Raw genomic sequence first — 144179 nt, 5'->3', positions numbered from 1 at the left:
TATGGCCGTCGTTCCCGCGCCGAGTTTTGAATTTTTACATCGTTTGCGTAAGTCGGTCGCGAATACGGATGGACGTAATTTAAGTTCACGCCGAAACCAATGACGTCCTAGCGAAGTCATAGGGAGCAATGCACGCCGGAAAAAATTCTCGGACGGCGCATGCGCAGTTAAATCAGCGCGGGGACACACCTGATTTAAATACTACACTCCCCCTAGCCGCAGAATTTGAATTCCGCCGGGGGAGTTACGATCCACCGGCGCAAGTTTCGAGGTAAGTGCTTTCTGAATACTGCACTAGCCTCTCAAATTTGCGCCGGCGGATCGGAAATCAGATAGATTACGCAGATCTAAAGATCCGCTAATCTATCTGAATCTAGCCCCGTAAGTGTCCTATGTCTCCTGACGACGCATGCCCTTTAGCCAAGACTGCATCTCATCTTGCCCTCTCTGTCAGAGAATCAGCATCTCTAACCGCAAGTTGTGCTACGGTGCATGCCCGTGCACGAACGGCGTGCGCGCATGCGTGGTTCTGCGGGACAGCGCATGCACGGGCGCACGCGCGCATCCAATCAGAGCCCGGTCCTGCCTACTTAAACCAGCCCCCGTCTCATGACGGGTTGCTGGTTTGTTGTCAGCTCCTGCTTGTTTGAAACTTCCTGTACCTGTACTTGAACTTGTTTGACCCGGATTTGACCCGACTACTCTCCTCTCTCCAGTACCTGACCCTCGGCTTGTCTCCCTGGATCTGCTGATGTCTCCAACCCCTGACCTCTGGCTTGTACCTCTGAACTTGTTACCTTCTCCAACCCCTGACCTCTGGCTTGCATCCTGGATCTGCTTACAGTCTCAGCTTGAACTTGCTCTCAGTTGTTCTGAACTTTTACAGTGCCTGACCTACTGCCTGTTACTGCTACCTTCTTCCTACTGAGCTCGCTGACCAGCGTATCCTTGATCTACTATCAACGCTTAGCCCGCTGCTGGTAACCGGTGCCTCTTTGCGCCCTTCCCCGTTGTCTCACCTCCAGGGGGGCGTAGTGCGCAGAATCACAAAGGTGAGCCGCTCTCGGCATCTCGGCCTAGGTGAGTACTTATCCTGACACTCTCTATCTCTTTACAGCTTCCAGGAAAGACTCTGCAAACACCCGCCATTATTGACTCCGGAGCCTGCAGCTTTTTCATGGATTCATCTTTCGCTGCTAAACACCGGATTCCCCTTCTTTCTAAGACCCATGGACTTTCTGTTCACCTGGCTGATGGGTCTGGCATCAAATCCGGCCCTGTAGTTCAAGAGACTGCTCCCATACCCATTGTCATCTCCAATTTTTACCAAGAACTTTTACGTATGGACATAATTTCCTCCCCCTTGTTTCCCATAATCCTTGGTATGCCTTGGTATGCCTTGGCTACAAGCCCACAATCCTGCCATCAATTGGGTCACAGGGGAAGTGTCAGGGAAATTAGCTGTGGAAGTACTGGCAATCTTGCCAGTAGAAGAAATGGCCGAAGGCTGTGTCAGGGAAATGGCCGTGGAAGTACTGGCAATCTTGCCAGTAGAAGAAATGGCCACCAGAGGCACATCATGTGACAGATGGATCCCCCTGCTGGCCTATAAAAGGCTGCCACTGTCGGACCCAAATTGCTGGATTGTCGTTGGTTTCCTGTGTCTTCTGTGTCTCCTGTATCCTGTGTATCCTGAATCTCTGGTTTGACCCTTGGCTTACGTCTGAACTTGTGACTCTGCTTATCTCCTCGCATCTGACCCCGGCTTGGCTGACTACTCTATATCTTCTGCTCCTGTGAATGACCCGGCTGGTTCTTGTAAATTCCTTTGGACTGATCCCTGTGTATGACCCTTGGCCTGGCTCAAGACTTCGTTCTTGGTTTACCTACGGTACCGCACCTGAACCCTTCCCTGCACGGCTACTGAGTCCGCTCTTCCAGCACACCCAAGCTACCTTGCCTGCATCTACCTAGTCAGCAGCAGTACTGGCAATCCGTTCACATTTGGGCCCCGCACTCCCTGTCTCATTCCCAGGGGTGCGGTGCACTTAGCCGCAAGGGGCGCCCTCTCAGCAATCCGGCCTCACACCAGAGACTTGACAGGAAGTTATCTTTTCTTCACCTTATTGCCAGCAGTTCTGTGGCTCACACGATCCTCATGGGACGTCTACCTTATTGTGCCTGGACCCCTGAACCAGTTTTCTTCAATCTATTCCAGAAGCCTACCATGACTTCCTTGATGTGTTCAGTAAGCAAGGAGCAGAGGTTCTACCACCCCATCGAGCCTACGATTGCCCCATCGAACTGTTTCTCAGAGCTGAAATCCCATTTGTTAGGATTTTCCCTTTAACAGAGGTAGAACAAGGGGCGCTAAAATAATATATTGATGAGAACCTGAAGATGGGGTTCATTCGCCCATCCACGTCTCCAGCAGGCGCGGGCATCTTTTTCGCTGAGAAGGAAGACCATACCCTTCGACCCTGGGTGGACTACTGCAAATTAAATAAAATTACAATAAAGAACTGTTATCCTCTTCCCTTGGTACCAGAGTTATTTCAGAGACTGGGGGCCGCTCCTGTTTTCACCAAACTCGATCTCCGTGGAGCCTATAATCTGGTCCGTATCAAGGATGGGGATGAGTGGAAAACTGCCTTCCGTACCTGATTTAGGCACTTTGAGTACTTGGTGATGCCCTTTAGGTTGTGCAATGCCCCCTCACTTTTCAATACTTTATTAACAATGTTCTCTGGGACTTTTTGGACTTATTCATTATCTTCTACCTAGACGAGATTCAAATTTTTTCTTCTTCATTTGAATCCCACTGCAGGTACATCAGAAGTGTGTTGGCCCGGCTTTGACAACACGGCTTGTAGGCGAAAGCTGAAAAGTTTGAATTCGAACAGGAAAATATACAATTTTTGGGGTTAATTATGTCCAGTGAGGGCATCAAGATGGACCCCCAGAAGATTGCTGCAATCCTGGACTGGCCGGTCCAAGCAGACAAGTAAGGAATCCAACTTTTAATGGAAATTTATCAGAGGGTTTTCAGCCATCATTCACTCAATTAACCAAACAGGAAACCCGCTTTTATTGGTCCCCTGAGGCCCAAAAGGCCTTTGAGGTCCTCAAAGGGCTCCTTACCTCTGCCTCTGTTTTGAGACATCCAGGTTCCTTTTTGCCAATTGTTCTTAAAGTGGACGCATCCGAAATTGCTGTAGCGGCAATATTGTCCCAAAGACAAGGACCCTGCTTCACCCAGTAGCCTTCTTCTCCCGTAAACTATTAACAGCTGAGAAGAATTATGACGTGGGGATCGGGAGTTGTTGGCGATAAAATCTGCACTGGAAAAGTGGTGTTTTCTGCTGGAAGGAGCGGCCCATCCAATTCTGATATTCACCAATCACAAAAACCTGAAATATCTGAGATCTGCAAAGAGGTTGAGGCCACGACAAGCCAGGTAGGCTCTTTTTTTCTCCAGGTTTTCTTTTCATGTCACGTATCGCCTGGGCTCCAAAAACATTAAGCCTGATGCCCTGTCCCGGATTTTCCACAATTTCAAAGAAATCTCTCCTCCAGATACCATCCTCGCTTCTGGAAATTATCTCCTGCTTTGGGAAGACCTGTTTCTCAAATCAAACAAGCTTCTGCAGGGCAGACGCCTCCTTCTGAACCAGAATTGCAGGCCAGAGATGGGTTACTTTGGCACGAGGACAAGATTTACATTCCCAAAAGGCTACGAGTATCTGTTTTAGAACTTTGTCACGACCATGCACTAGCCGGGCATTTTGGCATAACCAAAACCACTGACCTGGTACAGCGTACCTTTTGGTGGCCCCAGGTACGTGAAGATTGTAAAAAAATCGTAGATTCCTGCACAACTTGCATCCGGAACAAGAGTCATAGAACCAAGGCCTGGGGGCTACTAAATCATTTGCCTGTTCCAGACCATGGAGGATGCTATCCATAGACTTTATTGTTGAGCTACCCCGGCAGACGATCATACCACTATCCACTATCTTTATGGTAGTTGATCGTCTGTCAAAGATGGCACACATTGTTCCCATGAAAGGCACTCCCTCAGCCCCTGAAACAGCACAGGTATTCATTAAAGAAATCATCAGACTCCATGGGATACCAGCCAACATCGTCTTAGATCAGGGGGGGTACAATTTACCTCCCAATTCTGGAGGTTCCTTTGCAAGGCTCTGCATATTGAATTGTCATTTTCTTCCACTTATCATCCTCAGACCAATGGGCAAACTGAGAGGACTAACCAAATCCTTGAGCAGTATCTGCGCTGTTTCTCCTCTTTTGCTTAGAATGTCTGGATTTCCAATAACTCCATTCACTCCGCTACCAAGCAGACCCCATTCTTCGCCAACTATGGCTTTCAACCTTTGTTCCTGCCCAATTCCCTTCCTGAATGTACGGTGCCAGCAGTTCTGGAGAAAATAAAGTTCTTCACTTCCAATAACCAACTTTTACAGGAAACCATGACCAGGACTCAGGAAGAGGCGAGGGGAATTAATATTGGTATGCGGTGACCTGGTGTGGCTATCCACAATGAACTTGAGGATGGCATGTCCTTCAAAGAAACTGGGCCCCAAGTTCTTAGGACCATTTCCAGTTAGAAGGAAAATCAACAAAGTGGCTTACGAACTGGAACTCCCAGATTCACTAAAGATCCATCCGGTATTCCATGTGTCGCTGTTGAAACCTTCTATTCCCAATCCATTCCCAAGCCGTAGTTCTGTTCCCCCTGACCCTGTCATTGTAGATGAGGAGGAGGAATTAGAAGTGGAAGCTATCTTAGATTACAGGAGGAGAAGTGACCAGAACCAGTTCCTGTTTAAATGGAAGGGGAATGGACCCGAAGAAAATTCTTGGAAGCTTGAGGGGAATAACCACGCTAAGAGTCTGGTACAATCCTTTAAAAGGTCCCACCCAGAGAAGTTTGGCCAGAAGGGCATCCAGAGGCTGCCCCTTGGGGGGCAATGTCATGAAGATTCTACCAGTAACAGGAGCGCCAGGGTCCCTGGTTCATGATCGCGGGTGCCATTGCGCATGCGCAATGGCACCCGCACCTCTGTTGGCGCCAGGCGGGCTATTGAAACCTGCCTGTCACATAAAGTTCCCGCTGTCTGCTCTACAGCGTTGTGTGCCCTTAAACCTGATCTGAGACTGATACCTGTGAAAGACCCAGCTTACCTGTGACCATCCTGTTATCTGCCTGCACCTGATCTTTGGCCTGCTTGTGACTAATCTTCTGCCTGCACCTCTGTACCTTTGCTGCCCACCTGATAACCGACCCGGCCTGTCTGACTATCCTTGTGTGTGATCCTATCTGTTCCTGGTTTCCGATCCAGTCTGCTAAGCTGATCCTGTCTGATGAGCTGCTCCTGATTCAGTCTGCTAAGCTGATCCAGTCTGCTGAGCTGTTCCTGATCCAGTCTGCTAAGCTGATCCTGTCTGCTGAGCTGTTCCTGATCCAGTCTGCTAAACTGATCTAGTCTGCTAAGCCAGTCAGCTGCTCCAGTTCCTGTATCCCAGTTCCTGCAAGGAAGTTCCTGGACGTCTGGTCTACTTTCTCCACTGTTGATCCTGCCAGGCACTCGTACCACCCCTTACTCCAGCGCCTTCCGTTACCTTACCAGGGGACCGTAACTGGCAACCTTAAGGGATGCCTTCCTCTGCAATTCGGGCTCAAACCTTCAGGTACGTGACAATGTGCATTATGTCTGACCCTGGCATCATTTCCTGCTTCAGTGATCAGTTGATCCCAGGGAGGATGTGTAGGGAGGTGAGGATCCTCCCCACCGCCGTGGTAATGGGGGGCAGGTGTTTTTAATTAGTCCCGCGGGGATGGTGTGGTAACCCAGGGACCTGATCACTACACATTTATAAGGGCAGAAAGCCAGGTATGGCACATTCATCCACTGGGTTAAATTGTTGCCATTTGCGAAGGGTAGTTTTAGGGCACATTGCTGTGATTTTTACCCCTTTCTTTTCTATGGTGTGGACTGGATTGGAACTCTGTTTTCAAGATGGTTTAATGACACAATGCATAAGAAAGGCGGGAACTTCCGGTGACGTCACATCCAACATTTGGAGCGCAAATCGCGGACGCTGTGTTTCAAAGAAGCGTTTTACATGTTTTTATGCAAGAAAGGATTTTGTGTTTAATCAGCTTTTAAAATTATCTTTAATAAAATGGAATTATACTATGAATTTCTCCTGGTTCTCTTTTTATAACAACACATATGAGGAACCTGTTTAACCTGTTGCAGTTTAACCACCTCAATACTGGGCAGTTTCAGCCCCTTCCTTCCCAGACCAATTTTCAGCTTTCCATGCGCTCGCACTTTGAATGACAATTACTTAGTCATGCTACACTGTACACAAATTAAATTTTTAACATTTTGTTCGCACAAATACAGCTTTCTTTTGGTGGTATTTATTCACCAAAATGGAGGTGAACGCACTGACGTCATCACCAAGAGACTGGCATCTGCAGGCAGGCCGGCCAGCTTTTTTATGGAGACGAATATCGTTTTTTTGTAAGTGTTACTAATTTTAAAATAAATCCTTTTTGTACAGTAATACACTATCGAGTGTTTCTACTTTTTGGGGCTCCCCTCGGGTGAAAGTATACATCGAGTTGGGCTTCGTATATACCTTGGAGGATTAAGGACTGCATGACAGGCTTGATATCCTCTTGCCTCTAGTAAGCGGTTATTTTGGCTGGTGGTGGAGCACGATGTTTGCACGATTATTTGGGGGGTTCACTCCTCAATTAACTTCATCAGCACAGCACAGCACAGCACAGTCTGAGTCAGCTACCCAGCTACCCAGACCTTGCAGAAAGGAGGACTTAAAATACCAACCACTGACTGCGCACAGATATTTTATATCTCTCAGGTTCAGAGGTTGTAAATCTGTAAAATATAGTTAGTCAGGTTGAAAAAAGACACAAGTCTATCCAGTTCAACCAAAAAAAAAAAAAAAAAGAAAAAAAAAAAAAAAAAAAAACAAACAAAATAAAAAACACAATGCAATCCCATACACCCAACTCCATACCCACAGTTGATCCAGAGGAAGGCAAAAAACCCTAGCAGAGCATGATCCAATTTGCCGCAGCAGGAGAAAAAATTCCTTCCTAATCCCCCGAGAGGCAATTGGATTTACCCTGGATCAACTATACCTATAAATGTTAGTACTCAGTTATATTCTGTACATTTAGGAAAGAATCCAGACCTTTCTTAAAGCAGTCTACTGAGCTGGCCAGAACCACGTCTGGAGGGAGTCTGTTCCACATTTTCACAGCTCTTACTGTGAAGAAACCTTTCCGTATTTGGAGATGAAATCTCTTTTTCTCTAGACGTAGAGAGTGCCCCCTTGTCCTCAGGGTTGACCGTAAAGTGAATAACTCAACACCAAGTTCACTATATGGACCCCTTATATATTTGTACATGTTGATCATATCCCCCCTTATTCTCCTCTTCTCAAGAGTGAATACATTTAGTTCTTCTAATCTTTCCTCATAGCTGAGCTCCTCCATTCCTCTTATCAGTTTGGTTGCCCTTCTCTGCACTTTCTCCAGTTCTCCGATATCCTTTTTGAGAACTGGGGCCCAAAACTGAACTGCATATTCCAGATGAGGTCTTACTAATGATTTATACAGGGGCAAAATGATATCTCTGTCTCTGGAGTCCATACCTCTCTTAATACAAGAAAGGACTTTGCTCGCTTTGGAAACCGCAGCTTGGCATTGCATGTTATTATTAAGCTTATGATCAACTAAAACCCCCAGATCCTTCTCCACTACAGATCCCCCCAGTTGTACTCCCCCTAGCATGTATGACGCATGCATATTCTTAGCCCCCAAGTGCATAACTTTACATTTATCAACATTAAACCTCATCTGCCACTTAGTCGCCCAATCAGACAGAGCACTGAGGTCGGCTTGTAAATTGGAGACATCCTGTAAGGACGTTATTCCACTGCATAGCTTGGTGTCATCTGCAAAGACAGAAATGTTACTTTTGATCTCAGACCCAATTTCATTTATAAATATATTAAAAAGTAAGGGTCCCAGCACTGAACCTTGGGGTACACCGCTAATAACCTTGGACCATTCAGAGTGAGAATCATTAACCATGACTCTCTGAATTCTGTCTTTTAGCCAGTTTTCTATCCATTTACAAACTGATATATCCAATCCTGTAGACCTTACCTTACACATGAGCCGTGTGTGCGGAACTGTATCGAACGCTTTTGCAAAATCCAAGTATATCACGTCCACAGCCACTCCTCTGTCCAGGGTTTTACTTACCTCTTCATAAAAGGAAATCAGGTTTGTCTGACAACTTCCGTCTTTCATGAATCCATGCTGTCTGTTGCTTAAATAGTTTTTTTCCATCAAGAACTCATCCATGTGGTCTTTTATTAAACGTTCCAGTATCTTCCCAACTATAGAAGTTAGACTAACAGGTCTATAGTTACTTGGCAAAGACTTTGTTCCCTTTTTAAATATAGGCACCACATTGGCTCTACGCCAATCCAGTGGTACTATTCCTGTCAAATATATATTTTTTGGAGAATTGTGAGAGAATCGTGATCTTCATTTTATGCAAAAGAATCGTGATTCTCATTTTTCCCAGAATCGTGCAGCTCTACACCACAGTTAAAAAAAGAGCATATATGCCGAAGCATGGGGGCAGGGGTGGAGAAGCGATTTGCTCCTTACTTTTGGGGCAGATTGCCCCCATGCTTTGGCATATGTATATTTTAGGCACAGATTGCGTTAATTTATTTTTTATTTTTTACTATGTTTTTGTTGGGAAAGTGTAACAGATGATCTGGGACAGATGTGCGCAGATGTTCACTGGGACAAATGTGGCAGATGTTCACTGGGACAGATGTGCCAGATATTCACTGGGACAGATGTGCCAGATATTCACTGGGACAGATGTGTGCCAGATGTGCACATATGATCACGGACAGCTATGGCAAATGATCACGGACAGATGTGCACAGATGATCACTGACAGATGTGCAGGTATGATTACGAACAGATATGGCAGATGATCACGAACAAATGTGCGCAAATGATCACTGACAGATGTGGCAGATGACAATGGATAGATGTGGCAGATGATCACTGGGACAGATGCGGCAGATGATCACTGGGACAGATGTGGCAGATGATCACTGGGACAGATGTGGTGTTTTTCACTATGTTTTTCACTGTAAAAAACAGCTCATAGGCACTGATCCCCAGCTTGCAGCAACAATTTGCTCTCCTTCAACTCACTGACAGGCTCATACTCTGGAGTATATGGAAAGCCTCCCCGATGCTTAATAATTTAGCCATGTTGACAGATTACTGGGACAGATGTGACAGATGTGTCAGATGTGTGACAGATGTTGATCACTGGGACAGATGTGGCAGATGATCATGGATAGATGTGCGCCAGATGTGCACAGATGATCACAGACAGATGTGGGCAGATGATCACATGAACAGATGTGGCAGATGATCACATGGACAGATGTGGCAGATGATCCCTGGAACAGATGTGGCAGATGATCATGGACAGATATGTGCCAGATGATCAATGGAACAGATGTGCACTAGATGTTCACTGGGACAAATCATTTTACTGGGATAGATGTGGGACAGATATGTGACAGGTGTTTTTTACTGTGAGGGGACACTGTGACAGGACACTAGCTGGGTGATCAGTGTGTAAAAAGCTGTAAAAAACAGCTCATACACACTGTTCCCTGGCTTGCATCATGGATCCGCTCTCCTCCTCACTGACAGGCTCTGTGTGAGGAGAAGGAGAGCCGATTGCCTGGCAATGGCTCTCTGTTTACATTACATGATGGCTTCTATCTTTCTCTTGCAAGCTTTCTCTGACCCTGGAATCCTGGTCTTCAGCTGGATGGTACAGTATAAACCTTCTTGCTTCCCCAACTAGGACATGAATTAACAGTTTTGCCTACTGCTCCCTGTTAGCCAATCGAGTGCTGGATCTTTTGTACATAGTTTTGCCTGCTGAATGGTTAGATTTAGTTTTGTCCCGATACCACTTTTTTAAGACCGAGTACATGTACAGATACTTTTTTTCAAGTACTCGCCGATACCGATTACCGATACTTTTTTTTAATGTCATGTGACAGCTTCTGGACTAAACCAAAAAAATGTATTCAGGTCTAATACATGAATACCTAATAGCTGCTGCTTGTAAATAAAACAATAATATAAAAACCACCCAAAAAAACAAGTGAATGAACAGCATTGCCCAATCCAATACCTGGGAGAGAGGCAGCGTGTAATACCTGGGAGAGAGAGGCAGCCTGTAATACCTGGGAGAGAGAGGCAGCATGTAATACCTGGGAGAGAGAGGCAGCCTGTAATACCTGGGAGAGAGAGGCAGCCTGTAATACCTGGGAGAGAGAGGCAGCGTGTAATACCTGGGAGAGAGAGGCAGCCTGTAATACCTGGGAGAGAGAGGCAGCATGTAATACCTGGGAGAGAGAGGCAGCCTGTAATACCTGGGAGAGAGAGGCAGCCTGTAATACCTGGGAGAGAGAGGCAGCCTGTAATACCTGGGAGAGAGAGGCAGCCTGTAGTACCTGGGAGAGAGAGGCAGCCTGTAATACATGGGAGAGAGAGGCAGCCTGTAGTACCTGGGAGAGAGAGGCAGCGTTTAATACCTGGGAGAGAGAGAGGCAGCCTGTAATGCCTGTGTCTGTGTATAATGCTCAGACGGCAGCCATCCAATGTTCAAAAGCCGCGCCTCCTCCTCCTCCTCGTCCGTGATAGGGGAACTCAGTTTCCCAGCAGTAAGTTAGTGTTCCACCTATCACGGACATCCTCTCATCCTCGTCCATGGGATGAGGATGAGAGGGTGTCCGTGATAGGCAGAACACTGACTCACTCGCTGGGAGTGTTCCCCTATCACAGATAAGGAGGAGGCACGGCTTTTATACACTGGATGGCTGCCGTCTGAGCATTATACACAGACACAGGCATTACATGCTGCTTTTCTCCCGTCCCAGGTATGGGATCAGGCATCGGGAGGATTTGCGCGAGTACAAGTACTCGCGCAAATGCTCTGTATCGGTCCCGATACCAATACTAGTATCGGTATCGGGACAACCCTAGTTAGAATCACCAAAAAGTGAGTCAGTCCCATAAATCTCCTGACCCAAGCACCCAAATCCTGACTTGGCCCTGTGTACTTTGGTAATTGTAGGAATACTGCTAGGAATAAGGGGACCATTAGTTCAGGAGCAGTAGACTGCCTGCTTCCCTCTGAAGTTGCGCCACTCCCATTATTATTGTCTGACATGGCCGATCCTGTTCATAGATTCCAAGTTCAACAGAGTAGGAAACCAGACAAGTGAAAATAAAGATTAACTGTAACTTGCAATTTACACTGCAGGTGCAAAGTTAGAAGCAATAATGCAAAATGTGTTCAGGATGGCTAAAAGCATGCATGCACTGCAGAAAAAATACAAAACAGATTATGAAAGCTTCACAAACATGGACTCTAAATAAGAGAAGGTCTCTGTGGCTCTGTCAGAGTAACATGTGGCTGCGTACCATTTTTTTACGTCGTTTGCGTTTGACTTTTTCTGGTGTATAGTTACCCCTGCTATATGAGGTGTATCCTATGTTAAGTATGGCCGTCGTTCCCGCCTTAAACTTTTAAAATGTTACGTTGTTTGCGTAAGTCGTTCGCGAATAGGGCTTTGCGTAGAATGACGTCACCATCTTAAACATTTGCTTGTTCCCGTTTAATTTCAAGCATGCGCACTGGGATACCCCCACGGACGACACATGCGCAGTTGAAAAAAAGCGTAATTTACGTCGGGTCAAGACGTATTTACATAAAACGCGCCCCCATCACATCCATTTGAATTGCGCGCCCTTACGCCGCCAAAGATACACTACGCGCGCATTCTTTGAGGATTCCAAAAAAAAAAAGTAAGTTACGGTGGCGTAGTGTATCTTAGATACGCTACGCCCGACGGAAATATGCGCCAGGGTACGTGGATCTGGCCCTAGTTCTCCAACAACTCTCTTTTACTTTTGATTAACAGCACACAGTGGAAGGATTTAACAGCTGCTATTGGACTGAATAACTGCTATGAATCCACGCACTGTTGTGCGCTGTCAGTCAAAAGTAAAGCAGACCTGATGGGGAACTAATTACTCAGTTCCCCTTCAGAATCCACCCACCCATGTACAAAACTCCTCAGCAATATACCTGTCTGTGTTAGGCATGTGCAAAAGGGAAAATTTTGTTTCGTTTAGTTTCGTTTTAATTTGTTATTTAATTAATTTCGTTAAGTTAAGTTCGTTACATGTGTTAAATTCATTTTCGGAACTCGTTCGTTTTCGACCGAATTTCGAAAAATCTGGTCGAATTCGAAAATTCTCTCTTCGAATATAATTTCGAAATTCGATCGGAATTCGGAAATTTTTTTTTTTTTTTCGAATTCCAAATCGAAAACCCGCGGACGAAATTCGATCGGAATTCGAAAAAAAAAAAAAAATGCGAATTCCGATCGAATTTCGTCCGCGGGTTTTCGATTCGGAATCGAAAACGTTCGTTCGGATTCGGTAAATTCATTAATATTGCAATTCGGGAATTCGTATGCATCCGAATGTCCGAATAATGAAAAATTTGTCCGAATTTCGATTCGGAGCGAAACGAAATGCACATGCCTAGTCTGTGTGACAGGTACACAGTGGCTAGGGAGTGAGGGGAGGAATATTTGTACTGCAGCAAGAGTGCCCAATGTAGACATGGATAGATTCATGATTCAGATGAAAGCACCAACACTTTTCATGCTGCGCCCCAACAGAATTCCAAAGGGTATCAGTTGTTTAGAGTCTAGCCTGGGAATCACTACTTACTAAACGAATTAAGAACACAGACAACACAGGCAAAACACAGGTAATACAGGCAAAAAGCTGGTGCTATTGGGCTCCTGCCTGGCTGCCCACACACCTGTTCTTGACAGTGGAAGGGAGCTCAACTGGCTGCAAATCAAGCTCCCAACAACCTCTGCCTCATCAGGTGTGGCATCCCTGAACTGCTGAGGGAGAGAAACCGGCAAACGTGTCTTCCCTGGGCATGTCTAGGATATGTGAAAACTGGAGTTAAAGGGATCTAAGTCTGCATCTGAGCATGGTGAGTAATTGGGCACTCTGATACACCAGTATGTGCTTTTTAACTCCCAACACCCACTGGATTGCAAACTGAAAATTATTAGGATTCTGCAACATTAATAGGTTAGTTACAAAAACATAGTCTGATGACAAAGAAAACAAACATCTTTTGGCTGTCATCTAATCCAACAGATACAGTTACCCCTATGTTTCCAAGTGAGAATGAGAACTAAGAGCCGGTTCACACTGGGGCGACCTGGGATCCGACTTCAAGTAGCCCCAAGTTGCCCCAATTTGCGCGGTCGAGAAAATGAATGGAAGTGAATGGGAGCCGTCTTAATGTACACTACTGAAGTCGCTCCGACCTCAGAAAAGGTTCCTGTACTACTTCAATCCGACTTCTAGGCAACTTGTAAGCAACTTGTACCCATTGATTTCAATGGAAGTCGCCTCAGAAGTCGGATCACTGTCTTAACTGAAGCAACAATACAGGAAGATAACATACATTTCTCAGGCAAACCCCTCTCTCCCCCTCCCTCCCTCCCACAGAGCTGATTGCTGTTTGATTGGCCACTGAAAAGCCTGCTGTCCTGGAGGCGACTTCAAGTTGCCTTGTACTGTCCTGGAGGCAACTTGAAGTTGCCTTGTAAGTTGCCTGATGATTCATACTCAAGTCATGTCCAAGTTGCCTCCCAAAGTCGTGCTAGAAGTTGTGTTGCCCCTGTGTGAATGGGCTCTAAACGTTACATTCATGTTACATTCACAGCAAAACAAAAAGAGAGACTCGTAGGGCCTCCATCTCAAGCTCAATACAGGAATCGGGAAACAAAATTCTAGCCAGGTGTGCTTGAGATGCCAGAGGGAGGAGGGATCATTGTTCCACATTTTTTGGTCCTGCCCAAAGATTCAACATTTTTAGGAACGGGGCAAGCAGATCATATACAGATTGACAGATATACAGCTACCAAATGGCCCAGCTGCATACGTCCTCCATCTGGCCCCAATGTCCCTTAGAAAATATTAATGCTCTTTACTTGTACATCTCCTTAATGTGGCCAAATCATGCATTCCATTATACTGGAAACAGACTACATACCCACCAACTAGTCTATGGTTCGCCAAGAACTAAGGAAATACATAGGATGGGGGAACTAGTAGCTGCAACCAACAGCAAAGACATGGATTACCAGTCCTTGATGTCCGCCCCTGACTAGGAGTTCAAACTTACTTGACTCAATGGCTCAATGTAAAGGACCATGCACAGCACCCCCATCATCCAGCTTTCATCCTCGCCTATATATTTTTTTCTCTCTTGTCTTTCTTTTTTTTGTCTGAAAGCCTTTACTCCCAACTTGCTTTTCTTCATATACCTACCTTTATAGTGATCAGAAACACAAAATATTGTTCTCAATACAGCATATCATGGCCTGTGTGGTTGCTTAGTCTTAGGTCTTAGACCTATTTGATGTCAAGCCTTACCTTGACACTAAAACTGTTTTATTTTGGCTACTGTACTTAATTTTTGTGACACCGCAAACACATTTGTATGTACTAATTTCTGTGCATGATCACAGAAACGTAAATTAAGAATACGAAAAAGACTAGGCTATCATAAACATATCCCCCAAGGTCAAGCAAAAACACAGGACCACAGAGGGGGGGAAAAAACACATTGCATGCCTGTGTCTTTCAAACACAACATCACGCTAAGGGCCCTTTTACATGGAGCTGCTCCACTCTGTGAGCAGATCCCCTGATTATTTGGAGCGAAACAGGATGGGTGTCAGTTTTTTTACATCTGTGCTCATTCAGTTTGAGTCCACATTTACACAGCAGACAGGGGCGGACCCATGATAGCTTTATAGGCTGCCAGATGTAAACAGACTTGTGTCAATTTACATCAGGCTACCTCCAATCTATTAAAAAGATGGCAACTGCCCCAACTTATAACTAGCCTTTGCAGTAAGGTGCACATGGAATGGCAATGTACAACTTAAACAGTCAAAAATTTCCCAGCACACATACCAGCTAGCCTGCAGAATAACCTCATATTGACCCTTTCTAACAATTCATGCTAAAAACAGAGGTTTTTAATTGCACACATTTACAAATACATGTGGAAGCCACAGTGCCTATTCCAATGCTCCTCTGTATACTATGGTCCTAACTATATTTTTGAGCATCTCTAAGTTGGAGCATATATGGCAGGTGATACATTAAATATTTATTTTACTTATAGCACAGCACAATTGATCATTTGTAAAGATACCAGGAGGCACTGTTTGACTATTGAAATATCCCTCTAGACAAACCTGCCCTTAAAGAGTAACTCCACTTTTGAGAAAAAAACATTCCCCTCTGGGTGATCTATGTACATTGCAGGGATTTTAACAAACTTTGTTGCAGATTCCTACCTTTAGTTGTTTTGTTGTTCTGAAGAAATAGCTATTTGTGTCCATGTGCCGAGTGAATCTGTATGGGAGTGGTTTTATAATTATCAATCAGCTGCTGCACCCTACAACAACATTTTTGTTGTAGGGGGTGCTCAAAATCTGACTTTGATCATAGTGCAGACATCTGAGAAAATCAGTGATCTAATCACACAAGCAGTAAATTAAATTTCCAGGGGGCGTTGGTTACACCACAGAAAATGACAGTGCTGCAGATTGAAAAGGAAAAATCCTTTTAATAACATTCAATTATAATATGACTTGTGTCAGTTGTATATGCTATACTTTATTTACAATTTTTTTTACCCACAAAAGTTGCTGCAATGTCCACAGATCACCAAGAGGAGAATGTTTTTTTTTCTCTTAATAAAATGGAGTATTACTCTTTCTGGTTTAATTTATTTATTGTATTTTTCAGAGAAAATATAAAAAGCTCTTGGTTTGCCTATTCAGGGGCTCAGCTAAACATTCACTTATGAAATCAGGTACATGTAAGCATTACGGATTGTCAGAACAAAAAGATTCTAACCAAAACTAAGGAGGATCAGCCAGAAAATTAGAACACATATCCTGATCATCTGATCATCCCCAGGCTTTCCTCTAAGGGGCAACAGCCCACAAAAATATATGTCATCTAGGAAAAGAAAAGGAAAACTAGGAGTGGAAAAGGGAAAGGAAGAGAAGAAGGACCAAGGGGTTTAGAGGGTACCACAGACTCTGGATTGGGCAAGGAAACAATCATATAGTTACATAGTTAGTCAGGTTGAAAAAAACACAAGTCCATCCAGTTCAACCCAAAAAAAACAAAAAAACAACCATACAATCCCATCCTATACCTACAGTTAATCCACAGGAAGGCGAAAAACCCCAGCAAAACATGACCCTATTTGCTACAGCAAGGGAAAAAATACTTCCTGATCCCCCAAGAGGCAATCGGATTTTCCGTGGATCAACATTAGCTATATATGTTAGTACCCAGTTATATTATGCACACCTAGGAAAAAAATCAATTTTTTTAATAGCAATCTACTGAGCTGGCCAGATCCACCTCTGGAGGGAGTCTATTTCACATTTTCACAGCTCTTACTGTGAAGAAAACTTTCTGTATTTTGGAGGTTAAATGTATTTTCCTGTAGACCTAGAGAATGCCCCCTTGTCCTCTGTGATGACCTTAAAGTTAATAACTAAACACCAAGTTCACTATATGGACCCCTTATATATTTGTACATGTTGATCATCTCCCCCCTTAATCTCCTCTTCTCAAGAGAGAATACATTCAGTTCCTCTAATCTTTCCTTATAGCTGAGCTCCTCAATGCCTATTATCAGTTTGGTTGCCCTTCTCTGCACTTTCTCCAGTTCTCTGATATCCTTTTTGAGAACTGGTGCCCAAAACTGCATAAAACGGGGGCAAAGTGATATCTCTCTCTCTTTCTGTTGTCTATGCCTCTCCTAATATAAAAAATGACTATGCTCGCTTTGGAAACCACAGTTTGGCATTGCATGCTATTATTAAGCTTATGATCTACCAAAACCCCCAGATCCTTCTCCACTTTAGATTCCCCCAGTTGTGCTCCCCTAGCATGTATGATGCATGCATATCCTAAGCTCCCAACTGCATAACTACATTTATCAACATTAAAGCTCATTTGCCACATAGTTGCCCAATGAAATGTACATTGAGGTTGGCTTGAAAGTTGGAGACTTCCTGTAAGGATGTTATTCCACTGCATAGCTTGGTGTCATCTGCAAACACTAAAATGGTACTTTTAATCTCAGACCTTATATAATTTCTAAAGATATTAAAAGGTAAGGGTCTCAACACTGAACCTTGGGGTACACCACTGATAACCTTAGACCATTCACAGTAGGAATCATTAACCACTACTCTCTGAATTCTGTCTTTTAGCCAGTTTTCTATCCATTTACAAACTGATCTTTCCAAGTCTGTAGACTTTACCCTACACAATGCTATGTGTGGGGAACTGTGTCGAACCATAAATGACCATAGCAAGTCGCAGGAAGAGATGGGAAGGAATAGCTGATCCAAGGTTCTCAAACATTAAGGAAATTGGAATGTGAGTCCTTCAGGATACTGCACATTTGCTCATTACCATCAGGGTAGTAATCTGGGTTTTCACTCCCTGGAAGGCAACAGGCCTGGTTCACCAGGAAAAGGAATGAGGTTGTTCTAACCCTGGAGGGAAAAGAGGATTATTAGTGAATGGCAGAAGGGGCAAAAAAGGGACATCAAATTGCTTGAGTTCCCAAACAGAATTCCATGTCTTCAAACTAGAGGGCTTTGAAGAGGATCGTCATTTTGATGACATGTATCCGGCCAAACCAGGAAAGAGAGAGGAATTTCCACAAGCATAAACGGCAGGTCAACAAACGCAACAGAGAGTAATAGTTAGTCGAGAACAAAGTGGATTAAGTTGAGGTGAGTTTTATTCCCAAATAGTCTATGGAATAGGGTGCCCAACGGAATGGGAAATGTGTTTGTAGACCAGTTAGTCGGGGAGGGCGATGTTAAGCACTGTTGTATTAGAGAGGTTAAGATAGAGGCTAGAAATGGCTGAAACATGTGCCAGCAAGGCCTGTAAGTTAGAAAGAGTGTGGAGTTACTCTTTAAACAGAAAACAGAAAACAAAATGTTTAAGATAAGTGGTCTGGAAGGAGCCCACTCCTTCTTAATGGCATAAGGACACATTGGACACCCAGCTAAAGCACAATGGAGGTTGAAGGCATCCAATGTGTCCCCATCCCAAATCCAGCAAACAAGCTATACAAAAAAAATATGGTAACTACCCCAATTTAAAACTAGCCTTTGCAGGAAGGTGCATTATGAAGAGCAACGCATATCACAAACAGACAAAAATTTCCCAACACACATACCAGCTAGCCTGCTAAAAAAAAGTAGGGTCAGACATAAGGCCTAGGCCACAGGCCTGAAGCAGCCGTGTGGCTAGAACGTAAGCCAGGAGGCTGAAGAATTTGGAGTCTGAAAGATACAGTAATGGTGGAACCCCCTGTGTGGGCTACTGATGTCTTTGTGAACCTTTTTTTTGTTCTTTTAAAGTAAAGTGGGCTACTACGCCCTTAAAATACAGTATCGGACTGGCGCCCTCACTGAAAAACGCACCTACCGCTTGAGTCTGATCACCACAATCTTACAGTGTGTGCATGTATATATATATATATACTTCATATTTTATAACACTGAAGTGTGAGAAAGCAGCAGCTTGGAACAGCTACTTTATGTTTGTTCATTTATTTCTTAGTAGTGTGTTTTTTAACCGCTTGAGGACAGCCAAACGCTGATATACGTTGGCAGAATAGCATGGCTGGGCACAAGCACGTACAGGTATGTTGCCCTTTAAGTGCCCAGCCGTGGGTCATGCACACATCGGCGGCGGCATGCGCGCGACCCAGTCCGAAGCTCCGTGACCGCGGGACTCGAGGATCGCCGCGGGTGTCCCGCAATCGGGTCACAGGAGCTGAAGATAATGGGGAGAGGTGAGTGTAAACAAACCTTCCCCGTTTCTTCTCTGTGGCTTGTCACTGATCGTCTGTTCCCTGTCATAGGGAACGACGATCAGTGACATCACACGTCCAGCCACGCCAGCCAGCCTACAGTAAGAAACACAAATCAGGGCACACTTAACCCCTTTAGCGCCCCCTAGTGGTTAACCCCTTCACTGCCACTGGCATTTTCACAGTAATCAGTGCATTTTTATAGCACTTTTCGCTGTAAAAATGACAATGGTCCCAAAAATTTGTCAAAAGTGTTCGATGTGTCCGACATAATGTCGCAGTCACGAAAAAAATCGATGATCGCCGATATTAATAGTAAAAAAAAACTATTAATAAAAATGCCATAAAACTATCCCCTATTTTGTAAACGCTATAACTTTTGCGCAAAACAATCAATAAACGCTTATTGTGATTTTTTTACCAACAATATGTAGAAGAATACGTATCGGCCTAAACTGAGGAAATTTTTTTTTATATATTTTTTGGGGATATTTATTATAGCAAAGAGTAAAAAATATAGAATTTTTTTCAAAATTGTCGCTCTATTTTTGTTTATAGCACAAAAACAAAAAAACAAAATGGTGATCAAATACCACCAAAAGAAAGCTCTATTTGTGGGGAAAAAAAGGGACGCCAATTTTGTTTGGGAGCCATGTCGCACGACCACGCAATTGTCTGTTAAAGCGACGCAGTGCCAAATCGCAAAAAGGGGCCAGGTCCTTTACCTGCATAATGGTCCGGGTCTTAAGTGGTTAAGATGTGATTTAAACCTGATCGGAAAGCCTATGCGAAAGGGCCCTGTGACAGAGGCTTGTATATCCTAAAAAAGCAACACCAAAACACAAGAGAAATAACTGCAGAGTTGTGAGTATTGCTAAGGTCTTTAAATTAGGATACAGAATAAATTATGTACAGGGCTCACCCCTATGTAAACTAAAACATGTATTAATAGATAATGTTTATAATATTTAGAAAATAAAATTAATGTATTAAGGTGCTATATAAATTGCAAAAAAATGCCATATATATATATAAATTCAATACATATTGTAAAATGCAGTTATTCAATAAATATAGTCTATAATATAAAGTATGATTAATCCACAGTTTATCCACAATGTGAAGGTTTCCCAGAATTGAGTGTGATCCAAGCGTTCTTCAAACTTTACACAGCTATTAGGTGCTTCATGCTTAACCTTCCCTCTCTGAACCCTCTGAGATTAAACAAGTTCATAAAATGCTAATGTCCTCTTTTCATTAAGCTGGTCTATTGTGCTTATCAATATGCCCTATATGCTTAAATCATTGCTACCCAATCTCAAAAAAACAAATACAGGCCTGACACACACTAGTATTTTGTTTTTTCTGTTCAACTGGGCTGAATGAAAAAAAATTAAGAGCTGAGGAGGAGCTGCTGTGCTAACAATCCAATGTTAGTACAGTGATATTCCCTGCTGATCTACTGTGTCCTGACAGGGGGATGCCCCCGCCAGAAAACACTGGTCAGAGCTCTCAGCCATTGGCACACCTGCTTCTGTTTGTATGGCTGCCATACGCACGGGCCGAATGCTGGCCGATATCTATTGAACCAGCCAGTGCCGTCTGCTATTCGGTATGTGTGTATGGCTCTTAAGCTTTTTTAACACTTAGATTTATGTTGTATAATAGGATACATTTACTAGATTTAGTTATTTTTAAATCAAAGGGTAAAATCGCTACAAAATCATATTTTAAAAGATACAGATATAAAGAGTTATTGACCTACCAGAAGTTGCTGCCAACTGAAAGGGATCACCAATATTCTAAAGGATCAATTATTGAGACAGAATAAGAATTGTGAAAAAAACAGTTGATTCTGAGGAACAAAGTATGCTGTAAAACCCTTATGAAAAGATCTGAACAAAAAAGCTGCAGCAATAAATAGGACATCTTGTTATGTAAATACAGTTTACAGTATGCATCATAAACATCTAAAGAATTTTGAAAAAACATTAGCCAATTCTTCTAAAGCTATTTTTTTTAATATTGTTCTACCCCTATAGTAATATATAGAAGAGTTTCTTCACTTAGAACAAAACAGGGGGATGTAAAAGATGTGTAGCCTGCAGTGCAACTGGTGGCAGATCAAAGAAATTCACATATCGTAATTTAAAGGAATGGTTAATGATACGTTAGGCCATGTATTTTTTGTGATACTACCCATGTGACCTACATATTGGAAAGCCCTTGTGGTCTTCAATATGTTGGGATGACCACCAGAAATTTGAGGGTGGGGAGAGCTGATAAATATTAAGGAGAATTTATCCAAAATGGAGGAGACAGAATCTAGGCCAACTCAGCATGGCAACCAATCAGCTTCTTTACTTACTTTATTCAATTCGGCTTTGAAAATAAAAGATATAAGCTAATACGTTGCCATGCACAGCTGCTCTAGTTTCTGCCTGCTCCAGTTTCGATAAATCTCCCCAGTGCATCTAGACATTTAAAGAATGTCATAATAAAGACCCCAAGGAGTTAAGGTTCTATAAGATTGACAGCATAATCAACCATTGGAAAGCATCAGATATGAAGAAAGGCCTAACTCCAAATGAAGCAAAGTGGATCTTTGAGTTGGACACTGCATTGCCAGAGGTTCATTTTTAACTAATACATTTTTGGATGGGTTCCAATATTGATCCATCACTAATGGATTATAGGGCAAAGTTCATGAATAGTACTGTTGAGGATTAATATTGGGTATGAATTGTTTTATGGCACTCAGTTTGCTGATTAATAGAGGTTGGTAGGTAAACTACAATAAGGTAATTGGCCACTAGAGGTCACCGGGTAGTTTGGCTAATTAAAAAGGGTTAATGAGGTTAGTGGGTAAACTGCAATTAGTTAATTGACCTACAGGTGTCGGTAATTTTTAGAGAATGTTAGTAAAGCTAGTGGTAAATGGATGTATAATAATGCTTGCAAGATCATAGTGCAGAGACTGCTCCTGAAGATGCCAGGATTAACATAACACACACAGGCAGGGATTTTAACTGTTAGCTCATTACGTCCAGAAGGGCAACCACAGATGTGAAGTCAAATGTTGGAATTCCACCTGCGATTGAGCGAAAGTTTCATCAGTGCTGGAAAAGCAAGATTTTTTTTACGCTATTATGGTTTTCTCTTCTCTACCTCTCTTTCCCTGCCTATCCAAGATGAGTATGGGACGGGGGTTCAAACATGTAAGGCATACTGATAAACACAATAGACCTGCATTATTAAAAGGGGCCAATACCTCTTAAGGATAGCACTCAAGAGTTTTTGGGGAACAGTCATATGGTGGATGAACTGTGGAGTGATCACACTTTATGTTCTGGACAATATTTATTGATAAATTGCACTTTACAAAACGGACAGAATTTATAAATGGCACTTTTTACACGTTCCATAGCACTTATGATAAATGGGAATTCAGGTTAATTTTGTCTTAAATTTAAAGCAGTAGTTTGGCTTCTCTGGTCTAGTTGCATATCTGGTAACATTAGACAAGGATTACAAGCATTAACATCAGATATTCCCCTGTCAATGATGGGGATTTGGGGGTTGAAATAAGAAAGCACTGTATGGGGTGGAAGGAGAGCGATTTAAGGGGGGGGGTGTAATGTTTGGTTGTGAATGTGATCAGTGAGAGCTGCACTCTGTATGTAGCGCACGGCCAAACTCTGCACTCTGTATGCAAGGGCGCATTAACGTAGAGGCTATTGGAGCTGCAGCTCCAGGCCCCTACCTTAGTATAGGTCCAGCCTAGTGATGTATCATCCATGTGTGCAAAGTGTACACTGCACAATGGGGCCCCCTGTGCTCTGTTCCACAGTACACCCATGAAAGAAACATGGCACTGAGGCGCTGCAGCTTTCACTGTCCTTTGGCTTACTTGCCACTAAACATATACACTGCCGGCAGGGCTGGCTTCACTATAAAGCCGCTTAGGTAGCTGCCTTAGGGTGCCAGGCAAGGGGAGGTTGTAAAACATACCTCCCAATCGTCCCTGATTCACCGGAACTGCCCTGAGATTTGATGAAATCCCAGAATTCTAGGGAATTTTTGCTGAATCCCAGTGCCCAGTGCTGGAACAAGATCTTACACCTACCCTGCAGCTCATCTGTTGCAGGGTGCCCAGGGTCCCACACTCGCTGATCTCCCTCTCTGTGGCAGCCAGCATGTCTCTCCTCTGGCTGCTTGCACACCTCAAGCAGATCTCACTGAAGCTGTTGCCTCACTTCCTTGGCTCTGATGTTCTTATGTACACAGACAGAAGGAGGAGGAGCTGGGGAGGAGGGACATTGCCAGGAAGGGGGGTGGAGGGGTTGGCAGGTAAAAAAAAATGTACACTTACAGGAGTGATGGGGACGGTCAGAGCATATGTGCTAGGAGATAAAGGTGGGGGTCGGATTTGAAATACCCTCCCCTCCCAAAGTACCCCTTAGCACATATCCTTTTAGCCCCCCAATCAAAGAAATGCCACCTGACACAGATGGGGCAATTGTGGCATCTTGAACCCAAAGCACCCCACAAAAAAATGTGGGGCAAATGCCCTGGGTGCCCATACTAAGGCCCTGCTATGCAATTTCGAAAGCTCAATTCTTACACGATCCTGCGTGTCACATTGGGCCAGCCCATTTGTACATAGCTGAGGCTGTTTATGGAGGGAGTAATATTATGGATACTAGATTGGTTACATGAATGGAGTTGTGGGGGTTGTGCATTGCTTGTATATGAAATGTATTATGTGTCAGTGATATATGTCTGGGACATTGGTTGTATGTGGTTGTGGCTTGCAGTGGTAAATGTGGTGATTATGTTTTCAAGGCCCATATAGTTTTGTTAGGTTAGTTGTGTGGTTGGTTGGTGATAGGGGACTGTCATGGTTATCTTTTGCTATTACAACTTAGGTGTTCTGCAAGCATACTTAGTGGTGTATTACCATTAATTTTTGCAGACTGTGGGTGGTCGTGGCCTTTTGCTCTCCTCTAACTAGTCCCATGCCCGACTTACCATCCCTAGGTTCTGTTCTTGGGGGACCGGTATTTGTTCGTCTCGAACATCGTATGTTCGATCGTTCATCGAAATACGAACAAAACGGGTCGTTCGTGCCAAATTCGAGTGACGCGCCACGGCCCATAATTCACTGCGGCATTGCGTGCTGATGATTGGCCAAGCATGCACTATGACCCGCATGCTTGGCCAATCACAGCGCCGTCAGTACAGAGAGACCTAATTGGTCAAAGCCAGGGTGGCTTTGGCCAATTATGACTCAGGAGGTTTAGTACACGCCCCACACTATAAAAGGCCGCCTGCAGGTCGGCCTTGTATAGTGTGTTCCGGCGCTGGTTAGAGATCAGAGAGAGAGAGAGAGAGAGAGTGTAATTTTTTTCTAGGTAGATGGAGCAGGCAGGCTAGTCAGTTAATGTTACAGTGTGTAGAGGATATATATACATCCCAGGTGTTGTACATGTATTTATACACTGTATAGCTTAGCTAGATCAGTTCTTCCTAATTTACTGGCAGGTAGTTGATTGTGCTAGCTGCAGTATTCTCACGTGGTGTATTGCCTGTGTCCTCTGCAGTGTGCACCATAAAGCTACACAGGCATACTATAGACACCCAGCAGGTTCAATATTTAAAGGAATTTTTAATTTTTTTTTTATTTAAGCATCATGATGCTTAAATAAAAAAATATATGAAAAATTCCTTTAAATATTGAACCTGCTGGGTGTCTATAGTATGCCTGTGAAAACGTCTTTGAGAACCCGGGTCTTGCCCCAGGGAACATGTAACAATAGAATTTTTTTTTTTTAAATGGTCGTTTTTTCTGGAGCAGTGTTTTTAATAATGCTGCATCATTAAAATCACTGCTCCTGAAAAAACTATAGTTTTTAAAACTTTTTTCCATTGATACATGTTCCCTGGGGCAAGACCCGGGTTCTCAAAGACGTCTTCTGTCAATAACTTGCATATGGGGCTTTAAAATTAGCACTTTTGAATTCGAACCTTCGAGTCCCATTGACGTCAATGGGGTTCTAAATGTTCGCGCGAATGTTCGGTCCGTTCGAAGGTTCTGGTGCGAACCGAACACGGGGGTGTTCGGCTTATCCCTACTTCCCAAGAGTCAGTGGTTGATATTCATGTGATAAATGCTGTGGTAAGCCTAAAGAGTCCCATGCATGCTAATGGCCCCATGCACACGAGACGCAAATTTAAAACGCCCGTATTTCGCTGCGTTTTACCGCGTTTGCGTTTATAAGCTTTTGGTTAAGAAACATCATAAGACCCTCCATAAGCTCAAAAAACAGTATTATTTAACCATTTCAGCCATTTTGTGAGACCAGAGCAGCTGAGAGAGCAGCAGTGTACGTGTATTTAGCGTGTCACTTGCCACGTCACCTGCCTCAAGTTGTGAATTGTCCACTTGCCACGTCATCTGCCACGTGACCTGGCCACGCCACCAGCCACAAGTTGTCTGGCCTAACAGCCAATCAGCATCCCTGAAGAAGTCATGAGACCATGACGTAACGCCGTAGGAAGTGCGATCACGTGATACAAGCAATCAGCCGGAGGCCAGCAGACATAAGCCGGCTTGTCATTTCACCGTGTCCTGTCCTGAGCGCGATCTGCCTGTTTCTAACTTTTTAATTGTAAGGCCTCGTACAGACGACCGAACATGTCCGCTGAAACTGGTCCGCGGGCTATTTTCAGCGGACAAGTTTGGTCATGTGTAGGGCCTATCGGACCGTTTTCCTCCGGACATTTGTCCAGCTGACCGTTTACCAGCGGACAAAAATTTATTAGCATGCTAAGAAACATGTCCGCTGGAAACCTGTCTGTCAGACATGTTCGCTGGTTAGTACACAAAAGCATCGTACAAAAAAACCTGCGCATGCTCAGACAAAATGAGGGGACGGGAGCGCTCGTTCAGGTAAAACTCGCGTTTGTTTGTAACATGGCACATTCGTCATTTTAAATATCTAGTGTGTCGTTTATTGCCTCGTTTTTTTCTTCATTCTCTTGCTAGAATAAACCCGTTCTCTTGCTGATGCTATTTAGACTGAGTTGTCCCATACTGAAATGTGACATTTTTTGCTTGTGATGTAATATTTTTAAAATGTTTGCTAGCCAGATGTTGCGTCTTTTTTTGGTCCTCCACATGTATATATTTATGTTATTTTTAGTTAATGTTGATCTTCTCTAATTTTTTTTTTTTTGGGGTTTCAAGTTATGTCAACATTTTTTTTTTTGTACTTGGTATATTTTTTTGATTTATTTTGTTGGCAAGTTATGTCAACATATTTTTTTGGTGTTTTTTTTTTTTTTATTGTTTACCAAGTTGGCACACCAAATGTCCCCCCCCCCAAGGAGTTTGTGTCCTTTGTAAATTACATATTGTATTTGTTTTTAATGTTTGATGCCTAATCACCACAGTATAACAAACAATAGACAAGGTTTTAACGTAAAGCAAAAAGCCATTTATTTTGGCAAATTTAAAAATTATAAATAAACAGAACGGCAGCACTTGATCAGATAGCAAAATACATGTAGACTTGGATTTCCAACATGATCAAGGATAAAATGGCAAACCTCAGGAGGCACAAAAAAAAAATCAGAAGCAGCAGCACATAACCAAAGAAACCCAAGCTGTGGTAGTCCAACAAGTTCACTTTTGGGGGGAATCAACTGGAAGGCAGGGAATCACTTTCTTGTCTTCTTTGCAGCCTTCCTTCCAGGCTGCCTTACAGTGGATCTTCCACAGACCCGTACACGGCCCCTTGCAGGTGGGGATGATGTGGCAGCAGGAGGATGATGTTCAGCAGGCCGGCCCGGGTCACAAAGCTGAGTGTCCCTGGTCAGCATGTCCCTCTCCATCCACCAAAAGACCTGATTAATCAGGCCCTTTGCCAGTCTCCTTTGCTCCTCCCCCCTTGGTTCAGATCATGAGCCACGGAGGTGCTGTAGGCTTCAGTGGGGTTGAGGGGGGCCCTCATTAGAGCACTAGCCTCCCGAATCATCTGGAGGCTCTCGTCCTCCACCTGCCTAATGCGCCTCCTTCGGCCTGGTTGCCTCATCTGGAGGGGAGGAACTTGGCTGGTGGTGCTGAGCCTGGGCCAGGGGACCTGCAGAACGCCACTGGGCCCGGCCTCCTCCTGGCTGCCACTGACCCCTTCCGCCTGGCTGACATGTTCCTCGTCAGGATCTGCCACCTCCTGGCTGGTCTGTTCTTCCTGTGTTAAAAAAAAGCTACATGTTGTAATATTTTGCACAATCAAATCACACACATTTTCATGCTCGAGACTGTTTTAGTTTTTCTTCAATTAACTTGAACAGACTCTCCTTCTGACCCCTGCAGTTGTCATCCCTGACTGACACCTATTTGTATGCCCACGACTTGTGTTTTTTTTTCCAAGCTTGGCTTTTAGTTTACAATATCAAGTCAATAAACAAACAATAATTAGCAGCCCAGAAATATGTTGGAAACTACTATACCTCATCAGTGAAGACTCGCATATCTGGGTCCATGTCAGCCAGCCCCTCTGCAGACTCTGCAGGGCTGTGTGGATCTGGGGAAGTTCCGCTGTAAGGAAAAGTGGAAGGAAGGCTGGAAGGAAGACTCGAAAGTGACACCCTGCCCTCCATTTGATCCCCCAAAAAAGCCATCTCTTTGAAGTACCACAGCTTGGGCTCCTTTGGGTCACTTGCTGCTGCTCCTGATTTTTTTTTCGTTGATCTTTGTAAGATCTTCCATATGTGCTCCTGAGGTTTGCGATTTTATCCTTGACCATGTTGTAATTGCAGTCTGGAACCCAAGTCTGCATGTAGGTTGCTATCTGTTTCAGTGCTGCCGCTCTGAGGTCTTTTTTGTGGTAGGAAGGGTCCCTTGTATTCCACAGGATGGGAATTTCCCGATATTTGTGGATCAATCTTACAATATTATCCGGTCCTTGTAATAGGTCCATCCTTATCCTTATTCTTTCTCGTGATTTTTCAAATTTTAGTCTAGATTAACAAAAGATAAATAAACAGAAAGCACGATTTAAAAAAGGCTCAGCTTTGACATTGTCAGAATATGTGCCCAAATTTTTTTGACCTATTATACAAACACAGTGTCTCCTGCTGCTAAAATGCTGGCCAGCTCTGCCCCATTGTTGTACCAAAAATTGATTTTACATGCAGACCCTTTGGTTCCATTTCACTAAATACGTGGCATCTATAACCATCCACAATTATTATTAATGATAGCATTCATCAAGGCACTATTTCATGTGTAGATATCATGCCCCTCAGCATTGATGACATAATACACTTCCTAATTACCTCTGTCCAACCAACTTGCATGATCTGAATACACCAGACAAAAACTAAAAAGAGGTAGAGCATTCTTCACATCTAGATTTTGTGATGTGTCCAAGCATTTGGAGAACAAAATACCATTTTGGTCCCCAAGATACATAATAGCGTTAAAAGGGTGCAAACAACAGACAAAACCCCCATCCCATGGCTCTCAAGTTTCTAGGCCTCTGCTGATCCCATGTTGGAATTTCTTACCTTCGTCTCTGTAGCTCCTCGCTTAGAACGCTCGAATAATCTCTGCGTAACCTACGTAATCATGTCGTTTTCCTTCTATACACTCCGCGTATGCATGAAACGCCACCCTTGTCACCGCCCATGATGGATCATTTCCTCTTTTTCATGCCCCTCATCAATGTGAAATGGAAAAATGGCGTTAACTCTGTAGCTCCTCGCTTCTAGAACTCTAGAATAATCTCCGCGTAACCTACGTAATCACATAGTTTTCCTTCTATACACTCCACGTATGCATGAAACGCCGCCCTCGTCACCGCCCATGACGGATCATTTCCTCTTTCCCCCCCCCTAATCACTGGGAAACTGAAAAATGGCGATGTCACACGAGCGTGCATTAAGCTCTCAGCCTGAAAATGAAGGGACAGAGGCAGGAACGTCCCGATCCAGGCCCAAACGCTATAAGGCCACTAATATGTCTGTAGAAGAGATGGTGGAGTTAATTGACATACTGTGGAGGAAGGACTACGACGGGGAACATGGCCCATACAAGACCCCTAACCGGAGAAAGGCAAAAATTATGGACAAGGTGGTGAGGGTAATTCATGAGATGTTTGGTGTCACCAGATCCAAAGAACAGCTCCGTAAACGTCGGACTTGAAACTGCGGGAGCCACATCAGTTTAGGAAGATCAAGAAAAGTATTAAGAAAAGTAAGTCCTTGTTTTTTTTGGGGGGTCAATTGTCTTTATTAATTTGTTGGCATGTATATTTCTACATCTGCCTCCTTGGCCTGGTTGTACTTTTGAACACATGTTGAAATTTTATGTGTTTTTTGAAAATAGCAATCTTTTTCAACGATCGTAGTAGTAAACATCGTTACATCACATCGTTTCTCAGAAATCCGATGTTGGTCCAGGAACAACACACCTGGACATGGCTATCTGGCGAAAAACAACGTTTGTAAACATTGGGGAAAAGATGATATTTTTTCAAAAAATTAATAGAATGTGAAATGCAAACAGCATTCATTCTCAACAGTGATAATAAGCAGCTGTTTTCCCATCTGGAATCAAGCGCACCTGTGTCTCCTCAAAAAAAAAAAAAAGTTTTTTAGGGTCTCCGAGAAATAATTTTTATGGGGGACATCCATGTGTGTCACTTTGCTAAAAAGGGGCAGGATCACAGCTTGGGCTATAAGTCATCTAAAAATTAAGTTTGGGCTTGGTGGAAGAAGACAAAAAAAAAATTGAAAGCCTCTTCTAAGCAATGTGTGCGAGTTCTGCTCTCCAATATCTGTGTGCTGATGAGTATACCTTTTGTTTTGTGTTATTTAGGGGAAAGAAGACGACAGCATTTGGAGGAGGCAGGGAGGCCCAGACACGCCAAAAAAAGACGATCTCGGCATGTGGAGGAGGAGGATGTGGAAGGAGTGGTGGAAGGAAGAGAGGAGGAAGAAGCCATTTTGGAAGGAGGAGTTATGGAAGATGAAAGGAAAGTGGCGGAAGAAGAAGTCGGATTTATGGAAGATGAAGGAGAATTTATGGAAGAAGAAGGAGGATTTATGGAAGATGAAGGAGGAGTTGTGCAAGATGAGGGTGAAGTTGTGGAAGAAGGAGGAGTTGTCGAAGATGAGGGTGAAGTTGTGGAAGAAGGAGGAGTTGTCAAAGATGAGGGTGAAGTTGTGGAAGAAGGAGGAGTTGTTGAAGAAGGAGAAGTTGTTGAAGTTGGTGAGGTGGAAATGAGCAGCCCATCAGGTCAGTGTCACCCCAGCTTCATAGGGCAAAACAGATGTAGATAGGCCTGCAAAATAATAAATTTAATGTCTACTTATATTTAAATTTTTTAGGGGATGAAGATGGTGTTCCGCACTTTTCACGTGCAAGTGCACAAATCATAATACAGCAGATTATGGAGTGCAGCACAGAGATGGACAATATGAGGCAAAGGATGTTGGTAATTGAACAGAATTTCAAAAATATAATCGACATGATGGGCCGTGTCAAAGACACCCGACCCATGAAGTACTCAACATATTTGTTGCGTACCTCACGAGCAGATTGGGTGGCCAAGCTAGCGCGACCAGTGTCCAGCCCAGGAAGGGTATCTGAGGGTAGTCTTGCCTCAGCACCGATGTTGGGTAGGTACGCCTGGGAGTGCCTGCGTAAAAAATTGTGCAAAATGTAGCAGGCAAAAACAACAGTGTTCAATTTATATTCCGCCAGGTGTATCGCTGTCAGGAACAGGCGGAACCGGCTGGCGAGTATCCCAAAGGCATTCTCGACTACCCTCTGAGCTCTGGCCAGCCGATAATTGAACACCCTCCTCTCTGAGGTGGGGGTCCTCTGGGGAAAAGGCCGCATGAGGTGAGGTCCAAGCCCAAAAGCTTTGTCCGCTAAAAAAACAAACGGAAGTCCTTCCACATTGTCTTCATCGGGTGGCAGTTCCAGACCACCAGTTTGTAGATGCTTGTAGAATTCTGTCCGCGTGAACACTCCCCCATCAGACAGCCGGCCGTTCTTCCCCACGTCCACATACAAAAATTCGTAGTGTGGCGACACCACCGCCATCAACACGATACTATGAAAACCTTTATAGTTAAAATAGTAGGACCCCGAACGGGGTGGCGGCACTATGCGGACATGTTTCCCATCTTTTGCTCCACCGCAGTTAGGAAAATCACACCGCTGGGCAAATTGGGAAGCCACAGTCTGCCATTCCGGTGGCGTGGAGGGAAGCTGGGGACAAACAAATAAAGAAAATTAGTACTTTAGCACATAAACATTGCAAACATAATCCAAAAAGCATCCTTGTGCAACATCACAGTATTCAAATTGCATAAAAAAAAATGGGCAGTGAGTATTTCTGGCCACAAATATATAGGCCCACTTAATTAACAGACTCTACACCCCTCTGATGGGGAAATAACTACAATGGAGTAGACCAAAAATTGGCTAGGTGTGTTTGTCCCTAGGATAGCATGCTGGACAGGTTAATAGTGGGTAAGGTAAAAAAATGCAGGTAGGCCAACAAAAAGAACATGGAAAGCTTATCAACATGCATAGGGAGAAAAGGGAATGTTCAACACACAGCATATTACAATCATGGTTATTCTGGAAAAAGAAAAGAAATACAATAATTTAGCACACATTATTAAAGACAGATTGTGATGTTAAAATGAGAAAACTTACCTTAATATACTCCTCCTGCAGAGCTTGTATGATGGCAGAACACGTCTCCGGTATGATGATCCCAAGCACCTGGGGAGAGATGCCTGTCGAGAACTTGAGGTCCTGCAGGCTCCTCCCAGTCGCCAGGTACCGCAACGTGGCAATAAGCCTCTGCTCGGCCGTGATGGCTTGGCGCATCACAGTGTCCTGCCTTGTGATATAGGGGGACAGAAGATCCAGTAGACGGTTGAAAACGGGGTCCGTCATACGGAGAAAGTTCCTATAGTCATTAGGATTATTCTCCTGGATTTCCCTAAGCAGAGGCATGAGAGAATTGGTCATGCTGGTTGCGCCAGCATGACCAATTCTCTCATGCCTCTGCTTAGGGAAGAGAATACGACCTGTAAAGCGTGAATCGGCTCTAACCAAAACTTCGCTAACACGAGGGAACACGTAACTAGCAAAAGCGGAACAGAGGGCGGCGCCGTTGACTTTGTTCTTTCCCTTTATAGTGACGTTGTACGTGGTTTACGTGCCCGCGTTTTGGTCTGAGGGGATTTTTGTCCGCTGGTGTGTACAAGCCAGCGGACCAACGGACAATTCAGCCTTGTCCGCTGGAAACTGTCCGTCGGACAGGTTTCAGCGGACAGATCCGGTCGTCTGTACGAGGCCTAAGGCAAATCAGGGTTCTTAGAGCACCCCTTAAATCAGAGTTCCCCTTTACACCAGAGGCCACAATGTTTCCCCTTACATCAGAGTCTTCTCCATACATCAAAGTTCCCAGTGTTCCCCCCTTAGATCAGGGTTCCTAGAGCATCCCTTATGTCAGAGGCCCCAGAGTTTTCCCTTATATCAGAGTCTGCACAGTGAAAGGGAACGCTGCGAATTCAGATTTAAAAGGGGAACACTGTGGACTCTGATGTAAAGGGGAACTCTTGTTATTAACTTCATATGATTAGAAATGTTATTTAATAGCAAAATATATGTATCGTTTTTACTATGAAAAGAAATTGCTGTGCACCGCTAAAGTGTTCAGGTTTGACTTGAAGAAAAGGAGGTAGCCCTGACTAGATAGGCGAGTAAGGTAAGGTGACCAGATTTTTTAAATTAAATCTGGGGACATATTTTTTATTTACTAGTGATGACAACAATCAGCGACTCTCTGCCCGTCGCCGCCCGCTTCACAGCCTCTCAAGTCTTACTCTTCGGGCCCCGGCTACTACTAGATGGGGAGTGGAGGAAGATCACTCCGCCAGGGAAGGCAAGGAGATAGGCAGGTGGCTGGCCAGGATTTGAGGCAAGGCAGAAGAGCATGCGAGCTAAGCAGAATGGGCATGCGCCCGAAACTGAAGAAATATTCCCTCCGCTCCGACCAGCACATCATCATCAGAAAGGGGCACAGATAATGGGAAAAATACAACCCCCCTATGCTAGTAGGCACGACGGATCGGGGGGGTGTAATTCTAATTTTTTTAATTTTAATTCTGCACTGATTGTCTTTGAAATTTCCCCTGCCCCCTATTTAATCCAATCTGGGGACAAAACCAGGGACAGACTTGGTCTGGGGACAGTGTCCTCAATCAGGGGACTGTCCCCTGAAACTGGGGATGTCTGGTCACCCTAGAGTAAGGCCAACTGTATAGTACCTAACTGGAGGAAGGAGCACATTTAAACTCCACAACTGTTGCTTGCAGAGCATACAGTTGCAGTTTCTCTTGCAGTAACAAGCTCAGTAGCACTTCAGGAACAGGCTCAGCAATATATTATGACAGGTTTAGTAACATTTTAGTATAAGGTTCAGTAAAGCTTTGGTAATAGGTTCAGTAACACTTTCAGTAATCGTTAAGATGACCACTCCACACAGGCACAACCTGGGTTACAGCCGAATGCTGACAGTCCTTAAAGGAGTTGTAAAGGAAAAAAATGTTTTGGCTGAAATGACTGTTTACAGGGTATAGAGACATAATAGTTAACTGATTCCTTTTAAAAATGATTAAAAATAGATAAAAATCAATCATATAATGTACTTACAGTTTCAGTTTCGTTTTTGCATGCTGTTTCCTGTCTCTCTGATGTACAGAGACTCAGAGCCAATACAGGGCAGTGATGGTTTGTAAAACGAAACTGATTGGTGTTGAGGGGTTTTAGACACACAGTAATCACACCTCCTTGATTGGTGACCACAGAGAGAAAGCTCCCAGGACTTTTTTCATCAGGAAACAGACAACCAGGAAGTGTTCAGAACAGAGAAGGATTACAGCAACATCAGAGCAAAAACGAACAATGAGGACATGAAACCAGGACTGCAGTAAGGTAAAGGAAGCTATTTAGCTAAAAAAAAAATCCTTTAGTGACCCTTTAAGGCACAAGAGTCACAGAGCAGTATAGCTAGGCCTGCTCATACCGGGATGTTGTAGTCTGGTGTATGATGTACAGTGGTATATTCTCAGGCACAATAGGATACAGCACGGACTGAATCAGTCTTACCTGGGTGGCATCTGTTGGAGGGGTGGCTGAATGGCAGATTGCTAGCATAGGTGGTGCCTCAGAAAGAATGTATGTGATCGTCACCGGCACAAAAAACAGATTATATTATATTGACCTGCTACAGTACTATGTAAACCTCCAAAAAGGTTTATGAGTGGAAGCAGAAGAATGTGGTTACTGCGCTGGTCTAAATATGCGATGACACAAAATAGTAAATTAAATCTGATACAATAAAGTGCTGAATCCAGTGCAGTGATATACGTGATAAAACACAATAAATAACTATACAAATAAATAAATAAGTAAATAAATTGCAATATCCAGCTCTCACGGGCGTGTACTATTGCGTAGTGCTAAGTGCAACTACTGTGCCACCAAACAAGATTTAAATAAGTAAATAAGTAACAATAAAAAATCTCTCAAGCATGTGACTAAATAAATATCAAAATTTTGTTATTTTAAACATATGAGATATATATGTGATACTGTGTGCAACTAGTTTACCAACAAACAGATCTAAATTAATATAAATATAAATATAAAGTGCAAAGTCATAACATATGTGCAAAAGCTTTTTAAAGTTCATGTGCCTTCATAACACAACTCCAAGTTTGCCTGGAAAACCAGCAACTTATCAGTTTGGAATCCAGTAAAGGGAAAAAGTTTTTATGTGGTAATTTGTCCTGGTGTTATATCTCATACATCTAGGGTGCAGCTATCTCTTCCACCGGACGGAAACAAGTGCTACCACCACCAACTGCTGAAATACACACTCACCAGACCCCAGCTGGTAATAAGCCCAAAGCCTTATTCCGTTATAATCGATCGTGTCCTCTTTTCCTCTCTCACAAGATTTTCCTTTGTGCCTCAAAAAACAGGGGGCTCATCATAGTATAGTACGTTTTAAAAGGTTTATTTCTTTAAAAATATATAAAATCAAACTACTCACAAAGGAGGTGCTTTAACCAGCACCTGGTGTATTTGGCAGTATCGGGTTTGGACAGCCGCTCAGCAGCTTGTCTTTGGGTTGCGCGCCCGGCTCCTGCTACACTTGTGGTTCCGCTGGTCAGAAAATGTACCCCCTCTGTGCGTTGTCCACCTGGCTTAGGCCCCATTCACACCTCCGCAACAAAACGCCAGACGCCGGCCGCTCGTGCCGCTGGAGGTGAGAATTCCCATTGCTATCTATGAGATGGTTCACATCTCATAGACGCCGTACGCCTGCCGCCTGAAAAAAAGTCCCGGACTGGCATTGGCGTTCGGCCATACAAAGCAATAGGAAGGCTTTGTTTAAAAAAAAAAAAAAAAAAAGTTACACACTCGCGGCAAAATACGCCGCGTACGCGGCGTATCTTGTCGCGGAGGTGTAAATGCAGCCTGAGGGCGCGCAACCCAAAGACAAGCTGGTGAGCGGCTGTCCAAATCCGATACTGCCAAATACACCAGGTGCTGGTTAAAGCACCTCCTTTGTGAGTAGTTTGATTTTATATATTTTTAAAGAAATAAACCTTTTAAAACGTACTATACTATGATGAGCCCCCTGTTTTTTGAGGCACAAAGGAAAATCTTGTGAGAGAGGAAAAGAGGACACGATCGATTATAACGGAATAAGGCTTTGGGCTTATTACCAGCTGGGGTCTGGTGAGTGTGTATTTCAGCAGTTGGTGGTGGTAGCACTTGTTTCCGTCCGGTGGAAGAGATAGCTGCACCCTAGATGTATGAGATATAACACCAGGGCAAATTACCACATAAAAACTTTTTCCCTTTACTGGATTCCAAACTGATAAGTTGCTGGTTTTCCAGGCAAACTTGGAGTTGTGTTATGAAGGCACATGAACTTTAAAAAGCTTTTGCACATATGTTATGACTTTGCACTTTATATTTATATTAATTTAGATCTGTTTGTTGGTAAACTAGTTGCACACAGTATCACGTATATATCTCATATGTTTAAAATAACAACATTTTGATATTTATTTAGTCACATGCTTGAGAGATTTTTTATTGTTACTTATTTACTTATTTAAAACTTGTTTGGTGGCACAGTCGTTGCACTCAGCACTACGCAATAGTACACGCCCGTGAGAGCTGGATATTGCAATTTATTTACTTATTTATTTATTTGTATAGTTATTTATTGTGTTTTATAATGTATATCACTGCACTGGATTTAGCACTTTATTGTATCAGATTTAATTTACTATTTTGTGTCATCGCGTATTTAGACCAGCGCAGTAACCACATTCTTCTGGTGCCTCAGAAAGCTCTGCAGTGAGTGGCGGCAACAGTACTGGAGATAGGCTCTGTATACAGAACGCAGTGGGGTTCCTAGGGTTGCCACCTCATCCCTTTAAACCCCAACACATATGAATTACACAGGTTCTGAGGCCAATTTAATGCAGAGAAGGCACTAAGTGTGTTTAATTACCTCCTTAATCAGCCACAGAGCATGTGTAATTACAGTTTTTCTCTATTGGTCTGGCTCATTTCTTGAAACAGAAATGACATTCTCAAAACTCTAAGATCATTTGGCAAAACAGTCTTACAGTTTAGCACAACACTATAACTCACGTGCAAAAGCTCATATCTCTCCCAAAACTGTTCACTCATGCTTCAAAACCATATTCATTTCCCATATAAAGAGTCAGTGCCCTCAAAATGGCAAATATTTTTCTCAATTGCTTTGGCTCATTTCTTGATACAGACCGGACGTTCTCAGCTCTCTTGGTACTTTTGCCAAAATAACCTGGATGGTTCGGCACAACACCATGGTTCACCTTCAAAAGTTCATATCTTTCCCAAAACAGTTCACTCATGTGTCAAAACTAAATTTCTTTCTCATTCAAATAGTCAGTGCCCCCAAAATGCTTCATCCCTTTGGCATTGTGTAAGCACCGCAAGTCAAAATGTTTAGATGTTTTGTCTCTATGGCAGAGGACCATTGAAATATCCCTCATGTCCACCTTTCAGTCTTAGCCCAGTCCTTCATTGACAATGGTTACTGTACAGTTTTTGTCTAGCTAACTGAATACAATTGTGTATAAAACTGAAAAAAAAGAAAAGACTTTAGGGTAAGAGTCGCCTCCAAGGTTTGACATCACACATTGCACTCATACTGCCAAGGAAAAATTACTTTACAGTATTGTAACCATTATCATTCACACACAAAGTACTGTATTTATCGGCGTATACCGTGGACCCGACGAAGAGGACACCCGAAGCCGCAGAAGGACGCTGGACGCTGGACCCGACGAGGCCGCCGATGGACGACACCAAAACTGTAAGTAAAAAAAACCCTTTTTTTCCACAGGATTCGGGGCAACTTTAGGGGTGCGCGGTATACGCGGGAGCGCGTTATACCGCGATAAATACGGTAACTTCCATACTTCAGAGTAAAAAGAAAATGTATACAGCATAATATATACGGAAATATAAATGCACAAACATGAAACAAGGAAAATTACATTTAGCCTACAATGCTGTAAATAAAGCTGGAGTTTTACAACTACTGTAACATCTCTTCACTGGTCGCTGTCCTCACCCTCCCTCTCCTGTCCACCGTCCTCACCCTCCTGCCCATCCACACGCTGCTGTCTGTCTGGCCACAGATTTTCGTCAACATCACAGCGTATATTCTCCCTTGCGATGCAACGAGGGAAAAACCGGCGTGCATGTTGCAACCATCCCCTACACTGATCTCCTGTAATATCCTCACAGGCAGCGTCCATTGTATGGATCAGGGAACTCTGATCTTGAGCCCGATGCTCATACACTCTCCACCTCCAAGCGGAGAAAAACTCCTCAATAGGATTGAGGTAAGGAGAGTAAGGTGGTAGGAACACCATATCCATCCATGGATGAGCAGTGAACCAGGCCCTGATAAGCGGGCCATGGTGAAAATTCACATTGCCCCATACAATTATATTTTGTGGTAGGTGAGGCCCTATGAGACCTCTCTCATTTTCAGGGATCAAATCCAAATGAAGGTGGTCCAAGAAGATGAGGAGCTTCTGTGTATTGTATGGGCCAAGACTGGGGATGTGAGTGGCCACACCATTCTCAGAAATGGCAGCACACATAGTTATATTGCCCCCTCGCTGGCCTGGGACATCCACCGTGGCCCGGTGGCCAATAAAATTACGGCCACGTCTTCGGCCCTTGGCCAGGTTGAAGCCAGCCTCATCCACATACACGGGTATGTGAGAGGTCTCGTTTCCTTCCAGTGCCATTATTCTCTACAATAGAGTAAAAAAAGAAAACATCAAATCAGTCATACAGAAGAGTCATACACTACAGTTACAGACAGCTACATAGGAATGTTCTATGCTCTACACACGTTCAATATACTACTGGCCAGTATTCCAGTGGTTCCAAACCTGGGGTACATGTTCTTCTCAGAATTGGGGACCCAGTCGAATACTGGGGCCCCGCCACAGCTTTAAATGTTCCGGGCCAACATGGTCCCGGGACCAGGAACACCGAGTGGCACGCGCACCCCTGTCTGGTAGGCCATCTCGCCAGGGGGCCGTGATGTGTGGTCACCCTAAAGGTGGGTGCCACCTCAGGAAAAGAACCCTGCCTCAATGGCGTCTGCTCCAGAAGTACCCTCCCCCAGCATGCCCCGCGAGAGAAACTCCCTCAGCCTGGACTCCACTGTTGCCCCGGGGTGGTATGACACCCCAGCAACCACAGAATGGACCCGCAGCACAGCCCAGCTGAAACAGAGACCCTTTGTAAAATTGCAATCAGAATCAGAGTCAACTACACTCTGATTATCCCTTAACTTTTACAGTAATAGCACCGGTACTTGGAAGTACACAGGCGCTACATCTACAATATTTTTCTTGTCATTGTTAGTATCATACGTAACATCCCACTGAGGTAAGATACTGTAATACTGTAGGCCTATCACACACACTAAATGAATATGTAAATGAATAAACATATTTGTTGCTCTATGCACAGTGTCCTGTCCTATACATTATATGATTCCATCATTGATTGTGAGGCCATGGTTGATGACATGGTCTATAATTGTGGCCCGAATTTCATCAGGGACAGCATGGTGTCTTCGTGCTCCTCGGCCTCTTCCCCCTATTCCACCACCACGCACCCTTACTCCTCCTCCTCTTCTTCTTCCTCGAGCAGACAGTTGCCATTGTTCATTTACTTGGCCAGGTGACTCCATGTTCAGAAATTGTACTGGTCCTGCATGGTCAAGCTCTATATATACATGTTTGGCAGCATTCACAATCATGGACAGCAACTGTCAGGTACAGTAACTAAACATACTGTTTGATTGGTCATCTGAGACCAACTCCAACTCCTCCTTCGTTAGTCAAGTTCTAGTTGCACCCGACTGTCAATTGCTGTAATCATTTTGTCAAATTTTCCAAGAGATTCCTATATGGTATTCATGGTATTATGTTCCTGAATAATTTTGACAATTGAACAGACTATTGTGCATGTGATGACTTAAACAATGAAATGACGCTGACACATTTTGGAGAGAACGACCATTAGACTGAAGAAATTACTATCAGTTTAGATCAACAAGATCTATTCAATTGGAAATTGTGCTAAATGTAGGCTACTTGTACTAAATCATTTGAAAAATGTACTGAAACAGTGAGACATGTACTGAGACATTTGCAATTTGATGAAATGAATGAGAAATGCCATTCAGTTGTGAACAATTGCGAAGTGGTTTGGAGATTTGTCCATGTTGTTTTAAGAATGTCATTTCTGTTTCAAGAAATGAGCCAAAACAATGGAGAAAAACTGTAATATGTGTTTGGTTTTAAAGGGATGAGGTGGCAACCCTAGGTGTCCCCCTACTCTATCCCTTCTCACACTGGAACCTCTCCCTGAAGCCTCATACACACACATGGTTTTCTCGGCCAGAAACAGCAAGAAAACTGCTGGCAGAGCTTTTTGCCGAGAAAAACATTAGTATGTATGGTTTTTCGTTGAGAAAACTGCCTGGAATCTCGACAAGAAAAATAGAGAACCTGCTCTCTATTTTCGCCGCCAGGATTCTTAGCAGTGTTTTCTTGCCGAGAAACCCGAGCGTATGTATACTTACCTGCCTCCATGGAAACCTGCGCATGCTCGATGAGACTTCCGCGCATGCGCGGTAGCTTCCAAGGCATAGTGTTGGGTGTAGCAAGATGGCGGCTACGGCATCGAATGTGACGAGCGCATTCCCGTTGTAGTCAATGACGTCACTGTGTTCTTCTCATTCAAAAGAATGGCGGTTCTTTTGAATGGTGTATGTGTACACTCAGCGAGCAAGAAAGCTTGCCAGGAATCTTGTCAGGAAAAACTAAGTTTAAATAGGCCTGCAGTACCTCATTTGGCCTGAGGTACGGGGGCGCGGGAGCCGAGAAAAGCTGAACATTGGCCTGCAGTACCTCAATTGGCCTGAGGTACGGGGGCGCAGGAAAGGAGTCGAAGTGTCCTCGGGCCTTTTCGGACGTTTTCGGCGCTCTCTGGCCCCCCCACCTCTGGCCGCATTCAGTATTGCATCCCATTGAAGTCAATGCGGAACAAATTATTTGGGTTTCCATTGACTTCAATGGGAAAACTCGCTTTGATATGCGAGTACTTTGGATTACGAGCATACTCCTGGAACGGATTATGCTCGTAATCCGAGGTTTAACTGTAACACATTTAGAAGTGTGTTCTAGTCAAAAGGTAGTAAGAAATGTATAACTCTTTCTTAATTCTTAAGCCTCTAAAATACCACAGTAAAGCCATTGTTGTAAAGCCCATAAAAATATTTAAAATACATTACAAAATTTACAGAGATTTGCATAATCAAATAAAATCATACTTCAAACTAAATTATATGGGTTTATAGAAGAGTGGATTTTTCAAAGTTCACTTATGTCTAATCATAATAATCATTTCCATCACTGAAATCATTTTCAAATTCACAGTTTAATTCATAACATAAAATTGCTGTTTTTAGATATACAGTAGTTTTATTATTTTATTAGATTGTCAGGATGGTGCTCTAAAGTCATCTTGCTTAGCTAGTATTTGAGGGGTAACACTCTGTTGACTTTTTCCAGGAAGCTGATGCAGAAAATAGAAAGGTGTGCAGACTGTAACCTACTTTGCCTTGGGCCTGTAATTTCAATGCTCTAGATATCACTGCAAAAGAAAACACAGGAGACCATTCAAAAATAATTTAGTTTACCATGGTTATTTTAAGGCATTAGAATAAACCCCCTGGAAAATGTTATTTTACTTTTGTACAACTGTTTATAAGATACCCACCTGTAAATGAAAGATAAAATTAGTAATAGTTTTTGGATAGGAATTTGAATTAGTTAAATACAAAAACGATAAATTATCATTTAAAAGGAACCTGTCAGGTTAGAATTATAGGAACTGTAACAAGCATGCAATCAAAAAAAGTGTAGGGATCCCTGAAGCATATACCCAATCCAAGTGAGCGACTCACTAAATAAATTACGAGGAAAGGATGACAGTCCCAGAGCTGAACCTTTAAAAACAAACCAGTAACGGCAGCTCCCAACTTGCTTTCCTGACAGGACCACCTGAAAGCTTGAAGCAATTTTTCTTATGAATGTTTTTCTACTGTTCTTCTACTTTCAGTGGGCCAGATTCAGGTAGAATCGCCCTACGCTGCGGCGGCGTAACGTATTACATTTACGTTACACCGCCACAAGTTTTCAGCGTAAGTGCTTGATTCACAAAGCACTTGCCTGTAAACTTGCGGCGGCGTAGCGTAAATCCGCCCGGCGCAAGCCCGCCTAATTCAAATGGGGCGGGGACCATTTAAATTAGGCGCGATCCCGCGCCGAACGTACTGCGCATGCTCCATCCCTAAAATTTCCCGACGTGCATTGCGCTAAATGACGTCGCAAGGATGTCATTGGTTTCGACGTTAACGTAAATGGCGTCCAGCGCCATTCACGGACGACTTACGCAAACGACGTGAAATTTCAAATTTCGACGCGGGAACGACGGCCATACTTAACATTGGCTAGACCACCTAGAGGGCAGCTTTAGTTTTACGCGGCGTATCTCTACGGAAACAACGTAAATTTACAGCAACGGGCAAAGCTGACGTTCGTGAATCGGCGTAACTAGTCATTTGCATATTCTACGCCGACCGCAATGGAATCGCCACCTAGCGGCCGGCCTAGAATTGCAGCCTAAGATCCGACGGTGTAAGTTACTTACACCTGTCGGATCTTAGGGATATCTATGCGTAACCTGATTCTATGAATCAGCCGCATAGTTAGGACGGACGGTTTACAGAGATACGATGGCGTATCAGGAGATACGTTGTCGTATCTCTTTTGTGAATCTGGCCCTTAGTAACTTGAAATAATAAGAAATTATTACTTATTATAATTACTTTTATTTTTAAAATACCACTAACTTTGGTAAGTAAAACAGTGGAAATCCAGGGGCTATGTCATTTTTATTTGTCATGCCGCGTACACACGACCGTTATTCATGTCATTGAAAAAAACAAAGTTTTTCTCAACGTGATTCCTCTCAAGCCTGCCTTGCATACACACGATCGTGAAAAAAAATGCTTGAGCAAAGCGCGGTGACGTACAACACGTACAACGGCACTTTAAAGGGGAGGTTCCATTCGAATGGCACCACCTTTTGGGCTGCTTTCGCTGATTTTGTGTTACCACATGTTAGCAAAAGTTTGGTGAGAGACGATTCGCGCTTTTCAGTCTTCGTGTTTTTCTGTCTGTTACAGCATGATGAATGTGCTATCTCCATTACGAACGCTAGTTTTACCAGAGCGAGCGCTCCCGTATCATAACTTGTTTCTGAGCATGCGTGTTTTTTTCCTTCTCGTTAAAGCCTACACATGACCGTTTTTCACGACGTGAAATAGAACAACGTTAAAAACGACGAGAAAGGATAGAGCATGTTCTAAATTTTTAATGCCCACTTTTCTCATCGAGAAAAATGCTCTGTAGCCCACACACGACCGTTTTTTAAACATTTTGGGCCAGATTCACAAACGAGATACGACGGCATATCTACTGATACACCGTCGTATCTCTGTTTCTAACTATGCGACTGATTCATAGAATCAGTTACGCATAGCTAGCCCTAAGATCCGACAGGTGTAATTGAATTACACTGTCAGATCTTAAGGATGCAATTCTAGGCCGGCCGCTAGGTGGCGAGGCCATTGCGGCCGGAGTAGAATATGCAAATGAATACTTACGGCGGTAATTTACCCGACGGAGCATGTGCAGTACGTCCGGCGCGGGAGCGCGCCTAATTTAAATGGGACTCGCCCCATTCGATTGGGCCCGCCTTGCGCCGGACGGATTTAGGATACACCGCCGCAAATTTCCAGGTAAGTGCTTTGTGGATAGGGCACTAACTTGGGAAATTTGCGGCGGTGTTACTTAAATCGTTTAAGTTACGTTGCGCCCGGGCTACGTGAATCTGGCCCATTATCCCTGTTATTGAAAACTTTCACCAATACATCTGTATTTTTTCCTGAAAGGGTTCTTTTGTATATATTTGAACTTGCATGAAATGGTGTCTATATAAATCTATATGCATACATTTTGGCCCTTTTTTACGAATGAATTTTATTTTTATTATTTTTTCATAATATACCTAATAATTTACCACTAATAAAAATATATGTACTATATGTACTTTACCACTTAAGCCCCGCCGCATGACTATATACATCCTCTTTTTGAAGAGGGATACCTCGGTAATGGCAGCAGCTGCTGCCACAACCGAGATATCCATGTCTTCAGGTGGCGGTGCTGTAAACGATAATGGCGGTCTAAAAAAAAGTTTGACGCCATTCCACGAGCGGGCAGCATTTTGAAGCGTGACATGTTGGGTATCAATTTACTCGGCTTAACATTATCTTTCAAAAAAAATTGGGCTAACTTTTCTGTTGTCTTATTTTTTTATTCAAAAAAAGTCCACTTGTAAGACCGCTGCGCAAATACGGTGTGACAAAAAGTATTGCAATGACCGCCATTTTATTCTCTCGGGTGTTATAAAAAAAACAATATAGAATTCTGGAGGTTTCTATGTAATTTTTTAGCAAAAAAACGTGTTTTTAACGTGTAAACACGGAGTCTGAAAAACAGGCTTGGGGCTTAAGTGGTTAAAAATTATTAAAATTATTAAAATAATAGTGCCTCACACATCATAATAAACAATCAACCACAAAAGTCTGTGATCAAATATATAAAGATGACTCACAAAATCACAAAAAAGATCTGTGATTAAATCCCTGTGAATAATTTTAGTTATTATTTTCTAAGATATTTTTATTTTTTTATTTTTTGGGTTTCAATATTATTGGAATGTGGTACACAGGTGTGTTTTTGGTTACTAGTTTTGGCATATCATATGCAGTGTATTTAACTAAAGCATGTTCAATTTACATTTAATACATTTTATACATTTTTTGCCTTTCCTAGTTGTCCTAAGGGTAAAAACCTTGTCAATAATTACAAGTGATGCTTACAACCAGGGATAGGTCAATACAGGAGCAGAAGAAGTCTATGGTCTGGAGGTAGGAACCTTTCCTGCTGTCAAAGTGACAGCAGAGCCCTGTGACTACCCAATCTAATCAGCATCTCTGACTGACAGAGCAAGATTGTGTAACACACTGGCAGCTGAGTCCTGAAACCTTCCTAAGAAACAAAACAGTACACAGCTGTCAAAGTTATAGCATAGCCCCATAGATTACACCAGAAGAGTTTCTGGGCCACTGCTATACCCAATAAAGACTTGAAGCTGTAATTGCAGCGAAAGGTGGTTCTACAAAGTATTGACTCAGGGGGGCTGCAAAAAAGTAAATGCATTTACTTTTTTGGTTGTAAAATGACAAAATGTGGAAAATTTCAAGGGGTATGAATACTTTTTCAAGGCACTGTATGTTTTTTCATTAGCATTTGAAAAGGACAGTGCCAGCTCCAAGAAAGAAGCGTTGACACCTAGATGCCAATAAAAGTTCCCATACAAGTAAACATATTTTGCAATCTTCCTGAAGCCTTCAAAGAAAGTCCTAGCCAGTGTGGCTACAAGGATCTACAGGGGGCATTCACAAGGCCCCAGAAGGTCTGCAAACTCTAAGGCCCCGTACACACGAGAGGATCCATCCGCTGAAAAATCTCAGCGGATCGGTTTCAGCGGATAGATCCCCTGGTGTGTACGTTCCAGCGGATATTTATCCGCAGAGATTTCCGATTTCCAGCAGATAAAGATTTGTTAGCATGCTAACAAATCTATCCGCTGGAATCGGCTCCAGCGGATCGATCCGGTGGTCTGTACAGACTCACCGGATCGATCCGTCCGAACCCGTCCCTCGCATGCGTCGTAATGATTCGACGCATGCGTGGAATTGCTTATATGACAGTGTCGCGCACGTCGCCGCGTCATCATCGCGGCGACGGCGCGACACGTCACTGCGGTGTAAATTCGGTGCGGATTTCGATCCGATGGTGAGTACACTCCATCGGATCAAAATCCTCAGAGGATTTATCCGCGGATACGGTCCGGCGGACCGTATCTGCGGATCAATCCTCTCGTGTGTACCCGGCATAATTGGTTCAACAGATCTGAGGAACCTATTTAACCCCCCTGACGGTAAACCCGAGCGTGACTCGGGGTTGGTTTTTCATGTTAGGATTGGTAAACCCGAGTCACGCTCGGGCTGGACGGGCTTACCTTTCGCTGGATCCACAGGCTTGGTTTACTTACCTTGTCCCTGGATCCAGCGATGCCACCCGCTGTGTGAGCGAGCGGGTCCTCCTCGCTCGATTCACAGTCCCCGTGTGCCGCCGATCTCCGTTCCCTGCGACGTTACGACGCACGGGGACGGAGAACGGCGCCAAATTCAAAAAAGTAAACAAACACTTTACATACAGTATACTGTAATCTTATAGATTACAGTACTGTATGTAAAAAATACACACCCCCCTTGTCCCTAGTGGTCTGCCCAGTGCCCTGCATGTACTTTTATATAATAAAAAATGTCATTTCTGCCTAAAAACTGTAGATTGTCCAAAAGTGTCCCTTTATGTCAAAAATGGTTTTAGATCAGCTAGAAAACAGCGTTAATAAATTATAATCACTTGCAGAAATGTGCGATAGCGATTTGCGGGGAAATTCGTCATAAAAAAAATAATAATGACAGCGACAATTCTGCAACTGCACATTTCAGTGATTTTGAGTTGATTACATTATTGAATAATTTTTATTATAATTATATTATTATTTGTTATAATTATTTATAATTATTTATTATATTATAATTTATAATTTTGTTTTAAAAAAAAAAATTATACCCGGGATGCCTACAAGACTCTTGCTTGGTCAGAGTTAAGTGAGTTATTTCTAAAAATTACAGGCCTACAGTATAAAACGCCAATTTCCTTGCAAAATAATTGTACCGCTTTTGGTACGTAATTCCAGAAAGAATCATACCGCCAGGGAGGTTAATGTCTCATAAAGAGAGAGATGAAAATAATTCCTTTTGATTGTACACATGATGGGTTACGTTTACATGAAATCCTGTATTTTTATATATGTATGTATTTTATATATGGCGCCTGATTGCGGCAGGCAGGCAGTGATTGGTACTGTCGCAATTAGACTGATGAGCTGGTGTTCGAAACCCTATCCATTTCCCAGTGACCATCGCTGTTCTGGGCCAATTTGACTCATTCGGTAATTTCAGAGCACGAAACATCCTGTGGGCTGGGATGGGAATACCCCCCAGGGTTGATTGGCCAAGGGTTAAAGTCCAGCCCACATCCATATTTCAGGAGATTGGGGAGCCTGAGATATGGACATTGTTCTTCCACAAAGTCAGTTCTAAACTGGGGAATCCCCACATGGTTTTCCGACATGCTTCTGTCAAGGTATAAGCTTCGATAAAGTTTATTTCTGTCATTATTCTTTTTTATTTTAATAACGAATGACCAATTGTATGTCTTTGAGTCTTTTTTGTATTTTTTTGGTAACTCCTTTTTCATTGTATATATTTTATGCACTGCCCACTTTTGGTATATTAAATGACAAAATGAATAAGTGACTTCTGTGTACTAAGCTAGGACTCATATCTCTAAGTTATGTGCCAAACTGTATGTAATTGCTCTGTGTGGAGGCTTATTGCATGCAGATTGCAAACTAGCAGATCTACCAGACGGAGATCTGTGTGTGTGTGTGTGTGTGGTGGCCTAGCAGACCAGTCTGCGGTTGGGTGGTGGCAGGCTATCGTTTGTTGTGTGTCTGGGTGTGGGTGTGTGGACAGTGGGAAGAGTGATTAACACCAGGTTGTGATAATTGCTAGACTGCTCCCCAACCCTTAGAGTGCACCAGATTGTATGTAAGATTTGTATCTGCCTGTGTGTGGTCAGCCAGCTGGATTGGAGTGGTGTCTCCCTCTAGTGGTGGCCAAAGGTAGTGCAGCTATGAAAGTACCACAGCCAGTCATTCTTGCTCAGAATAAGTTCCCCATTATTCCTCATATACCCTCATATACTCATATACCTCATATTCCTCATATACCCCAGCCACGGAACCACGTCGCGATGGGCGTGCATTATCGTGACACCCACTATATGCCCAAAGCATATATTTACCTTCACCACCTGCCCCAATATTTTGTTTTGTTTTGGAAGCCAAAATAAATACTTGGTACTTTTGGGTATAGAGGCTCAAGTTACTGGCTCCATATGATAGCTCTGGTCCAATCAGAGCTGTCATATCAATGACTCATATTTTATGCAGGGCTGTGCTTTACTTCTTGAAGTTGAACAGAATAAAAAGTAGATAAGTACAGTGTTTATGGAAAATAATCACCCTCCTTAAATAATCACATTTTGTTGCTTTGCAACCTGAAATAAAGACAGACACTGTTTTTGTTTTACCCAGCAGTGCAACTAATAACATCCAAGTGAAAGATATAACATAAAAAAAAATAGTTTTAATCTTTTTAATCTTTTTTTTTTCACACACATGAACTTTAATGGCATCCCAGTCTTAGTCCTTAGGCTTCAATATTGGGTTGGCCCACCCTTTGCAGCTATAACAGCTTCAACTCTTTGGCAAAGGCTGTCCACAATGTTTAGGAGTATGATTATGGCAAAGTTTGACTATTTTTCCAGAAGCCCATTTGTGAGGTCAGGGGCACTGACGTGGATGAGAAGGCCTGTCTCACAGTCTCCGGTCTAATTCATCCCAAAGATGTTCTATCGGGTTGAGATCAGTTCTTCCACCCCAAACTCGCTCATCCATGTATTTATGGACCTTGCTTTGTGCACTGGTCCAGTCATGTTAGAACAGTAAGGGGCCATCCCCAAACTGTTCCCACAAAGTTGGGAGCATGAAATTGTCCAAAATGTCTTGGTATGCTGAGTCCTTAAGATTTCCCTTCACTGGAACTAAGGGGGCCAAGCCCAACCCCTGAAAAACAACCCCACACCATAATCTCCACCAAATGATCTGGACCAGTGCACAAAGCAAGGTCCATAAAGACATGAATGAACGAGTACCAATACTTTTGGCAATATAGTGTATGTGCATTCACAATATAATACAAGATTAATTAATAGTAAATATGTCAATATGACATGTATTACTTTTGTTGCCATATGGTTTTTGGGTAATCTAAATTAAATAGAGATATGTATGTGTGTGTATATATATATATATATATATATATATATAGCTGTGTCTATGTATGTATATATATATATATATATATATATATATATATATATATATATATATATATATATATTGTAATTATGAATATATTTCTCTTAGTAGTGGATGAAGGCATTTTATTCAGCGTACAGAGTATATTGTTCATTTAGCTTGCTAATTCATGGCATTTAGCCCATAGCAAAACTAGATATGTGCATTCCCGTTCGTACGAATGTTATTTTCGTACGAAAATGTTCATTTTCGTACCCGCAGAATAATGTGTACATACGAAAAAATTAAAGCACCAAAATACGAAAACGACGGGATTACGAATGAGGCTCATAACGAACAACCGCAAATACGAACGAACGATCTGACGAAAATACGACAAAACGAAAACGGCAAAAGAACGAAAATTACATCTATAACAAAAGATTTGCATTCTGTATCCTGTTTGAATCCCCTCTCTGCTCGTATCCTCAGCCGCAGGTCCACATGACACCTACAACAAAAGATTTGCATTCTGTATTTTGTTTGAATCCCCTCTCTGTTCGTATCCTCAGCCGTATGTTCACACGACATCCACAACAAAAGATTTGCATTCTGTATCCTGTTTGAATCCCCTCTCTGCTCGTATCCTCAGCCGTATGTTCACACGACATCCACAACAAAAGATTTGCACTCTGTATCTTGTTTGAATCCCTTCTCTGTTCGCACCCTCAGTCGTATGCTCATATGACATCCACAACAAAAAAACCGCACTCTGCATTTTGTTTGAATCCTTTCCCTGTCCGCATCCCCAGTCGCATGCTCACACGACATCCACAACAAAAGATTTGCATTCTGTATCCTGTTTGAATCCCCTCTCTGCTCATATCCTCAGCCGTATGTTCACACGACATCCACAACAAAAGATTTGCACTCTGTATCTTGTTTGAATCCCTTCTCTGTTCGCACTCTCAGTCGTATGCTCACACAACATCCACAACAAAAGACCTGCACCCTGTATTTTGAATTCCTATTTTCTGTTCGTATTTTGGATTCAACAGAATGCAAATCTTTTGCCACAGATGTCACACGAACACACGACCGAAAACACCAAAAGAAAAAGGACCCAAAACACAGAATGCAAATCCCTTGCCACAGATGTTATTTTCTTTTTTTTGAATGGGCAGTGAGTGTAGTTAGTAAAGCAGCTTCTCTTTTGTGCTGAGTAGTACAGTAAAGCCAAATAAACTTTTCTGTGGATTTTCATCTGAAGGGTTATCAGTTGGCCAGACTTTTGAACCCAAAAATGGTTTTCTGATAGAGTTTAAAAACGAACAAATTTTCTGAGAACAAACGGAAAACGATCGTTTTTATGTTTGTTGTTAAAAAAGTCTGACCAAGTGTATGGGGCTTAACAATAGTTAATATGGATGAGCCGCGTGTTGAAAGTGCCACGAATCCCGCAATATATTTACGAAAGTACAAAATGACGAAAATCCTTTTTCTGTTCGTATTTTCAGTCGCATGTTCATATGACATCTATAACAAATTGTTATAGATGTCATATGAACATACGACCGAAAACACGAACAGAAAAAGGAATCCAAAACACAGAATGCAAATCAAGTAACGAACATGAATTAAACAGAATAACGAACCATCCCGCATGTACGAAAATAAAACGGTAACGAAAATACGAAACGATCGGAATACGAAAAAATCTCGTCGTACGAAAAACAAACGGGAACGAACAGGAAAACGGGCGTCTTACGAAAAACGAACGGAAACGAACCTACGGAACGATACGAAACAGAACAAAAAAAACGATTTTTTTTTTCTGTGCACATGTCTAAGCAAAACCCTTTGTTCGTTACCAGACATTTCGGAGTCAGTGAGTTACAGTTTTTCTCCATTGTTTTGGCTCATTTCTTGAAACAGAAATGACATTCTCAAAACAACATGGACAAATCTCCAAACCACTTCACAATTGTTCACAACTGAATGGCATTTCTCATTCATTTCATCAAATTGCAAATGTCTCAGTACATGTCTCACTGTCTCAGTAAATGTCTCACTGTCTCAGTACATTTTTCAAATGATTTAGTACAAGTAGCCTACATTTAGCACAATTTCCAATTGAATAAATCTTGTTGATCTAAACTGATTGTCATTTCTTCAGTCTAATGGTCGTTCTCTCCAAAACGTGTCAGCAACATTTCATTGTTTAAGTCATCACATGCACAATAGTCTGTTCAATTGTCAAAATTATTCAGGAACATAATACCATGAATACCATATATGAATCTCTTGGAACATTTGATAAAATGATTACAGCAATTGACAGTCGGGTACAACTAGAACTTGACTAACGAAGGAGGAGTTGGAGTTGGTCTCAGATGACCAATCAAACAGTATGTTTAGTTACTGTACCTGACAGGTGCTGTCCATGATTGTGAATGCTGCCAAACATGTATATATAGAGCTTGACCATGCAGGACCAGTACAATTTCTGAACATGGAGTCACCTGGCCAAGTAAATGAACAATGGCAACTGTCTGCTCGAGGAAGAAGAAGAGGAGGAGGAGTAAGGGTGTGTGGTGGTGGAATAGGGGGAAGAGGCCGAGGAGCACGAAGACACCATGCTGTCCCTGATGAAATTCGGGCCACAATTATAGACCATGTCATCAGCCATGGCCTCACAATCAATGATGGAATTATATAATGTATAGGACAGGACACTGTGCATAGAGCAACAAATATGTTTATTCATTTACATATTCATTTAGTGTGTGTGATAGGCCTACAGTATTACAGTATCTTACCTCAGTGGGATGTTAGGTATGATACTAACAATGACAAGAAAAATATTGTAGATGTAGCGCCTGTGTACTTCCAAGTACCGGTGCTATTACTGTAAAAGTTAAGGGATAATCAGAGTGTAGTTGACTCTGATTCTGATTGCAATTTTACAAAGGGTCTCTGTTTCAGCTGGGCTGTGCTGCGGGTCCCTTCTGTGGTTGCTGGGGTGTCATACCACCCCGGGGCGACAGTGGAGTCCAGGCTGGGGTGCCTCTTGCCAGCAGCCAATCAGGAGGGAGTTTCTCTCGCGGGGCATGCTGGGGGAGGATACTTCTGGAGCAGACGCCATTGAGGCGGGGTTCTTTTCCTGAGGTGGCACCCACCTTTAGGGTGACCACACATCACGGCCCCCGGGCGAGATGGCCTACCAGATAGGGGTGCGCGTGCCATGCAGGTGTTCCTGGTTCCGGGACCATGTTGGCCCTGAAAATTTAAAGCTGTGGCGGGGGCCCCAGTATTCGACTGGGTCCCCAATTCTTAGAAGAACATGTACCCCAGGTTTGGAACCACTGGAATACTGGCCAGTAGTATATTGAACTTGTGGAACATAGAACATTCCTATGTAGCTGTCTGTAACTCTAGTGTATGACTCTTCTGTATGACTGATTTGATGTTTTCTTTTTTTACTCTATTGTAGAGAATAATGGCACTGGAAGGAAATGAGACCTCTCACATACCCGTGTATGTGGATGAGGCTGGCTTCAACCTGGCCAAGGGCCGAAGACGTGGCCATAATTTTATTGGCCACTGGGCCATGGTGGATGTCCCAGGCCAGCGAGGGGGCAATATAACTATGTGTGCTGCCATTTCTGAGAATGGTGTGGCCACTCACATCCCCAGTCTTGGCCCATACAATACACAGAAGCTCCTCATCTTCTTGGACCACCTTCATTTGGATTTGATCCCTGAAAATGAGAGAGGTCTCATAGGGCCTCACCTACCACAAAATATAATTGTATGGGGCAATGTGAATTTTCACCATGGCCCGCTTATCAGGGCCTGGTTCACTGCTCATCCAAGGATGGATATGGTGTTCCTACCACCTTACTCTCCTTTCCTCAATACTATTGAGGAGTTTTTCTCCGCTTGGAGGTGGAGAGTGTATGAGCATCGGGCTCAAGATCAGAGGTCCCTGATCCATACAATGGACGCTGCCTGTGAGGATATTACAGGAGATCAGTGTAGGGGATGGTTGCAACATGCACACCGTTTCTTCCCTCATTGCATCGCAAGGGAGAATATACGCTGTGATGTTGACGAAAATATGTGGCCAGACAGACAGTAGCGTGTGGATGGGCAGGAGGGTGAGGACGGTGGACAGGAGAGGGAGGGTGAGGACAGCGACCAGTGAAGAGACGTTACAGTAGTTGTAAAACTCCAGCTTTATTTACAGCATTGTAGGCTAAATGTAATTTTCCTTGTTTCATGTTTGTGCATTTATATTTCCGTATATATTATGCTGTATACATTTTCTTTTTACTCTGAAGCATGGAAGTTACCGTATTTATCGCGGTATAACGCGCTCCCGCGTATACCGCGCACCCCTAAAGTTGCCCCAAATCCTTTTTTTTACTTACAGTTTTGGTGTCTTGCGCGGCGTCCATCGGCGGCCTCGTCGGGTCCGGCGTCCGTCTGCGGCTTCGGGTGTCCTCTTCGTCAGGTCCGGTGTCCTTCTGCGGCTTCGGGTGTCCTCTTCGTCGGGTCCGGCGTCCTTCTGCGGCGTCCTCGCGTCCTCCCCGCTCGTTTCCCGCGCCGAGTTTGAATACTGCGCCGACATATACAGAGCGCAGTACACTCGTGTATCGTCGGGCAGGCTCGGCAACTCTCGCGCTGACGTCCTGTACACTCAGAACGTCAGCGCGAGAGGCGCTGAGACTGCCCAAAGATACACGAGTTTACTGCGCTCGGTATATACCGGCGCAGTATTCAAACTCGTGGCGGGAAAGCGGGTATCGGCGTATACAGCGCACCCACGATTTTGCCCTGATTTTTAGGGCAAAATAGTGCGCGGTATACGCCGATAAATACGCTACTTTGTGTGTGAATGATAATGGTTACAATACTGTAAAGTAATTTTTCCTTGGCAGTATGAGTGCAGTGTGTGATGTCAAACCTTGGAGTCGACCCTTCCCCCAATTTTTTTTTTTTTCAGTTTTATACACAATTGTATTCAGTTAGATATTTCAATGGTCCTCTGCCATAGAGACAAAACATCTAAACATTTTGACTTGCAGTGCTTACACAATGCCAAAGGAATGAAGCATTTTGGGGGCACTGACTACTTGAATGAGAAAGAAATTTAGTTTTGACACATGAGTGAACTGTTTTGGGAAAGATATGAATTTTTGAAGGTGAACCATGGTGTTGTGCCGAACCATCCAGGTTATTTTGGAAAAAGTACCAAGAGAGCTGAGAACGTCCGGTCTGTATCAAGAAATGAGCCAAAGCAATTGAGAAAAATATTTGCCATTTTGAGGGTACTGACTCTTTATATGGGAAATTAATACGGTTTTGAAGCATGAGTGAACAGTTTTGGGACAGATATGAGCTTTTGCACCTGAGTTATAGTGTTGTGCTAAACTGTAAGACTGTTTTGCCAAATGATCTTAGAGTTTTGAGAATGTCATTTCTGTTTCAAGAAATGAGCCAAACCAATAGAGAAAAACTGTAAACCACCTTATGTGATGGACCCCATGCTAGGATGTGCAATTAAGATAGCCACACCCTGTTAACCCTGGGAAAATTATAGTCACCAGGATTTGCATGAAAGAGGGCTGACTTATGTAGTGATGCGTCCAATCCTGATACTAGCTAGGCCAACCAATGGGACGTCAGCATAGAGAGATATACTCGACTGCCGAGGGAAAGAGAGTTCACTTGATGGAGAGATGGCCTAAAAGGATGGGTCTTAAAAGGGTAACTATGTTATAGGCATGTTATACTTACACGTAGCAACTGCACACGCTTGTAATCTAATGTTTTAGAGGAATATGCTCTATATTCCTTCATGTAAATGTATGTATTTTAACCTACAGTCTTGTTTGAGACTATAGATAGGTTCTGTGTGTTAGATTAGACTTTGTATAAGCTCTAATAAATGTTTATTATATTGAAGCTTTCAATTCTTGTCAAAAGAACTCTTACTTAATTCTTATCATAGCTTTGAGATATTAAATCTTAAAATATAGCTTTTATTTTGTAACACTTTATTAACCGCAAACATAATACTAACAGTAAAAAAGAACTGTCCGCTGTTATGAGGCAAGGGATATGTGTTCACTAAAGTGAATTTGTGTACACTTATTCCTGAGCTGATTATTTGTGCGTACATTGGGCCATATCCACAAAAGAGATACTCCGGCGTAAGCCGTCGTATCTCTGGTTCTAACTTTGGAACTGATCCTCAGAAGCAGTTTTCCTAAGTTAGGCAGAAGATCCGACATCTGTAAGAGACTTACACTGCCGGATCTTAGGATGCAGTACCGCATCCGCCACTGGGGGCATTTCGAGTCGAAATGCCTCTGCTAGTATGCAAATTAGCACTTAGGGCGATCCTCAAAGCTTTTGTGCCTAGTTTTTTCGCCGTAAGTGTTAGTTTGCCTGGTGTAAAACTAGGGCTGCTTTTACAAAGTGTAAAGTTAGTCACACCTTGTAAAGGCCCATTCAAGCGACGGCATTTGGTATGCATTCCCGAGGGAGAACTCCACGGCAATTTGTAAATTCCAAACCGGCATGGGTTCCCCCCCAGGAGCATACCAGGCCCGTAGGTCTGGTATGGGTTGTAAGGAGACCCCCCCTCCGCCGAAAAATTAACGTAGGGGGTCCCCCTACAATCCATACCAGACCCGTATCCAAAGCACGCTACCCGGCCGGTCAGGAAGGGCGCGCACTGCGGGCCCCCCCACCCCAGAGCACCCTGTCCCCATGTTGATGAGGACAGGACCTCTTCCCGACAACCCTTGCCATTGGTTGTCGGGGTATGCGGGCGGGGGCTTATCGGAATCTGGGAGTCCCCTTTAATAAGGGGGCCCCCAGATACCGGCCCCCCACCCTAAGTGAATGGATATGGGGTACATCGTACCCCTACCCATTCACCTGTAGGCAAAAAGTAAAATGTAGTAAACACACAACACAAGGCTTTTTAAAATAATTTATTATTCTGCTCCGGATGCCCCCCCTGTCTTCGTTATTAGCTCAATTAGCAGGGGGGGCTTCTTCTTCCACTCTCCGGGGGTCTTCCGCTCTCCGGGGGTCTTCTCCGCTCTCCGGGGGGGGCTTCTCCGGACTTCGGGGGGCTTCTTCCATCTTCTCCCCTCTTCCGCTGTTGACTCGGCGAACCCTGGTTCTTCTGCAGCTCTCCGGTGCCTTCTTCTTCAGCGCTGGCTGCCTGCTATGTTTGTGTGTTAGCTCGATTTCAAACAGGCAGCCAGCGCGGTCTTCTGTGGCGTCATCTTCTCTTCTGTTCTTCTCCCTTCTTCCGATGTTGCCTCGTCGCCTGTTGTCGCTGTAATGATGGAAGCGCGCCTTGCATCACATTTATATAGGCATCACCGTCCCATCATGCTCCGGCAGGTACCCACGTGGTGGGTGCCTACCCACGTGCACCCACCACGTGGGTACCTACCGGAGCATGATGGGACGGCGGGGGGGGGTCTCCTTACAACCCATAACAGACCTAAGGGCCTGGTATGCTCCTGGGGGGGGGGAACCCATGCCGGTTTTTTCGTTGAAAATTGGCATGGAGTTCTCCCTCTCAGGAATGCATGCTGAGCGACGCTGTCATTTTTTGTTTTAATTATTTGTTTTCCCGGCGCGTCTTTTTTTCACCCGTCGCAACTTTAGTGTCCTGTCGCAATCCACAAAGCCGCCCGGCGTCAATTACGTTCGCGCGATGCATGTCGGGAAAATGACGTCACACGCATGCGCAGTACGGCCGGCGCGGGAGCGGAGAGGAGGAACGCCTTACGACGGCGGCACTTAACTTACACTGCTTGAAATTTTTACGTAAGTGCTTTGTGGATCAGGCACTTAGGTAAAAACTTTAAGTCAGTGTAACTTAACTGCTGAAAGTTAAGTTACGCCGCCTGGCTGAGGATTTGGCCCATTGTGTGCAAACACATCGGGCTAGATTCAGCAAGAATTTACGCCGGCGTATCTATTGATACGCCGCGTAAATTCAAAGCTGCCCCGGCGTATCTTCTTTCTGTATTCAGAAAGCAAGATACACCGAAATTAGGCTAAGATCCGACTGGCGTAAGTCACTTACGCCTTCGTATCTTAGTTGCATATTTACGCTGGCTGCTAGGTGACGCATCCGTCAATTTCAGCGTAGAATATGCAAATGAGCTGGATACGCCGATTCAGAAACGTACGTGCGCCCGGCGGATTTTTTTACGTAGTTTGCGTAAGGGTTTTTCCGGCGTAACGTTACTCCTGCTATATGAGGCATAGCCAATGTTAAGTATGGACGTCGGGACAGCGTTGAATTTTGCGTCGTTAACGTCGTTTGCAAAAGTGGTTTGCGAATAGGGCTTTGCGTAAATTACATTCACGTCGAAAGCATTGACTATTTGCGGCGTGATTAGGAGCATGCGCACTGGGATACGTTTACGGACGGCGTGTGCGCCGTTCGTTAGAGACATCATTTACGTGGGGTCATGTTTTATTTACATAAAACACGCCCACCTCTTCTCAATTAGAATTTGGCGCTTACGCCGACAGATTTACGATATGCCGCCGTAACTTAGGGCGCAGTTTTTTTGTGAATCCAGCCCCAGCCTCACTAAGTTACAGCGGCGTAGCGTATCTGAGATACGCTACGCCCGCACAAACTTACGGCGGGCTTTCTGAATCTAGCCCAATTATGTTTTATTTAATAAGGTCATGGCATCCCTACTGAATTCAGTAAGATAGATAACCCAAGAATCAAGCTTACAACTTTAGTATACCATTACATATATGTGATCAGCGCTTTAAAAAATATATTGTTTTTGTTTCTATTTTTAAAGTATGCAAATGTTAAAATATCTGTCATTTTTCATACCAACAGAGATCGCAGGGGTTAGATCCATTGGTATAAAACAAAACTTGATGCTGTATCATACCTCCTGCTATCAGAATAATGGAAGTGCATTAATGCATTTAGCTATGGGATGCTCTCACTACTGTGATCCCAGCACGTAGTTTAGCACAACGCTTGTAGTTGTTGCAGTTGTTAAATATATTCCACACTCCATTTACACTTAACATTGCTTTTCCAGCAGGGGACTTTGCCTAATCAAAAAGTATTTGAAATTCTTTTATTGTATACATTACACCACTACATGTTATTTTGTTCTGAGATGTACTTGGGCAGCTGCAGATACATTTATTTAGCACATTCGACTAATTTCCCATACATTCTATATACAGTATGGGGTAGATTCAGGTAGAATGGCGCTTCTTTGTGCGGGCGTAACGTATCCTATTTACGTTACGCCGCCGCAACTTTTACAGGCAAGTGCCGTATTCTTAAAAGAATTCTGAAGAGGTGGGCGTGTGTTATTTAAATCAGACTTGACCTTACGTGATTGCCGTTTTTCCCGAACGGCGCATGCGCCGTCCGTGGAATTTCCCAGTGTGCATTGCTCCACAAGGATGTCATTGGATTCGACGTGAACGTAAATGACGTCCAGCCCCATTCATGGACGACTTACGCAAACGACGTAACTTTTTAAAATTCTACGCGGGAACGACGGCCATACTTAACATAGGATACGCCTCATATAGCAGGGGTAACTATACGCTGGGAAAAGGCTTACGGAAAGGTCATAAATGTACTGCGTCGGCCGGGCGTACGTTCGTGAATTCGCGTATCTAGCTGATTTACATATTCTAGGAGTATCTCAGCGTACACGCCCCTAGAGGCCAGCGTAAATATGCAGTTAAGATCCGACGGCATAAGAGACTTACGTCGGTCGGATCTTTGTCAAATCTAGGCGTATCTGATTCTATGAATCAGGTGCATAGATACGACCGGCCGGACTCAAAGATACGACGACGTATCAGGAGATACGCCGTCGTATCTTCTCTCTGAATCTACCCCACTGTGTATACAGTTAAAATATATTGTCTGTTTTTGGTAGACATTGACATCTGACAGTTGATTTTTATCTCTCTGCAACACCATGGATGAGACTCCTATTATGTTAATTCTCAGTTTTCTGAGGACAATGTTTTTCAACAAGATATTGATCCCTTGAAATGAAACCTGAGCAAAACTCGGTGTAAATGAGGGAAACCCAGTTTGATCAGAATGAGAGGTAAGGGTAAATCTCCAAATTGGGATGCCTATTCCACTGAAAGGCTACAAAAGGTAGGATTTTCCCCAATACTTTTTCTCACTTCCTATTATAATTTTTGGGAAATAAGGCAAAGTGGCAGCAGAGACAGCTGTATAAACCTACCATGGTTTCTAGACATTATTGACTTTCCAGAGCAACTATAATAAGAGTAAATCTGTGGCCAAGACATGGATGTTCAAACAATTACATTTTTATAAAACCTTGGGGGAAATTTACTAAGACTGGAGCAGACAGAATCTGGACCAACTGTGCATAGTAACCATTCAGCTTCTAGCCTCTGCTTGTTCAGTTCAAAGGTTAGTTCACCTACAAAAACTGCATATGCAGGTAATGGGTGCCTGTAGACAAAAACAGCTGTACAGCATTGACCAAAGGTAAATATTGCCTCACTATAGGCGTAGGCCATTTACATACCTCCTTAAGTCTGGCTGAAAAACTCCAAGAGATGACATCCTGCCTTTTCTCTAGGATGTGCTAAGGCACACCTGGCTGATTCAAACACCCTTGCATACACTCTCTCTCCCATGTAGCTGTAGCTTTGAGCTCAGTGATGCTGTGACGGAAAAGATAGCGGACCACACATGTTCGGGGGTTCGAGAGCTTGGTCCTGTGATTGTGGGGATGAGCATCAAAAGCTAGGAGTGCCTTAGCAATGTTCTAGCAACAAGGCAGAGTATGATGCCATTTCTGGGAGTTTTTTGTGTCCAGGCTTTTGGGGGTAAATAAAAAGTCTACACCTATAGCAAAGGTAGTATCCAACTTTTTGCAGAGCTGTACAGTTTTTTTCTCTTACCACCTTCCAGGACGGCACCCGAGAGATGATGGCTCCTCCTGCAGGAAACACAATCACATGACAGTTTAAAAGGCCCCACCCTTCCCCTTGCTCCCCAGTATTGATTTTGTTTCTCCGAACACAGCGACACGTTGGTTTTGTTAGTGGAAACCTAGAGACCGGGGAGGGTCGAAGGTACCCCTGTGAGACAGGTCTAAGGGAGGCCGGGGGGGGCTGAACTTACCTGTAGACTTCGATTCAAACTCACAGGTCGCCCCATGTAAGCACCAGTGCTCTGAGCTGCGGGGAGGTGAGCCATCACTGTGTGCTATCGAATCCACCGCCATTCGAATCGCCATTTCCCGGGTCTCCAAGTATCAAAACGCCGCGCTCCAGGCCTCATTCTGAGACAGGAACTGCATCACAGGAAGTGGGCGGTTCCAGGCGGCGTAACCCGGAAGTTCCTGTCGGCAACGTGGAACAGCGTTGGGCGGTGGACGGGTCGGCTTACGGTTAGCTCGACAGGAGTACCGACAGCCAGGACCAGGTCACCCTCCTCATGGAAGTGGACGGAAAGACCGACACGACCGCTGGCAGATCCAGGTCGGGGGTCGGTAAGTACTAATCCCCCTGGAAAGGGAGGAGGGAAGCGGTGAGAGTTCCCAAACTTTTAGGGAACGACCAGAGCAGGATCTGGATCCCTTCTCGTCCGCTTCCTCCCCTCCCCAGTACAGCCAGCAGTCTTGGGGAAAAGACAATTTAATGTTTGTACATCTCATGTCTTTCAGAGCCCCCCAGCGGACCCCAGGAGGCCTCAGTTCAGTCCCCTTCCGCTACAGGGCATAGTTCCTCTAAAAAGTGTGGGAATTGTAAAGAGAAGCTCCCCAAGTCCTACACTAAACCCTTCTGCTATAAATGTATAAATGTTCTGGCAGGAAAGGAGGCTGCTGCTATGATGAAGAATTTTCTTGCATCCATGCAAACAGAAATGTTAGCAACAGTTAAAGCCTTCCGGGAGGCAGCTGGGCAGTCGGCACAGACCGAGACAGAGGAACTTACCCCCAAGGAAGGCACTTCCTCTCAGGAGACCTCCTTTTCTAGGGGTCCAAGTGTTTTCTTTACACCTTCACAGATTCCCCCTCTGAGGGAAGCAGACGGTGAAGAAAGTGAGGTAGCCAGTCTACCTAGGTCTAGGCACAGCTCAGGAGAGGTAGATGGAGACTCCATTAGTCAGTCTCAGGAAGACATACGTCTAAAGAGACACCTCTTTGCTGTAGAAGATCTAGAGAGTCTCCTCCAGGCAATCTATGCCACAGAGGAAATTCCTGAGACCCCTAAACCTACCTCAGCACAGGATAAAGTTTATAGGGGCTTGGGTGACACTCAATCTAAGGTATTCCCCATGCACAAGTCCCTTGTTGAGAATAATCAAACAAAAAACCTGGAAAAGAAGGTTTCCCTTCTCTCATGAAGACGAGGAAGTCTTTTTTAAGTTCCCTAGACTTGATGCGGCTTTGTCGCAAGTCACTAAATTGTCTGATCTCTCCTTTGAGGATGCGGGTAGCATCAAGGATGTGATGGACCGTAGAGCAGAATCTCTCCTTTGGAAAGTTTGGGAGGCCAACTCGGCAGCACTAAGTCCAGCCTTAGCAGCAGCATGTGTAGCTAGGAATACCGATATTTGGGTGGAGACACTCACCGATCACCTAGCCCAGAATTCTGAGGCTGAGGAGGTGGTTGAGTCACTTACAGTGATAAGGAAGGCGATTGCTTACCTGGCAGATGCAGCTACGGAATCTGCAAGGGCAGCAGCCAAGACAGCAGCCCTCGTTAACTCAGCTAGGAGGGCAGTTTGGATCAAGGCCTGGGAGGGAGATACAACGTCCAAGGGTAAACTCTGTGGCACCCCCTTCCAAGGCTCCCTGTTGTTTGGCAAAGACCTAGATGATGTCCTCGCTAGGTCATCAGAGAAAGGTAAAAAATTCCCAGTTAAACCCAAAAAATAAGGTTTCAAAAAAACTTTACGAGGCCCCCAGGGGCAGGGTAAACAGAAAGCCAAAAGGGAGCCTTACAGGCGTTGGAACTTTGGTAAAGGGAATAAGAAGAACAACCTCCCTTTCCCTCCTCCAAAACCCAGCGACAAACAGTCCAAGTGATGCCGAGATCAGAGTGGGGGGTCGACTATCTCAATTCCTTCCCCTATGGGAGAGAATTTCGAACAGTCATTACATCCGCCAAATAATTCAAAAAGGCTATCGTCTAGAATTTCTGGCAACACCCCCCTCCATGGTCACCCTTACTCACCTTCCCAGGGATTCCCTGAAAAGGTCTGCCCTATTGGAGGGCATACAGGAGTTAGCCAAACAACTAGTGGTAGTACCAGTACCAAAAGCTCAGCAGTACCAGGGATTTTATTCCCATGTTTTCGTAGTGCGAAAACCTTCCGGAAAATACCGTCTAATAGTAAACTTGAGAAACCTGAACAAGTTTCTGGAATACAAAAAGTTTACCATGGAAAGTATCTATTCGGTAAGGAAGAACCTCATGAAGGAAGCCTTCATGGTGACCCTAGATCTCAAAGATGCCTATCTTCACGTGCCAATTCACGTGGATCACCAGGTATACCTGAGGTTTGCGGTCGTAGTGGAAGGAGAAACCCTCCACTGGCAGTTCAGGGCACTACCATTCGGGCTAACCTCCAGCCCAAGGATTTTTACAAAAATCCTAGCAGAAGCGGTGGCATTCTTGCACCTTCAGGGCATATCCCTTATACCCTATTTAGACGACTTGCTGATTTCAGGAAAATCAGCCGCACAAGTCACGCTGAATGCCAACAAGGCAATAGCACTCCTGGAGAGCCTAGGGTGGATAGTCAACAAAGAAAAATCCTCCCTCAAACCAGAACAGGTCAAGACCTTCCTGGGATACATAGTGGACACCAGGCAGCAGAAGCTCTTCTTACCAGAAGACAAAGTTTTAAAGCTAGCCTCAGCAGTTGGGAACCTAATAAGGAACCCCAGACTCTCCAGAAGAAATGTTCTCAGAGTCCTAGGCCTGATGTCAGCAAGCATTTTCAGCGGTAGTTTGGGCTCAGCTTCATGCCAGGACATTACATTTCTTCTTCCTGTCCTCATGGGACAGAAAGAAAGAGTCCTTAGATCAGGAAATACTACTCACCCCTCAGGTCCTGACCTCCCTGGAGTGGTGGACGTTTCCCCAAAACCTGAGGGAAGGGCGACCATGGGCTCAGTGGAACCCAGTGAAGGTTACCACGGATGCCAGTTCCTGGGGGTGGGGCGCCCACCTGGAAAGGAAAAAAGCTCAGGGGCAATGGGACAGCTCACTAGCTCGCAGGTCATCCAACTACAGGGAACTCAGAGCAGTGGGGGAAGCCCTAATAGCCTTCCAGGAAGACATCAGGGGCAGAGAAGTCCAAGTAAGCTCAGACAACTCTACAGTAGTAGCGTACCTAGGTCACCAGGGAGGGACCAGGTCCAGTCCCCTACTAGAACTATCCAAGGAAATCTTGGAATGGGCAGAAGAAAGAGTACACTCTATCTCAGCCATATACATAAAGGGGACGAGCAATACAGAAGCAGACTTCCTCAGCCGTCACCTGTTGAGAGAGGAGGAATGGGAACTGAACCCAGAGGTTTTTCAAGACCTGGTCCAGTATTTCGGAAACCCGGAAATAGACTTGTTTGCCAACAGACAAAACAGGAAGGTAGAAAGTTATTTCTCGATTTCCTAGGAACTACAGTCGGAAGGTCTGGATGCATTATCCCAGACCTGGCGCTTCGGACTGGCTTATGCCTTCCCGCCGGTAGCGCTCATTCCGCGAGTTCTTCAGAAACTCAGCAGGTCTCCCGGCCAGATTCTTCTGATAGCACCATGGTGGCCAAAAAGAACTTGGTTTGCAAACCTAAGAGCCATGGCGATGGTGGAACCACTAAAGCTCCCGTACAGGGCAGATCTCCTCAGGCAGGGCCCAGTACTCCACCCAAAGCCAGAATTCTTTCAGCTTACGGCCTGGTTAGTGAGCGCCAGATTCTGGAACGCAAAGGCTGCTCAGAGAAAGTCATAGATACTCTCCTCATGAGCAGAAAACCGGTAACTCAAAAGATTTACCAAAAAGTATGGAAGACCTTCTGTTCCTGGCGTAAGGAAAGACAGGTATCTTCAACTTCTATCCCGGTTATCCTGGACTGTCTCCAGGATGGGGTAGACGTAGGATTAAAAGTTAGTACCCTTCGGGTCCAAATAGCGGCTCTCTCAGTCTATCTTGACAAAAGATTGGCCAAAGAGGACCTTATAAAACGTTTTTTGTTAGCTAGAGAAAGAGTTTCTCCAGTCCAGAAATATAGTTGTCCGCCTTGGGACTTAACTAGGGTGTTAGAGGCGTTATCTATACACCCATTCAAACCTCTGGAAGAGGTTTCCCTTAAGTTTCTAACTTTCAAGTTGACCTTTTTGTTAGCCATTACTTCGGCCAGAAGGGTAGGGGATTTACAGGCGCTATCCATGAAAGAACCCTTCCTGAGGGTACAGCCGGATAGGATCATCCTTAGAGCAGACCCCCTGTACCTACCTAAGGTGGCATCCCTATTTCATAGGATGCAAGACATAATATTGCCGTCCTTCTGTTCTGAACCAAAGAACAAAAAAGAAAATAAATTTCATTCTTTAGATGTAAGAAGGTGTCTTCTCACTTATCTAGAGAGAACTAAGAGTTTTAGGAGATCCAATCACCTATTAGTTCTACATGCTGGGCCCAGGAAGGGACTGCAGGCATCAAAAGCCTCAGTCTCAAGATGGTTTAGAGAAGCAATATCCAAAGCTTATGTATGCACTGGAGCGACAGCTCCCATAAAGATCAAGGCTCATTCTACCAGAGCCGTAGCAACTTCCTGGGCTGAGAAAGCAGGGGCCTCCTGGGAACAAATCCGCAGCGCAGCCACCTGGTCCAGCCGTCATACATTCCTGAAGCACTATCGTGTGGAAATGTTGTCACAGCAAGACTTAGCCTTTGGTCGAAAGGTTCTACAAGCTGTGGTCCCACCCTGAAGGTAGGCCTGTGTTTGTTACTCGATTATCCTCTCGGGTGCTGTCCTGGAAGGTGGTAAGAGAAAACCTACGTTAGACTTACCGGTAACGGTATTTCTATGAACCTTCCAGGACGGCAGGCCTACTTCCCACCCTATGTGGAGGGAAAAAAGGTAAGTACCTATAAGGACTACGTCCCTTGTGAACCAGTTCAGGATTACTCTATTGCATACTGGGGAGCAAGGGGAAGGGTGGGGCATTTTAAACTATCATGTGATTGTGTTTCCTGCAAGAGGAGCCATCATCTCTCGGGTGCCGTCCTGGAAGGTTCATAGAAATACCGTTACCGGTAAGTCTAACGTAGGTTTTTTTCTACAGGCACCCCTTACCTGCATAGACAGTTTTTTTGGTAAAGGTGAACTTACCCTTTGAGCTTTGGAGATGAAAGCTAGAAGCTAATATTCTTTCTGCTCCACTCTTGGTAAATTCCCATAATACCAGAGGAAAGTGTAAAAACAACAGAAGCGACCGCACTCGTAAGTCCCGCCCACATATGAAAACGGTGTTCAAACCACACATGTGAGGTATCGCTGCGAACGTTAGAGGTAGAGCAATAATTTTGGCCTTAGACCTCTTCTCCAACTAAAAAGATGTAACCAGTAAAAATATTTAAAGCGTCACCTATGGGGATTTTTAACCACTTAAGGACCGGACCAATATGCTGCTACATGACCCAAGGGGTTTTTACAATTCGGCACTGCGTCGCTTTAACAGACTGACATCATCGATCGAGTCTCCCTATAAAAGGGATGACTCGATCAATGCAGCGCCATAGTGAAGCACGGGGAAGCCGTGTTTACATACGGCTCTCCCCGTTCTTCAGCTCCGGGGAGCGATCGCAACGGAGCGGCTATAAACGAATAGCCGCGCCGTCGCCCCGGATCGCTCCCCGAGGGAATCCGACCGCCGCATGTAGCGGGGGGGTCCCGATCGGACCCCCGACCCACGTCTAGGCAGGTACGTACAGGTACGTTGATGTGCCTGTCCGTGCCATTCTGCCGACGTATATGTACATGCGGCGGTCGGGAAGTGGTTAAGTAGCAAAGTTTGGCGCCATTTCACAAGCGTGTGCAATTTTGAAGGGTGACATGTTGGGTATCTATTGACTCGGCGTAACTTCATCTTTCATATTATGCAAAAACATTGGGCTAACTTTCATGTTTTTTTTTTTAAAGCACAAAACCGTTTTATCTAAAAAAGAAACGCGTTAAACAAATTGCTGCGAAAATACCGTGCGCAATAAAAAGTTGCATTGACCGACATTGTATTCTCTAGGGTCTTTGCTAAAAAGCATATATAATGTTTTGGGGTTCTATGTAATTTTCTAGCAAATAAATGATGATTTTTCCATGTAGGAGAGGAATGTCAGAATTGGTCTGGGTGTTCCAGAACGCCTGATGGTGCTCCCTGCATGTTGGGCCTCTCTATGTGGCCACGCTGTGTAAAAGTCTCACACATGTGGTATCGCCATACTCAGGAGGAATAGCAGAATGTGTTTTGGGGTGTAATTTGTGGTATGCATATGCTGTGTGTGAGAAATAACCTGCTAATATAAACACTTTGTGAAAAAAAAAATCTTGATTTTGCAAAGAATTGTGGGAAAAAATTAAAACTTCAAAAAACTCACCATGCCTCTTTCTAAATACCTTGGAATGTCTTCTTTCCAAAGAGGGGTCATTTGGGGGGTATTTGTACTTTTCTGGCATGTTAGGGTCTCAAGAAACGAGAGAGGCCGTCAGTACTTCAGGTGTGATCAAATTGATCAATTTTCAGTAATTGGTACCATAGCTTGTAGACCCTATAACTTTCACCCAGACTAAATAATAACCAAGTTTTTTTTTTTTTCACCAAAGATATGTAGCCGTATACATTTTAGGCCAAATTTATGAAGAAAAATTACTTTTTTGCCAAATTTTATAATAGAAATGTAGGAAATTTCATTTTTTTACAAAATTTTCGTACTTTTTTCATTTATAGCAAAAAAAATAAAACCGCAGAGGTGATCAAATACCACCAAAAGAAAGCTCTATTTGTGGGAAAAAAAAGACAAAAATTTCATTTGGTTACAGTGTTGTATGACTGAGTTATTGTCATTCAAAATGTGAGAGCACCGAAAGCTGAAAATTGGTCTGGTCATTAAGGGGGTTTACGTGCCTGGTGGTCAAGTGGTTAAATGTAGAACTTAGTAGCCAGTTTGTATAGAATTACCTGAATTATAACAAAATAAACAACTTTTATATTTTTCAGCACATAAAGAACCGTGAACAAAACTGAGCAGTTGTAACAGGAATAATTAATGTTTAAATTATTTTAACAGCTTTTGCAATGTGAACAAATGGAGTTCAAAGTTTTTGCAATGTCATGGCTCATCTCACTTTAACATCATGACTACTGACGTTATTCACCATCGTCTGGTTTCAACATCATTTGGTTATGGATTTACCACCTAGGTCATTAGCTGAAATGTTATATTCGTATAAACACTAACAAGAAGCCAATTTTATAATAAAAATATGTGACTCTAAAGACTCTACATTGAATACAACTTGGAAAAGTAACATTCTTCTCTGAAACATTTTAGGACACAGGACTCTTACATCTGTATTCCATATAAAGATAATTTCCTAAAACTAACCATACATGAATAGAGCTTTGATCAGTTAACAGATTCAAAATATGCCAAGGCTGTTACTTTAAATCGCTGTTTGAATAATTTTTCCTGGCCCACACATGGGTTAACCTCTCCTCCAAAACCCATAGGACTACCTTATTCTAGGAAATTAAAAATAGATCCTCCCCTTTGCCCCATGTTACTTTCTTTTGATCAGGCTCCATGCCACTGGACATTTGGCTTACTTAACTGGGGTGTCTCCACAGATAAAAGAAAAAAAATGACAACATTTCAGAGGCCGTGGGAGAGTTCCTTCTGCTGGAGTAGTTTGACTGATAATTGGATGTAACATAGGAGGAGAAGGTAAAATGTAATGGTGTAGTCACATCTGTGAGATTGCTGAGCTCCCTAATGGGGGATCAGACAACCTGAGATAAAAGCCTGAAAGGAATATGACTGTACCTGAGCAGAGTAAATTTACTCTTGATGCTCAATGGGGTGATCCAGTCAATGCTACACTCTGCAGTCTCAAAATTCCAGTGTGCTTACATTAAGAGGTCTATGAGCCCCAAAATATGGGGAAGTCGTGTCAGCAGAGGTGACTAAATGTGAAGGAGAAGCTTGAGAAATAGATTTTTCAATAATTCAATATTTATTGGTCAGGGGGGGCGTGGCCAGCACGGCATGTGAGCAGATGCTTTAGCACAGAGCTCCCGCACTTTACCCTGAATTGATCCGATTTCCAGCGGTGTACTTCGTCCGGTTTTGGCCCGTGTAGCGACAGGAATACTTGCTGCATAGCCCGCTTACCTTGTCGGCGGAACACAGGCAATGATGACACGGGGGAAACAAGGGAGAAGGTCCGAAGTCAGATTTCCAACATGGCGGCGCTCCGTCCTCTGCAAGGAAGGCTCATGGGGGAGACAGAACCAAGGAGGGGGTGAGAAAATCCGTTAAAGACTCTAAGGACAAACCCGGAGACCCGCCTAAAGACATGCGCTATTACGCGCTGAAAATGACTGAAAAGACTGACCTCTCGGCCCCGTCGGGTGCAGGAGCGGGACACGGTGAGGAGAACGTGGAGGACAGTGAGGCGGGGTGGGAAGTAGCGGCCATGTTGGTGCAGACAGACCATGCTGCTGAGGACATGGAGGAGACGGAAGCCATCGAGGAGGAGGAGGGTGAGCAGCCGACCTTAGCCGTTATCCTGAAAGCTATTAACAAGGGCACGGCCTCAGTCAATAATCTGCAAACCCGCTTTGGGAGATTGAAGGAGGAGGTCAGCTTGGTCAGGCAGGACCTGCAGAAGATAAGGGAGAGAACGACAGCCGCTGAGGGTCGGATCAGTGACATTGAGGATAAGCTGACGGCCATGATTAGAGAATCTCAGGCCACTACCTGTCTGGCTAAAGCCGTTGACCTGCGTGCAGAGAATTTTGAAAATCGCTTAAGACGCAATAATGTGCGAATAGTAGGTCTGCCAGAGAAGGTGGAGGGTCGAGATCCAACTAAATTTGTAGAGCAGTGGCTACTCAATGTTTTTGGCAACGAAGCATTTACCCATCTGTATGCAGTGGAACGCGCCCATAGAGTCCCTACCAGGCCATTACCCCCGGGCCACCCTCCGCGCCCGCTGTTGGCGAGACTACTGAACTATCGAGACAGAGAAATTATTCTACGGCTGGTGATTTTTTTTTTAAATCAAACAAATTCTGTTTATTGAGTAAAAGTTACATACATAGATAAATCGGTAATTTGTGGGTATGGAACATTACAAGGTCTCTCATTAACAGAGGTGTCACACAATCGTTACAGTTTTGCATGTGCAATTAATACTCCATTTACCTTTTTTTGAGCCAACTCAGTCACAGGTTAAGACAGCATATTAGAAATGGGAAACAATAAACAAAGTCGAGAGGGGGGGAGACCATATCCTGTGTTGAGGAGAAAACTAGTTACAGGTTGCAGATTCGTTCAGCCAGCGATCCCAGATTTTATAGTATTTGTCAGGGCACGCCCTATTTATGTAGACGCATTTTTTATAGGGTAGGGTCATATTTATTTCAGCCTTCCATTCAGAGAAAGTAGGGGGGGTCTGTCTCATCCATTTACGGGCTATTATCTTTCTGGCCGAGAATAGGGACTCGTGGAGGAAAATTTTGGTGAATTTGTCTGTGTCTGCGGGGAAAATTCCCAGCAAGCACTGTTTAGGGTCAAGGGTAACCGGTGAGCCCATTGTATCATGAAGGAATGTTATGATCTGTTTCCAGAGGTCCTGGATTTTTGGGCAGGTCCAGATAAGGTGAAAAAATGTTCCCGTTTCCTGGGCGCACATCGCACATAAGGTGGACTGTGTGCGTTTATATCTGGCTACGCAGATAGGAGTCAGGTACGTCCTGTGAGTGATATATATCTGAGTCAGTCTATCCGATAGCCTAGGGGACACCGCTTTGCAAGTCTCTAGAGCCTCTTCCCATTCTTCGTCCTCAAGAATCCCCACCTCCCTTTCCCACCGAGGTTTTATGGCGTATGCTATTTTAGTGGCTACAGGGGTAGAAAGCATAGCATAGAATGCAGAGATCAGTTTGTTGGGGTCTCTCCCCTTTACTATGGCCACGATCGGGTGTGGTGTTGGTTGTGGGTAGGTGCGTGAAAACTGTGTCTGGATCGCATGTCTAATCTGAAAAAACCTAAACCGCATATTATCATGGAGTGTGAATTCTTCCTTGAGTGTTTGGTAGGTTTTAAGGTTACCGTCAGATAGCAAGTGATGAAGGTAATAGATTCCCTGCGCGGCCCAGAGTTCAGCTCCCTGATCATTAGAGAGTTCCCGTAGAACCTTATTTTGCCATAGTGGTGTGTAATCGTTGTATTCGGGTGTTCCAAGTTTGGTGGAAGCAAGTTCCCAAATGCGCCTGTAATGACCCAGGGTAGACGTCGTCTCCTTCCCTGAACCGATACTCCCAGATCCCATCGACACTGCGTAAATTGCATCCCCGGTGAGCTGAGCCACCCGCGGGCATAGTAGAGTTAGGAAGCGTTGACTGTCAGTTTTATCTATGTGGAATAATTGTGATAGCTGTGCAGCTATATAGTAGAGGTTTAGATCTGGTAGAGCCATGCCTCCCATATCAGTCGGGTTCTTAACTGCCTGCCACGCAAGTTTGTGCCTGCCTGTTCCCCATATGAATGGTTTCAGAAGGGCTTCCAATGATTTGAAGTATTTCAAGGGAAGGTAGGTTGGGGTGTGCCAAAGGATATATAGTAGTTTGGGGAGAAGGACCATTTTGATAAGATTGATGCGTCCCCAAACCCCTAAGGGTAGATGAGCCCATACTCTGATTTTAGACCTGACAAGTTCGAAGAGGGGTTCCACATTAAGAGTAATATAATCAGCTGGGCGTCTAGAGATGACTACCCAGAGTCCTTTCCCGGCTTCGGAATGAGGATGATGGTTGCCTCCCTCATGGTCGGGGGAAGGACGTGTGTCTCAAACATAGAGTTATAGAGTTGTAACAACTTAGGTGAGAGAATTTGACTATACTGTGAGTAAAATTCGATTGGGAGCCCATCTGAGCCTGGGGTTTTGGATCGAGCAAATGAAGCAATAGCCTCAGTTATTTCCTTCGAGGTCAGAGGCGCCTCGAGGAGGGTAGTCTGTTCAATCGTCAAGGAGGGAAGGGTGATAGTCCCGAAGAACGACTGCATCGGGCCATCATCCGCCGGGCTCAGAGACGTATATAATTTGGCGAAAAAGTCCTTGAATTCAGACGACACCGCCGACGGATCAGTAATGCATTGCCCCTCGGGACCATGCAGGGATATGACCACCGGTGGTCTATCTTCACTATGTACCATATAGGCCAAAAGTTTCCCCGCCTTTTCCCCGTGTTCGAATAATTTTTGTTTGGCGAAAAATAACTTGCGTCTGGCTTGTTCAAATTGTAGTTGATTCACTACCCTCGTCTGTAATTTAAGCGCCGCTGCCGCTTCTGGTGTTGGGTCCGTCGCATATCTTCAGTCCGCAAGGGACAGGTCTAGCATCGCTTTGTCAGATACTTCCGCCGAATCCGATTTAATCTTATTAATGCGGGAGATCAGAGACATGCGGGCGTGGAGCTTAAAGGATTCCCACACCGTCTCCGCTGGTGCGGACCCGTCATTCGCCTCGAAATATGACTTCCACTCATCCGAGAGGTCGTCGTCCTCCGGGAGGAGCGAGAGCCAAAAGGGGTTCAAACGCCACGTCCGCCTAGGTTTATCAATTGGGACGCTCAATGAGATCCAGTACGGGCTGTGATCGGATAATAACCGTGGGCCAAATTTGGCCTCTGAGAGTCTGGACGTGAGGACTTGAGAGACCAGGATGAAATCAATGCGCGACATAGAACTATGCGTGGCAGAGAAGCAGGAATACAACCGTTTTTGTGGGAATTTAAACCTCCAAGAGTCAATTAAATGGAGGGAAGTGATGAGTTTCGAGAATTTAGTGGTGGTCACCTCTCCTAAAGTATTGGAGGGCGTTCCGGCCAACCTATCTAGGCTGGGGTTAAGAGTAGTGTTAAAGTCCCCCAACCAGACTGCTTGAATCGAGGGCCATAAATGCAATCCCTTCCAGTATCACCGTCATGGCAAAGGGGGGAGGGACATAAAATGCTAAGAGAAGGAACGGTTCCCCATATAATTTCACAGACAAAAAAACATATCGGCCCTGCGGGTCCGTAGAGAGAGCACACAGTTCAAAATGCACCGACTTCGCCACTAAAATGGAGACTCCCCGGGCATGGGGCGTGTGGGTCGAATGGAATGCCCACCCCACCCATGGCCTGCGGAGTGCCATCTGAAGTCTGCCTTCTACATGCGTTTCAACTAAGACCATTATATCAGCCCTTTGTTTCTTGAGGAACGCTAGTATCGCTGACCGCTTGACCTTATCACGCATATCCCTGACATTCCAGGTGAGAAACTTTAAGGCTGTCATGGTCCACGTCCCAAAAAATATCCGGGCTCAGCTGTATTAACCAACCTTGCGTAAGGAGTAGCGGTCAAGGATAATAGGGTAGGTGCCGCAAAGCGACCCATAAACATAAATACACATTGCACATACAATATCGGGAGTGAAAAACGAGCGTGTAGTGTGACCCACATCTTCATAAGTAACAATTTACTCAATCTAAACTTTCCCCCACCCCCCACCCCCCACCCCGCCTTACACCCCAGGAACTTGGTGTAGGCATCGTCCCAAAACCTAGGAAAAAATCCTAACAGTGGAAATACAAACTTATCCTGATGCAAACATGCATGAATATGATGTTGGAGCTGCAAGGTATTAAGAAAACAGTTTCCAAGGCTCAAAAACAAAAAGGGAGCCCAAATCACAGTAATGCTGCAGCCCCAATCATACTGGTTAGATTTCCTTCCAACAGGGGGGAAAAAGTCTCGCTGCACCTTGCATGCGGTGGGTAGAACTACTATCCATCTGAGGCTCCGGACCCGTGGGCAGTAGTCCGGGCCCCACTGGACCCCAATAGAAATTTGCCGTAAAAAAAAAAAAAAAAAATAATAAAAGTAAAACATAAAACAAAAAGGATAAATGTATAAATGGGCGAACTGACTCCGTATTATAGCAAGTGGCTAACGGATCAGCCGGGAGGAGAAAGTCATACAGTGGAGCAGAAAGTACAGGGAGAGGCGTACTCGAGCATCGCCATGATGTATGTGAAGGGGGGGAGAGTCAGCTCACATGGCGGCCAGCTTCAAATTTTCCCAAGGAGGATAAATTCAGACTGCGGGGGTCAGTACATAAAGGATTAAAGGCCAGGAGCATAAAAAGGGCTGCATCATGTCCCGGAATCCATCCCAACACAGAGATTTACTCATGTGATGCAGTGAAAAGCATAGGAGGAATATGAATGCAAAAACAGGGGGAATAAAAGCAGTTCAAAAGAGGGAAGGCAGGCTTGAAATAGTACATGAGGTAGGACCGGGTACACGGAAAAAGGGTAAAACAGTTGAAGAGGGGATAATGGTGTTACTCACAATAAGGATCAGCCCTCATCTGCAGCTCCCTCCCGTCTCTCCAGCCAGGCAATTACCTCCTCCGGATCTTCAAAGAAAAGCGCCCGGCCATCGTGTTCAATCCTGAGGCGGGCTGGGAAAAGCATGGCTACTTGATATGCTTTATGCAAAGTTGGCGCTTAGCTTCCATGAAGCCCCGACGACGGCGCTGAACCTCCGCGGAGAAGTCTGGGAAGACCGCGATCCGGACATTACCTAGGGGGATGTTGCCCTTCTCCCGGGCAAGTCTCATCGCCGCATCTCGGTCTTTGTAATTTAGCAGCTTGGCAATAAAGGTGTAAGGGGGGGCCCCCTGCGGCGGCGGTCGTGCAGGCATGCGATGGGCTCTTTCCACCGCGAACATGGGGGAAAAGGCTTCCCTGCCGTATGTAGTGACCAGTAAGTCTTCCAGGAAGGCAGTGGGGTCTCTCCCTTCAGCTCCCTCGGGCATGCCAATAAGCCTTAGGTTACAGCGCCTCAATCTATTCTCCATATCGTCCTGCTTAGTGAAGAGTTGGTGAATCTGCCGCTGCATGCGATCTGTGACTTCTTGTAGGGGGGGATGGCGTCCTCCACTGCTCCGACTCGGGCCTCCGCCGTCTTCACGCGGTCGCGGAGCTTATGAAAGTCCTGTCGGATCAGCGATATATCCGTCCTGACCTCCTCTATTTGCGTGGTGAGCGCGGTTCTGCAGAGGGTAATGGCTTCAAGGAGACGAGCAGTGTCTCCCGCCGCTCTGCTCCCGCTCGCATCTGCTGCGTCGCCATCTTCCTCGGCCTCCACGTTGTCCTGGCGCCGATATTGATCAAGCTTCGCCAGGGCAGCAGATTTCGCCGCTTTTGATGGCGACATGGTCACGATCGTCCCCGGCAGCACTGGAGTCAGTTCGGAGGCAAAAGGGGTCTCAAGTGAGGCAGAGGATAATGAAGTTCAGGAGTAATGGACGGAGCTGCTCTGACTAGCGTCCTACTCCATGCGGTGTCAGGCCACGCCCCCTACGGCTGGTGATTTAACGGGACACGGATCTCCTTCTATCCGGATTTCTCGGCGGCGGTACAGCGGAGCAGGTCTCGGTTCTCTGATGTTAAAAAGCACTTGCAAAGGCTGCAGGCCTCCTACGCAATGTTGTATCCTGCAAGACTCCGTATCACCTCCGGGGGATGAACCCACTTCTTTGAGAATGCAACAGATGCTTCAGAGTGGCTGGATGCAAATGAGAATGCTCTCCGGCAGGCCCAGGAACCTGTGGCTGATGAGGACTGAGTACCCTGTCGTCTTGGCACTTGCTGATGTACACCCTTGAGTTGCCTATCTCTCCCCGCGGGGCGAGAGTGCTGCTGGAAATATACATCGATCTACAGTTCTTTAAAATGCGAGATCGGAACTGTGTTTATCTATGGAATTCCCTGGATTGTTACTTACTGTTGTCCTTTTTTCTGCGTTTGGCAGTCCTGTGAATAGTGCCAAGGACACGTTGTCCACAATTTGGCAGAAGTTGTTCGGGTTAACTCAGTGTTTGGGCATACAGGCTGCGAAGGATCTGCACACTGTTTGGCCTCCTCAGGCTATTTTACCTTCCTGTGATGCCGCATTGCAACAGTTTGGAGCACCGTTGTGCTCGTTGAACCTGTATTTTTGTTTTAATTTTTTTCAGAGCATTGGAACGATCAGACTATGCATACATGGACGTTATTTTTATGACTGACACGGCATCCGAGTCTCTCCTGGACTGTCGGCACAGGTTTGTGGAACTGATCCCCCTGTTACCTAGGGTAGTTCATTACCTTGCAATTTCCCTGCGAACATTTTTGTAGATGGCCACTGTATCGGTACTTTCTTGGAATGTTAGAGGGCTTAATGACCATTTAAAACGCACCATGGTGTCTACTTTGCAACGTAAATATTTACCTGCCATTTGTGCCTTGCAGGAGACACATCTGGTTGCTGACTCTGTTGCCTGTCTGGGATTTCGATGGGTGGGGAAGTCATACCACTCCACTCACACTTCATTTTCCACTGGTTCATAACTCTCTGGATTTCGAGGAAATTGATTCAGTAATAGACACTGAGGGGGGGCACATTTTCTTACTGTGTCGTTTATACTCACTTACATGTATTCTTGCCTTTGTTTATATCCCACCACCTTATAACAATCTGACCCTTGGGGCACTGTTGGACTTTCAGGTTAAGCACCTGGAAGTTCCCTTATACGTTATGGGGGATTTTAACTGCTATACAGACCCGGTCTTAGATAAACATCCCCCGGTCACGGCTAAACGAGGGACCAAACGTACTGCACTGAAAAAAATTGTGGATGAGGTGGGTTGGAGGGATCCGTGGAGGGCAAAACACCCAGAGTTAAAGCAGTTTTCTTGCTTCTACAAGAGCCATCACTCAGTATCCCGTATTGATCTATGTATCTGCTCGTTTGCAGCAGAAAGGTATGTGGCGGAGGTTACATATGCTCTGCGGAGTGTGTCAGACCACTCCCCGCTGGTGGTGCAGTTGGAGGCTCGCTTGCCTTCAGATCTGGCCCGAGCCCCATGGAAACTGAATGCTTTTTGGCTCCAGCTCTTCCCCTCCCATGAGAAGATTGTGACACAAATTGCAGACTTCTGGGGGATTCATGAGGGGGGGAGCGGTGAATACCGGTATTAGCTGGGATGCCTTTAAGGCGATGCTTAGAGGAGTCTTCATTAGGGAGATACAGGCAATTAAACGACACACTGGTGCTCAGAGGGAGGACATGGAGCGGCTGGCAGGTGACGCAGAGAGAGTTTTTGTGGCGGACCCCATGGACCATAATAGGGAGGCGTGGCTGGCTGCCCAGGCGGCCCTGGGCCATGTAACTGCCTCGGCGGCGGAGAGGAAGAGATTTTTTAATAGGTTGGCCTTTTATGAGGAGGGGGAGCACACGGGTCGCCTCCTAGCCAAAATTGCCCATGCCTATCAAGTGTCCGCTTCTATTGGGGCGCTGCGCACTAACACTGGGTGGGTGACTAACTCTCCCCCTCAGATAATGTCCACCTTAGTTGATTACTATTCGTCTCTCGACGAGTCTAAGCAGGCCTACACGACTGACGCCCTGCACCAGTACCTTGATGCGGTGCAGCTTCCCCAGATGTCCTCTTCCCCTAGGATGCTATTGGATGCTCCTTTAACGTTAAAGGAATTGCAGTTGGCGACCGGTGCGTTCCCTAATTTTAAGGCCCCAGGTGACGATGGGATACCTATAGAAGTTTACAAGCAGTACGCAGACTCTATACTACCTAGACTACTGAAAGTATTTAATGAGGCCAGGGAGAGAGGGGAGATTCCCCGATCTATGTCCAGAGCCATGATTGTGCTAATATTGAAACCACATAAGGACCCCCTTGACCTGGGCTCATACCGTCCTATATCCCTTTTGCAAACTGATGTCAAGATCTTGGCGAAAGTCCTGGCGCTACGTCTTAATATGGTGATCGCCACGATTATCCATTTGGATCAATCTGGATTCATGCCCCAAAAATCAACAGCCATTAATTTGCGCCGGCTTTTTCTCAATATCCAGTCCCAGGCGGATAACAGCGGGGGGACCGGGCACTACTGTCCCTAGACGCCCACAAAGCTTTTGATAGCATTGAATGGGCCTATCTCTGGGCGGTTATGCGCAAATTTGGGTTTGGGGATAGGTTTATTTCATGGGTTCAGCTGCTATACTGTTCACCGGTGGCTCACATCAGAGAGGGGGGCCAGTTGTCACCTAGTTTTGAACTGCACAGAGGTACGAGACAGGGCTGCCCCCTGTCTCCTCTTTTGTTCGCCCTGGCCATTGAGCCTTTGGCTGCAATGGTCCATTCTAATACAGTTATACAGGGCTTTAAGTACGGAGAACTACATAAAAAAAATGATGTACGCTGACGATACGATGTTGTTTCTAGGTGATACTTCTGTTTCCCTTTGGGAGGCTATGAGGGTGATAAGGGAGTTTGGAGAACTTATGGAAATATTTCCCAAACCTGAAATAAGAAGGAGCCCCTTTGCCTTTAATGACGCAAATTCATGAATTGATAGAGGACAAGTGGCTTGAGAAGAAAGCTATTCTTCAGAATAGATATTCTAAACTGTATTCATTCAAGTCTCCAGATTTGGTATTGTGGTACACCCTGCTGGGGGTAGACTCGGCTTTTCAATGCTTGGCAAGGCATGTATTTCTTCCTTTAGATGATTCTGTCACCTTTAAGGACCTGATGAACAGGCGGAAGAACTCTGACATAAAAAAAACTGCTAAAAAAAGTTTGAGTTGCAAATGCAGAAATGGCTTTGAGGTCTGAAATGAAGCTAGACAATATTATCATGGCTCTTGCAGAACTGAATTTAATAACAGCGTTCTTAGCAGAGGCTTCCGTAGATGTAGTGCAAGTCTTGGCATAGTTGATTGTGCATTCAATCATGGCCAAAAGGACCTTATGGCTGTGGCACTGCCTAGAACCAAGCTCTTTGCAACATCCCATACAGTGGAGAGGTTTTATTTGGCAAAACCCTTGACAATGCCATAAAGCAGGCCACAAATGGACATTCTCACTATTGTGAATATAGTTCTCAGTAAATACACAGCCATAGATCATTCATTTGGCAGAATGTACAGATGTTGAGCAATCAGATAACAGCCTACATAAATAAAACTGTAGTATTAAAGACAGGAGAAGAATATCCTGGGTTCTGTAAAACTCACCATACACTATACAATCTGATTGTGCAATCTCCATTAGAGCTACCATCAAGGTAAAAAATGTTAGGATTACAACCACTTTAAGCGCATCTATCAGCTCATTCTGTGTCTTTGATGCCCTTGGGTGCATGGCCGGAAAATGATAGGCCGCCTTTGCATTGCAGTGAAAGCATAAGCCACTTGTTGAATCAATGTTGAGGTGGAAGAACCCAGAGTTTCTGAAAGTGGATTCTGACTTCCCTCAGGTATGATGACTGAAGAAGAAACTTCTGAAAGTAGACTGCCAGTGCAATGTTGTTGAGTGTCCCCAGCTCCTTCTTTATGCACGTGATCCTATGCTGCTACATTAACCTCATCAAAAATGCTTTTTTTTTTTATCAAAAAACAATTCCTAGCCAAATCCATTACTGACATACAAATAATAATAATAATAATACAAATAAGGGTGCAGGAAATGAGAAGTGCCAATACGTAAGGTGACTAGACAGTGGCGGCCCCCCTCCCCAGGCAATCGCAAAATAAAAAAGGCCCAAGTCCATCAAGTACAACCTATGTGAGTAATTATATGTCAGTATTACCTTGTATATCCCTATATGTTGTGGTCGTTCAGGTGCTTATCCAATAGTTTCTTGAAACCATGGATGCCTGAGACCACCGCCAATGGAAGGGAATTCCACATCCTTGCAGCTCTTACAGTGAAGAACCCTCTACATAGTTTAAGGTTAAACCTCTTTTCTTTAAATTTTAATGAGTGGCCACGTGCCTTGTTAAACTCCCTTCCGCGAAAAAGTTTTATCCCTATTGTGGGGTCACCAGTACGGTATTTGTAAATTTAAATCATATCCCATCTCAAGCGTCTCCTCTCCAGAGAGAATAAGTTCAGTGCTCGCAACCTTTCCTCATAACACATATCCTCCAGACCCTTTATTAGCTTTGTTGCCCTTCGCTGTACTTGCTCCATTTCCAGTACATCCTTCCTTAGGACTGGTGCCCAGAACTGGACAGCATACTCTAGGTGTGGCCGGACCAGAATCTTGTAGAGCGGAAGAATTATAATTTTTTTCTCTGGAGTTAATCCCCTTTTCAATGCATGCCAATATTCTGTTTGCTTTGTTAGCAGCAGCTTGGCATTGCATGCCATTGCTGAGTCTATCATCGACTAGGACACCCAGGTCCTTTTCCATCCTAGATTCCCCCAGAGGTTCTCTATTCTATTTTTGCCACCCAAATGCATTATTTTAAATTTTTCTACATTGAACCTCATTTGCCATGTAGTTGCCTACATGCCGTTTCTAAAGGAGGACATGCCGTGACTGGAGGTTCCCACGCGCATGCCGTGATACCCTGAAGTAACGACATGTCACCTGCCGGTGCTGTGTCGGGCACCGCAGCGGGGGCTTCGATCCCAGGTGAGTTTTACATGATAAGCTAGTATGCTATGCATACTAGCTCATTATGCCTTTGTCTTGCAGGTGTTAGTTTCTTTTTTAAAGTGTGTTTACAACAACTTTAAGTGCACTGTGTTCGGGCGCCGGACACAGTGCTCTATGGAAACCGTGATGTCTATGCAATCACGAGATTGCAGACGAGACGCTTCATTTGCAGAGTTTTGACCTGCCTTGTGGTGCAATCCCTCACGCCAGCACTGTCTGGAGTGGAGGGGTCCTGACCCGCACTGTGTGCCCGCTGCCAGCCGACCGGCTGACCCACCAGCTACCACTGCTAAGAAATGTTCTGAAGGAGTGGCTCACAGAGACTTCTAAGGAAAGGTATAAGACCAGACTTCAATACCATTCATTTATCAGAAGGCATTGCGACACCACAAGCAGTATAGAGTGGTGCTTTAGCCAAATGAAGCTCAGCCATAAATAGCACTTCAGGAATATTAACAGCAAATGGATCAAAGAGAAGAACACATGATGCATAGAGAATGGATGATAAGTAATATTAGTCAGGGTATTGACTGTCTAAAGTACCATTGATAATGTACCTTGTTATCAGATGACAGCGGATGAAACTTTGTATGGTTACCACCTTTCCCTGTGGTTGTAGATTTTTATGTTGGTACGGACTGGGTTGGCATGCAGCTAATGCAGTGACAATTAAAATTAATGACTCCATGCCAAAAATAAATTAATGAAAATATAGAGATTTATGTTGTCTGTATTTTGTTCCTGAAGAACTTTGGAGTAGAAAGATAATTGAGCCTGGTATACCCTCACAAGTCAGCGAACTTTTTTCTGATCAACCCTTTCCAGCTGGTGGAAGTGGGCTCTTTAAACATTTAATTTCACGGGCTTCCTAGTCATGTAATCAATGTGATTGGCTGTCACAGTGGTCACGTGATTGGGAGCCTGTCCCACCAGCTCCCGAATGTAAGCAGTTATCTGGAGTTGTTGGTGACAGTAAAGTCTCTGGTCTGGGGTCATGGAGTGAGCGCACTCCCAGCAAAAACAGATAGACCAGCCGAATGCATATAAGTGTCATTCCTACGTTAAGGCCCAGCAACATGCTGCCACACAGGGATGCCCCCTGCATTGAGGGCCCAATCCTTCCTAACACCGCCGCTGCCTTCCCAATTCATGCGCCCGGCTACTTTCAGGACGCCGCGGCCACCCCTATATACCGTGGGCCATATTCTCCTACATTGTAGGCGGGCGGCGTGTAAGCCATTTACACTACGCCACCCCAACCTACAGGAGCAAGTTCTGTATTCCCCAAACACTTGCTCCGTAGTTTGGGGCGGCGTAGTGTAATTGGCCCGGCATATCCCCGCGTAAATCCAAGGGGGCGGCTTGTATTTAAATTAAGCGTGCCCCCGATTCTAACGAACTGCGCATGCGCCGGGCTTAAAATAGCCCAGTGCGCATGCTCCAGTTCTCTGCGTAAAACGTCAATGACGCCGACGTGTGCGTCATTGACGTAAAGTCGTATTCAAGAACGACTTAGTAAAACAACGTACCCGACGGGAATACACAACGCGGACCCGACGCCATACTTAACATGGCCTATGTAGGACTGGCGTAAGGTTACCCCTCATATAGCAGGGGTAACCTTACGCCTACGCAAACGACGTAAGCGACGGTTATGCGACGCGAATTTGTTCTGGAATCGGCGTATCAAGCTCATTTGCATAAACAAATGAGACCTGAACGTAAACGCCACCTAGCCACATTTAGGATCCGACAGTGTAAGTGTCTTACACTAGTCGGATCCTAGCCTAAATCCGGCGTATATTGTTTTGTAAATACAAAACAATGATACGCCGGCGGGTATTTCAAATTACGCCGGTGTATCAGTAGATACACCGGCGTAACTTGTTTAAGAATATGGCCCCCTATTTTTAATGCTGAGCTATATAACTTATCTGTAATGCTGAGCTATATACCCTGATCTGTGAGGCTGAGCTATATACCCTGATCTTTAAGGCTGAGCTGTATACTCTGTCCTGTGATTCTAGGGCTATATACTCTGTCCTGTAATTCTGAGCTATATACTCTGTCCTGTAATGCTGAGCTGTATATTCTGTCCTGTGATTCTGGGGCTGTATACTCTGTCCTGTGATGTTAAGCTGTATACTCCTGACACTATCGTGAAAGCAAGTGGAATAAAGGGGACGGAGTGGGTGGATTCTATAACGGGTGGGGCTTATGTGAAGTGGGAGGGGTCAAAATGAAGGGCTGGGTCTACCCCCCATCCAAAACTTCACCAGCGGCCACTGTGCCTAGAAGCTCCTTCCCCGTTACATTGTGCTTGCAGTTCATGGCAGTTGTTTTCCTTGACACTGCCGCAGCATGTCTTTAATTTAGTAACTGAAAACATCATTACTTTTTTTGTTTATCACAACATTTACTTCTCTTTACATATTTCTAACTACTGGCCATTCATATGCATGTATTTTTAGTTCTGCTTGGGTAAATAAACCATATATTCTTTTCTATTTATTTTGTTTTGACATGGATGTAAGGACCTATAGATGAAAGGACATTAGGATCAGTGATTACTTCATTTATAAAGGATAATTAAAGGGGTTGTAAAGGTAAATGTTTTTTCACCTTCATGCATTCTATGCATGAAGGTTAAAAAACATCCGACAGCACCGCCCCCCCCCCGAGCCCCCGTTTTACTTACCTCACCCCTTGAAAATCCTGTGCGTGTCCTCGTCATCCTGTTCGGTTCCGAGCCTGGCCGTTGGTTGGCTAGGTTGGACGGATTGATAGCAGCGCAGCCATTGACTGGCGCTGCTGTCAATCACATCCAATGAGGCAGCGTGCCGGGCCGAATGATAAAGTTGCCGGCTATGGCTGCTGTATCACGGGAGCGCGCTCGCAAGAGCTTTCCACCATGCAAGGGAGCTTGCATGAAGGTAGAAAGCTCTTGAGAGGAGGAGCCGAGACAGCCGCCGAGGGACCCCAGAAGACCGGGTTCGGGGACACCTTGTGCAAAACGAGCTGCACAGTGGAGGTAAGTATAAAATGTTTGTTATTTTACCCCCCAAAAATTGACTTTAGTGTTCCTTTAAACCCCCCAAAAAATGTAATACTGTATATTGCAGCTTACAGTCCTTAGCTGTGACGACTGCATTTGTTCTCTTTATTTTCCCAAGCTAACAACATTTTCAGCAAATACAGGAAATACCTGATGATCATGCTGTGTCCTTGTCACTTCTTGTGAACTTGCACCGAAAAATATCTTCTCTAATTTACCAATTAACCTGCCTCTCATATAGTAGTGATCAAGAAATACAGACATACACTATATTATCAAACGTATTGAGATTCCTGCCTTTACACACACATGAACTTTAATGTCGTCCCAGTCTTATGTCGCATACACACGATCGTTTTTCAGCATGAAAAAAAACAACGTTTTTAAAAACGTCATTTAAAATGATCATGTGTGGGCTCAGGGGCGGACTGACCATTGAGTCACTCGGGCACTGCCCGAGGGCCCCATGCCACTAGGGGGCCCCATCAGGGTTGCCAGGCTCAGTAAAACCAGGGACAGTATGTAAAAATCTGTGTTTTTTTTATATCTGTCCCTGATATGTCCGAAACTGACATGCTTTTAATGTGAATATCCCAAGATTTTAGCTGCCCTGCCTCTGCACTGCCTCCTGGCATGGTGGCCATCTGTAAGCCAGAGGGGCCCCATAATCTTCTATTGCCCGGGGGCCCCATGAGTTGTCAGTCCGCCCCTGTGTGGGCTTCACATCGTTTTTCGGCTTCTGCTTTTTTAAAATGTAATTTTTCGTGTTGTTAAAAATGATCGTGTGTGGGCAAAAACAACGCTTTAAACCCGCACATGCCCAGAAGCAAGTTATGAGACGGGAGCGCTCGTTCAGGTAAAACTACCATTCATAATGGAGTAAGCACATTCATCACACTGTAACAGACAGAAAAGCGCGAATCGTCTTTTACTAACAAGAAATCAGCTAAAAGCAGCCCAAAGGCGAATAGAACTTCCCCTTTAGAGTGCCGTCGTACGTGGTGTACGTCACCGCGCTTTGTTCATCATTTTTCAAAAACGATGGTGTGTGGGCAACGTAGTTTTTAATGATGAAGTTGGAAAAACATCGTTTTTTGGACAGGCTGAAAAACATCGTTTTTTTCCATGCCAAAAAACGATCGTGTGTACGCAGCATTAGTCTGTAAAGTTCAATATTGAAGTGGCCCACCCTTTGCAGCTATAACCGTTTTAACTCTTCTGGGAAGGCTGTTCACAATGTTTAGGAGTGTGTCTATGGGAATGTTTGACCATTCTTCCAGAAGCGCATTTGTGAGATCAGGCACTGATGTTGGATGAGAAGGCCTGACTTGTTGTCTCTGCTCTAATCAGTCCCAAAGGTGTTTTTTCGAGTTGAGGTTATAACTCTGTGCAGGCCAGTCAAGTTCCTCCACTCCAAACTCGTTCATCCATGTCTTTATGGACCTTGCTTTGTGCACTGGTGCGCTGTCATGTTAGAACAAGAAGGGGCCATCTCCAAACTGTTCCCACAAAAAGGTCTTGGTATGCCTTAGGGTTCCCTTAGAGTTCCCTTCACTGGAACTAATGGGCCAAGTTCAACCCCTGAAAATCAACCCCACTCTATAATATCCCCCTACATCAAATGATGTGGACCTGTGAACAAGGCAAGATTCATAAAGACATGGATGAGCGAGTTTGGGGTGGAGGAACTTGACTGGCCTGCACAGAGTCCTAAACTCAACCTGATAGAACACCTTTGGGATGAATTAGAGCAGAGACTGCAAGCCAAGCCTTCTCATCCAACATCAATGCCTGACCTCACAAATGCACTTCTGTATGGCCTCGTACACACGACAGAGTTTCTCGGCAGAATTCGTCGAGAATCTCGGTGAAGAGCCGGATTCTGTCGAGAAACTCTGTCGTGTGTACATTTTCGGCCCGATGGAGCCGCCGAGGAACTCGTCGAGCAAATAGAGAGCAGGTTCTCTATTTTCTCGATGGCAGTGGATTTTGGCTCAACGAGTTCTTCATCGGGCTGTTTTTTAAACGAGAAACTCGGTCGTGTGTATGCTAAGAAACCTGTCAAAAACTTAGACACTGGAGAACAACATAGGTAAAACTAGCGTTTGGAATGGAGATAGCACATTCGTGTCGCTTCCAACATTATTTCATCGTTTATTTGCAGCGCTTTACACAATTTTTTGTAAGGGCACAAAACAGCAATATTATTTTTTTATTTTTTTAGGATATTCACACAGAGTTCCTTAAAATTTGGTGGAACCTTTTTCTTACTGATCTCAATATTTTTTTTTTTTTAATATTCTCACCTTATTTTGGTCCTGTGTTTTAAATCCTGCTCTTAATATTCACCTTAATTTTAAAGTTCACAAAAATGCAAATCCTTTTATTTTTTGTAATGTCAAGTTCCCCCCATAGAAACCTTATTGCTTTGTCTTATCTCATCTGTCCCTTTCAAATTACACCTTATATCCATTTTTTAAAAAAAAATAACCTGCCTTCTCACTTGCAAAATTGTAAATCAAAAAAATACAAGGACAAGTATGAACTGTAAAATAAAAATTTACCATTTATTTTGGTTATAAAAATAAATTAAGTATGCAAAAGTCAGCACTGGAGAGCTTGCTGCCATTTGTGCACAGCCAGGTGTGGCCTGATGTGACTGGTGAGCAGTTGGAGGCCAAAATGGGGACTTGAGAGGTTCATTCAGGAAGGAACGCATCAAGGTCTTGGACTCCCCGAGGTCACAAACTGGAGCAGGGCAGGCAGATGTCACCAGGTTGTGGTACTATAGCAGCCTGAACTCTGGTACACCACATGGAAGTAAGGGAGTCACTTTCTTGATTTCTTCAAGGCCTTCCTTGGTGGCTTCCCTGCAGCCTGCTCTTTCACCTTCTCTGCAGCCTTCTCAGCAGCCTTCCTCTTCTGCCTGGCTGGAGGTGGTGCCACAGGGGTAGTACTCATGCCAGGAGGAGGAGTAGACGAAGGTGGTGGAGGATGAGTAGACGACGGTGGTGGAGGAGGAGGTGGAGGAGGAGGAGCAGTAGAAGGAGGAGGAGTAGTAGAAGGAGGTGGAGCATTAGAAGGAGGAGGAGTAGAAGGAGGAGGAGTAGTAGAAGGAGGAGGAGTAGTAGAAGGAGCAGTAGAAGGAGGAGGAGCAGTAGAAGGAGGAGGAGTAGAAGGAGGAGGAGCAGTAGAAGGAGGAGGAGCAGTAGAAGGAGGAGGAGTAGAAGGAGGAGGAGCAGTAGAAGGAGGAGGAGCAGTAGAAGGAGGAGGAGTAGAAGGAGGAGGAGCAGTAGAAGGAGGAGGAGCAGTAGAAGGAGGAGGAGTAGAAGGAGGAGGAGCAGTAGAAGGAGGAGGAGCAGTAGAAGGAGGAGGAGTAGAAGGAGGAGGAGCAGTAGAAGGAGGAGGAGTAGAAGAAGAAGAAGAGGAAGAAGAATGTTGAGAAGGAGCAGGAGAAGAAGAGGAAGAAGAATGTTGAGAAGGAGCAGGAGAAGAAGAGGAAGAAGAATGTTCAGAAGGAGCAGGAGAAGAAGAGGAAGAAGAATGTTCAGATGGAGCATGAGAAGAAGAAGGTGGGGGAGGTTGAGAAGGAGCATGAGAAGAAGAAGAAGGTGGGGGAGGTTGAGAAGGAGCATGAGAAGAAGAAGAAGGTGGGGGAGGTTGAGAAGGAGCATGAGAAGAAGAAGAAGGTGGGGGAGGTTGAGAAGGAGCATGAGAAGAAGAAGAAGGTGGGGGAGCTTGGGAGTTATGTGGTGTGTGAGGATGGGGATGGCGGCAAATGACAGTGTCCTCCGTGAGAAGACCCCTCACCCCCTGATTTGCGAGGGTGATGAGGAGTCCTTCAAAGAGGAGGCGCTGGTCTACTGTCATTTCGGACATTTTGGCCAAAACCACCGTTACAAATCCCTCCTGAGCAGTGGGAGGCTGTTGAAGGGTTGCATGGGCGTCCCGAATGAGGGCTAGTGAGGCGTCACGCACCCTTGTATCCCTCACCTGCCTTCTCGGACGCAGGCGAAGAGGAGACACCTGACATCTTGTACTTCGCCCAGCCACCTCGTCCAACCCACTTGGGCCTGCCACCTCATCCGCTCCACTTGGGCCTGCCACCACGTTCAAGCCACTTGGGCCTGCAGCCTCCTCCAAGCCACTCACCCTGTCCTCCTCCTGCCTGGCATTTTCCCGATCCTCCTGCTGCCTGGTCTCGTCCTGTGTATGGAAAAAAAGTACAGTTTTACTTTTTTTTTTAAGCTCCTGACTGTTGCATATTTTTTAGTCACGACTTAGCTAAGCCAATCATTGTGACCCATGTTTTATGGTGAATCACACAAAAAATAATTCCTGGCCAATACTGACAAATGTTCTGTATAACACTTTTAGCTCGAACTTTTTTTTACCTTTAACATCTTAATTTACATCTCTTTAACAACATTTAAACACCACACATTTGCACATTGAAAGTACTATATACCTGGCTCCAGCTGGGCAAATCCGGATCTTCATCCAGGATGGAAGGCTGCTGAGAGGGTTCATCTGCAGAGGGAGCAGCAGGTTGGCTGGAGGGAAGGCTGGAGGGAAGGCTGGACCTTCTGTTCCTTCTGGGGGCAAGGCTCGAAAGTGACTCCCTTACCTCCAGGTGTTCATCCAGGAAGCTCAGTTTGCTATAGTACCACAACTTGGGTTTAAATACCCGCCCTGCTCCAGCTCCAGACCTCATCGAAGCCAAGACCTTGTTGCGTGCCTTCCTGTAGGTGCCTCTCAAGGTCCCAATTTTGACCTCCAACTGGTCAGTTGTCACATCAAACCCCACCTGTCTCCGCACAAGTGGGAGCAGGCTCTCCAGTGCGGTTTTGCGCAAGTCTCTGTTTCGTGATATGGGGTCTTTGGTGGCCCACAGAACAGGAAGTTCTTGCCACTGATCGATAAATATCTCCAAAAAATCAGGTCTGTTAAACAGGTTCATCTTTTCCTGTCCAAAACCAAGGAGAAATAAATAATGTCAATACACAGTCTATAAAGTTAATTACTCTTTCTCACCAGCTAGCCCTTAAAGGGTCACTAATGGATAACTCTTTTTTTGGAGGAAATGACTGTTTACAGTGTCTAGAGACATACAAGTGCATACATATAATGTGCCTCTAGTTTCACTTTTGCTTTTAAAATGATTTAATGTTTCTGTGAAGTAAAGAGACACACAGAACAAAAAAAATAAAATCCAGGGCATATTTTCATTTCAAAAATTATTAGCATTGTTTCGGTGGATTTTTAGACATACAGCTTAGACCACAGTGACAAGCTCCCCTGATAAATTTTAGAGGGAGCCAGAGAACCAGGAAGTGAGGATTTATGCAAAGGATTACAGCTGCTTAAAAGCAAAAAGGGACAATGAGGACATGAAATCAAGACTGATATAATGTAAAGTTAGTTATTTCTGCCCCAAACAATTTGGGCTTATTGCTCCTTTAAATGTCTGTCTTTCCTGAATATGCCACTGCTGTCCCAAGTTCGAAGCATACCTACACGCTTGTCGTTCAAACGTCTTTCTTACGCAACCCGGTCGTATGGACGCTACGTGTGTTCGAGCCTTATATACACTCCGCACACGACATCCACCCATGCTTAAAAAAAATTGATGTTTCCCCCCGCCCCTTATCTTCCGTCGCGAAAACGACAAGGAGGAATTGGCAGCAGATCATGTTGGGTCAGTTCCTAGGAAACAGATGACCAGTTGTGTAGAACTAATAAGCCAGATCTCATCCTCATTTGTGTATGAAACGTTAGAGAAAAGCACTCCGATCTAGTTTGGTCAAGACATAAAAGCGACCATTTGCATCATGTTTAAACCGACTTTTTTTTAGAAGACATCCTGATGAGAACCGAGATTGCCCACACAACAGTAGTTGGATCAAAATGCATAAGCAAAGCGTTGGTTACGTACGACGGCACTATAGCGGACCATTACCTTCAAATTTCGAACTAGCTATGTTTTAGTTTATGAACATAAGATGTAGCCCACAAAATCATTCAATCAAGAATAACATGTAAAATGTAGTTACATACCGGTCTTTGACCCGATCGTTATCTCCGCCGTCTTCCACAAACTGTGAACGCCCCTTTTACTCACGTGGTAGCCCTTTATACACGCGCATGTGGGACTTTACGCACGTCTCCCCGCCCCTGACGTTCATGGTGTCGTATTTTCCCCGCCCCTTTTCAATCTTTTTTTTGTTGGGAGCACATGTTGGATAATATGGCAGCAAGACAGGAGCCAGGCCAGGCGGGACGAGGAATCACACGTAGAATCCGTTTTAAGGCCACCAACATGACCTTTGAGGAAATGGTGGAGATGGTCCTCATCCTCAAAGCAGAGGACTATGATGGGAGGCATGGGCCATACAAGTACCCTAATAAGGTCAAGGCCCAAATAATGGAGAAGGTGAGGAGGAGTCTCCATCTGAAATTTGGGGTGAAAAGATCCAAGGAGCAGATCCGAAAAAGGTGGTGTGACCTCAAAAAACGGGAGCCGGAACAAATGAAGAGGATCAGGAGAGTGATTAGAAGAAGTAAGTTTGTTATATATTTTGTAAGATTTGTTCCGCGCCATGTGTTTTTTATTTCAGGTTGTACTGTATTATGTTTTTCTGCACAAGAATTTGTCGTCAAACTGGACGTACATTCGGAACGACAAAATATTGTGTTTAAAATCCTCAAAATTATGACATTTCACAAAAATTGGGGTGAGATCAATATTGAAAATTATGTAGATGTGCTATTAAAACAACAAAACTTTTTGTTAAATTAAAATATATACAGTAAAAGGAGAGTCTGCTCAGCAGTCGGTGACACATGTGGACTCATTTGCATAATTGTTGTCCCCTTTAATAACCCATTTTGGGGTTCACACAGAGGTGAGGTGATCCAGTGTATACTTGGTTGGCTTACATGTTTAAAAGTAGACCAAAGCTACAAGAATTGTCATGATCTTTGTGAATGCCTTCAATCCTGTGTTTTGCCCTGAGGGGTTTTTCAAAACATCAATAGTCCCAGAAATTGTATAAAGTGAATCATATTCCTCTTTCAGGCCTATAAGCTATTAAAATCCTGTTTCCATTTTCTTCATTCTCGTAGGGCGTCATGAAGCTTCGACACGGGAGCAAGAAGTCCATCAAGCCACACCCCCGAGGGATGGTGATGATGCGCAGCCTGCCACCACATCAGGTAAAGTAACATATAACTAACCCAGCTTCAGGTAATGTAGATGTAGGCCTGCCTAATTTTAAAAAATGGTTTTGTCCCACATTTCAGGATCAGGTGGTGGCTTGGACTTCGACAGGCATACTGTCCAGATGGTTATCTCGGAAATCTGGGCCTGCAGAGAAGAGGTGGAGGAGATTCATCTGGCCAACAGAAAAATTAAAGAAAGAACAAGGAGGGTGGAAAATAAATTAAAAAATTTACTTGATGTTTTGGGGAGAGTCTGAATCATAAAAAAAAAAAAATATTCTAAAAAAACAGATTTTACAGTTTATTTAATTAAAAAAACAACAAAAAAATAAAAATACCAGATTTTACTGTTTCTTTAATTAAAAAAACAACACAAAAATAAAAAAAACAGATTTTACTGTTTCTTTAATTAAAAAAACAACAAAAAAATAAAAAAAACAGATTTTACAGTTTATTTAATTAAAAAAACAACAAAAAAATAAAAAAAACTGATTTTACAGTTTATTTAACCAGTTCCCGACCCCCGCATGTACATATACGTCCACAATATGGCACGTACAGGCACATGGGCGTACATGTACGTCCCCGCCTTACCTGGGTTCGGGGGTCCGATCGGGACCCCCTCCGGTACATGCGACGGCCGGGAACGGTGTACGGGAGGTCCGGGAGGAGGGGGCGGCTATTGGTTTCCAGCCGTCCCCTCTCGATCTCCCTCGGCGAATCAGATTCCACCTGAGCCCTCCCTGCCTGTGTAACTGTAAACACAGGCAGGGAGGAAGTGACGTTTTCTCCCCTCTGGCGGTCTTTTCGTCCGGTTCCAGAGGAGAGAAGACGTCAGTACTGTGAGTTGCACCAACAGCACACTGACACAGCACACACGGGTACATAACCCCCCCCCGATCACCCCCCCAGCACCCCCAGATCACCCCCTGTCACAGTGTCACTGATTGCAGTGATCATTTATTTTCTGATCACTGCTTTTAGTGTCAGTGTGACAGAAAAAAGTGTCAGGGCAGTTAGGTTTAGGCCCCTTTAGGTCCAGGGTAGCCCCCTACCCCCCCCCCAATAAAGGTTTAACCCCTGATTGCCCCTAGAGTTAACCCTTTCACCCCTATTGCCAGTGTCACTAAGCGATCGGTTTCTGATCGCTGTATTAGTGTCACTGTTGCCGCTAGGCAGTTAGTTTTTTTTGAGGTTCGCCGCCAGGTTTATATAGCGTTAGGTACCCCCATAAATAAAGGTTTTAACCCCTGATTGCCCCTAGAGTTAACCCTTTCACCCCTATTGCCAGTGTCACTAAGCGATCGGTTTCTGATCGCTGTATTAGTGTCACTGTTGCCGCTAGGCAGTTAGTTTTTTTTGAGGTTCGCCGCCAGGTTTATATAGCGTTAGGTACCCCCATAAATAAAGGTTTTAACCCCTGATTGCCCCTAGAGTTAACCCTTTCACCCCTATTGCCAGTGTCACTAAGCGATCGGTTTCTGATCGCTGTATTAGTGTCACTGTTGCCGCTAGGCAGTTAGGTTTTTTTGAGGTTCGCCGCCAGGTTTATATAGCGTTAGGTACCCCCATAAATAAAGGTTTTAACCCCTGATTGCCCCTAGAGTTAACCCTTTCACCACTGATCACTGTATAAGTGTCACTGGTGACGTGGTTAGCCAGTTAGTTATTTAGTTATTTTAGGTTCGCCACCAGGTTTTTAGAAAGCGTCAGGTACCCCCATATATTACCGAATAAAGGTTTTAACCCCCTGATTGCCCCCTAGTTAACCCTTTCACCAGTGATCACCGTATAAGTGTTACGGTTGACGCTGGTTGGTTAGTTTGCTGTTTATAGCATCAGAGCACCCGCCGTATATAACCCAATAGGTTTAACCCCCTGATCACCCGGCGGGTGATATAAAATTTTATTTTAGCGCCAGTCAGGGTCTGCGTCGCCCCAGGCAGCGTTAGGTTAGAGCCAGTACCGCTTACACCCACTCGCTAAGCATACACCCCCCTTAGTGGTATAGGATCTGAACGGATCGATACCTGATCTGATCAGATCTATACTAGCGTACCCAGCAGTTTAGGGTACCCAAAAACGCATTGTTAGCGGAATCAGCCCAGATACCCGCTAGCACCTGCGTTTTCCCCCTCTGCCCAGCCCAACCCACCCAAGTGCAGTATCGATCGATCACTGTCACTTACAAAACACAAGACACATAACTGCAGCGTTCGCAGAGACAGGCCTGATCCCTGCGATCGCTTACAGTTTTTTTTGAAGCGTTTTCTACGTTTGCTTTTCTACAGATCAGGTGCTTTTTTTACCTGTGAATCCTTACCATTGTACCACTAAATTTAGAGTCCAAAATGGCAAACCGAAGGTACAATGATAAGCAGGCCTTGGAGTTCATGTGCATGTCAGATAGTGAAGAGGAGGAGGTCACGCATCTGACAGATTCTGGCTCAGAATACGAACCCGTTTACGACAGCGGCTCCATGTCAGATAGCTCGCACGACGAAGTTGAGGTCCCTGCTAAGGCCAGGCGTACCCGATCCCGTTCTGATGTTGTTGAGCAGCAAGAACCGCAGGACCCTCGTATGGAGCAGAGATCCAGTACTAGCGCCGCTATTCCTTCTGGTGGATTGGCAAGCACCAGCGGCCTAGTACACCCTGGTCGTTTATCCAGCACTGCAGTAACACTTGGTGACGTGGCGAGTCCCATAAGTGCAGTTCAAGCTGGCGATGTGGCAAGCACAAGTAGTGTCCCGCTGCCACCAAGAAGAAGACAGAGACAGGCCCGTCGTGCCCATAGTGCCCTTCCTGTAGAATTTGCCTATCCTGATTGGGTCCCCACCACTTCTACAGCACCTGTACTTCCCCCATTCACTGGCCAACCCGGTATTCAGGTGGATACAGCGAACTTTACGTCACTTGATTTTTATTCGCTGTATTTCACGGAAGATCTCTATAGATCTATTGTGGACCAGACTAATTTATATGCTGGTACCTACATCGCCGCTAACCCCCAGTCTCGCCTTGCCAAACAATGGAAACCTCTCGAGGTTTCCGAATTTAAGACCTTTCCGGGCCTTACCCTCAACATGGGCATACACAAATTTCCGTCATTGCGGATGTATTGGTCCACACATCCCATTGACCATATGCACGTTTTCTCTGCTCACATGGCCAGGAAACGATCCTGCGGTTCCTGCATTTCAGTGACAATGCACTTTGTCGTCCACGTGGAGACCCTGAATTTGACCGGCTCTACAAAATTCGGCCCCTCGTAAACCATTTCAACGAACGTTTTGCAGCCTTGTTTAATCCCCAGCAGGTTGTATGCGTTGATGAGTCCCTGATTAAATTTGCTGGCCGCTTGTCTTTCAAACAGTACCTTCCCAGCAAGCGTTCCAGATACGGGGTCAAGCTCTATAAGCTCTGTGACAGGGCCACAGGCTACACATGGAGCTTTAGGGTTTACGAGGGAAAAGATAGTCAGGTAGAGCCGGAAGGATGCCCAGATTACATGGGGAGCGCTGGCAAGATTGTTTGGGACTTGGTGTCACCCTTATTCGGAAAGGGGTACCATTTGTATGTGGACAATTTTTACAGCAGCGTGCCACTTTTTAGCCACTTATTTGATCAACAGATTGGAGCATGTGGCACCGTGCGACCTAATCGCCGGGGCTTCCCCCAGCGGCTTGTAGATGCCCGTATTAGGCCGGGGGCGAGAGCCTGCTGCAGATGTAAAAATTTGCTCGCTGTGAAGTGGCGGGACAATAGGAATGTTTTCGTTCTTACCACCCTTCACGCAGACACGACAGTCCAAATTCGTACGGCGACTGGTGTTGTGGAGAAACCCCTCTGTGTCCACGAATATAACCTTAATATGGGAGGGGTGGACCTCAACGACCAGTTAATGGCGCCGTATCATATTGCCCGTAAGACGAGACGCTGGTACAAAAAAGTGTCTCTACATTTATTTCAATTGGCTCTACTGAATGCTCATGTCGTATACAGAGCTTCAGGACGGAATGAATCCTTCCTTCAATTCCAGAGGGATATCATCACAGAACTCCTGTATCCAGGCGGTACTGTACCTCACCAGCCCCTACCAAATGCAGTAAGCCGACTGCATGAGAGGCATTTTCCTTATGCCCTCGAGAGTACCCCTACCCAATGAGCCCCCCAAAGAAAATGTCGTGTCTGTACCAAGCGCGGATTTAGGCGTGACACCCGTTATTTTTGTCCCAAATGTCCTGGCAATCCTGGTCTTTGTATTGGTGAATGTTTTGAACGCTTCCACACACACGTTAATTATTAGTGTAGGGTGAAACATTTCACAGGCTAGGCACACTCACACAGGGTCTCCCAAGATGCCATCGCATTTTGAGAGAGCCAAACCTGGAACCGAAAAGTTGAAGTTACAGTTCACAGTTACAAAAAAAAGTGTTAAAAAAAAAAAAGTAAAAAATAAAAACACACAAAAAAATATAAAATAAAAAAACCAAAAATAGTTGTCGTTTTATTGTTCTCTCCCTCTCTATTCTCTCTCTATTGTTCTGCTCTTTTTTACTGTATTCTATTCTGCAAAGTTTTATTGTTGTTATGTTTTTTCATGCTTGCTTTTCAGGTATGTAATTTATTTTACTGTTTTCAGGTACGCCATTCAGCTGTTGCGCGGACTTATTTATCTTGACAGCAACAGCGTTTGCTCCCACGATATATAAAGCCGCGACTCCAGTGCTGTAGGAGGTGATTTCACCACCACAGTTAAAAAAAAGAGCATATATGCCGAAGCATGGGGGCAGCAGGGGCGGAGGAGCGATTTTGCTCCTAATGCCGCGTACATACGGTTGACATTCCTACGGAGGCTTTCCCGTGGAAAAGTCTGACCATGTGTACACGGCATAGAAAAGTCCGACCGTGTGTACGCGGCATAGAAAAGTCCGACCGTACGCGGCATAACTTTTTTGCGGGAGGATGCCCCCATGCTTCGGCATATATATATTTTAGGCACAGGTTGCGTTAAAAAATGTTTTATTTTTTACTATGTTTTTTTATAGGTATTTGCTTTGCAGGTATGGTATGATCTTACTGTTATACTGGAATGTTACTTTGTTTTAATGTTAACCATCATTTGCTTAGCAAGTACGCCATTCAGTTGCAGTGCGGATTTATTTAGCGTGACAGCAACAGTGTTTGCTCCCACGATATATAAAGCCACGACTCCAATGCTGTAGGAGGTGATTTCACCACTACAGTTCAAAAAAGAGCATATATGCCGGAGCATGGGGGCATTAGGGGCGGAGGAGCGATTTTGCTCCTAATGCCGCGTACATACGGTTGACATTCCTACGGAGGCTTTCCTGTGGAAAAGTCTGACCATGTGTACACGGCATAGAAAAGTCCGACCGTGTGTACGCGGCATAGAAAAGTCCGACCGTACGCGGCATAACTTTTTTGCGGGAGGATGCCCCCATGCTTCGGCATATATAAATGGTGCATGTATGCCCATCATTAGAAGTGGGTGGATGAAGGGAGGTATTCTAATGGTGGGCATACCCACCGATCAATCTTTTTTTTGTTCAGCCAACAGGCTGCATGAAAAAAAAAAAGATTACAATACATGTCCAACAAGAACCATCAACGTACTGGTATGTTGCTGGACTTTGAATGGTTATACCAGAATGATGCCTGCGGGTTTAGGCATCATCTTGGTATCATTATTTTCAGCCAGCGGTCAGCTTTCATGTAAAAGCAGTCCTAGCGGCTAATTAGCCTCTAGACTGCTTTTACATTCAGTGGGAGGGAATGTCCCCCCCCCCCAGATATAAACGGCGCCATTGAGAATATGGGAAAGCATTTTATCACACCGATCTTGGTGTGGTCAGATGCTTTGAGGGCAGAGGAAAGATCTAGGGTCTAATAGACCCCATTTAAAAAAAAAAAAGAGTACCTGTCACTAACTATTGCTATCATAAGGGATATTTACATTCCCTGAGATAACAATAAAAATGGTAAAAAAAAATAAATAAATGGAAGGAACAGTTAACAAATAAAATAAAAAAAGCGAAATAAATATATAAAAAAATAAAAAAATAAAAAAAAGCATCCCTGTCCCCCCCTGCTCTTGCGCAAAGACGAACGCAAGCGTCGGTCTGGAGTCATATGTAAACAGCAATTGCACCATGCATGTGAGGTATCACCGCGAAGGGCAGATCGAGGGCAGTCATTTTAGCAGTAGACCTACTCTGTAAATCTAATGTGGTAACCTGTAAAGGCTTTTTAAGGCTTTAAAAATGTATGTAGTTTGTCGCCACTGCGCGTTTGTGCGCAATTTTAAAGTATGTCGTGTTTGGTATCCATGTACTCGGCCTAAGATCATAATTTTTATTTCATCAATAATTTGGGCAATATAGTGTGTTTTAGTGCTTTAAAATAAAACAAAGTGTATTTTTTCCCCAAAAAATGCGTTTGAAAAAACGCTGCGCAAATACTGTGTGGAAATTTTTTTTGCAACACCCACCATTTTAATCTGTAGGGCCTTTGCTTTAAAAAAATATATAATGTTTGGGGGTTCAACTTTACTTTCTTGCAAAAAAATAATATGTTTTTATGTAAACAAACAGTGTCAGAAAGGGCTTTTTCTTCAAGTGGTTAGAAGAGTGGGTGATGTGTGACATAAGCTTCTAATTGTTGTGCATAAAATGCCAGGACAATTGAAACCCCCCCCAAATGACCCCATTTTGGAAAGTAGACACCCCAAGCTATTTGCTGAGAGGCATCTTAAGTCCATGGAATATTTTAGATTTTGACCCAAGTTGCGGGAAATATAAATATATATATATATATATATATTTTTTTTTGCGCAAAGTTGTCACTAAATGATATATTGCTCAAACATGCCATGGGCATATGTGGAATTACACCCCAAAATGCATTCTGCTGCTTCTCCTGAGTACGGGGATACCACATGTGTGAGACTTTTTGGGAGCCTAGCCGCGTACGGGACCCCAAAAACCAATCACCGCCTTCAGGCTTTCTAAGGGTGTAAATTTTTGATTTCACTCCTCACTACCTATCACAGTTTCGAAGGCCATAAAATGCCAAAATAGCACAAAAAAAACCCAAATGACCCCATTTTGGAAAGAAGACACCCCAAGGAAACTGCTGAGAGGCATGTTGAGTCCATTGATTTTTTTTTTTTTTGTCCAAAGTGATTGAATAATGAGAAAAAAAAAAAATTGTCACTAAATGATATATTGCTCACACATGCCATGGTTATATGTGGAGTTGCACCCTAAAATACATTCTGCTGCTTCTCCTGAGTACGGGGATACCACATGTTTGGGACTTTTTGGGAGCCTAGCCGCGTACGGGACCCCGAAAACCAAGCACCGCCTTCAGCATTTCTAAGGGCGCAAATTTTTGATTTCACTCCTCACTACCTATCACAGTTTCGAAGGCCATAAAATGCCAAAATAGCACAAAAACCCCCCAAATGACCCCATTTTGGAAAGTAGACACCCCAAGCTATTTGCTGAGAGGCATGTTGAGTCCATGGAATATTTAATTTTTTTGCCCCATGTGATTGAATCATGACCAAAAAAAATTAAAATAAAAAAATGTACAAAACATTGTCACTAAATGATATATTTCTCACACATGCCATGGTTATATGTGGAATTGCACCCCAAAATACATTCTGCTGCTTCTCCTGAGTACGGGGATACCACATGTGTGGGACTTTTTGGGAGCCTAGCCGCGTATGAGACCCCGAAAACCAAGCACCGCCTTCAAGATTTCTAAGGACATAAATTTTTGATTTCACTCACACAAATCTTGAAGGCAGTGCTTGGTTTTCGGGGCCCCGTACGCGGCTAGGCTCCCAAAAAGTCCCACACATGTGGTATCCCCGTACTCAGGAGAAGCAGCAGAATGTATTTTGGGGTGCAATTCCACATATAACCGTGGCATGTGTGAGAAATATATCATTTAGTGACAACTTTTTGTAAACATTTTTTTTTTTTTTTCGTCATTATTCAATCACTTGGGACAAAAAAATTAAATATTCAATGGACTCAACATGCCTCTCAGCAGTTTCCTTGGGGTGTCTACTTTCCAAAATGGGGTCATTTGGGGGGGTTTTGTACTGCCCTGCCATTTTAGCACCTCAAGAAATGAGATAGGCAGTTTTTTTTTTTTTGGTCATTATTCAATCACTTGGGGCCATAAAATTAAATATTCCATGGACTCAACATGCCTCTCAGCAAATAGCTTGGGGTGTCTTCTTTCCAAAATGGGGTCATTTGGGGGGGTTGTGTGACATCTTGGCATTTTATGGCCTTCAAAACTGTGATAGGTAGTGATAGGTAGTGAGGAGTGAAATCAAAAATGTATGCCCTTAGAAATCTTGAAGGCGGTGCTTTGTTTTCGGGGCCCCGTATGCGGCTAGGCTCACAAAAAGTCCCACATATGTGGTATCCCCGTACTCGGGAGAAGCAGCAGAATGTATTTTGGGGTGCAATTCCACATATAACTATGGCATGTGTGAGCAATATATCATTTAGTGACAACTTTGTGCAAAAAAAAATCAGTTTGTCATATTCCCGCAACTTGTGTCAAAATATAAAATATTCCATGGACTCGACATGCCTCTCAGCAAATAGCTTAGGGTGTCTACTTTCCAAAATGGGGTCATTTGGTTTTTTTTTTTGCTATTTTGGCATTTTATGGCCTTCGAAACCTTGATAGGTAGTGAGGAGTGAAATCAAAAATTTGTGCCCTTAGAAATGCTGAAGGCGGTGCTTGGGTTTTGGGGCCCCGTATGCGGCTAGGCTCCCAAAAAGTCCCACACATGTGGTATCCCCGTACTCAGGAGAAGCAGCAGAATGTATTTTGGGGTGCAATTCCACATATAACCATGGCATGTGTGAGAAATATATCATTTAGTGACAACTTTTTGTAAACATTTTTTTTTTTTTTTCGTCATTATTCAATCACTTGGGACAAAAAAATTAAATATTCAATGGACTCAACATGACTCTCAGGAGTTTCCTTGGGGTGTCTACTTTCCAAAATGGGGTCATTTGGGGGGGTTTTGTACTGCCCTGCCATTTTAGCACCTCAAGAAATGAGATAGGCAGTCATAAAATAAACGCTGTGTAAATTCCAGAAAATGTACCCTAGTTTGTAGACGCTATAACTTTTGCAAAAACCAATAAATATACGCTTATTGCGATTTTTTTTACTAAAGACATGTGGCTGAATACATTTTGGCCTAAATGTTTGACTAAAATTTAGTTTATTCGATTTTTTTTACTTTTTGTTATAAGAAAAATAATTTTTTTTCAAAATTTACGGTCTTTTTGCGTTTATATCGCAAAAAATAAAAATCGCAGAGGCGATCAAATACCATCAAAATAAAGCTCTATTTGTGGGAAGAAAAGGACGCAAGTTTCGTTTCGGTACAACATTGCATGACCGCGCAATTACCAGTTAAAGCAGCGCATTGCCAAATTGTAAAAACACCTTGGGTCTTTAGACAGCGTATTGGTCCGGGGCTTAAGTGGTTAATTAAAAAAACAACAAAAAAATAAAAAAAACAGATTTTACTGTTTCTTTAATTAAAAAAACAACAAAAAAATAAAAAAAAATCAGATTTTACAGTTTCTTTAATTAAAAAAACAACAAAAAAATAAAAAAAACAGATTTTACTGTTTATTTAATTAAAAAAACAACAAAAAAATAAAAAAAAACTGATTTTACTGTTTCTTTAATTAAAAAAACAACAAAAAAATAAAAAAAAACAGATTTTACAGTTTATTTAATTAAAAAAACAACAAAAAAATAAAAAAACAGATTTTACTGTTTATTTAATTAAAAAAAAAACAAAAAAATAAAAAAAACAGATTTTAATGTTTATTAAGATAAAAAAGACCAAAAAAATTACAAAAATGATTGTATATTGTATGAGAACAAAGACCAAAAAAATTACAAAAATTATTGTATATTGTATGAGAAAAAAGACCAAAAAAATTACAAAAATGATTGTATATTGTATGAGAAAAAAGACCAAAAAAATTACAAAAATGATTGTATATTGTATGAGAAAAAAGACCAAAAAAAATACAAAAATGATTGTATATTGTATGAGAAAAAAGACCAAAAAAATTACAAAAATTATTGTATATTGTATGAGAAAAAAGACCAAAAAAATTATAAAAATGATTGTATATTGTATGAGAAAAAAGACAAAAAAAATTACAAAAATGATTGTATATTGTATGAGAAAAAAAAACCTAATATTTTTGTAGGGTATTTTGGAAAACAAACCAAAAAAAAAAAATTAGTAAAATAAAGAGCTTTTGAACCTCAAAAAAGTGTGTGGTGTTTTTCCTAAAATACGTTAAATTTTCTATGGGTTTGGTTTGGGGATCACCTGGGAAATGTTTGCTAGTTGATAATGAAAATACACTTAGTTACACTTAGTAAAGAACTCCAAGCAACACAAGCAAGACATAACAAGTTTATAAAAAATATTCGGATTTATTTTTGGGAAAGATTAAATTATGGCAAATTTGCTTGAGATGGTATTGCCCCCCTACCCATGAAATAGTCCATGTATTTGTCCCGGACTTCACGGGCACTCTGGGGGGGCAGTCCTGTGTGGCCAGCTTCAAGGCCCGCCAAAGTTTGTGATGGAGCCAAAAGTTGTGCCTCAGGCTCAACCAGGGCCATATAATTTGGAGATTGTCTCCGCAAAAAATTATGGAGAATGCAGCATGCAAAAATAATAGTATTCCACTTATATTCCGCCATGTGGAGAGAGGTGAGGAAAAGGCGGAACCGGCTGGCCATGATGCCGAAAGCGTTCTCAACCACTCTGCGTGCTCGGCCCAGCCGGAAATTAAAGACACTCCTCTCTGGGGTGAGGGTGCGCTGAGGGAATGGCCTCATAAGATGGGGTCCCAGGGCAAACGCTTCATCAGCCAGGAAAACAAATGGCAGGCCTTCTACATTCTGGTCATCCGGTGGCAATGACAGATCATCATCCTGAAGGCGAAGCGCAAACTTCGTCTGCCTGAAGGCTCCCCCATCCGATATCCGTCCGTTCATCCCGACATCCACAAAAAGGAATTCATACTGTGCTGACACCACCGCCATCAGCACAATACTGTTGAACCCCTTATAGTTTAAGAACTGGGATCCCGAACGGGGTGGAGGCACGATGCGGACGTGCTTCCCGTCGATGGCTCCCCCGCAGTTGGGGAAGTTCCATCGGGTCTGGAAGTCCAAAGCCACAGACTGCCACTCCTGTGGTGTGGACGGAAGCTGGGGATGAAAAAATGCAAAAAATTAGCCACATAACCTTGCAAGCAGATAAGACAAAGACATTATAAGCATTCTAACATTTCTGTGAACTAGCATATTATATCTAAATAGATTTAGACAATTAACACATTACACACCCCCTCTGATGGGCCAGTGCCCAAGTTTGGGGGAGGGCTAGATGAGTTTGGGATTACAAAAATAATATAATTTGGATTATTGGTGAACATAGACTTTACAACACATTTGGGAGGGGAGGGCTAGATGAGTTTGGGATTACAAAAATAATATAATTTTGATTATTGGTGAACATAGACTTTACAACACATTTGGGAGGGGAGGGCTAGATGAGTTTGGGATTACAAAAATAATATAATTTGGATTATTGGTGAACATAGACTTTACAACACATTTGGGAGGGGAGGGCTAGATGAGTTTGGGATTACAAAAATAATATAATTTGGATTATTGGTGAACATAGACTTTACAACACATTTTGGAGGGGAGGGCTAGATGAGTTTGGGATTACAAAAATAATATAATTTGGATTATTGGTGAACATAGACTTTACAACACATTTTGGAGGGGAGGGCTAGATGAGTTTGGGATTACAAAAATAATATAATTTGGATTATTGGTGAACATAGACTTTAAAACACATTTGGGAGGGGAGGGCTAGATGAGTTTGGGATTACAAAAATAATATAATTAGGATTATTGGTGAACATAGACTTTACAACACATTTGGGAGGGGAGGGGGGGGACATTACAATGGATATAACACAATACATTGGGAAGTGACTAGACTAGGTAGGTTGGGGCCCAGGATAGCATGCTGGGGAGGTAAGTGATGGGAAATATGCATGTAGGCCAAAAAAGGGGCATCAAAGTTTACAGCATGCATGGGGGCAAAGGGGACAATCACAGCATATTCCAGACATGGTAATTAGGGAAGGAGGAGATAACTACAAGACATTAGCATACATTATAGACATAAAATGTGATATTAAAGGACCAAACTTACCCTCATATATTCCTCCTGCAGAACCTGTATGATGGCAGAGCAGGTGTCAGGAATGATGAGGCCCAGAGCCTGGGGGGAGATGCCCGTCGAGAACTTTAAGTCCTGAAGGCTTCTCCCAGTTGCCAGATAACGGAGGGTGGCAACTAGCCTCTGCTCAGCACTGATGGCTTCCCGCATAACGGTGTCCTGCCTGGTAATATAGGGGGACACCAAAGCCAACAGGTGCTGAAAGACGGGATCAGACATCCTCAGGAAATTCCTGTAATCAACAGGATTATTTTCCTGAAGCTCCCGCAGCAAAGGCATGTGAGAGAATTGGTTCCTACGGAGCAACCAATTCTTGGTCCATGAACGCGTCCTCCTCCTGTTCATGAACTCCTCATCGTCTAGGTCATAAACAAACAGACCTACACACAGAAGATGCTTAGCACGAAGTCGGCGACGACTAGGTGCCTGCAACATGGCTACAAGGCTAGGAACGAACGACAAATCAGAATTGCACTAAACAGACCGCAGTGAAGAACAGCAAGACCTATGAAGAACGACCCTGACAATGAAAAACGCGGGGACAGGACCGCAATGTAAAACAATACGACCTGACCGCACGTCCCGATTGCCTAGATACGACCCCCACAAGTACAAACTGAACGGCAGAGATCAATCTGAAAGCACAAAGACTGAAAAGCACGAATCGTCACTCACCAAACTTTTACTAACACGCGTAAACACGGAATCAGCAAAAGGAGCCTCAAGGGTGGCGCCAACAAAATCAAACCTCCCCTTTATAGTCGCGTCATACGTCGTGAGCGTCACCGCGCCGGAGAACGACCAAATTTTGGTCTGTTACGTGTGTACGCAAAGCAAGCCTGTCGAGCTTCTCGACAAGTTCAACAAGGAACTCGACGAGGAACTCGACGGGCTTGGCACGTCGAGTTCCTCGGCCGTGTGTACGGGGCCTATGATTAGTCAAGCATTTCCATAGACACACTCCTAAACATTGTGGACAGCCTTCCCAGAAGAGTTGAAGCTGTTATAGCCGAAAAAGGTGGGCCAACTCAATATTGAACCCTATGGACTAAGACTGGGATACCATTAAAGTTCATGTGCGTGTAAAGGCAGACATCCTAATACTTTTGGCAATATAGTGTATTTGTAGTCCATATCAGCTGAGCAGCCTAGAGTAACAAGTATGGCTCCAGGGGGACGTACCTAGAGTATTTAGCACATGGGTGTATCATATATCTGGCACCCCCATCTGGCACCCCTCCTACACTGATTATGTGATAACATACAGGCAATACAATTGGCTGGTAGAACCCGAGCACCGTCACACGGTCCACCATACCTGGAAGTACCAGGTATTGTTACCAGCTGTGACAAAGCTGGAGATGGTGAGGTGGGTAAAGGTGGCTTAAGAGAAGACACAGTCACTCTGTTCTGCATCCGGCTAGTGGTTGAGGAATAATGAACTCAATATTCCACAAGGTGGACCATGGAACGGAACAACCCAGCCAGCACACCCTTTTGTCTCTATATACAATGAGGAATTTTGACTGGTTGGATAATTATTGCACTCTTATTTCCAGGGACCTAAGCCATTGAAAGTGCATATTACACTACATAGCCACTACAGGCTGCGTCTTGCCCCTAGAATGGTTGAGTGCATGTTTGGTATCCCAGCAAACAAATGGCAAATATTGCTTTACCAAATGACTCCTAAAAATGCTATTGTCCTAGGTACTCCATAAAAAATTCAATAAAACAATGTTATAGAGCCATGTGTGCACTTACAATCAGAGAGAAAATGGCAGACTATTATTTGTTACCTGCAAGTGAAGTCTCCTGGCTGAAAAAAAAACTAAGCTAAGCTAAGGATTTTGCATGAAAACATGTTTAAAAGTGGCTTAATGTTGCTGTTTTTGCTATTCTATTTACTGGTGCTTTTTTCTTTTTTTTTTCTTTTTTTTTGCCATGGCCATTAGTGTGCTTTCCATTACATATGATGTTAGTTTGGTGTTCAATAAACTTCTTTATGCAGTACTGTATGTGCTTTAAATTTATTTTTTATAACTCTAGAAGTAAGTAACCAAGTCATTAATTTTATTTGTTTTTGCCAATAATATGAGAAAAATGCATTTTCTGTAAACATGTTTAAGTGTCATACTGTAGTTTCTACACGGGTATGTGTACAGTGCCTTGCAAAAGTATTCACCCCCCCCCCCTGTTTTTTTACCTATTTTGTTACATTACAGCCTTTAGTTCAATGTTTTTTTTTAATCTGAATTATATGTGATGGATCAGAGCACATTAGTCTAAGTTGGTGATGAAAAATTAGAAAAAAATATACATAAGACTGTTTTTCAGAAATAAAAAACTGATAATTGCCATGTGCGTATGTATTCACCCCTTTGATATGAAGCCCATAAAAAGCTCTAACTCAACCAATTACCTTCAGAGGACATATAATTAGTCAAATGATATCCACTTGTGTGCAATCTATGTGTCACATGATCTGTCATTACATATACACACCTTTTTGAAGGTCCCAGAGGCTGCAACACCTAAGCAAGCGGCACCACTAACCAAACACTGCCATGAAGACCAAGGAACTTTCCAAACAAGCAAGGGACAATGTTGTTGAGAAGTACAAATCAGGCTTAGGTTATAAAAAAATATCCAAATCTTTAATGATCCCTAGGAGCCTCCTCAAATCTATCATAACCAAATGGAAAGAACCTGGCACAACAGCAAACATGCCAAGAGATGGCCACACACCAAAACTCACGGACTAGGAAAGGAGGGCATTAATCAGAGAGGCAGCACAGAGACCCTGGAGGAGCTGCAGAGTTCTACAGCAGAGACTTGAGTATCTGTATATAGGACAACAATAATGCCGCGTACACACGACCGCTTTTCCTGTCATGCCAAAAAATAAGTTTTTCTCAATGTGATTCGTCGTGATTCCTCTCAAGCCTGCCTTGCATACATACGTTCATGAAAAAAATGCTCGCACAAAGCGCGGTGACGTACAACATGTACGATGGCACTATAAAGGGCACGTTCCATTCGAATGGCGCCACCCTTTGGGACGCTTACTGAGCATACACACGAGCGGTTTTCGCAACGAGAAAAAGAACAACAGGAAAAACGATGAGAACAAATAGAACAGGCTCTAATTTTTTTGCGGGCAGTTTTCTCGTCAAGAAAACTGCTATGGATCATACACACGACCGGTTTTTACGACCAATCTAAAAAATGGCAGTTTTCTCGTCATGAAAAACGGTCGTGTGTACCGTTTTCCCCATACGCTTACGGCTCCATAGAGTTGCACTTTATGGCAGAGTGGCCAGAAGAAAGCCATTACTTTCAGCAAAAAACAAAATGGCATGTTTTAAATTTGCGAAAAAGGCTTGTGGGAGACTCCCAAAATGTATGGAGGATGGTGCTCTGGTCTGATGAGACTAAAATGTAACTTTTTGGCCATCAAAGAAAATGCTGTCTGGCGCAAACCCAACACATCACATCACCCAAAGAACACCATCCCCACAGTGAAACATGGTGGTGGCAGCATCATGCTGTGGGAATGTTTTCAGCAGTCGGGACTGGGAAACTGATCAGAGTTGAGGGAAAGATGGATGGTGCTGTAAGGGTATTACAGGGATATACAGGGATATAATACAGGGATATTCTTGAGCAAAACCTGTACAACTCTGTGTGCGATTTGAGGCTAGGATGAGGTTCACCTTCCAGCAGGATAATGACCCAAACACACTGCTAAAGCAACACTTGAGTGGTTTAAGGGGAAACATGTAAATGTGTTGGAATAGCCTAGTCAAAGCCCAGACCTCAACCCAATAGAAAATATGTGGTCAGATTAAAGGTTTATGTTCACAAGTGCAAACCATCCAACTTGAAGGAGCTGAAGCAGTTTTGCAAGGAGGAATGGGAAAAAATCCCAGTGGCAAGATGTGGCAAGCTCATAGAGACTTATCCAAAGGAACTTGGAGCTGTGATAGCCGCACAAGGTGGCTCTACAAGCATTGACTTTAGGGGGGTGAATAGTTATGCACATTTTCTGTTATTTTGTGGGCATGTTTTGTAAGTTAAATGGTGCAAATCCTCAAACAATCCATGTTAATTCCAGGTTGTGAGACAACAAAACACGAAAAATGCCAAGGGGGTGAATACTTTTGCAAGGCACTGTATAATGCATATTGCACTTTCCATGTGGTACATAGTTAAAGTTAGTTTCCATGCAAAGAGAAATGTCAAAAGTTACCGTACATAATTCTTTTAACCACATCGTGAGACCCCATCATTTCAAAAGTGTAAAAATAAAACAAAACTGTCAGATAAGACTGGGCTCATTTAGACTGCATAGCCATAGATGATTGAGTTTCATATAAGAAATGTCCATAAATTTGATGGTGCATTTCTGGGTGTCTCTACACATACATGTCCACTCAAAATGTGTGCTAATCATTGTTTATAGATCTTTTGTTTACTCTCCATGCTACACAGGTAACACAGCAAGAGAAAAGAAAAAAAATGATTGTTGATCCTGCCAGAAATCTAGTGAGCTAGTGACTTTCTGTACACTCTGTCTGTGCTGCACTGTTATCAGTTAACATTGTCACCAGTGGAAAACAGGTGTATAGGTGCTACAACCTTCCCATATAACATTTCCACCCAGTGCTCAGATCTTGAGGCTGCTGACACCTCCAACGTACCAGAGTAAGGAAAGAATGGTCGGCACTGAATGACATCCACATTTTTTTATTTTATTAAGTAAACATGTACAATTCTCTAAAAACATCCTACACAATTCTAAGGTTAGTTCATTGTGATGCAAACCATGACTAAGCCATGACTAAGGCCCCATTCACACCTAGGCGTTTTTACGCCTGAAGCGCACTGCTCACAAACGCCAGAGGGGAGAATTAACATTATTCCCTATGGTGACTGTTCACACCTGAACGCCTGAACGCCCAAACGCCTGTCGCGCGAAGCTCAAACAAGTCCCGGACCTTTTTTTGTCGCGCGAATCGCGCGACAGCGGCGTTTGAGCGTTTTTTTTCCCCATAGAAAGTAATGGGAAACGCGCGTATTGAGCGTATCACGCGACAACGGGCGTTTGCTATGGGCGTTTCGTCGCTTTAATCAATAGAACTTGTCGCCCAGGCAGAAGATTAAAAAAAATCTACCAACATAGCAACAAGTGATGAAAAGATGATAATTTTTCCTATTGGCTAAAATAAGAAACGCCGAAGTACAAAAACGTCGCACGACGCTGTATGCAAACGCGCAAATAAGCATGAATACGCGCGAAAAAAAACGCCCGAAAAAACGACCGAACGCCCTACGCTCAGGTGTGAATGCAGTCTAAGGACTAACATCTGAAATGCGTAGGCTGTTTTCACAGTATTGTACTTAACAAAGAAATACCAATTTTTTGGATGTCATCCTGACTACCAACCATCCCTTTCCTTACTCTGGAACATTGTCGCCGGCCCTCTCTGTGGACTACATAACATTTCCCCCTATTTTATATTATGGAGAAGAGGACAGACAGGGGTGTTCTAAAGCCCTGCCCTAAGGTGATAAAGTTGCTCCTCAATAGTTACAGTACAGTGAGTGAGTGCCATCACCCTAGGACAGGAAGTTGTTCCTGGTGTGATCAGTAAGAGTAAAAATAAAGGAAAAAAGTCTGGTGAAAAAAATGTACCCAGACAACACATCTCATGCCACGTACACACGATAATTTTTCGGCATGTAAAAAACGAAGTTTTTCAGCATCTAGAAGAAAACGTTGTTTTTTCCAACTTCATCATTAAAACGACATTGCCCACACACGATCATTTTAAAAAAATTCTCTAGCAAAGCACGATGACGTACAACACGTACGACGGCACTATAAAGGGGAAGTTCCATGCGGATGACGCCGCCCTTGGGGCTGCTTTAGCTGATTTTGTGTTAGTAAAAGACGATTTGCGCTTTTCTGTCTGTTACAGCGTGATGAATGTGCTTACTCCATTATGAACGGTAGTTTTACCAGAACAAGCGCTCCGTCTTATAACTTGCTTCTGAGCATGCGTGGGTTTTTAACGTCGTTTTAGCCCACACACGATAATTTTTTACAACATGAAAAACGACATAGTTTAAAACGTCGTTAAAAAATGCAGCATGTTCGAATTATTTTTTTGTCTTTTTTCAGAACCCGAAAAATTATGTGAAGCCTAGACACGATCATTTTAAATTACAATTTAAAAAAAACTTTGTTTTTTACATGCCGAAAAATGATCGTGTGTACGCGGCATAAGGGTTGGTAAAATATACTATACACTGCTCAAAAAAAATAAAGGAACACTTTTGAATCAGAACTCCTGGGATATTTATCTGGTCAGTTAAGTAGCAAAGGGGGAGGGGTGTATACAGAGGGGGTTGTTAATCAGTTTCAGCTGCTTTGCTGTTAATTGAAATTAACAACAGGTGCACTAGATGGGCAACAATGAGACGACCTTCAAAACAGGAATGGTTTTTCAGATGGAGGTGTCTGAATTTTTTTTTCCCTACTCATCTTTTCTGACCATTTTTTACTAGTTTTGCATTTGGCTAGGGTCTGTGTCACTACTGGTAGCACAAGGCGATACTTGGAACCTATAAAGGTTGCACAGGCAGTCCAACTCCTCCAAGATTTCTCAAGAGCATGGAGGAGATTCCAGGAGACAGACAGTTACTCTAGGAGAGCTGGACAGAGCCATAGAAGGCCCTTAACCCATCAGCAGGACCGGTATCTGCTCCTTTGTGCAAGGAGACCAGGGTGAGCACTGCCAGAGCCCTACAAAATTACCTCCAGCAGGCCACTGGTGTGAAAGTCTCTGACCAAACAATCAAACAGACTTCATGGGGGTGGTCTGAGGGCCCAGCGCCACAGAGTACTTTATGCTGTCTGTAACATTGTTCAGCATGACCGGTTTGGTGGTGGGTCAGTGATGGTCTGGGGAGGCATATCCATGGAGGGACGCACAGACCTCTACAGCCTACACAATGGCACCCTGACTGCCATTAGGTATCGGGATGAAATCCTTGGACTCATTGTCAGACCCTACGCTGGTGCAGTAGGTCCTGGGTTCCTCCTGGTGCACGACAATGCCCGGCCTCATGTGGTGAGAGCATGCAGCCAGTTCCTGGAGGATGAAGAAACTGATACCATTGAATGGCCCTTATGCTCACCTGACCTAAATCCAAAAGAACACCTCTGGGACATTATGTTTCGGTCCATCCGGTACCGCTAGGTTGCACCTCAGTCTGTTCAGGAGCTCAGTGATTCTCTGGTCCAGATCTGGGAAGAAATACCCCAGGACACCATCCATCGTCTCAATAGGAGCATGCCCTGATGTTGTCAGGCATGCATACAAGCACTTGGGGGCCATACAAACTACCGAGGACCATTTTAAATTGTTGCAATGAAATTTCAGCAAAATGGATTAGCTTGCTGCATAATTTTTTTTGTTGGTTTTTCGGGGTGTCTTTGAATTCAGCCCTCTGTAGGTGGATCATTTTTATTTCCAATAAATGATGTGCCATCCTTTCATTCCTAACACATTACCCATTCCATATCAGTATAGATATCCAGCATGAGATTGTTGCTCGTTAAGACCTGATAAGTTTTCAAAGTGTTCCTTTAATTTTTTTGAGCAATGTATTTTAGTTCTTGGGTTTAGATTCTCTTTAATAAAAGGCTATTGTAGACCAGGATCTGCACTTCGCTTTTCAGCAAAAAACAAAACGTAATATTGTTATGTCAAGCTAATAGGATGCTCAGAGTTCCCCTCTATTAGTTCACTTCATGAAATACATGCTTATTATAATACAGTAAATACATTGGCAAACAGTTTTTAAAGCATCAAGTTCTAAAAGAAATTCTGGCTGCCAGGTTTATAGTAAAAATGACCCGATATTTCAGATTTTCTGTCAATTTAGTTGAGAGAATAAACTTGTATAAACATTTTAATGAGATAACAAATTAATAACAACAAGAAAACAATAGTGCATCGCTGGTAAAAATATATACACAATGCCAATAAATGTGCATAATACACAAAAACAAAATTAAGAACAACAATTAAACATACAGTATGAGTACACAAAATAAGTATGAACAATAAAAAGTCCCGAAAAAAATTCAAAAGGAAAAGAGAGTAAAGCTTGTATACCAAAAGCCTGAAGGCCTTACGGCGATAGGCCCACCACACAGACCAACATCAGGTGCGCCTGATGACATCACATATGACCAAACACGTTGGGCGGAGTTGGAACACATGTCACTGCGCAGGCGTGAAATAGCCATGGCCATTTTGGTTTTGGAGAATTGACTGTCCTTGTGTCATGAATTGTTTGATCAACATCTCTGTAAGTGCATTTTTTTTATTAAACTTGCTTTTATATGACTGATTTTCACTATGGAGAGGGTTTCCTCTTTCGTTCATGGCATCATCTTGGCACTGAGCTTCAATACACACTCATCTGCTGGTATAATCTAGAGGTTTAATTATTGGTTAAGGTCTCAAAAGAGAGGTGCTATTAAACATCACAATAAGCACTTTTTGACCTCTCTTCAGTGAGGATCATCTTTGTCCGGAGAGCCCCCACCTGTCAGGGAAATGGCCAAAGAACTGGCAGTCTTGCCAATACCTATTGTGGCCACATTAGGCACGCTCCCATGCGTATTGGCGTATGCAGATGCGCAACTGCACTAATGGGCATGCGCATGTGCAATGACACACACGATATGACAGATGCTGGCACCTCCTGGACTATATAAACCTGCTGCTGAGACATGTCCATTGCTGGATTATCGTGAGCTCCTCTGTGTTCCTGTGCTCCTGTGTATCCTGATCTTTGACCTCCTGTTACCGACCCGGGTTGATTAACCTGTTATCCTGATCTCCTGATTTGACCTCTGGCTTCTACTACTGACCCTGCTTTTGTCTGCTCCACTGTGTTAAATCTCGGCTTGGCTCACTGATTCTGCTGCAACCTGTTTCACTGTGTATGACCCCGGCTTGTTCCAGTTTCTGTTTCTGGATTGTCCATATGCCAAGTTCGCCTGGTACTCCTCAAGTACACCTGCCCTACAATGCATCTTGCTTGTTTCAGTGACCTTACGGTGATTCACGCATCATACCACATCAACTGGAAAACCGTGCTTCTATGGGCACTGCACTCCCTGTACCACTTCCAGGAGTGCACTGCACTTAGCTGCAAGGGGAGCCCTCTCAGCACCTCTGCCTCGCACCTGGTACGTGACACCATCTTTATACACCATAGTGGTCTGTGTGGTGGTCCTATCGTCGTAAGGCCTTCAGGCTATTGGGACTACTTTTTAAAGAAAGAGACCACTGTCTGGAGTGATCTTACAGAGCTTGTAGGCGGCCTATAATTTGTGCAGCCATACATTCTGGTAAGTGCAGTGTGCTGGTTAGTAAAGTGGAAGGTTTGGAGAGCACTTGAGATATCGGCATGTCATTTAAAGGAGAAGCACCATATATTTCTTGAAACTGTTGAATGTCATTATGTTCTTTTACACAGACTATAAAGGAATGTTTTTTCCTTTATCTGGATTTAAGATACACATTTATCACATTTTGTAGTTAATTTGCTGCATGAGTAGATGTGCATATTTGTTATTACACCACTTTTATGTTGTTTACGATCTGCACTTTTATTTATAGATTTACTATGAGGGTTTTGGCGTATTGACCTTTAGTGCTGCCTGCTCTTGTCCTTCGCTGAGCGCTGACTTAGCTTGCTTTTTGTGTCATTTCAAAATTCCATACTGGGATTACTAAGGAGGAAAAGTCATGAAAGAGATATACAGCAACAGGATCATTGTGCAGTGGCTTATGAAAGGCCTATTTAAAGAATTTTGAGGGTAAGGGTATATAAGGAAGAAGTATATGAGGAGGCTTAGATCTGGTGATGTAGTGCACGGAAATATATATTTTTAATGTGAGCACATGTATTCAGTGGCGGCCCGTCCAAAGGGGGCGCATGGGCACCGCCCCCCCCCCAAAGGCAGTAACAAAAAAAAGATGGTTACAATTTTTAAATTGAATTTGAAATTGAAGCGTCATGTCAATGCAATCCCGTGATTGCAGGCAAGACACTTCATTTGCAGTTTTTTTTGATGCTCTGTGGTGCTGTGAAGTGCGCTTCTCCACTCTCATTGGGTCCTTCTGCTTCATGTCTGCACCGCCGTAGGAAATGGGTGGTGCTTTCCCCGGGTGGTCGTGTCACTTTCGGTTTTGGCTCTGTGAATGGCTCCAGGAGGTAGGTAACATATTCTAACCCTAGTCCAGTGTCTGTCCAGTCAGTGTCCACCCCATCCACATACAGCAGCACCCTGTGCTGTATGTATTCTCAGCCTGTGATTGGACTGAGAGTTTATGGTGGAGGGAAGGAGAGGGCGCCATGCTTCACCTCTGCCCTGGAATCAACCTCTGCTCCAGCCCTTCACCCGACAATTTGCTGGAGCCTTCATTACACATCTCCTGTATGTGTATGCCACAAGGGGTCCCAGCACTGCACCCTAGAGCCATGCTTTACAGGTCTCTTATCTCTATCTGTCTGTATCTATCTATCTGTCTCTCTCTCTCCTCTCTCTCTATCTATCTATCTCTCTCTCTCTCTCTCTCTATCTATCTAACTATCTCTCTATCTTTCTTGCTATCTATCTATCTATCTATCTATCTATCTATCTATCTATCTATCTATCTATCTATCTATCTATCTATCTGTGACAGAACCCACTGTCACTGTGTGTTTTGGAAAGAACTGTGTCCGTGCCTCCTACCGACAGACTATGGGCCAGAAGATACTGGAGACCCGGGACAAGCTGGCATGGATGTAATGTAATGTTACAACCCTTCTCCCCCCACCCCCCCTCTTGTTGCTGTGTCTAATTGTGTTGATTCATGACACATAGACAATGGCCTAGACTGCAGACATCTCTCCGCAGGGGGTGTGTATTGAGGCTGCCTGCTTACCATAAACTCATTAGGTATCTGTAGACTGTTTCAATGTACAAATGTTCAGTTCCCATTGGTTGTTGGCTAAGGGGGATGTCCCTAGCTCTGTGTAACTGTATGTCTTGGAATTTAATAAACAGTTTAAGCTCTGGATGTTTAACCCTCAACACCTGTGTGGATTGTCTCGTGATTGAGGGGTTAAGGGCTGGTTATGGCGAGGTTGCAGGCTGCGGGTGCGTTTGGAGGACAGGAGACACAGGTCTGGCGGATGTGCCCACCTGGGGTATCTGAGATCCGTCACAGTGGTGGCAGCGGTGGGACGTCTCCTGCAGTCCAGGACATCCAAACCACCACCAGGATTCAAGATCTGGGCAGCTGCCGAGGAGCGATACGGGGACCAGCCAGCATGAGAGCGGAGTTCGGGAGGAGGCTGCAAGGCATGCGGAAGAAACATCAGGGACCAGTGACAGAGCGCACCATGCTCGGCTGGGAGGATGTGATCCGCCGGCAACTCTGGCATGAGGCGCTAAGCCACGAGCGGCGCCAGCAGGGGAAGATCCTTCCCTCCTCCTCAGAGATGTACTGGACGCAGTACTATGCGCGAGAGGTGTTCCTGAGGGAACGACCGCGAGATGATTGGAAGACGGAGCTTGGAAGATTGGTCCAGGAGGAGATGAAGCTGGACGCCAGCTACAGAGCCCTCCGGTGGTTCGCGGCTCAACTTTGGCCAAGTACAGCAGATGGCAGCCCAGCAGAAGGCGTTGGCTATGGCGGCGTAGGGCTGCTCCATCAAAAAATGTACGGAGACCCAGACTTTGGGAGCGATGAGGAGTGGCGGCTGGAAAACATCCTGGACTTTCGAGATGAGGTGCTGGACCTCCCCGAAGAGGTGTGTGACCTGGAGGAATTGGAGTTCCTGGTTGAGCAGGAATGGGAGCTCGAGATTGCCTACAAGCGGCTGTTTGACGGTGATCAGCAGCCTGGCATGGCTCCCGTTGCCTGGCACTGTCCGGGAGAAATAGCAGACAGTCAAAAAGATGAGGAGCAAATGGGGCCAGGGGTGACCCTACGTTTTCCCATCCTAACCGCAATGGAAGAAGCAGCGATGATACAGAGGGCACTGCGAGTGCTAGAATGCCGGAACGCACCGGAGGTCCCCCAGGCAGCGAGAAGCATGAAGGTCTCAGAAAGAGGAGTTGAGACAGGCACTGGAAGGCTGGGAAATGGTGATCAGCAGCAAGTACAGAGTATCTCATCTGGTGCCCCAGCAGAAGCGCTGGCTACAGGGCAGAGTGCCCCTGGCATCTGCCCAGCATCAGAAAAAGAGTTGGATCCGGAGAGTCTGGAAGAGGATCTGCGTAAGCTGTTTCCCCAACAGCAGATATCCCCACCGGGAGTAGAGGAAGCAATTCTCCCTCCCCAGCAATTGGACACTACCCCAATGTTCATCCCCCCAGCAGAGGCGCTGGCTACGGGGCAGAGTGCCGCCCGCCTCTGTCCCCCCTCAGAGTTAGATCCAGGGAGTCCGAGGGAGGACCTCAGTGAGCTGTTTCCTCAGCACTTGGACACTACCCCAGTGTTTATCCCCCCAGCAGAAGCGATGACTATGGGGCAGAGTGCCGCTGGCCTCAGCCCACCCTCAGAGTTAGATCCAGGGAGTCCGAGGGATGACCTCAGTGAGCTGTTTCCCCAGCACTTGGACACTACCCCAGTGTTTATCCCCCCAGCAGAAGCGCTGGCTATGGGGCAGAGTGTTGCTGGCCTCTGCCCAGCCCTCAGTATGTTTTTGGAGGGTTTGGGAGACAGCCCCTGTCAGAAGTCACCCCAGTGGCTGGTCACAGAACCGGCAGGGGAGAAAACCCTTCCCCCTCTCCAGCGGCTGTACCCAACTTTGCATATGTCCCCCCGGCAAAAGCACTGGCTATAGGACAGAGCGCTGATGGTCTCTGCCCAGCATCAGAACAAGAGATGAAGAATCCGGGAGATAGTCCCTGCAAGATACCTTCTCAGCGGCTGGTAACTACACCAGGAGAAAAGCAAGTACCTTTTCCTCCCAAAATGCATAGCCCTACCAGCCTATGTTGCCTCCCAGCTGAAGCGCTGTCATTGGGGCAGAGGATTATTCAGCTCCCTCCAATATCTGCAACCCAGCCCCGGATCAGAGGAGTGCAGACAGCTGTTCCCACTCTGCAGCGGCTCTTTTTATTCATGGGAGACCCTATGTGCGGTTTTGCTCCCCAGCGCCCGAGTCATACTTTTACTTTTCCTGGTTGCCTGGGGTGGAAGTTTGTGACTAACGCAGGTCCAGACCAGTTGGGGGTCAGGAACCTGGTTAGTCTGTTTTTAAAAGGGGAGAAATGTGACAGAACCCACTGTCACTGTGTGTTTTGGAAAGAACTGTGTCCGTGCCTCCTACCGACAGACTATGGGCCAGAAGATACTGGAGACCCGGGACAAGCTGGCATGGATGTAATGTAATGTTACAACCCTTCTCCCCCCACCCCCCCCTCTTGTTGCTGTGTCTAATTGTGTTGATTCATGACACATAGACAATGGCCTAGACTGCAGACATCTCTCCGCAGGGGGTGTGTATTGAGGCTGCCTGCTTACCATAAACTCATTAGGTATCTGTAGACTGTTTCAATGTACAAATGTTCAGTTCCCATTGGTTGTTGGCTAAGGGGGATGTCCCTAGCTCTGTGTAACTGTATGTCTTGGAATTTAATAAACAGTTTAAGCTCTGGATGTTTAACCCTCAACACCTGTGTGGATTGTCTCGTGATTGAGGGGTTAAGGGCTGGTTATGGCGAGGTTGCAGGCTGCGGGTGCGTTTGGAGGACAGGAGACACAGGTCTGGCGGATGTGCCCACCTGGGGTATCTGAGATCCATCACACTATCTATCTATCTATCTATCTATCTATCTGCATATATATCTGTATCTATCTGTATATCTATCTATATATCTATCTGTATATCTATCTATTTATCTATCTGTATATCTATCTATCTGTTTATATATCACCTGTAGGATTAAGATTAAGAAAACATGACACATTCATTATTGTGCTACATGCACTTTATTTGATGTAGAGATCATATTACTCAATGGACTTTCTTTGTAGTCTTTGGGACTAGTACTGTATCTTCTTTTAAGTGCTGGATCTGACTCTAAATCACAGTTTTGGCAAGTAAATTGCTTGTAACTAGATATTTTGTCTGTTAATTCTGATGATGTAATTTACTATGGTGAAACATGTCAAGCTAGGATACACAGTGTATTAGAGCAAGCATTCAATGTTTTACAGCAAGTTTTAGATGCTATACATTAAGCTTATTGCTGTTTTGGAGAATTTGTGAGGACCTTTGTGTCCCATCAGTGATTATAGCAAGCTGTTGTTACTATCATTTTTGCTAAAAACTGTTTTTAAATACTTTTAACGTTTTTTCAATAAACCATGCTGGTTTACGCTATGTGGAGCCCATTTTTATTTTATTTTTAAATGCCATTTGTCCATCTGGAGCACTGAGAGTGGAAGAGAGTTATCGTTTGGAGTCCGTGAGTGGAGCTTGTGATCGCTGAGATCTGATTGTTGGTTGGACCTTGCAGAGTGTAGGCAAGTGGAGGATCCCTCTCTGGGCTGTTCCTTGGGACCACGGATCATCAGTTACCACCGGGGGCCAGTTCCTGTTTACACAGGTCTTTGAGACCACAAAGTGCATTTGACCTCTCTTGCTATACGGTAATCAGGGTCAACTCCATTTGGTGAGTAGGAATTTCACCTGTTTATGAATCGGCTGGTAGTACCTACCTTTGTTGTATCTTTTACTGGGGGATAGAAGGAATTTCACCTGTTTATGAATTAGCTGGGAGTACCAATCTTTGTTGTATCATTCACTGTGGGATAGTATAAATTTCACCTGTTTATGAATTGGCTGGGAGTACCAACGTTTGTTGCTTCTTTCACTGTGGGATACAGAGCATGTTCATATTTGAGCAAGCATGTTTATTTCACCCTTTTGCTACATTACCATCCTTTAGGATGGACTTTTTTTCACTGGATACATATTTTATACCCATTGCATATACAATTGTGTTTGGATTGTTAAATGCCAATTTTTTGTAGAGGATTGTTTCACTATTTACTTTAATATACTATTAGGCACATTGGTAGCGTTTAGCGCTATCGATAAGACAACGTTTTCACCTTTATCACTAGCTTGAAACAAAGAGTTTTTGTTAGTTCACTGTTTATCCTAGGTGCAACTGTTTATTTTTCATTTCTTCTGTTATAAATGTCTGATGTGCTCAAAAGAAAAAAACCTGCTATATCTCGTAATTACAATTATTCAATATACATTTTATAAACATATACTATTATATATTAAAGCAGCATACTGAAAAATAAAATTGGAATTTCCCCAGCAGTACAGCTCAAATGCTTAATAATTTCCCACCAGTCATACAATTATCTTGCTAGACATCACAAAGCAACAATTTATTGTCCAGTTGCACCCAGCAATAGTCTCTTGTGGAAACAAGAGCAGATGGCTTTGCGCTGCACAAATGCCAAAAACCTTATTTGTGCTAGTGATAGTCAGAACATTATTATTATTTCACAGAGTGAACACATTGTAAGTAATTCTATATTTATTCAGTACTGAGGTTTTTCCAGAATTGTAAAAAAGTGAAATTACTTTTTTTTTCATGTCTGCACCGCCGTAGGAAATGGGTGGTGCTTTCCCCGGGTGGTCGTGTCACTTTCGGTTTTGGCTCTGTGAATGGCTCCAGGAGGTAGGTAACATATTCTAACCCTAGTCCAGTGTCTGTCCAGTCAGTGTCCACCCCATCCACATACAGCAGCACCCTGTGCTGTATGTATTCTCAGCCTGTGATTGGACTGAGAGTTTATGGTGGAGGGAAGGAGAGGGCGCCATGCTTCACCTCTGCCCTGGAATCAACCTCTGCTCCAGCCCTTCACCCGACAATTTGCTGGAGCCTTCATTACACATCTCCTGTATGTGTATGCCACAAGGGGTCCCAGCACTGCACCCTAGAGCCATGCTTTACAGGTCTCTTATCTCTATCTGTCTGTATCTATCTATCTGTCTCTCTCTCTCCTCTCTCTCTATCTATCTATCTATCTCTCTCTCTCTCTATCTATCTAACTATCTCTCTATCTTTCTTGCTATCTATCTATCTATCTATCTATCTATCTATCTATCTATCTATCTATCTATCTATCTATCTATCTATCTATCTATCTGTGACAGAACCCACTGTCACTGTGTGTTTTGGAAAGAACTGTGTCCGTGCCTCCTACCGACAGACTATGGGCCAGAAGATACTGGAGACCCGGGACAAGCTGGCATGGATGTAATGTAATGTTACAACCCTTCTCCCCCCACCCCCCCTCTTGTTGCTGTGTCTAATTGTGTTGATTCATGACACATAGACAATGGCCTAGACTGCAGACATCTCTCCGCAGGGGGTGTGTATTGAGGCTGCCTGCTTACCATAAACTCATTAGGTATCTGTAGACTGTTTCAATGTACAAATGTTCAGTTCCCATTGGTTGTTGGCTAAGGGGGATGTCCCTAGCTCTGTGTAACTGTATGTCTTGGAATTTAATAAACAGTTTAAGCTCTGGATGTTTAACCCTCAACACCTGTGTGGATTGTCTCGTGATTGAGGGGTTAAGGGCTGGTTATGGCGAGGTTGCAGGCTGCGGGTGCGTTTGGAGGACAGGAGACACAGGTCTGGCGGATGTGCCCACCTGGGGTATCTGAGATCCGTCACAGTGGTGGCAGCGGTGGGACGTCTCCTGCAGTCCAGGACATCCAAACCACCACCAGGATTCAAGATCTGGGCAGCTGCCGAGGAGCGATATGGGGACCAGCCAGCATGAGAGCGGAGTTCGGGAGGAGGCTGCAAGGCATGCGGAAGAAACATCAGGGACCAGTGACAGAGCGCACCATGCTCGGCTGGGAGGATGTGATCCGCCGGCAACTCTGGCATGAGGCGCTAAGCCACGAGCGGCGCCAGCAGGGGAAGATCCTTCCCTCCTCCTCAGAGATGTACTGGACGCAGTACTGTGCGCGAGAGGTGTTCCTGAGGGAACGACCGCGAGATGATTGGAAGACGGAGCTTGGAAGATTGGTCCAGGAGGAGATGAAGCTGGACGCCAGCTACAGAGCCCTTCGGTGGTTCGCGGCTCAACTTTGGCCAAGTACAGCAGATGGCAGCCCAGCAGAAGGCGTTGGCTATGGCGGCGTAGGGCTGCTCCATCAAAAAATGTACGGAGACCCAGACTTTGGGAGCGATGAGGAGTGGCGGCTGGAAAACATCCTGGACTTTCGAGATGAGGTGCTGGACCTCCCCGAAGAGGTGTGTGACCTGGAGGAATTGGAGTTCCTGGTTGAGCAGGAATGGGAGCTCGAGATTGCCTACAAGCGGCTGTTTGACGGTGATCAGCAGCCTGGCATGGCTCCCGTTGCCTGGCACTGTCCGGGAGAAATAGCAGACAGTCAAAAAGATGAGGAGCAAATGGGGCCAGGGGTGACCCTACGTTTTCCCGTCCTAACCGCAATGGAAGAAGCAGCGATGATACAGAGGGCACTGCGAGTGCTAGAATGCCGGAACGCACCGGAGGTCCCCCAGGCAGCGAGAAGCATGAAGGTCTCAGAAAGAGGAGTTGAGACAGGCACTGGAAGGCTGGGAAATGGTGATCAGCAGCAAGTACAGAGTATCTCATCTGGTGCCCCAGCAGAAGCGCTGGCTACAGGGCAGAGTGCCCCTGGCATCTGCCCAGCATCAGAAAAAGAGTTGGATCCGGAGAGTCTGGAAGAGGATCTGCGTAAGCTGTTTCCCCAACAGCAGATATCCCCACCGGGAGTAGAGGAAGCAATTCTCCCTCCCCAGCAATTGGACACTACCCCAATGTTCATCCCCCCAGCAGAGGCGCTGGCTACGGGGCAGAGTGCCGCTCGCCTCTGTCCCCCCTCAGAGTTAGATCCAGGGAGTCCGAGGGAGGACCTCAGTGAGCTGTTTCCTCAGCACTTGGACACTACCCCAGTGTTTATCCCCCCAGCAGAAGCGATGACTATGGGGCAGAGTGCCGCTGGCCTCAGCCCACCCTCAGAGTTAGATCCAGGGAGTCCGAGGGATGACCTCAGTGAGCTGTTTCCCCAGCACTTGGACACTACCCCAGTGTTTATCCCCCCAGCAGAAGCGCTGGCTATGGGGCAGAGTGTTGCTGGCCTCTGCCCAGCCCTCAGTATGTTTTTGGAGGGTTTGGGAGACAGCCCCTGTCAGAAGTCACCCCAGTGGCTGGTCACAGAACCGGCAGGGGAGAAAACCCTTCCCCCTCTCCAGCGGCTGTACCCAACTTTTGCATATGTCCCCCCGGCAAAAGCACTGGCTATAGGACAGAGCGCTGATGGTCTCTGCCCAGCATCAGAACAAGAGATGAAGAATCCGGGAGATAGTCCCTGCAAGATACCTTCTCAGCGGCTGGTAACTACACCAGGAGAAAAGCAAGTACCTTTTCCTCCCAAAATGCATAGCCCTACCAGCCTATGTTGCCTCCCAGCTGAAGCGCTGTCATTGGGGCAGAGGATTATTCAGCTCCCTCCAATATCTGCAACCCAGCCCCGGATCAGAGGAGTGCAGACAGCTGTTCCCACTCTGCAGCGGCTCTTTTTATTCATGGGAGACCCTATGTGCGGTTTTGCTCCCCAGCGCCCGAGTCATACTTTTACTTTTCCTGGTTGCCTGGGGTGGAAGTTTGTGACTAACGCAGGTCCAGACCAGTTGGGGGTCAGGAACCTGGTTAGTCTGTTTTTAAAAGGGGAGAAATGTGACAGAACCCACTGTCACTGTGTGTTTTGGAAAGAACTGTGTCCGTGCCTCCTACCGACAGACTATGGGCCAGAAGATACTGGAGACCCGGGACAAGCTGGCATGGATGTAATGTAATGTTACAACCCTTCTCCCCCCCACCCCCCCCCCTCTTGTTGCTGTGTCTAATTGTGTTGATTCATGACACATAGACAATGGCCTAGACTGCAGACATCTCTCCGCAGGGGGTGTGTATTGAGGCTGCCTGCTTACCATAAACTCATTAGGTATCTGTAGACTGTTTCAATGTACAAATGTTCAGTTCCCATTGGTTGTTGGCTAAGGGGGATGTCCCTAGCTCTGTGTAACTGTATGTCTTGGAATTTAATAAACAGTTTAAGCTCTGGATGTTTAACCCTCAACACCTGTGTGGATTGTCTCGTGATTGAGGGGTTAAGGGCTGGTTATGGCGAGGTTGCAGGCTGCGGGTGCGTTTGGAGGACAGGAGACACAGGTCTGGCGGATGTGCCCACCTGGGGTATCTGAGATCCGTCACACTATCTATCTATCTATCTATCTATCTATCTGCATATATATCTGTATCTATCTGTATATCTATCTATATATCTATCTGTATATATATCTATTTATCTATCTGTATATCTATCTATCTGTTTATATATCACCTGTAGGATTAAGATTAAGAAAACATGACACATTCATTATTGTGCTACATGCACTTTATTTGATGTAGAGATCATATTACTCAATGGACTTTCTTTGTAGTCTTTGGGACTAGTACTGTATCTTCTTTTAAGTGCTGGATCTGACTCTAAATCACAGTTTTGGCAAGTAAATTGCTTGTAACTAGATATTTTGTCTGTTAATTCTGATGATGTAATTTACTATGGTGAAACATGTCAAGCTAGGATACACAGTGTATTAGAGCAAGCATTCAATGTTTTACAGCAAGTTTTAGATGCTATACATTAAGCTTATTGCTGTTTTGGAGAATTTGTGAGGACCTTTGTGTCCCATCAGTGATTATAGCAAGCTGTTGTTACTATCATTTTTGCTAAAAACTGTTTTTAAATACTTTTAACGTTTTTCAATAAACCATGCTGGTTTACGCTATGTGGAGCCCATTTTTATTTTATTTTTAAATGCCATTTGTCCATCTGGAGCACTGAGAGTGGAAGAGAGTTATCGTTTGGAGTCCGTGAGTGGAGCTTGTGATCGCTGAGATCTGATTGTTGGTTGGACATTGCAGAGTGTAGGCAAGTGGAGGATCCCTCTCTGGGCTGTTCCTTGGGACCACGGATCATCAGTTACCACCGGGGGCCAGTTCCTGTTTACACAGGTCTTTGAGACCACAAAGTGCATTTGACCTCTCTTGCTATACGGTAATCAGGGTCAACTCCATTTGGTGAGTAGGAATTTCACCTGTTTATGAATCGGCTGGTAGTACCTACCTTTGTTGTATCTTTTACTGGGGGATAGAAGGAATTTCACCTGTTTATGAATTAGCTGGGAGTACCAATCTTTGTTGTATCATTCACTGTGGGATAGTATAAATTTCACCTGTTTATGAATTGGCTGGGAGTACCAACGTTTGTTGCTTCTTTCACTGTGGGATACAGAGCATGTTCATATTTGAGCAAGCATGTTTATTTCACCCTTTTGCTACATTACCATCCTTTAGGATGGACTTTTTTTCACTGGATACATATTTTATACCCATTGCATATACAATTGTGTTTGGATTGTTAAATGCCAATTTTTTGTAGAGGATTGTTTCACTATTTACTTTAATATACTATTAGGCACATTGGTAGCGTTTAGCGCTATCGATAAGACAACGTTTTCACCTTTATCACTAGCTTGAAACAAAGAGTTTTTGTTAGTTCACTGTTTATCCTAGGTGCAACTGTTTATTTTTCATTTCTTCTGTTATAAATGTCTGATGTGCTCAAAAGAAAAAAACCTGCTATATCTCGTAATTACAATTATTCAATATACATTTTATAAACATATACTATTATATATTAAAGCAGCATACTGAAAAATAAAATTGGAATTTCCCCAGCAGTACAGCTCAAATGCTTAATAATTTCCCACCAGTCATACAATTATCTTGCTAGACATCACAAAGCAACAATTTATTGTCCAGTTGCACCCAGCAATAGTCTCTTGTGGAAACAAGAGCAGATGGCTTTGCGCTGCACAAATGCCAAAAACCTTATTTGTGCTAGTGATAGTCAGAACATTATTATTATTTCACAGAGTGAACACATTGTAAGTAATTCTATATTTATTCAGTACTGAGGTTTTTCCAGAATTGTAAAAAAGTGAAATTACTTTTTTTTTTACTAAATGTTATAAACTGTAAAAAGCCAGGCAACTTAATGTTAGTTAAGAATAAAAATAATGTAATTTTCCAAGCCCAACTTTAGCTTGTCTGTGTCATTTTTTGAGAATTTAACCTAACTACCTGCTAGAATACAAACGGATAGGAATCCATTGGAGACTAAAGGCACAGACATATTTTTAGCATGTTGAAGGCATAGAACTTCCAACTGTTTTTTTTTTTTTTAGCTGTTTGTGCCTTCTGTTCCAGTGACAACCACTTTTTCAATTTCTTGTACTGAAGTCACAGGGGCATAAAGTAAGATACATTTGCCATTTAAACATCTAGCCAGCTAGGCTTTAATGCATTCTTCAAAGAAGCACTTATGCTGACCGTATTGCTTAAAGCAGGCCATACACGGTCGAATTTCGAACTAATTTTCTTTTCAAAATCAGAAAGTTCGTTTTTTTTATGTGATCGGATGATGCCACCATTGATTATCGAAATTCGGCCGACCAAACCTTCATCTTGCCGGGAATATTCGTTTCTCTCCGGGAAAATTATTTTCTCTCCGGGAATATTCCTTTCTTGCACATGCGCATTTTTTTTCTATTACATTTCTCGCACGATTTTCTCATCATTGATCAGAAAATCGTTTGTTTTTCGAAAAATTTCCAACATTTCGGATTTCTCAAATTTGTTTGCCGCACGAAAATCGGCTGTTACTGCAGCCCACTAACGGTGCGAAATTCGTACGAAAATTCTTTGATACGATTTTCGAAAGAAAATTCTTTCGAAATTCGAACCGTGTATGGCCGCCTTAAGTAATTACCCAGATCAACTATGCAGATAAGGATTTTGGCCGTTTCTCTTAAGCTAGCCATATATGGAGCAAAGTTTGGCAAGTTCCACGGGGAACGACCAAATTTTGATCCATGTATGGCCATCCTTGTTCAAAAGAAGTCTATTGGTTGATTGTGTTCTGTCAAACAAACAATTTGGAAATACTATGTCCTGGTGAGAACTATTACTCATGGCCAAAATTATATATTTTCGGAAAGGAGAGACCCTGTAGAATAAAAGGGTGAAACGGTAGTTACAAATTTTAGTTTCATGTGATATTTGCACAACTGTTTATTAAATGCAATTTTTCCAGAAAAAATATAATAAAATTAATTTTAGCTCAAAAACCACACCATATAATACCAATTGTTGGTTAAAATATGAGGTTGCATCAAGTAAATAGATACCTAACATTACATGTTTTAAAATTGTGTGCATCCGCAATATTGCCAAAAACTTTTAAAGTGTCACTATAGGTGACACTTTAAAAGCTGTTACAGCTCATCAATTTAGAGTTAGCTAGGAGTTCTTGTGCTAGAATTATTGTTCTTACTCTGATGCTCAAAGTGATATGTCACATGTGTGGTGCAGTTTACATACATGTACGCACCCTGGGCTTGCGTTTGTGCAGGTGTGCGGGCAATGACGGTTTTGGCAATTTTATTTAATTTTTTAATTTTTTCTCTTTTTTTTTGTGTGTGACTGCTATCACAAGGGGTTAATAAACCCCTATGTGCAGTGGCATAGCGTGGGGGTGCAGGGGGTGCCGAGGCCCCGGGCACGACATTTAGGGGGGTGAAATTTCACGCCAAGGTGTTTCACTACTGGCTGTCTCCTTCTAATTTCAAGTTCCTGTGTTCCCCACGCTCCAGTCGCCATGTTCAGTGTCTGGCGCCCTGTGATTGGGCGTATGGGGGTCATGTGAGGCGTATGGCTGGCCTGTCCATGACCGCGGTTGCTCCTGAAGTCCCGCCTCCGCACATGACCCCCATACGCCCAATTACAGTGCGCCGAACACTGAACATGGCGGCCAGAGCGCGGGGAAGACAAACAAAAATGTGAGCCGCCGCCGCTGCTGTCCTCCTCCTCCTATCCTCTGGACCGATGCAGGCCAGGACAAGAAGGTGAGTGAGACTCCCTCGCGAGAGTCGTGTTACTGGCCCCGGGGGGATGAGAGAGAGAAGGAATACTGTAGGCAGGACAGTATAGTGGTCAGTGTAGTGTATAGTGAACAGTGTAGTGTAGTATAGTGGTTAGTGTCATGTGGTGGTCAGTGTAGTGTAGTATAGTGGTCAGTGTAGTGTATAGTGAACAGTGTAGTGTAGTATAGTGGTCAGTGTAGTGTAGTATAGTATAGTGGACAGTGTAGTGTATAGTGAACAGTGTAGTGTAGTATAGTGTTTAGTGCTGTGTGGTGATCAGTGTAGTGTAGTATAGTGGTCAGTGTAGTGTATAGTGGTCAGTGTAGTGTAGTATAGTGGTCAGTGTAGTGTAGTATAGTGGACAGTGTAGTATAGTGGACAGTGAAGTGTAGTATAGTGGGCAGTGTAGTGTAGTATAGTGGTCAGTGTAGTGTAGTATAGTGGACAGTGTAGTGTAGTAAAGTGGTCAGTGTAGTGTAGTATGGTGGTCAGTGTAGTGTAGTATGGTGGTCAGTGTAGTGTAGTATTGTGGTCAGTGTAGTGTAGTATAGTGTAGTGGTCAGTATAGTATAGTGGTCTGTGTAGTGTAGTGTACAGTATACTGGTTAGTGTAGTTCTCAGTGTAGTGGTCAGTGTAGTGTACAGTATAGTGGTTAGTATAGTGGTAAGTGTGGTTCTCAGAGTAGTGGACAGTATAGTATAGTGGACAGTATAGTGGTCAGTGTAGTGGACAGTATAGTATAGTGGACAGTACAGTGGTCAGTGTAGTAGACAGTGTAGTGTAGTGGTTAGTATAGTGGACAGTGTAGTGTACAATGTAGTGGTCAGTGTAGTGTAGTGGACAGTATAGTGGTTAGTGTAGTGGTCGTTGTAGTGTAGTGGTCAGTATAGTATAGTGGTCAGTGAAGTGTAGTGGTCAGTGTAGTAGACAGTGTAGTGTAGTAGACAGTATAGTGGTCAGTGTAGTGGACAGTATAGTACAGTGGACAGTATAGTGGTCAGTATATTGGTTAGTGTAGTGTAGTGGACAGTATAGTGGTCAGTGTAGTGTAGTGGTCAGTGTAGTTCTCAGTGTAGTGGACAGTATAGTATAGTGGACAGTATAGTGGTCAGTGTAGTGTAGTATAGTGGTCAGTGTAGTTGTCAGTGTAGTGTAGTGGTCAGTATAGTGTAGTGGACAGGATAGTGGTCAGTGTAGTGTAGTGGACAGGATAGTGGTCAGTGTAGTTCTATGTGTAGTGGACAGTATAGTAAAGTGGACAATATAGTGGTCAGTGTAGTGTAGTATAGTGGTCAGTGTAGTGGACAGTGTAGTGTAATGGTCAGTGTAGTGTAGTGGACAGTATAGTGTAGTGGACAGTGTAGTGTACAGTATAGTATAGTGGACCGTATAGTGGTCAGTGTAGTGTAGTGGACAGTGTAGTGTAGTGTTCAGTGTAGTGTATAGTGGTCAGTGTAGTGTAGTATAGTGGACAGTGTAGTGTATAGTGAACAGTGTAGTGTAGTATAGTGGTTAGTGCCGTGTGGTGGTCAGTGTAGTGTAGTATAGTGGTCAGTGTAGTGTAGTATAGTGGTCAGTGTAGTGTAGTATAGTGGACAGTGTAGTATAGTGGACAGTGAAGTGTAGTATAGTGGACAGTTTAGTGTAGTATAGTGGTCAGTGTAGTGTAGTATAGTGGACAGTGTAGTAAAGTGGTCAGTGTAGTGTAGTATGGTAGTCAGTGTAGTGTAGTAAGGTGGTCAGTATAGTGTAGTATGGTGGTCAGTGTAGTGTAGTATAGGGTAGTGGTCAGTATAGTATAGTGGTCTGTGTAGTGTAGTGTACAGTATAGTGGTTAGTGTAGTTCTCAGTGTAGTGGTCAGTGTAGTGTACAGTATAGTGGTTAGTATAGTGGTAAGTGTGGTTCTCAGAGTAGTGGACAGTATAGTATAGTGGACAGTATAGTGGTCAGTGTAGTGTAGTGGACAGTATAGTATAGTGGACAGTACAGTGGTCAGTGTAGTATACAGTGTAGTGGTTAGTATAGTGGACAGTGTAGTGTACAGTGTAGTGGTCAGTGTAGTGTAGTGGACAGTATATTGGACAGTGTAGTGTACAATGTAGTGGTCAGTGTAGTGTAGTGGACAGTATAGTGGTTAGTGTAGTGGTCGTTGTAGTGTAGTGGTCAGTGTAGTGTAGTGGTCAATGTAGTGTGGTTGACAGTGTCGTGGTCAGTATAGTATAATGGTCAGTGTAGTGGTCAGTGTAGTGGTCAGTGTAGTGTAGTAGACAGTATAGTGGTCAGTGTAGTTCTCAGTGTAGTGGACAGTATAGTACAGTGGACAGTGTAGTGGTCAGTATAGTGGTTAGTGTAGTGGTTAGTATAGTGTAGTGGTCAGTGTAGTGTAGTGGACAGTATAGTGGTCAGTGTAGTGTAGTGGACAGTATAGTGGTCAGTGTAGTTCTCAGTGTAGTGGACAGTATAGTATAGTGGACAGTATAGTGGTCAGTATAGTGTAGTATAGTGGTCAGTGTAGTGTAGTATAGTGGTCAGTGTAGTTGTCAGTGTAGTGTAGTGGTCAGTGTAGTGTAGTGGACAGGATAGTGGTCAGTGTAGTGTAGTGGACAGGATAGTGGTCAGTGTAGTGTAGTGGACAGTATAGTGGTCAGTGTAGTGGACAGTATAGTATTGTGGACAGTATAGTGGTCAGTTTAGTGTAGTATAGTGGTCAGTGTAGTTGTCAGTGTAGTGTAGTGGTCAGTGTAGTGTAGTGGACAGGATAGTGATCAGTGTAGTGTAGTGGACAGGATAGTGGTCAGTGTAGTTCTCGGTGTAGTGTAGTGGATATCATAGTATAGTGGACAGTATAGTGGTCAGTGTAGTGTAGTATAGTGGTCAGTGTAGTGGACAGTGTAGTGTAGTGATCAGTGTAGTGTAGTGGTCAGTGTAGTGTAGTGGACAGTATAGTGTAGTGGACAGTGTAGTGTACAGTATAGTATAGTGGACCGTATAGTGGTCAGTGTAGTGTAGTGGACAGTGTAGTGGACAGTATAGTATAGTGGTCAGTTTAGTGTGTAATAGTCAGTAAAGGAATCAGGTTGGTCAGTAGTATTGTATTGTTGGAAGGGACTCGGGAAATGCTAAAAGTCTGCAGGTTAGGGGGGGTGCAAATTACTTGCCTTGCCCTGGGTGCTGACAATCCACGCTTTGCCACTTCCTATGTGATAGCATTGGGCAGGTGACAGGTACTCTTTTTGGAGATATTAGGGGTCTCTCAGCTTGAGAGTCACAGGTGGGAAAGTTTCTATTACCCAAACTCTTAACCCTTTCGTGGATTTCTTGAGTGAGTAAGTGCCTGGGGTCACTGTGGTACTCTGACCCATCCTCAATGAATCTCCTGTGATCCCCAAAGTGGGCCCTCACTGTACAAATGGTGCAACCCAAGTACAGGAGGCCACAGGGACAAGACAAAGTCTGTGGAGCAACTGAAAAATAGTTTGATATAGTAGGTCCTGCTGGAATGGTCTTTGAAACTCTTTTGGCAATGCTGGACAAAAGGGCACATGTTGCATCTAATCTTTTTGTACTGTAACACGCCAACCAGATTACAAAATGTGACCAAAGATTTAGATGAAGAGATGTTAGAGTATCCTACCACCATAGTATCCTACTACCACCATATCCTACCACCATAGTATCCTACTATGAGCTACAATATTTTTTACACTTCTAGCTATATATGATTCTTGGTCTCTCTGACAGGACCGTGGCTAACTTGGGGTCTTGTAGGAGGATGCCCCAATGGCGTCTAATGATTTTTTTCATTCTTTTGTGAGTTGTGATATTGAGTGATGAACTTGAATTCAGAGTTGGTTATCGAGGGTGAGGGTCTATCTTTAGAGGTGGGGACTTGACATGTCAAAAAAGCCTTGTGTACTAAATCCTAATCAAGGAATGTGTCAATTAATATATTTCCTTGTGTGATGTAATCACTGTCCATAGAACATTTCTTCCTCAGTCTGTAAAATTGTCCGTTTGAAATGTTTTGCTTCCACTTGGGGTGATGATAGCTTGCGAAATGAAGGTGGAGTTGCCTGCGGACAGCTTGATGTATGTCTTAGACACAATACAGGCCTCCGTATGGGACAACTCAAGATCTAAAAATACCAGGGATTGAGGATCATGCACATGTGTAAAGGAAATACCCATGTCATTCATATTAACAATTTTCAACAAAGGGGGCAATAGAAGACGAGGGAGCATCACTTCATCAATGTATCTTCCATAATAAATAATCTGGGAAGCAATGGGGTTATTTCTTTATATGCATGACTCCTCCCACCAACCCATGGGGAGATTGGCATAAAATGGTGCAGAAGAAGTGCCTATAGCGCTGCCATGCATCTGGAGATAATAACCCCCCAGATGCTTTAAGGAGTTGTGCTATCTGTCAAGAACTGGGCTTGTCTATGTTTGAGGTTGGGCTCTGTAGCTAGAAAATGTCCAAAAGCTGTGAGCCCAACTTCATGCAGAATGCATGTGTATAGCGAAGTGACGTCAAGGGAAAGCCAGGTGTAGGAATCTTCCAATGTATAATGAGAAAGATTATTCAACAAGTGGGAAGAATCTCGGACATAAGACAGTGAAGACCGAACTATTGGTTGAAGAAAAGCATCTACATACTGGGACAGTCGTGAGGCTATCCATAGCCGTAATGATTGGCCTTCCTGGGGGGCAGATGGGGATCTTTATGCACCTTGGGTAGGTGGTAAAATGCATCTATGAAGGAGGCCTTCGCATGTGTAGGATAAAAAGTGGAGGGCGGTTGGACATCGAATCCACAGTACCTGCCGCTGATCACAGCGGGAGCGAGCAGGTGTCAGTGTGTGTGCAGCCCGATCATGTATATATATGTGATTTGGCGCACAGGTGCCATCCTGTAGCAGTAAAGCTGCTATATGGCAGACCTGAAGAGGTTAAAATTTATATATATATAAATATATATACTGTATAGATGCAAAAAAGTCTACTGGTGTATAGTGCTTCAATTTCCTCCACCAAAAAAACAAAATATTGTATGTGACAGCAATGCTTTTAAAGTTGTAAAAAATGGAGGGTTGGGACTTTAAATGAGATGCGATTATAGCAATATGCGATTAAGTATAAATATGGAAAATATAAAAATTGTTTCCATAATGACCAGGCTCAAAAATACCAGCCCAAGAAGCACTGAACCAAATTAATCTGTCTAACTGTATGTAATTAAAACAGAGGTTTAGTTGCAGTTATTTGCAAATACCTGGGAAGCTGCAGGCCAAGCGTCACGGCACTCTGTGTAGCTGCAGTCCTAACTATCATTTTTAAGGCCTCCAAAGGAGGAGCACAGGTGTGCTAATCAATAGACAGGGAGCAGATGGCAACCTAGACCTGCCCCTATCTATAGTTGGTCTGGCAAATGAGAGCACTGGAAAGACAAAAAACAGGGGTGAAACCAATACATGCCTACCAAACCAAAATACCACCAAACTGGGTGCGGACCACATCAAACTGGGTCAGCTAGTCAAAAAATGACAATGCATAAATTAACTGTTGGTGGTAGATCTGTGGAGGCACTCTGTTACACTCCTGAAAATCGCATCTCCATCCCTAGCTAATGTTAGAAAAATAAAATGGGCTTGGGACTTTGTATGCTTTTAAAGTTGTAATTCAGAAGTCTTCTGTGAGCACTTGTGCCTTAGGGTAAATTATTCTATGTCACAGCAATGGCGTTTGATCCTTAAATTTCCTCCACCATTGATAATACAGGAAAATAATCTTTAGAACCTTCCATCACACTCAGGTAACGCACTTACCAAAAGACCATGTCTAACAAAGAAAATTTGGAAAACATAGCTCAGATGATTCCAAGACCAAACAGTGGCAGGCCAGGCTTTGCCCTTAGAACACAGCTTTTTACTTCTCCAGCAAAGCAATTAGTCTCCCAGTACATACATTGGGAGCCATGTCGGAGGTATCCTGATTGGTGGGTCCTTTGTGGCCGGGACCCTTCCTACAAGGGCATTTTTGAAATGTGTGACCAGAGGGATACTATGTGACAAGAAAAATGTCAACACATATCATTTTATTCTATAGGGCCTCTGCATATAATGCTTAGGGGTTCTTAGCAATCCTCTAGCAATTCATTTTTTGATATTTACATATATGTTAGAAGTGTCAGAATTGGACTGGTGTTGAAGTGGTTAATGACCACTCTATATGTGAACCAGGAGTCATTGTTTGCTAGAAAACATAATGAATTACAGCTGGAAAAAAAAAAGAGTATATGGAACTATAAACAATCAGCAAGTCTAAAGGTTAACAATAAAGGAAAGCGTAGTCAGGCCACATAGTTTTGAAATAAACATCACAGTCGAGTGGGCGAAAGACACATCCAATATTGGTAATATAGGCCAGGATTCTCAAAGGAGTTACGCCAGCGTATCTCCAGATACGCCATCGTAACTCTGAGTGCGGCCCGTTGCAACTCGGCGCCTGATTCATAGAATCAGATACGCCTCACAGTTGCCTAGATACGAGCGGCGTAAGTCTCCTACACCGTCATATCTTAGGGTGCATATTTCCGCTGGCCGCTAGGTGGCGCTTCCGCATATTTCCGCGTCAAATATGCTAATTAGCTAGATACGCCGATTCGCGAACGTACGTGCGCCCGGTGTCTCAAGATACATTGTTTACGTAAGACATACGCCGGCGTAAAGTTACCCCTCATAAAGCAGGGGTAAGTCATGTTAGGTATGGACATCAGAAAAGTACGAACAGCGTCGTATTTTACGTTGTTTGCGTAAGTCGTCCGTGAATGGGGCTGGACGTAAGTTACGTTCACGTCAACTAGGCATTGAGCAGGCGTAATTTAATTTGAAAATTCGACGTGATACTGAGCATGCGCACGCATGCGCCGTTCGAAAAAAGCGTGATTTACGTGGGGTCACAATTAGTTTACATAAAACACACCCCCTGTTCCTCATTTGATTTAGGCGCGCTTACGCCGGCACATTTATGCTACGCCAACGTAACTTTGGACGCAAGTGCTTTGTGAATACAGCACTTGCCTCTCTAAGTTGCGGCGGCATAGCGTAACTACGATACGATACGCCCGCTTACATTTACGCCGCCCTACGAGAATCTGGGCCATAGTGTCCAAGTCTATTAATCACATGGGACTACCTACTGTACTATAATTTTTCAAAAGCTTTCATCGTGTAGGAAAATTTAAAAAAAAAATTGTATCTCCTGCGCTACCAGTAATACAAACTGTACTCACAAATTTAATATAAAAAAAACTGTCAAAAAATAATAAAAATATAGCTGTTGCAATTACCAATTGTGTTCCTACAATAATGATGCAATTATATGTGCTGAGAGTGCCGCGCTTCTGTCTTCTAATAAACAATTATTCTACTAACTGTGCAATTTGTATAAAAGTACAAATAAACAATCTTATATATCTATACTAGTAAAAATTCATTAATATACAGTGAATCACAATCCAATGGTGTATGTTGCAATAATCATTATCAAAATAAACAGAAATACCTAATGTCTTTCAATAAAACTGAACAATTCATGTTCTGTGTGCTGCTCCTTAACTGCTCTCTTCAATAACTGACAGTCCCCACACCAGTGATGTAAATCAGAGGGTGCGCTTAGTTATATGTGAAACTTGTGCCACCACAGTACTCACAGAACTCTCCCCTTAATTTAATGACCCACAAATACTACAAATTCTTGTATAAATAGCCACCAGAGTATCCTACTTCTTTACGGTGAGAGTACCGGGCCTCATATCCACTTGGGTCTCTATTGGTGCACTCGCATACACGTCCAGGAAGCACAGGGGTGAGGGTCCCTTTAAGAGATACAAGAGGTAACAACTGTGGGGTATGTGCTGATGGAAAAAAAATAACTGTAGAGTTGTTAGGAGTAGTAGCATATATACTGTAAACTTTGGGGGTTCTTAAGCTCCGCGAGACAAGTGCGTAAAACCGTGTCAGTAAAGCAAAGGGTCTTTATTGGTGACCAAACAAAACAAAATAAAGCTTTTCTTCAGCATCCAAAACGTCACAACAAAAGTCCTGCTTGTTTCCAGCATAAATTAGGAAAAAAGTCTTTCTTCAGAAAAACAACCAAAAGAAAGGCACATACGTTTTTAGTAAGAAGTCCTCCAGACCTTCCCTGCAGACACAGCTTCACTTCCAAACTACTCAGAAATCCTCTCTGAGCAGCTAGCAGACTTCCATCTTGTCCTCACAGGTGCACTCTCCCAACTCACTCATTCCCTCCAGCATCACTTCCTGCTTTAATGGGTGGTTGTCTGTGAGATTTTAACCCCTTGTGCGCTGGCTTCCAGGGTTTAGGAGTGGAGGCTCCATCCCACCCAAATAACACTTTGGAGCCTCCAAAATTCCAGGCCCCAAACTACTTTATTAAGATAGAGAAGACTGCGAGCCAGTCCTCTCTGAATTAGCGCCTGCCTGGAACTTTTCACCCACTTTTGGGTGACCCCCTGAACCTTCTACCTCTATTTAAATGGACCATAGTCCAAACAGTGGTGCCGTATAGCACCCGTCCAGGACCCACCCCTGGTGTCCTGTACATATCCCCCCCCTCTGCCTCAACGCGGAGGTGTTGGAGGCAACAGTAGACACCATACAATGGACTCGGGAGAGGGCATCGGCATTCTGATGCTGTCTCCCGGGTCTGTGCTCTACCATGAAATTGAACTCCTGGAGAGAAAGGAACCACCTTGTTACCCTGGCATTGGTGTGTTTATTCTGTCTCATCCAGGTAAGCGGAGCATGGTCTGACACCAAGCGGAACTTTCTGCCCAGGAGGAAATATCGCAAGGAGTCTAGAGCCCACTTGATGGCCAGACACTCCCGCTCCACCACCGCATAGTTTCTTTCAGCTGCCGTCAGCTTCCTACTAAGAAAGACCACAGGGTGCTCCTCCCCATTGATTTCCTGAGACAGGACCGCTCCCAACCCTTCGCTTGAAGCATCTGTCTGTACTACAAAATCTTTTGTAAAATCTGGAGCTACAAGCACCGGATCTTGGCACAAAGCTGTCTTAAGCTTTTGAAAAGCCGTCTCGGCCTCGGCGTTCCACTTTATCATCACTGACTTTCTGCCTCTGGTCAGGTCGGTCAGTGGTGCAGCAACAGTGGCAAAGTTGGGGACAAACCTCCTATAATAGCCAACTATGCCCAAAAACGCTCTGACCTGCTTCTTGGTTAGGGGACGGGGCCAGTCCTGTATGGCCTCCACCTTACTCATTTGGGGCTTCACCAGCCCTCTACCCACAATATATCCTAGGTATTTTACTTCCTCCATCCCAATGGCACACTTCTCGGGGTTGATGGTGAACCCTGCTCTTCTTAAGGAGTCTACGACTGCCTGAACCCGGGGAAGGTGGGACTCCCAATCAGTGCTGAAGATGACTATGTCATCGAGGTAGACAGAAGCGTACCGTTGGTGTGGACGCAGAGTTTTGTCCATGGCCCTTTGGAACGTGGCCGGGGCTGAGTGTAGACCAAATGGCATCCTCTTATATTGGAAGTGGCCTTCTGGGGTAGAGAAGGCTGTCTTCTCCCTGGCTTCCTTAGTCAGGGGAATCTGCCAGTACCCTTTTGTGAGGTCTAGCGTGGTAATGTACCTGGCAGGCCCCAACCTTTCAATTAGCTCATCTACTCGTGGCATGGGATATGCGTCAAACTTGGAGACTTCATTAAGCTTTCTGAAGTCGTTGCAGAAGCGGAGGGTGCCGTTGGGCTTGGGTACCAACACAATTGGACTTGACCATTCGCTCTGCGACTCTTCAATGACTCCAAGCTCGAACATTCTTTTAACCTCTTCGGACACTGCCACCCTATGAGCTTCTGGGATACGGTAAGGCTTTAACCTGACTTTTACATTGGGCTCGGTCACAATGTCATGCTTGATGACGTTGGTGCGACCGGGCAACTCTGAAAACATATCTCTATTTTTTTGTAGAAACTCTTTTGTTTGCTGGGTTTGAGGTCTAGTCAGGGTAGCAGCAACCTGCACCAAGTCGATCCCTGCATGGTCCCCTGACTGTACCCCTACTACCGCTGACACTTGTTCTCTGTCTCTCCAGGGTTTCAACAAATTGATGTGATAGATCTGGTATGGTTTTCTTTTCCCTGGCTGGTGTACCTTGTAGTCCACCTCACCGACTTTCTCTACTACCTCAAATGGGCCCTGCCATTTGGCCAAGAATTTGCTCTCTACCGTGGGTATTAGAACAGCCACCCGGTCTCCTACTTGGAACTGTCTAATTTTAGCCGACCTGTTATACACTCTTCTTTGGGCATCCTGGGCCTTCTGCATGTGCTCCTTCACCAGTGGCATCACCTTAGCCACCCTCTCTCGCATTTGAGAGATATGCTCTACCACCGTTTTGTGTGGTGAGGACTCACTTTCCCATGTCTCTTTTACCAGATCGAGTAACCCCCGGGGCCTTCGTCCATACACTAATTCAAATGGCGAAAAACCTGTGGATGCTTGCGGGACCTCCCAGATAGCAAATAACAGGGCAGGGAGTAACATATCCCAATCCTTCCCATCTTTCTGGACTACTCTTCTCAACATGGATTTTAGGGTTTTATTGAATCTTTCGACTAGGCCATCGGTCTGTGGGTGGTAGACAGACGTCCGCAACTGCTTAATTTGAAACAATTTGCACAAGTCCGCCATTACCTTTGACATAAAAGGGGTACCCTGGTCTGTCAGGATCTCTTTGGGGAACCCAGTTCGTGAGAACATTTGAAACAACTCCCTGGCGATGGCCTTAGAGGAGGCTTTCCTCAAAGGGACAGCTTCTGGATACCTAGTTGCGTAATCTAGGATGACCAATATGTATTGGTGGCCCCGTGCCGACTTTACCAGGGGTCCCACCAGATCCATAGCGATCCGTTCAAACGGGACTTCGATAATCGGCAAGGGCACCAGAGGGTTTCTATAGTGTGGCACTGGGGCGGTTAACTGGCAAATGGGACAAGACGCACAGTATCTTTTAACCTCGGCCTTCAACCCTGGCCAGTAAAACCGGTCGTTTATCCTGGCCTCTGTTTTCTCCGCCCCCAGGTGTCCTCCCAGTGCATCGTTGTGGGCTAGATCGAGGAGCATCCGCCTATACGGTTGGGGAACCAGCAACTGCTCTATAGTTTCCCCTCGGCTCTCAGCCACTCGATACAGTAAGTCCCCCTTCAACGCAAAGTGAGGGAACCTCTGGTCTGCATCTGGCATTTGTGGGACCCCATCAACAACAGAAACCTGCTCTCGAGCATTGACCAAGGCAGGGTCCCGTAATTGGGCGGTACCAAATGCACCTCTGGACACGTCTAGATCTGGATGTACTGGCCTTGAGGAGGTTTCCCCTTCATCCTCCTCAACCGGGGAGAGCTCCTCGTCATCCTCCCCCAGCATGACTTGTAATGGGAAGACCTCCCCCACCTCAGAGATCAACCCGGGTTTAAGACCTGGGTCAGGGGCATTATCCTCCACATTAGCATTCCCTGCGACTTCATTATCAATGGTAGGTATTTCTATATGAGAGGGGTGTATTTCAGCTCCGGACCCCTCGGACCCTGTCCCTTCCAGGCCCAGTGCCCCCAGTTCCCCTAGTGGTGCCATTTGCACCTCGTTCCATAGTTCCAGAAATAGTGGACAGTCCCGCCCCACTATGATGTCATGAATTAAACTGTTTACCACCCCGACCTCCTGTGTAACTGAGGCATGGCCATAAGAAACAGTCACCGGAACCAAGGGGTACTCCTTGGTATCCCCATGAATGCATACCACCCGAAGAGTTTTAGTCACTGGTCTAAGCCTCCCAAGTATCCTGGCATGTACTAATGTTACCATGCTACCGGAGTCCAGTAGGGCCCTGGCAGGAAGGTGGTTCACCCACACTTCACACTCAAACCGTCCTGCAGCCAGGTCAAGATGAGTGGTACACACACTTCGCACATAGAAGGAGCTTCTCCGACCAGTTCCGCACTCCATAGGCTCCTCCTGCAGTGGGCATTGTGCCCGGGTATGCCCCCAGGACCGACATCGCCAACATTGTATGTCTCCCATCTTTGGTACAGGAACCGACCTCCGTGGTTCTAGGGCAGATGGTGTAAACCTGCGGACGCCAACATCTGGCAAGGCTTCTCTCCTCAGGTTGGTGGCTGGTCTGGGTGTCCTTGGCGTGGGTTCTCGACGCTTGGCAGGCCCAAGCAGGTCCTCCACCACGGTATACCGTTCAACCAGCTCGATCAGCTGGTCAGCATTAGTAGGGTTTCCATGGCTTACCCAGCGCTGTAGGTCATCTTGTAGGGACCGTAGGTACCGGTCCATTACCACTCGTTCCACCATTTGTGGACCTGACAACTTTTCTGGCTGCAGCCATTTTTTAACTAACTGAATTAGTTCATGCATCTGGGACCTGGGTGGTTGGTCCGATTTGTACCGCCAGCGATGCACCCTCTGAGCCCGGACAGCTGTGGTCACTCCCAGGCGGGCCAGGATTTCAGCTTTTAGACGTTCATAGTCTTTGATGTGCTCAGCTGGGAGGTCAAAATAGGCCTTTTGCGGGTCACAAGTGAGAAAAGGCGATATAATGCCGGCCCATTGGTCCCGGGGCCACGCTTCTCTCTCTGCTATCCTTTCAAAGGTGGTAAGAAAGGCTTCCACGTCATCGCTGGGTGTTAGTTTCTGCAAAAAATGGCTGGCTCTAACAGACACTGGGTTGCTAACGGCAACGACCGCTTGCGCTTGTCCCTGAGCCAGCTGCTGTACGGCCTCCTGCAAGGCAGCCACCTGTGCTTGAGTGGACTCCTGCTGGGCCGTAAACTGGGCGGATAGCAGCCGTGTATTTTCCTGCTGCGCAGCTATAGCCTGTGCCAGGGCCTGCTGCTGTTGAGCCATCGCTTCCTCATGGCGACGGTTTGACTCTGCTGACGCTTGCTGCTGGGCCACAATGGCTTGCTGCTGGGTCACAGTGGCTTGCTGCTGGGTCACAGTGGCTTGTGCCAAAGCCTTAACGACCTCCTCCATGCCTTTGTCTGCTGTTTGTAACGCCTGGGCTGACTTCACCCAAGACATGCCATAGGTACACTGTCTCTTTAAATGTCAGTTTTAAACGGTTTTTGCGCCTGCAAATGCACTTTGCCCGCATTCGACACCAATTGTAAACTTTGGGGGTTCTTAAGCTCCGCGAGACAAGTGCGTAAAACCGTGTCAGTAAAGCAAAGGGTCTTTATTGGTGACCAAACAAAACAAAATAAAGCTTTTCTTCAGCATCCAAAACGTCACAACAAAAGTCCTGCTTGTTTCCAGCATAAATTAGGAAAAAAGTCTTTCTTCAGAAAAACAACCAAAAGAAAGGCACATACGTTTTTAGTAAGAAGTCCTCCAGACCTTCCCTGCAGACACAGCTTCACTTCCAAACTACTCAGAAATCCTCTCTGAGCAGCTAGCAGACTTCCATCTTGTCCTCACAGGTGCACTCTCCCAACTCACTCATTCCCTCCAGCATCACTTCCTGCTTTAATGGGTGGTTGTCTGTGAGATTTTAACCCCTTGTGCGCTGGCTTCCAGGGTTTAGGAGTGGAGGCTCCATCCCACCCAAATAACACTTTGGAGCCTCCAAAATTCCAGGCCCCAAACTACTTTATTAAGATAGAGAAGACTGCGAGCCAGTCCTCTCTGAATTAGCGCCTGCCTGGAACTTTTCACCCACTTTTGGGTGACCCCCTGAACCTTCTACCTCTATTTAAATGGACCATAGTCCAAACAGTGGTGCCGTATAGCACCCGTCCAGGACCCACCCCTGGTGTCCTGTACAATACGTATGTCCTATTTTCATATCTTAAAAGCATAGGTGTGCACAGCCTATTGCATTAGGGTGTGCACGCCAAAGCTCAAACACACACTACCGATCGCTTACTGTGTTCATTCAGAAAGGGAAGTGGCCAGTAAATTACATATTTACCGGCCCCTTCCCCATTCAGCCTAAAACGTCCCTGCGACATCAACAACCAGGAGAGAAGGGAAGCCAGCAGCAGTGCGGGTGGAAGGATTACTAGGGCAGTAGGGTTGAATCTATGCTGCACATGGTGATTAGGGTGTGCCTGGGCACACCTGGCACACCCTGTGCGCAGGGCTGTCTTAATGAGAGGGCACACCTGGGCACTGCCCAGGGGCCCCAGCTGCATGGGGGGCCCCTGCTCTTTCCCCAAAGCATCTGATCCTTGAGCCCAGGCTGCCCCAAAATTGGGGCAGCCCAGGCTGCCGCTCTACATCCCAGATATCCCCCCAGCACTCGGACCCCTCTACACCCTAGATATACCCTACCTCCTACCTACTTTATTTATGTTTACCTGCACTGTCTCCATTGTAGGGGCCCCAGAGCATTACTTTGCCCAGGGGCCCATGATGCTATTAAGACGGCCCTGCCTGTGCGCATGCCTATGCTTAAAAGATTTCTTGGTCAAGTCCTCTGTTATTTTGCAAATATTTTTTTTTGTTTTGTGCATAGCATCAACAATAAAAACTTTTTTTTTAATGTGTATTCATGTACAATATGTATGTTATGTATTGACAGTTTTAGTTTTTCTTCCTAGAAATAAAAATATGCAATTGGTAATATTAGTGTGGTCACAAGGATACAGCATATTGGTGCTTCAATAGTATATCATTATATAAGGATTTATAATCACAGGATAGGTTTTCCAATCCATGTGTATTTTTGTGGCCATCTGGTGACCAAATTGTATATTGCACATGCAAAGGCTTTTCGTTCATTTGTAATTTAAAGCAGAATTGCATGCATTTACTGTTTTATTTGCCAAATTATTTATAATGCTATTTATACAATCTTAATTTACAGATATTTGCCACACCTACTGGACAGGTGACAGAATTATTTTCCATGGTTCAGTTATGCAGCTTTCAGTTCACTAGACAACAAAATCAGGGCTATTACTTGTATCCATTTAAGAGAAAAGTGATCCAGGAAGCAGTAAGATGAGACAGGAAGGAGCAGAATTGTCTTTTTGGCTACTTACTGTGTTTTAGGTGTGTTAATCACAAGACTGGGGGTACAGAACTACAGATACCTTGACATGTAAACAGTAAACATTACGTTTTTTTCCTTGAGTTGAACTTTAAAGGATTCCTATACTAAAAAGCTGGCATTGCCGACTTTTTAAAAAGTTGCTTGACTGCTGAATCGGATAAGAAACTCCAAATGTTCTCATACTTTTACTTGTTGTTTGCTTGTCAAGGTCAGTGATCTAGAAAGTATTAAAATTAGAAAGCAGCTAGAAATTTTCAGACCAGGGCGAGTAATAGCAGCAGACATATATTGCAATACATATACAGTACAGACCAAAAGTTTGGACACACCTTCTCATTCAAAGAGTTTTCTTTATTTTCATGACTGTGAAAATTGTAGATTCACACTGAAGGCATCAAAACTATGAATTAACACATGTGGAATTATACATAACAAAAAAGTGTGAAACAACTGAAAATATATTTCATATTCTAGGTTCTTCAAAGTAGCCACCTTTTGCAGCAGACACATCGCTAGAACTGTTAAGAGGAGACTGTGTGAATCAGGCCTTCATGGTAGAATATCTGCTAGGAAACCACTGCTAAAGAAAGGCAACAAGCAGAAGAGACTTGTTTGGGCTAAAGAACACAAGGAATGGACATTAGACCAGTGGAAATCTGTGCTTTGGTCTGATGAGTCCAAACTTGAGATCTTTGGTTCCAACCACCGTGTCTTTGTGCGACGCAGAAAAGGTGAACGGATGGTCTCTACATGCCTGGTTCCCACCGTGAAGCATGGAGGAGGAGGTGTGATGGTGTGGGGGTGCTTTGCTGGTGACACTGTTGGGGATTTATTCAAAATTGAAGGCATACTGAACCAGCATGGCTACCACAGCATCATGCAGGGGCATGCTATTCCATCCGGTTTGCGTTTAGTTGGACCATCATTTATTTTTCAACAGGACAATGACCCCAAACACACCTCCAGGCTGTGTAAGGGCTATTTGACCAAGAAGGAGAGTGATGGGGTGCTGTGCCACTACCTTTTGAAGCTCATCAAGAGAATGCCAAGAGTGTGCCAAGCAGTAATCAAAGCAAAAGGTGGCTACTTTCAAGAACCTAGAATATGAAATATATTTTCAGTTGTTTCACACTTTTTTGTTATGTATAATTCCACATGTGTTAATTCATAGTTTTGATGCCTTCAGTGTGAATCTACAATTTTCATAGTCATGAAAATAAAGAAAACTCTTTGAATGAGAAGATGTGTCCAAACTTTTGGTCTGTACTGTATATATATATATATATATATATATATATATATATATATATATATATATATATACACACACACAGTATCTCACAAAAGTGGGATCACCCCACACAGTTTTGTAAATATTTTATTATATCTTTTTATGTGACAACACTGAAGAAATTACACTTTAATGTCTAAACCACTGGCAACAAAAGTGAGCACACCCCATAAGTGAAAATGTCCAAATTGGGTCCAAAGTGTCAAGTTTATCTTTTTTTTTAAGTTTTGAAAAAACAATCAACATATACAAAAAATTTAAAACTTTGGTTACGTATTCACAATTGTGCAGAAACATGTGGTACACTTGAACATTCAATAAACTTATATCAATTTACACGTCTTTTGTGATTATTGTGTCAAGTTTATCTTGGTCTCATCAGGCCATAGGACATGGTTCCAGTAATCCATGTTCTTAGTCTGCTTGTCTTCAGCAAAGGGTTTTCAGGCTTTCTTGTGCATCATCTTTAGAAGAGGCTTCCTTCTGGGATGACAGCCATGCAGACCAATTTGATGCAGTGTGCGGTGAATGGTCTAAGCCAGGGGTGTCAAACTAAATTTCATTGTGGGCCACATCAGCATTATGATTGCCCTCAAAAGGGCCAGTTCTGTAAGATTAGATGTCCAGCACATTCCCTCCCCTTTACATTAGCTGTCAAGAGCCACCCCACCATCAGAAGTTGAGTCCCCCACTCTCCCTTACATCACAGTGCACCCCCTTTCCATATGTTGCTGCTGGGAAGAAGCTGGATGCATTGCTTGAAAGCAGAAAGTAAGGGTCTGGAGTAGGACCAGAGGAGGGCTGGAGCTCTCCTGCAGCTGCATGAGAGGTGCGAGGGCCACATTAAATGGCCTGGAGGGCCGGATTCGGCCCGCGGGCCTTGTGTTTGACACTTGTGGTCTAAGCACTGACAGGCTGACCCCCTACCTCTTCAACCTCTGCATCAATGCTGGCAGCACTTATACATCTTTTTCCCAAAGATAACCTCTGGATATGACGCTGAGCATGTGCACTCAACTTCTTTGGTCGACCTGTCCTGTTAAACTGCTGTATGTGCTTGGCCACTGTGCTGCAGGGTCTTGGAAATCTTCTTATACCCTAGGTCATCTTTATGTAGAGCAACAATTCTTTTTTTCAGATCCTCAGAGAGTTCTTTGCCATGAGGTGCCATGTTGAACTTCCAGTGACCAGTATGAGAGAATGAGAGCGATAACACTAAATTCAACACACCTGCTCCCCATTCACGCCTAAGACCTTATAACACTAACGAGTAACATGCCACTGGGAGGGGAAATGGCTAATTGGGCACAATTTTGACATTTTCACTTAGAGGTGAACTCACTTTTGTTGCCAGCGGTTTGGACATTAATGGCTGTGTGTTGTGTGTTGAGTTAGTTTGAAGGGACAGCAAATTTACACTGTTATACAAGCTGAACACTCACTACTTTACATTGTAGCAAAGTGTAATTTTTTCAGTGTTGTCGCATGAAAAGATATAATAAAATATTTACAAAAATGTGAGGGGTGTACTCACTTTTGTGAGATACTGGGGCTGATTTACCAAGCCTTTGCTCCATGACTCATGGAGCAAAGACAGGAGTAACAGCCTTTTTGACATCTACTAAAGAAATACGCCGGCAGAGCAATGTATTTCTTTAGTTACTATAATGCCTAGTGCACCCAGGAGAGGGTGCATGGTGCGCCTCTATAGAACTGGCGTACGGCATTTAGAAATGTAAATAGAAGGAGTTTGGGCAGGAGTTTATTAGGGAAGGGGTGTGGGTTGATGTGGGGAAGTGTAGTGACATGTGTTTGTTTAAGTTTCCCGGGCTGAATTGAAAGTGAAAGTGATTTTTGAGAAACGATCACGGCATGTCTGCAAGGGAGGTTTATTTGCATACTGCGCATGCGTACACGGCAATTTCGTCCTTTCATGCACGCCGTCTCACTACGCCGGGGAAATCTTGGTAAATTCCAAGCGGCG

Source organism: Rana temporaria, chromosome 6 (assembly GCF_905171775.1).
Source record: "Rana temporaria chromosome 6, aRanTem1.1, whole genome shotgun sequence".
Lineage (NCBI taxonomy): Eukaryota > Metazoa > Chordata > Amphibia > Anura > Ranidae > Rana > Rana temporaria.
Note: the sequence above shows the minus strand (reverse complement) of the source record.